We start from the raw sequence: 128,257 nt of genomic DNA on the forward strand, positions 1-128,257 counted from the left end.
GAAGTTACATATGTATTAAGAATTAAGGCTCAATACAAGGAGCGGTACATAGACATGTTGCTGTTTTTGTTGCTGGGTGCACATAACACATAGTAAGAACATACACATACCTAGTAAGAATATTTACACAAGAATTGCTACGTATTTTATTAAGCATTATTATCTTAAATAAAATAAAACATACAAATGTTCTGTGAGTTTATTTATTTTTCTTTACTAAGTAAGTATTATTTTATTTTCCGTTGTTCAAATTATTGTGTTTGGTAGGTAGGTACTCGTTTTTCATGTCAACTTGGTAACAGGAAAATAAAACTTTCTTCAAAAACTTTTGCTGGTGGTTTAGAATCTGAAAATTTAAAACACATTTATTGCCAAATACCCGCTGCGTGGGTTCATTTTGTATTGGAAATGGGGCGCTTGGCACTGAAATATACACGAGATCGTATAGGTAGTATAAAATTAAGATCGCTATTAAGGTCATACGTAGGGTCTGTGCGGAAAGAGAAGAGTCGTAGGTATAATGTATGGGCTCCCCTAAATTTCACGACTCTTCTCTTTCCGCACACTCTATTAGATAATGTTACTTAGCAGTAGGAGACGGCCGCTGTCATGATGCGGACTGAAGCGGACCATTATAATACATACCTATTTTAATATTTTAAGATTTCTTCTCATGTGTGTACTATTTTCATCATAGGTAATAAATATGTAGCCAAAAGTAGCCTGTATAATCGCGCCGTATACTTTGCTTCCTATTTTTTAACACGCAGAGTCATAATTTTAACTCGATTATTAATGATGTTTACGTAATTATCATATTTTGCAATTTTTGTCTTGAATACAATATATTTTAATTTATACATTGTTTACTAACATTGATGTGTTTATTATTTTCGTAACTATGGCAACGTCAAATCTTTAAAAAATTGTAGAATGAAGGTTGAGTCAGTAACAAAGTGACAAAATTGGTCTTAGAGCATTTAATAACTGGAGTGGCCATTGAGTGCTTACTGTTAGGATTTAGGATTAGGGTTCCAAGCAGGAAAGAAAAGCTTGTTTTAACACCATATAGGTAATGTTTATTAATCTCAAGCAAGACTACATAGTAATGGCGTCTCATACGGGAAGAAAGAACACCTACATTTGTTTTATATTGACAACCGAATAAATCAAATATCATAGTCGTAGTAGTCTCGTAGGTATACTCTTTATTTTTTTGTTGACATTATTACTTACCCCTCTGCCGAAAAACACAATTGTGCAAACTTTTGTATGGACTGACATGGCTATTTGTACGTTACGTACAAATCATGTAGAAATAGCAATACATTTGACGTCCCCTCCCCCGCAAAAATTGGCAGACTGTTTTGTAAAGAAAATGACAGCGATGACATCTCCCTTCTAAATGCTCTTAGTGGATGGTAGAGGTAAGGAATACAATCTCCATGTAATTAATAATGAAAAAGTGTCCCTCAAAAACCTTAAGAGGGAAGTATACTACGTAATCGTCCATACAAAAAGAGAAAACGTTTTTCCACTTGTAAATACGAGTATCTTCCATTCTCCATGATTTTTAGTACGGTATTGATACAATGAAAAACTAGGTTTATGGGTTTTCTTTTTTTCGCTACTCTGGAGAGATTTAGAAAAATTATAATAGCTGACAGTGTGCCCACTTTTTGCAAATATTCTCCCATAAAGGAGTTTTCTCATAAAGTCATAAAGGATTCTCCTTACCTCTACCCTCCATATTAACGGCTACCATCAGTATATGTAACATTACTTTCTGTGCATCTCACTTGCACTAATATGCGAGAGCGAGATGCATAGATAGTAAATTACGTAGACGTGAGTAAATGTGTCAATTTTGTTATTTAGTTCTATAGGTGAATCCTAGAGGCGCTGTATAAAACTCCGATATAACTCTTGCTCTGTTTTATAGTATACTTAGAAAGGGACAACATCGTTTGGAGTGGAGTGAAGTTAGGTACATAAGACCGTAAAGAAACGTAAAACGTGACTCACGGCACGTTTATTCACTGAAAGTAAGTGAAAAATACTCTGCCAACTGATAGTAGAGGCACCGGTAACCAGAGAAGACAATGTGGCGTTCCGCGGTGGGTTCTATTCTATTCTAATAATATATAGGTTTTGATTTAATGAATGAATGTTTATTTCTGAGTTTACATGTAAAACCATTAAAGCTAATCATGGATTCTATGTGTAGGTACATTTTATAAGCTACAAAACAGGCTATGTAATACAAGACAAAAATCATGAAATCAACAAAAAAGTATTTTATTACGCATTCTCATTTAAATACAGTTACCGTTAAGTTACAAAGATGATTATTATATTGTTTATGAATGATTAAATGTCTCAAGGTATTATTTTAAAATAGTGTTTTCAATGTTAAGGTTTACAAGCGCTGATGGCCTAGCGGTAAGAGCGTGCGACTTTCAATCCGGAGGTCGCGGGTTCAAACCCCGGCTCGTACCAATGAGTTTTTCGGAACTTATGTACGAAATATCATTGGATATTTACCAGTCGCTTTTCGGTGAAGGAAAACATCGTGAGGAAACCGCATTAATCCCAATAAGGGTCTAGTTTCCCCTCTGGGTTGGAAGGTCAGATGGCAGTCACTTTCGTAAAAACTAGTGCCTACGTCAAATCTTGGGATTCGTTGTCAAGCGGACCCCAGGCTCCCATGAGGGATAACGCCAGGAAGAAGAGAATGTTAAGGTTTAGCATAAAGTCATCCCTTCTTAGTAAAATAACTTAAGTAAATCCTACGAAGATACTCCTTATTGCTTATTATGTTCATATAATACATATTTAAAATTACTTTCAGTCAGTCTATTCTATGAAACTCTACACTGAGCATGGTCCGACATGCTCTTGCCCAATTGTTCTAATTAATCTACCTACTCTCTTAAACATTTTTTACGATTGCTGCAGCTATTCAAGGTGCGTAAAGTTTCCTGGATATCAGTGGCGGCGTGTCCATAAAACCCAATTCCCATCGGCTTGCCTGTTTTTGGACGTTTGACCAGAGTTGTAAAGGAAATATGTAACCCGAATGAGCCCCGGCTTGCCTATGGATATGTTTGATGCGCCGCCACTGCTGGATATCCAAAGCAAGTTTGTAGCAACCCTAAATGTAATAAAGGACGTTTAAATCCTTTGATATCTACCGACCAAACGCCGGCATGGCAGGCTCAAATCGGACTCTGGCAAGAACGGCAGAGTTTATTTTTGTTCGCTTTTTGTTCCGATACTCGTTTTTTATCCGCGCTCACTCTTTGGGAATCTTATTACTTTCGCTGTCGCTCGTACTTGTTTTTTTGCGTGTCTACCGTGTGTAAAATTCGCACAGCTATTGTAGCTTTTATGCATGTGCACAAGCATTTACGGGTTGTTTAATAATAGAATTATTGCGGTTTGGCCATAGCACCACATACACTGCGACATACAAACGTAGTTCATATTGACATTATGTTTTAACATGTTTTGATGTATGTTAATCGTAGCTATGCCCATATGTTTGACTTTTTTTACAATTTTTATTTGTGTAACAGTAGGAGCGAAAAGTGCTCCTAACTCTTTAATTAAAGATTCGAAAAAATCAAACACACTAGCATGGCTGTAGTTGATATACAATAAAATGTGTGAAAATATTTTTGTAATAAGAGAGGATAATGAGGACTACGTTTGTTCGTGTATTCTCTTAACCTACTCTAACATTACAAACATTTGCCTGCGATCGAGAATATAAAACTGGAATGTTTCCCTGAACAAGTTAATTTTTGTAAAGGAAAATAACGCAAAATATTATAAATATAGCTTCAGCTCACCTATTTCAACAAAAAGTCTCCGGTTTCGGGACGTCGACGTTCTTTTCGATTGCCCATAAAATTCCAAAAGAACGAATTCAATGCCCATGAAAGTCCAGATTAATTAACAGATAGATAGATATTCAATGTTTTTTACCATTTTACATAAGTATTCAAAACTTTTTAAAAATTTAATTCCGCATACGTTAACATAGGATAACTGAAGGATTTTTTTATCTGTTGGCAATTGGAAGGAAACTAAAGAAAAAGCAGTAATCCCCAGTACCATCCTCGCCTTCCTTAGAATCCCCCGAGTGCCTTTCCTTGATAATGACTTCTTACTAGATCCGCGCCACAGATTACATAATATTACAGAATAAATAAGGGTGTTAGAAGAGACCTAGAAGAGTTAAAACAAATTGCACTTTTCGGCCATAACTCTATTAAGCTAGATTTGCGAAATCTGTGTCCTCTCCTTGTCCTCAAAATGTATCCAAAATAGGAACACCACATTGTACTTCGTACTATTTTAAAAACATTTTTGACCATTAATCCAGTCTGTTTCAACTCTCCTAATAGGTACTCGTACCGAGCTAACTTAACACCTTTGCCTGGGGTTAGTTAACATACATCTATTATTTACGAATTTAAAGAATAAATAACAAACTTGAAATAAGTGTGTGTGCGACCTGGCGCTTGAGAACGAGGAGGGCCGACCCCAAATAATGGGAAAAGGCACGGAAAGAAGAAGAAGAAGAAGAAATATGTGTGAAACATTTTGATCGATTCAATTTAGAATTTTAGTATTTAATTTCGACTTTTATCTGGTTAACTCGAAAATATATTACTTTAATCAATATTTTTGTAGAGTACCTAAACCAGGGTAAAGCCCGATTTGGGCTGTGTTTCCATCAACGATTTGCGAGAAACCAATAGAAATTGTTCGTGTCCCGCTGGGGGTAAATTAAGTGATTCTATATAAAATATGCAGAATTTCCTTTTTCATTCAAAACTTGAGTATCTGTTAGAGTTTATGCGATCTTTGCCCGTGCTGAGCTCATTCCTGATTTAATTTTAACCTCGCTTTTGCTAATTGCCCTTTAAGAGCTTTGCTTCGTTTTCTATGGAAAGCACCACGTGATCACCGATCAGCCGTCATAGAAAATGACAAGTTGGACGCCTCGGCCTGGGCACGGCCCGGTCTAGCGTGAGTCTAGCTTATCCTTAGCGTTATCACCTGCCGTGCGGCCATCTGAAACCACTGCGGCCGCAACCTTCGATGGCTAAACAGCTCTAATTGTAGACAAGCCAGAAGCCTATGTAATCAACCACTAATATATGCGGTTAGGTGTCGTCCTCATTAAAGCGACAACGTTTCCCGCAATTGCGATCAAATATTATGTAATAACGTTTTGACCAAAAAAAAATCGTTTATACCTATCATCGGTATTATAATACCTGATACCGTTAATTCCAGCTATAAGTTGCTTTGCAGGACTAGGCCGAGAAGTCCAAACTATATTTTACCTAATATTCTTTGTCATCACTGCCAAGCAAGTAACACTACTTATATATTATGTGTACCTATGTAATAAATACATTAACTAAAATTCTTCGTAGATATTAGATTTAACACGAGATCATTAATCACAGTCGGGCAATTAAGTTGTTTTCTGTATTACCTTTCAATTACTCACTAGAGATCACTATCAGCATTTCATCATAATAAGTCATAAACTGATCACGGAATTAACTAAAACACCAATCCACCCCTAATGACAACAAAGCTCCGTTAAATCAAGAACCGCAAAAGCGAATCGCATTTAAGACATTCTGTCCAACTCATTCAAAATATTTTCCTAGCCCGGCCTCGATGGCAAACAAGATTACCGACTGATTTATATCGACGAATAGCTGATATCTGACAACTGTTTGTTCTGTTTTTCGTAAACAATACGAACATTTTTATGACAGGCCCATTTGGTCTAATTGTTTGTGTTTTTCTCTTCAGCAGACGCTCAACATAACGGGGGGAGTGTTCTAAATAAACATTTTTTGCATTTCAATATCATTTTCTTAATAAGTTGATTATTGCGTGTGTTCTCAGTACTTTACCGTTATTGCCATTACAATGTTTATGGAAAATGATATAACAAAACATGAAAAGATACATGAGAGATACTTTGGAACACTTTTCGCACAAAAAATTCTGCTCATTTTCCTTACATAAACCCGCTTAAAATTTTAATATGAATCACATAGGTACCTACCTATTCCGGGGTAGATAGGTGCCTACTTATAAGAGTCTGGCGCGGAGTGGCATTTTAGCGGAATGTCAGGTAATTTAGACTTACCAATTAGAAGGGGAAAAATTGCTACGTAATTATTCACCGCCCTCGCACTGCATTAAGAAAAAGGCCATTTTTAGGGCAATTGTAAATCTTGAAAGGCGCATTATTAAACTGTTTTCATTTTGACTTCCTTTTAAAATGCTTTTTGGATTAAGGTAATAATGATGATCTTCCGCTAGCAGTAGGTAACAGTAACGTGACAATATGAGAATACCTACTGTTTTAGACTTTATGTTGTTTATTTGTACTTATATCGTAAATGGATTTAAGGTATTCTGATACAAACTGATTCTATTTAAAAATAACTAGATAAAAAAATTAAAACCTATCGAAATTTGCACCAGCGCAACCTTGGAAAATACTTAGAATCCTATGATATATAGTGGATATATATTAGAATGCTGAATCTATACCTAGTCCAGGGTTATCTCTGTCTGTTCTTCTTAGATAATTTCGACTACAGAACCCTACAGATGACTACACGCCGACGCTTGGGAGACGCTAGTGTGGGATGGCCCTAAAAATTAATAAAATTCCCGGTTCAGTACCAAGCAATTTCTCATATTTTTTAATGCTAATCAGCAATAGATTACTTTGGAACGTAATCGTAACATTTTGATATCTACGGAGTCTTCTCTCCACCATAAATCAGTCGTGTTATCAGATCAGGCAAACTTTTATGCCTTACTTTTGTTTTACGAGGCCTAACAACTTCGTAAATTGAAAAAGTAGATGTATTAGTTGTATTAATAATGAGATAAACTTTTATGAGCTAGAAAAATAATGAGAACAGAGCAATAATGTTATTAGCCCAAAGTACAATTATTACTGATACATATGAAATCCAATATGGCGACTTTTACTTGATAATTAAAGCGAACGAGAAGCCGAATAATCTTCAGTTGGCATTTTATGAGAGTTGAGACAGACAAAACTCAAAAGTAAAAGAGTTCTATAAATTTAAGTTACACTGTAGTCCACAACTCTTGTTAAAGCCCGAAGTCCAGTAACCGCTACAGAACAAATATTTTCCAGTTAAGGTACAAACTGTCTTTGTTCCCGGCACAGACTACCATCTATAAGACAGAGCAAGAGAATAACTAAGGTAGGTAATTAATTTAATATTACTAAACTGACATTCAAATGTTTGTGGCACGAATTACAACACCATAGTTATATAAAAACCTACAATTTGAGCCGCCGCCCATAAGTCTACTACTATTTGAGTAACGTACGTACAAGTTAGTGTAAAATATATTCTGATTGTATTAACAAGTTATGATTTTGATCTGGATTTGTTATGCATATGACTTGTCAGTGTCAAAAGTGTGATGTTTCCACTAGAAACGTAACTTTTGGCCCTGACAGACCGCATTCATAACAAATCCAGTTCAAATGTATAACCAGTTATTTATTATAATCAGATTACGCCCCAGAATACTGAGCGGTGTAGCAGCTAGATGGCAGCTAGCAGTAACTTGCGATAGTTATTTTCTTCCAACAATGCTCTATCCTCTGTGAAGTAATCTTTGGTCCTGTGGTAACATCATGCGGTTTATTTACAAAGGAGTGAATTTAATTTTTCTATTTCAATTTTCTTGCTGAGAAATCGTAGAAGAATTTTTCATTGGTAAAAGTTTCAATAATGTTGCGGCGAAGAAACGTTTGCGCTTTTCGTAATAGATTTTCAATTTACCAATATCTTTGAAGATATCAAGTAATTCAAGTTTCTTTGCTTATAATATTAATAAACATCGGAAAACCAATTTGATCTTAAAATAGATTTGTTTATAGTTCAATGAACTTTTTTCACAGGGATCATGAAATAAAAATATACTGCAAACACACACACACACACACACAAATGCACATGCAACTCCAGAGGTGTTACATGCGCGTTGCGGACCCTAAATAAATGTGTGTGTGTGTGTCAACGGCTACCGTCAAACGCCACACAACAAACGTAAAGGACGCATTTATGAGGCAAAAGGAAATGGACGTATGAATGTTAGCATCATGTGTTTGGATGTTGAAGCTCATTGACACCCTCAATAAATTTCTACAATTTATTTAGCACTGTACTTGCTTACCTTTTTTAGGGTAAAAGGGTAAAAACGGGACCCTATTACTAACACTCCGCTGTCCGTCTGTCCATCTGTCTGTCGGTGTCTGTTTGTCTGTCACCAGGCTGTATCTCATGAACCGTGATAGCTAATTAGGCAGTTGAAATTATCACAGATGATGTATTTCTGTTGCTGCTATAACAACAAATACTAAAAGCAGAATATAAATATTTAAATGGGGCTCCCATACAATAAACATGTTTTTTTTGCCGTTTTTGCGTAATGGTACGAAATCCTTCGTGCGCGAGTCCGACTCGCACTTGGCCGGTTTTATACGAAAAGCCGAGGTTATCAAAACTTCTACGCGGTAGAAACCTTAAATAGGTTTGTAGCGCCACAAGACCCCGGGTGTTTGTGTAATGTTATCGAGCGCGGCTGGAGATGATTGTGTTTGCTTAGGTTTGTTCGTCCCAATGCTCTTCTAAGATGGAAGCTATCCAAGTATTTGTGGGTAGGTATTGCGCCACGGTTGACTAAACTACAAAGACATTTACAATCACTATGTTTATTATCTAGCACAATTCGAATATACACGGTGGGTAAAAAATAACTGCATTCTTGTTGCCAAAGAAGTTTTGGGTTTAGTGAAAGTTGCTGAGTATAATCTCAAAACCTCCCTGGCAAAAGGAATGCAGTAATTTTAATCCTGTATATATACTGAAATCAAAATAAGTGATGCCATTTAGTTATCGTGTGTCTCAATGCGCGAATACATGTACGGACAATTACTAGAGAAATGCACGATAACTTTTCTGCTACGAGTCGTAGGCTTGATGAAGCGTAGCGGGACAGGAAACTACGTTTGCTATGGCTCATGGGAGCCTGGGTTCCGCTTGGCAACTAATCCCAAGAATTGGAGGCACTTGTTTTTATGAAAGCGCCAGTGCCATCTGACCTTCCCACCCAGAGGATAAACTAGGCCTTATTGGGATTAGTCCGGTGTCCTCACTATGTTTTTCTTCACCGAAAAGCACCAGTCGCTTCATAATCATCATCATCATCATCATCTTAGCCATAAGACGTCCACTGCTGAACATAGGCCTCCCCCTTATGGGGGGTGAATGCCATAATCGCCACGCTTGGCAGGCGGGTTGGCGATCGCAGTCGAGTACACCGAATTTGAGGGACGCTGCTGCCCGTCCACCGGTGGTCTTGGACGTAGTTTAAGGACATACCCGGGTCCCGTCTTCATAATATCAAATGTTATTTTGTATCTAATACGTAAGTTCCGAAAAACTCATTGGTACGAGGTTTCGAGGAGGAGGAAGTCGAGGTTTGAACCTGCGACCTCCAGATTGAAAGGCGCACACTCCTACCGCTAGGCCACCAGCGATTAAAGCTACTCGAATACGGAAGGTAAATTACCAAGAATCGCAAAAGTGCTGCTAGTACAGTCGACGTCAAAGATATATGTTTACATTTTTCGCCTTATTACAAAGGAGTAAGGTGCAAAAGTGTAAACATGTATTTGACATCGATTGTACCTTCTATAAATAAACAATGATTTACATGAAACAAAAGCGTAAGAAAGACATGCGATGTTAAAACAAAGTTGTAAAAGATTCGTTCGCAATGCATGAAGATAGTAGACAAAATGATAACTACGGTAATCGCGCTAGCTTGCTGCATACTGGAAATAAAAGGAGAAAAATATTGCTTGGAGTCACGCAACACAACTTTGCTATAAGATACCTACCAACTACTATGTAGTACAGTCACCTGCAATAATATGTTACTCTTCGAAGGCCGCAAAATACCTGAAAGGTAACTTGTCATCAAGCTGAGGGGAGACCTATTCAGTGACGTTTATGTTTTATACTTATAAAAGTTTTGTATTAGTTTTAAGCAATACTGTAAGCGTCCTGAATAAATTTATTTTCTTCTTCTTTTCTTCTTTTTCAAAAATATGTGACACGCTCTTATGGCTCTACAAATAAGAACGTGTCAAATATTTTACGGCCTTCGTTGTATAACATATTATTGCAGGTGACTGTACCTAACCATGTATCAAAGCCTCTACAGTCTTTGAAGAAAAAGTGAAACTTAACAAGTCAACAAACAGCAGCATATCTTATAGGTTTTAAGTAACCTAGATCACAGTATAGAAATAAACTGCTATTACCAAAGACTAACCTAGAGATGTGTAAAAATAGTCCCCAATATAAATGTATTTTAATCACAAATAAAATTCCCAATTATATTAAGCAAGAAACTCGAAACACGGTATTTAAAAACAAATTAGTAAATTTATTAATTGATAAATGTTATTATTCGGTTAAGGATTTTCTTAATGACAATAGTTTATAACATCTATTTTTGTAATATTAATATGTAATTGTGATTTATAAATGAACCCAAACTTTAGTCCTTAAGTTAATGTTGTGTGCCCTTACAGGGTGTCATGGTCTGACTTGTATTTTATTGTATAACATCTGGATTTACTTATGTACATGACTTTACAACAAAATAAATGAAATGAAATGAAAAAATAAATCCCTATATCACATTCACTGCCCCCGACGCACATGTTTCACCGTCATACAAGTTTGTTCCTAGGCCACGCCCCCTGGCAGTGAATGCGATACACTACTTATTACTACAGACAGATGCGAAACTTACTCTGTCTGTTACCGCTTTAAAAACGGCTAAACCGATTTAGATAAAAATTGGTATGAAGTTAGTGTGAGGCCCGGAGAAGAACATATAGATAGAATAGTTTTTATCAATCATCATCAGCATTCCACACAGACGAAGACGCGGGCAGAAGTTAGTCAATTATATAATAAACAGATAATAATAAATATAATAACCCCGCGGGGGCAGCTTGTGGCGAGCTGACGGTGAGTCGCGACACCGCGGACCCCTATTCCAGAGGGCCCTGTCATCTGGCCCTCGCCTCTGTGCTTGCCTTGATTGGCCGGCTAGAGTGGAGTCGCAAGAGCGGGACCTATGCTCCAGATTGGAAGTGTAAAATGTCATAACGCCGGCGGCCTGCTGAACGGATCACCGGGATCTGGCTACCGCAGACTCACCTCTCGACAACCTTTCAGCCGCTCCGAAGTGTTGCCCTATTGTCGCACTGTGCGTCCGGCCGTTGTAGGGCCCACTAAATGAGTAGGCGAGTCACCACCTGTCTTACACAATTTTGAGACTGATTGTCACGGCAGGTGTCCGCTAGTCTCCTCCCATAACCCATTATCCAGTCCATCCAACTTGCATATCAATAGCCCATGACCTTAGTTTCCATCGCAGCACAAAAGTGCTGCACTGCAATAGTCTTTGCACCTGGCGGGGATCATCTCAAGATTTATCATATTGTGCGCTCGGGGATGGTATCCGCCATGTGTATCCCTTGCTTTGGTATCGTCTTGGGTCGTCTCATTAGTTTTTCGTCAAGTTCTCAAATTAGTCCTATTCTGCTTTCGTCACTCATTCTACATTGAAAGCCACCGACGATTGTGACGAATGTGGAATGAGTGACGAAAGCAAAATAGGACTAATTTAAGAACTTGACGAAAAACGAGTGGGACGACCCAAGACGATACCCTTGCTTTTAGAGTAAACTGTCTTAAAGGGCCTCTGCGCTGTTGGCTTCGGCCCCACGCACGCCTCCCAAAGGTCCGGGACCCCATGGTCCCGAGATATGGAAAGGACAAACAAATATAATAATATTACAAAATCATAGATCATAGGGTCATATGATCATAGGGCTGGCGCTTTCTTTTCCCAGAGGCTGAGTCTAGCGGTTACAAAGACCATGTAGACTGACATACATACATTTTATAAACCTAAAATTATTTAGGCGACAAAACAACGTGACTTCGTTGAATCATTTGCTCTTGTGTTGGATTCTGCAGATTGCAATGGAACCTCCGAAAAACAAGACCCTTTGACCAGCACGGATATGATGGTAGTTGTTGTCTACGTGACAGCGTGATAAAACGGTGTCCGTCACTTTCTATCCCGCGGGGTTAAAAAATGACAATTATTTTATCACGCGGATAAAGCAATCCATAATACGCCTGCAGGAGTCGTCCCACCAAATAGCGCTGCTGGGTGACCAGTGGCCTATTTTATAAAGCTACAAGTTACAATTGACAAGCGGAAGTCTCTTTCTAACCCTATGTGTTAGAACGAGACTTCCGCTTGTAAATTGTAACTTGTAGCTTTATAAAATAGGCCACAGTAGTTGCGATACGCGCACCACAATGGAAGTGCGCTTAGTGACGCGACAAAAGCTGTAAGCAGTTCTGTGTGTGTCTATGTTATCTGTATACAATTAAGGGGACGTCCCAAGATCTAGTGAAGATGACGAGGTGACGACAGCCATCCGTGTGGTAGCGGTTGTGGTATATTGTGGGCTACAGCGACTAACATAATACCTTTACTTAATGTTCAGCTACTTTTAACTAATAGCGTACCTTGATACAAGTCTATCTTGTCTACATTTTTTACACAACCTTGTAATAAAACATTTAAATCTACTTAGTTCTTCACTTAAACTCTTAAGTGTCTAAAACAACCAATCTAAATAACACTTTCTTTTAGATAAAATAAAATGATAACTTATCACAAAGCCTATAATGTTTCATAATACAATGATAAATGTACCTTTACTCAACGTGATAAGATTTAGTTTTCAAGCAAATGCCAAAACGCATTTAGATCTTACGAAAATTATTTCCCGAGCTGCTCGATTGCTGCCATAACTCCTTATTTTATCCTTCTAATAATTTGTAAAAGCAACTGTATGTGCAGGATATAGTGTTCTTTTTCCAAAGCGTTTACAAATAGGTGTAAGAGGTTTGGAAAGTTAACAGTGAATATGAGTTGGTAAAACGCTTGGCGCGCAACTCTCAGGCAGTTATCTTCGCTCGTAAACAAAAGATTGCCGATGATTTAGGGGCGCGGTGCCGGTGTCGCGCTGCCGTTCGTTGGTCCCTTAAATCCGTCTTTACGTACCTATCTCAAACAATGATTAAGGGACAATTTATATGAAATTTATTTGCAAACGTATTCTTTATTGTATTTTTATTTATTTTATAAAGCCTATGTGTAATATACTTAATAAGTAGCTTTAAGTATGTTGACTGGCAAAAATAGTTAGTGCCACTTGCACCATCCCCTTAACCCGGGGTTAACCCGTTAAACCGTTAACCCAGTGTCAAAATAGCGAGTCTATTTAACGAAAATAGAAAAATAAACAAGATTTTCTATATACAATACAATACAATTTAGATTAACTAAAATTAGGTTGAATGAAAAAAAACTGGTCAAGTGCGAGTCGGACTCGCGTTTCAAGGGTTCCGTACATCACACAATTTTCAAAAAAATTTTTTGTACGTGTAACGTGACGTGAATGAAACGCCTTGAAAAACCTGAATGAGTCAATCAAGTTTTCAACACATGTAACATGAAGTTTTCTGGCGTGGTGGCTTATATCTCTGCAAATATGCAAAGTAGCTTCTAGATAGGAAATTAAATGCCGAACAATAGTACAAGTGTCTAAATGCGAAGACTGAAGACCGAGCTCCGCGTAGGGCTGAAACTCGGAGCGTCCAATGGGTCGCGCTTCCTACAACTTCCGCAAGTGTTTTAAAAGCGAAGGCCGAAGAGAGATAATACCTACAGGTTGGCCAAAAAATAAGTACATTCCCGTAACCAGGGAGGTATTGGGATTATACCTACCTATTGAGCAACATTTACTATGGGACCCGAAATCGCGAAAAGAAATGTATCCTCCCATAGAAAACGGACCAGTCAAAACGTATGAAACAGCCAAATTTTTCTTTGCGATTTCGGGGTTGCACGTCGGCAACGGAAATACACTTAGTTTATTTTTTGGCCACCATGTATAGTGCTTTTTAAAACACGTGACAATACCTAGAAATGAAATGAAAATGAAATGAAATGAAATGAAATAATTTATTAATAACAATAGTTACATGTCAAATAGGTACCGTTTTTGGTATTATACATACATTTATTGAATATACGTTCGCAACACTGACTTATATTAAAATAGGTAGGCTAAAAAACTCTTCATAGCTATAAAATAAGTGAATCGCGAGCCACATTTTTAATTTATTCTTAAAACTCGCGGTGGTAGCTGCTTTTCGAATACTATCGGGCAAGCGATTGTAAACGCTAGGTCCCGAAATATGCGTCAATTTTGCTGATTTGGCGAGTCGGTGTGTTTCGACTACCAGCCTATTTTTATGTGTGTTACTGCGGAGGCTGTACCTGTCGTTAGTACCTTTACATTTGAACCTGGCAATATTTTCTCGCGTGAACATCGCTATCTGCTGTATGTAAAGACAAGGGAGGGGAAGGATCTTAATATCCCGAAAGAGGTCACGTGCGGGGGCATCCGCTGCCTTGCCGGCCATAGCACGGACAGCTCTTTTTTGCATGGCAAACACGCGTTTCCAGTCGGCTGCGCGGCCCCACAGTTCCACGCCGTATGTCAGAAGCGAGTGCACTGTGGCAAAGTAGCACTCTCGTACCGCAGGTCTTCCGGCGGTGTGCGTAAGCCTCCGCAGCGCGAAGCACGCACGCCCCAGCTTGCCGCACAGCTCGTCGATATGCGCTTCCCATGTTAAAGCGTTGTCCAGCTGAAACCCGAGGAGACGTGTGCAGGTCACCTGCTGTATAGGGGCACCGCCCGCACACACTCTCAAGGGTGAGCTGGCGTGGCCGTTCAGTTTGATCGTCATGAAGGACGTCTTTTCCTTATTAAGTGCCAAACCGTTTGTTCGGAACCACTCGTACAGCTGGTCCATTACGTCATTTAGCGCTCTCTCCAGCCCCCGTCCAGATGTCGTGCTTACTACCGCCGTTACGTCGTCGCCTAGTAACCTAATCAATCAGTACTACAAGTAACATTGCGGCTGTGTGCCAGATACAGCTTAGTCGCATTTTTTATCTTAAGTCCGACTCACGCTTGAAGCTAAAGGCACGTCTCTTCGGGACGCTTATGCGGATTTCGGCCTTATGCGGATTTCGGCCTAGGGCCTTCGCAATAGCTGTCTAGAACTCTAATACATCACGTTTCACTTAAACCATTGCTGTGTCCCTAAAAAACCTAAGCCGCATTTTTGTTCTTAAATCCGACTCACGCTTGACTCTAGATTTCTAATAGGTTTTCCTGTCATCTTTAGGAAAAGGACTATTTTGTGTATTTTTTTCAGAGTTTTAGACTGAGTAGTTTCGGAGATAGAGGGGGGGGAATGGTCATTTTTTGTCTATTTTCTTGAATAACTTCTAGAATTTTTATCGTAAATTTATAAAAAAATTATATATTTGAGATTTGAGATTCTCACAATGAGCTCTTTCGTTTGATATGTAACACGACATAGTTTGCAAAACTTTGATTTTTAATTTTATGGTTTACCCCCCAAAAGTAGCCCCTATGTTTAAAATTCATTTGTTGACGTTACATATCCGTCTTTGGGTCACGGACTTACATGTGTGTACCAAATTTCAACTAAATTGGTCCAGTAGTTTCGGAGCAAATTGGCTGTGACAGACGGACGGACAGACAGACGCACGAGTGATCCTATAAAGGTTCCGTTTTTTTCCTTTTGAGGTACGGAACCATAAAAATTCAAAAAAATACACGTGAGGTTGTGTGGGGGGAGAGGGGTAGCCTTAAACCTCACCAAATGTCACCAAGGAGCAGGGGGGGGTCAAAAAGTACCCTAAATTCCTCGCGTGATTTGTGCACAATCCCTAACGTATTATGTAGCTACTCGTAGTATATCCGCGAGTCCCACTTACATAAATACTTATACGAAAAGTCATGTCATAAGTCATATCATAACTTAAGATATCAAACGGAACTCTAAGTTCATAATAAAAAAATCGACAACAAAGTCGAACTATATTTATGTACTTCGTTGCTGCTGTACTAACTTTACTACCGAATATCTCGTTTGCACGTAGCCTGTCAAGGGTCTCGTTACTTATACTATGTATAGTGGCGTTCAAAAGTGCATGGATGAATGTCGACCGTAATGCCTTAATATGACGGTTGAAACTTGTCCATGCACTTTTGAACGCCAGTGTACCAACCAACCTCTTGGACATTCTTGGACAGGGGATCAGTAAAAGTAATTTCAATATCGCAAAAATGTTATAGTTTCTGAGACATTTGCACTTTTATAACTATTTGTGCCTAAAAAAAAATTATTTTGTACCTATACAGGTTGAAACATTTCTAGGGACTGAGCTGAAAGGATAGTGTTATTTGGTGTTATCTAAGTGATCTAAAATCGAGTTATTATAATCGTAAAGTTGTAAAAAGTAAAACAAAATCATTAAAATGCAATATTTTTATATCAGTGATAACCCTACAAAGTTATTTACATTTTAATAGGATCTAGGCGTTGAAACAAACAGATTTTTGTGATAATTTTTACAAATTGTAACTCAAAAACGGTTATAAATATTAACGTGATTAATAAATTAAAAATAAATTATGTAGCCTAAACAATTCCCCGTTTGCATAAAAATCCCTCGTTTTGTTCCACCCTATATACGTGGTGAGGCAGATAAGTATGTCCACGTTTACTCAATACAGTATGTAAAGTAACGAAAATCATTTACTCACTGAATGGGTCACACTGAGCAACTTTTACTATGGCACCAACCCCGAAATCGCGAAAAAAAAACTGACCCTCCCATAGAAAATTTAAATGCTAGATCGCTAAATGTATAAAACAACCAACATACTGTATACAGTAAAATATCAAATAGGCCCCTTAATGGGGTTAACGTAGAAATTAACAATTTTTGCACAAAATTACAAACACGGCCGTGGATTAAAAGGCTCGAATCTGAATCGTATCTAATCCCCAAAGATCAAATAAATATTAAAATTACGCAAACCTGACAGATCTTTAGCCGGGGGTCTCGATACGGACTTTGCAACTGTACTAATTATCTAATCCAAACACTAAAAGATAAAAGTATGATCAAAGAGATTATAAATGGTTAGCAAAACTGAGCCGAGATCAAAGGACTCAACTTTACATAACAGCGTTCAAAGTAAATTAAGTTGAACGGAAAAGGAGGGAAGCTATTAATATTGAAATAAATTGTGGTTGGGCTGAAATTGAAAATATGCTGCTTAATGTATTTCTTTATACATTTATTAGTTATTATTATTACACATATAAGGTGTTTATGAGTCATTATAAAAAAGTATTTATTATCAATATCAAGTATGTTTTCTAAGCGACTATAAAATTGTTCAGTTTGCAGTGCGGCAGAATACCGATTCGGATTTTGAAATAGACATCTATTAGATATCTTTTAGACATCACCAAGATACGATAACGATATGTTTAAGATCTAACCTGTCAAATTTGATATTTGCGCGATTCTGGAGATACTCTTGAACGATTTTTACAGGATATGACTTAGAGATCCAATTCACATCCAACAGATATCGTACTCTATCTAACGTAAAAGTGACATTGGTTACCCGAATTGCGCTGCAAAAGAGAACTAGTTGATATCTAATCTATAACGTATCTAGAATGGATCTAGTACGTGTCGTCTCTTGTGAATATCTTGAAGTTTGAATACGGCAGTCAGTCAGTACGGTCTACAGTATCTTTACACTGATACTTATTTACCTTTTTGGCGCGCACTAGTAAAGTAAATATTCTTGCAGTTGACTATATATATCTATCTATAGTATCTATCCTATCATATTCGTGCAATGTTTACACAGTAGCGAGTGAAATAAACACCAGCTCGTAAATAGTTTCCATTGGATACGCGAGTGTGTGCGAATCAATTCAGATATGTATAGGGACCGTGCGCGTTGGAGGGTCTGCCATCTTATGGCCTGAACCGGATATTTTTTTTTTTTATATTGGGGACATCTTACACAGATCAACCTAGCCCCAAACTAAGCAAAGCTTGTACTATGGGTGCTAGGCGACGATATATATACTTATATAAATAAATACATTCTTATATACATAGAAAACACCCATGACTCAGGAACAAATATTAATGTTCATCACACAAATAAATGCCCTTACTGGGATTCGAACCCAGGACCATTGGCTTAGCAGGCAGGGTCACTACCCACTAGGCCAGACCGGTCGTCAATATGGATCATATATGTGTGCACATGTACCTACACAGCCAAAGCCAGTGCTACCGTTCTCATAGGTACGTTTCCTTATGCATAGTAGGTTCTGCCATCTTGTGGGCTACATCGGAAGCATAAACGTCACATTTATGCCTCGCGCCAAAAATTTGACGGCTCCTATGCCTGTGCCTATACTTTATGAACACCCTCTATAGCTACCAGTTAACATCACCTCTAAGTAAACGCTGAGTAAATTAATAAAGATTTTAACTGTATACAACTATGTATCTAGCTTTTACACGCATATTAGTGCGAGCGAGATGTATAGAAAGTAAATTACGCCGACGTTATCGAAACTTCAGTTTGACAGTTTTGACACTGCTAAGGCTACCATGAACACCGAAGTTCGAAAATTGCAGGCATTTTTCCCTTTTACTCCTATAAAGGAGTAATTAGAATAGAGTGACAGAGAATTTCGCAATGCTCGCAATTTGGTTTGCCTGCTCGCCCGTGCTTGGGAAGCGGCCGCAGTAACGCCACAGCAAGCGGGTGTTTGCTGCACTACAGCAAACATCGGGCATGAATAGTACGTATTGTAGGCAAGCGCACACGAGCGAAAAGCAGTTTTAAATGTCAACATTTTCCAGCGACTCACTTGACTCAATATAGAATAGGTTTTATAAGAGAAACCTTTATATTATTATAACAAGACTGCCCAAAAACAATAATTTTCACCACACCAGCTCGGAAAGGTTAACTTTGCACTTCAAAAACTGATAGCAAAGTTGCATTTTATTCACATGTGAGGCAAAGTATTCAACTGCAATTTTTGGGTTGTTTTTTATGTTTGCTGGTAAAATTGACTTTTAAATGATGTTTTTGGATGATAAATACGTATTTAATAACATTCACTTGGATTTGATTAGGTTTGCAGATGTTTGATATTTTAAATCTAATATTTCCTTCGGGTCGGTGGTTGTGAAAATTTTTGTGTTTCACTCTGGGGCAAATTTTGTTGAACCCTCGTGCTTTGAAACCCTCGCAACGCTCAAGATTCCATTTATCGAACCACTCGCTACGCTCTTGTTTTACAAGGGGGCAAAATTGTTGTTTAACCGCTCATACTAATAATGACACCCGAGCAGACGAAAGATTCCATAATTGAACGACGAGCGTTAATCGCCTTAAAACGTAATGTAGGTAAAGTAATTTTGTATAACCTAATAATATAATAATCATTAATAAAAAGAAATCTCCCTAATAGAGGCAGAAGAGGCTTCTAGTTATTTAATGTAACTAAGGTAAGCTCATAAAAAAGCTGTGCCGGAGTAAAATTGTCTCTTAATTTCCCCTGAGGTGTTTTTAACATAATTAATTTGTCGCAATATGAAAAGGAGATATTATCAGATTTTATTGGAAATGGGAAGATACAATTTCGAATAAAAAAATTATACACATATTATGTTCACATTAATTAGATGATTTTAATTTTATCTACAATATGGGTACTTATGGAAACAACGGGTTCAATATGAAGTAAGTTAAGTAGACAAAATTGATTTAGTAAGTATAGGTACTTAATACACATTGATATATAGGTACTTAAATAAAATGTTAACTGTTATAATTAAATAAAATAAAATGTTAAATGTTAACATACTCTGGGATAAAACTAGCGACCGCACGCAACTTTGTCCACGTAGAAGTCGATAAAAACTTATAGCCTCATTTTCAAACCCTTCAGAGGAAAGTGGACGACCTCTCCATACAAACGTAGTTCCCATTTTCCTCTCGGCATATTGACATTATTGAAAATATGCCTCAACTATTGTTTTTTTCGGTATCTTGATTATTTTAAAACTTAGGAGTGAAAAACAGATTAGATAGGTACAAAATTTTTCACCACACCAGCTCGGAAAGACTTACTTTGCACTTCAAAAACTGATAGCAAAGTTGCATTTTATTCACGTGTGAGGCAAAGTAATCAAATGTAAATTTTGAGTAGTTTTCTTATGTTTGCTATTAGAATTTACTTTTAAATGATGATTTTGGATGATAAATATTTAATAACATTCATTTGGATTTTGTTTGATATTTTACGTTTAATATTTGCTTTGGGTTGGTGTGGTGAAAAATTTCGGGGGCAAATTTTGTTTAACCCTCGTGCTTTAAAACCCTCGCAACTCTCAAGATTCCATTTTCGGTATCGTCTTGGGTCGTCCCATTCGTTTTTCGTCAAGTTCTTAAATTAGTCCTATTCTGCTTTCGTCACTCATTCTTCATTCGTCACAATCGTCGGTGGCTTTCAATGTAGAATGAGTGACGAAAGCAGAATAGGACTAATTTAAGAACTTGACGAAAAACGAATGGGACGACCCAAGACGATACCCCATTTTCGAACCACTCGCTACGCTCTTGGTTCAATTTTGGAATCTTTCGCTTGCTCGGGTATCAATATTAGCACGAGCGGTTAAACAACAACTTTGCCCCCTTGTAAAACAAATAACTATTAACAGCTCCTAATTTAGAATAAAGATTCAAATAAATCAAACAGGGGCGTAGCTGTGGTTGATGTAAATACAATAAATTGTGTCAAAGTAAAGTAGGTTACATTATTACCAGCTTTAAATCGACCTGTAAATAAACAAACACCTTGTTATTACTCCCAGGCCCATCCCTAATTAACCCCTTTTGACATACGACATAATATCAGTCATCAGCGACTGTGATATTACACTGCGGCAATTAATTACAGTCCACAACTAAATTAAGCTGATTACGTAATACCAGTTCAAGTACTTAGGCTGATAGATGTGTTATAAATTAAAGGCCCCATCACGTTTATCAGAGCGATGGTAACCGAGCAGAATACTATGTATGTACATATTTAATGAAATATCTAACGAAATTCGTATTGCGAGGCGTTAATATTATGTAAGGAAACTGAATTAATTAATTACAATACCGGGTGTAGCCTGTAACATGAGCAAAAAATTTAACTGTAGGCTGTACATACTCCTCATACTGACCAACATTTGTTCAGCGACTTTTAAAAATAACTTGCGGTTTGATTTTTAATACACTTTAAAGTTTATTCTAAGACGCATTGTATTGCGAATTTTGCTATGTTTAAGGCGTGACAAAAGCAACGTCAATCACAATGATATGGCGTGGCGATGGCGTCCATTGAAGATAATATTTATTTTATATGAAAATTAGGGCGTAAACACTAAACACTTCATATTTTTTTAAAGTTGTTGAACAAATGTGTCACCGTTTGAGGAGTACAATCTATGTTTTAATTATTTGCTCGTGTTTCAGGCCACACCCGGTATATGACTTAGCTTCTAATTTTTTTAAAGATGGGTTATGGCTATGACGTGCGTTGGGGGTAGGTAGTTGAAAACATGGATGAGATAGGATACATTTATGTAAATAATTTTGGTAGGTGTAGGTACACGATGCGATCAATTAAAATGCTGATAAATTAATGACCTTTGCAGAACAAAAAACGCTGTAAATTCGCTCTTTAAGGAAAGGTACTTTAATTTTTATTAACCCTTTTCCAGGTCACAACAATCTACAAGGTTTTACCAAAAAATCCAAATATATTTCAATTAATCCAGCTTTGATGATTCATTATGAAGATAATCGCAAAGTGCGATCTAATTTGAATCTTAAATCGTAATGCTAAAGTTGAAATTCTATTGGCGCGTATATGGTCTATAAATCTTACTATGCCTGGAAAAGGGTTAATCATATCTACTGATATTGTCCCGGTTGACGATATACAGAATGTACCGTCAATTGGGTTGAATATAGGGATGGCGAGGAAAATAGAAAAAAAAAACCAGGAATGACATTTACCCAATAATTTATTAAAAAGATCTCATAAAAAAATTACAATAAATCTACTATTATTTTAAATCCCATGATACAATTTGTGTGGGTAGTTCTAAAAAAATTATCAGGTAAACATCATTCCCGGTTTTTATATAAATTCTGAGGAATCACCTGACCTGAGGGACGACTGCCAGCATTCGTCCACTGCTCGGCGGAGAGAGAAGGGTAGGTACATCATCATTAGTATGTCGAGCACTGGAACCATTCACCTTGACTAGTTAATTTTTTTAACCAATTGATTAAATGTACCTACCTATGCCAAATTTAATCTAATTTTCCAGCTCTTACGAACAATTTTCCATTTAACTCAACATTAAATTTGATAATCACCAAATGTTCATAAGTAATGTGTATTTAAAGAGCGAATCTCGCAAGCCGCGGAAGGGACCGACCCAATAACAAACGAATTGCTTATAAATATTAAAATATTGAAATCGGTTCCATTATGCAGTCAAAGCTGGGAACAACAAAATATCCGTGCGTCCGCGGAAAAGTGGTTTATTCCATTAATTAACGAGTGCTTGTTCAAGATGGAAGCTTCTTAAGGGACGACCGTTTCTCCATACAAACGTAGTCCTCATTTTAAAGGGGCCCACTGATTAACAGTCCGCCGGACGGTATCGGCCTGTCAGTTGTTCGGAACTGTCAAAATTTTGTTCTAACTGACATGCCGATACCGTCCGGCGGACTGTTAATCTGTGGGCCAATTTATAATAGAAAATATTTTTACGCAATTGGATGTATTGTAACAACAGCTATGCTCGCTCTTTTTTTTTCAATTCCAAATTATTATTAAGAGACAGGTGCTTTTAAAAATGTGTATGGATTTCGTTGTAAAAAAGTCTAACGAAGGAGCATAATACTATGGTTAATATTCAATTAGTTGTTTAAAAACATTTTCCATAATATTCCCTGTGAAGAAAAAGGGGACTACGTTTGTGTGGAGAAGCGGTCGTCCACTATTCTCGGTAAAATATTGACGTACTTACTTAGCGTTATTTAAAAAGAGGAAAATTAGGTCGTACCTACTTGTATTTGTTTTTCTTCTTGTCGTTTTTCTATGGATAAGACGGATAGATGTAAATGTAGGAAGTAGGTACTTCTTTTAAATTCAATTGTCTTGTCCTGATTTTATTTTACTACTACTCATTATAATTATATCTACTTATCTAACGATATCTACTTATCGTAACATACACTACATCTACATGATATCGATATGTGGCTATCGCTTTATGTAAAATACATAAACATGATTAACAGAACCGCTAACCTGTTATATTCAATAAATGAACTAAATTAACGAGTAACGAACATAATTTATTAACGGTGCCAAGTTTTAATCATAATCCATTTTCATTCCTCCTTGTTCATTGAACTTAGCAAACTCAAAATGACGGATAGTGACAAACGATTATCAACGGTTTGTTAGATTTGACAGACGTTTATGAATAATGCCGTTATTAGACTGCACGGCTGCGGGCGAGCGACCTGAGGGGCTATCGCGAAAACCGAAATTCGCAAATTGCGGGGATTTTTCTCCGTCACTCTAATTACGCCGTCATTGGAGTAAAAGAGAAAGATCCCCGCAATTTGCGAACTTCGATTTTCGCGGTTATAGCCCTAGACCGGCTCTAATATGGAGCGCAAAATCTGTTTTCACCACACCGATTGGTAAAAGGTTCTCTTGATTGTTCAAAAACTGATAGCAAAGTGGCATTTTATTTACATGTCCATTTTAGTCAAAGTGATCAAATGCAAATTTTGAGTTGTTTTCTTATACTGGCTGGTAGAATTGACTTTTAAATGATAAATATTTAATAACATCATTTAGATTTGATCTGGTTTGATTTTGTTCGAAATTTTACAGTTAATATTTTCTTCGGGTTGGTGTGGTGTAAAATTGTGTGTGTGTGTGTGAAGCAAATTTTGTTTACCCCTCGTGCTTTGAAGCCCTCGCAACGCTCAAGATTCCATTCTCTGTCTGCTTTTGTGTAACCTGTACTACTACGTACCGAACCGTATACGTAACTTTAACGTTTTTTTAACGTAGGTATTCAATTTATTTTCGTACTTTCCATTTCTTTAAAGTCGTAAACAGTTTCAAAATAGTTTGGTGGATGTATAAAATATTTAAGTACCTATTTATTAAAAATTCCAAATTAAAAAAACTTATTTTCATTTAGAATCGAAAGCTTGTGATGCTTATTAGACTTAATCCAAATTGAAAAACATCGTGTATTAACTAAAGTAGGAATGCCTAATTAATCAATGTAATCTGATCACTTACAAACAGAGTGCACATAACTCAACGCTGGGGGCATGTCAAAGGAAGCGAATGAATTTAACATTAGAGCGATGTGGCACCGACATGGCGAGGGCGGGGCAACGTAATCACCGTTGCATCAGCCTAGCTTAGGTACCTAATATGCTTGTAACCAGGCAAGAGCACTACTCCCACTTAATCTCAAAAAGCTGTACAATCCTTATACTGTTGCAATTCTAAAGCAATTCCTAGTGATTAATAAAATGAATATGACCAAATACTATACGAGACCAAAGTTTTTTTGCATTCATGCGGTAGAGTCCCTCGCTACGCTCAAGATCTAATTCGTGGTTTATTAGTAATTCTGTTACAGAATCTTCCGCGTCCTCGAGACTCATAATTAGCACTCGTAGCAAAAATTATAAAAATTAACTTTGCGCTCTTTTTGCACAATTAACTGTTTCGCATAACTTGACAAATCACGTTAAAACACACAAAATAACCGTTAAGCACAACAATATCAGCGGTGTCCTAATCCATTACGGGCATTGTGTTGTACAATGCGTGCACTGCAGCGTGGTTGCACGGCGCACCGGCGCCAGCGAGTAATGCACCGAGAAACTTTACGCCTCCGTGCCTCGGGTCTGCCGCTAAATTCGAAATTTGAACTTTCTGTGTTATGCATCTCTGTCAATGTTGTATTGAGAGAGTAATGAAACATATCAAATGCTGAGAATTGCGGTAAGCCTTCTCACTGTATTTCTGCGTGAAAACTATCTTCACTAAAATGATTCAGCAGATAGTACGTTTTCAAGATGTTTATGTATGAATGTACCTACCTACAGCTATACGGTGCGATTCGTGAAATTACACAATACAATTACAAATTACACGATCCAAATAAAGATATTATCTTTATTATTTAATATCTAGTGAATTTCTAATTCATTTCGTGAATCGCGGCGATAAACTTGGGCAAAAATGCTGGCATATGTATGCCCGGCAGTTCTCCTCTACATCTTTTCGTGTAATTTTGTGCGCATTGTTTGATAATTATGTCAATTATATGCAACTTATTGTCATTTCAATTATTGTATTTTTTCCTATGGCTTGGCTCCAAGGCTCTTATCTTGCAACATCAAGCGCAAAAGTATATTGATACGAACACCTATAACTCATTATTTATTTTATAAGGTGAAATGAAGTATAGGTAAGTTAGTTAGGTTACATGTTTTTCTTGAACATTGAGTTAAATTAGGTACTTTAAACGCTAGTTACTCGCAGGTGCCATTATCCCGACATAAAAGCAACCTGTGTCAACATCCCGAAAGGGTTATGACTACGATACACATTACAACCTAATTTATGCGCCGAGTTAATGAAACTGCTGAAATTTACATCTCAATGTACACCCATAATTGTATAATTATACGTCGTGTTATTTTATTACATTATGCTTATCATTATCATCAAGTGTTCAACATATGTGACGTCCCATCGCTAAGGGTACCTTATGGCGGTTAGCGCTTACGCTATTATTAACGCCGCTCCAATATTATTGCGGTGCTATACGACGTAAGCGCCAGCCGCCATAAGGTATATTTTGCCGTGGAACGTTACATATATTGCCGAAAATGGGTTTTAGCTGTAAACAATGGGTACCTAAGTACTTATTATAATTGTGTCATGTAATATTTTTCACATAGCTTGAGTACCTATAATTAATAACCGTATAACGCTAAATTGTATTGAAATTACATATGTCACCGGAAATTACCTATTTGAAAAAAAATCAGGGCACACGACTGTAAACAAAATTTCAATTAAATTGTAAAAAATAATTAATGGAACTCTACACTACAATTAGCTGTATTTTAGTAAAAATGATACGCAAATACTTTCGCGTGTACCTAACGCTGCTATAAGTTCGAACCTTGAATATATTTTGTTCATAGATACAGCCTAACGAAAGGAAAAGGTTCCAATTGCCAGTCGTCCCACGTCTCGGAGTATCGCGGCTCTTAGAAAATGCAAAGAAATTACCAGTTGTGAAGTGTTGTCGCCTACAATACTGAAATCCTCGGGTTGCCAACTTCAAGCCAGTTATGTACACCTCTTTAAAAAATATGTACCTACTTCAAGAAGGGAATGTTCCCGGAATCAAATTTTTATGGTGAAATAATTTGTATAAAAACATGTGTCATTTGATTGAGTCGTATTTGTACTGCAGAAATACACTAAGGATTGGTTTTTAAGTAGCCAAATAAAACATCTGCATCAATGCTAGACCACACCTATTCTTTTCATAAATGTTAGAAAAAGAGAGCTGAAATATGTTCATTTCAGCTCTTAGGCCGTTGGCTAGGATCAAGGGATCTAATAATAAGACCTCTAAATGTATTTTTAAATCCCAACTGAGTGATAGGGCTAATTAAACAATAGTAGGAGGTACAGTCAGCATCATTATATATTAGCGGATAAAACGTGCTAAGAGTGTGCCATGCTGGAATACTCTTCCAAATAAACTTTCCGTAGTACCATTCGACTAATTGTGTCGCTTAACTTCAAACTCGGGTAAATCTATTCGACCCTCTCGGCAAATATCTACCCTTTTACCTTTTCACTCACATACTTTTGGCAACTGTAGGTGCCTGCTGTCACCCTTATTTTATAATAATAATAGAGGTCACTGAAAAATATCAAAAATCTGAGTGGCTAATACCAATATCGCATAATCTGACAGATGGATTTACCCGAGTTTGAAGGTAAGCGACTCAATTGTTCTACACATAGAGACATAATAGACATATATCTCTTTCTATTAGATACTAGTAGATGTATACTCTTACTTACTCGTCTTGATGCTGACTGTGCCTAACTAATTACCGAGACTATTAGCTTTTAATTAATCAACTCGTAATGATATAACAAGCCAGTTAAATATCCATATCCATTTTGCCTCCTAGGTCTCAATCAACTTTTGCTTAAGTACTTATTTTAAATTCTTGAAAAGTTTCGTAGCCGACTTTTTATCTGACTGCTGAAAGAGAGTTTTTTGAGTGCGATGTGTACTGTTTGTATAAAACGGCAGGCATTTGATGGCGTCATTACTCACTAATTGTCTCTTTCAAAACTATTTGCGGAGTGTTTTAGAGGCCTTATGCCCTGGCCCCATGTTTAGGTAATCTTATATCATAAATATTACTGATATTCAATAAAACAACAGCTATAAGCTATAAGGTCAAAAAAATATGGGGCTGGGTTTATCTGTGCATAATCGTCCCCACATATAAATAGAAATTATATAAAAATATAATACTTAACCTTATTTCGGCCTGATTTGACGGGTGTCCTAAAAATAGCAATTTGTAGGTTTTCCTAACGAGTATTTTATCAAATCCGGCTATCGGTCCCATCAGAAGTATAACGAACTAGAAAAATGTGACCAGTCGATTGTAAAATATGTAAGAGTGGAGCGGACCGCGTCAAGCTAAAAAGGTCGCCGCGGTCAGTCGAGAGGGGATGGTTCTCAACCTGTTTTTAGATTTGTATAGTACCTACATTAAATATGTATCTATTTATGACGCACTGTTGTGGACTGAACCATGTCTTAAGACGATGAGTGCGCCTACCTACAACCTATTCTGGTAATGCTCTGCCTTCGTCTGGTAATACTTACGAGTATATGTAAATAATTTACCAAAAGTAACAACCGTGTTAAAAACCAACATACCGCGAAACCACCATCTGTATAAAATTGGCTCGCAAGTTCTCGTATACAATAGGTACTCGTATATATGTACGTGTTGTACCCTCATCATATTAAAATGTGGCAAAGTGTGAGGGTCGGGTCCAGGGAATTGTGTTAGCACGTTAACGCGCGGAATAGCATTACGTCACTTGAAGACAGACGTAATGTTTGTTTCTTTCATTAAGCATCTTTGTGTAGCGCCAAGTCGTTTGAGTCTGCAAATTCCTGGGGCCTTTTACAATGGTATTCGATGACGGTTATTATGTCTACGAAATAATGAAAGGCCTCTTTGAGTTTCCGGAGGAAAAGTGTGCACGAAGCGAAGGAGGCATAATACTTGTAAAGTTTGCGATCTGTATAAAGACGAATCCATTTTAGTCAACTTCAGCGGCAAATCATAGATGACACAAAGTAGGTACATGCAGCGTTTCCGATTCATGAATCCAGTGTTCATTTCTATACAAATAATAGGATAACAATAATCTTAGAGGTTCTACGCGGGCCTATGATGTTCACTATTCTTGTCGTTACAGTTCAATGTTAACCTTAACCTATTTGTGCCAACTTTTAGGCTTGCTGTTAACTCGTTTGGGGACAATTAACGATACTTTGTTAATTAAGTTGCGTCCGGATCCGCTTTGGCTATCTACTAATTCGCAAGGAAACTACTGCCATCTCACCTTTAAGCCATAAGACAACATTTAAAAATCATCGTTATTGATGCGGGCACCCATTTAGATACCATATGTTTGTACGAGAGTACGAGCCTACTGGTACCTACGGGTGAAAAATGTGAAGTTGAAATTAAATTGTTATTAAAGTTCTCCGCTACCAATATATAATAAAATAATTATAATTAAGTACTCGATAGGTACGAGATAGGTTTTGATCCCCCAATCTCCGGTTTATAAGTAGCAGTACTGAACCACTCCGCTACCATAGCATTTGAAAGCACAATGTTTCAGATATTTCGCTGAAAGGAATGCCATACACTTTTAGGTCACGGTAGAATGCGCAAGGAGAGCGGCAATTCGCTAAGAGTGGCTTCGTTGTGTGAAAGGCCTTATCGTTGCGACCACACACGACAACTTGCGGCAACAGTAGGTAAGGTATTATCAATACCTACCTATAATTCCAAGGTTAAAGTACTAAAAAAAACTAGCATCAAAAGGTACACATGCCATCAAGAATTGCGGCCACCAACATTACAGTTGAAGCATTTTATTTTTTTATTGAAAGGGCTTTTACTTACTGCGATGGCACTTTGCCAATGTCAAGTATTTTTGGTAAAGCCTGACAAGATTCGATTTGGCCTTCGCCATATTGTGGATTTTCAGTGGTAGAGTAGAATGTATAGGGCCCAATACATTATAGGACTCTTCTCTTTCCGAACAGACTCTATTAATTTTGAGTAGCGTTAATTATACAGGGTGTACCTAAATCCAACACTGGCGAATATTTAAACGGTGGTTAGCATAGGACTTAAGAACTAAGAAGTATTATTGAGATACATTTTGCTTGGAAATACAATTAAAATATTAACCATACAAAGAATTCGGCCCGCAATGACATGCAAGCAATACCCAAGTTACATAAGGTACATACGAGCTTTTTAAGGTAACGGTCCATGTACTGATCGGTAAGCTGGTAAATGTTGCGACGCGGATACCGGATGTTACTGGCCATACACCCAATTGCCTTGACCTTCTGCTGACAACTGATCCAGACAGGCACTCGGTTTCGGTCTCAGCTCCGCTAGGATCGTCCGATCACTGTCTTGTGAAATCCGTGTCGATCCACTCTCCTCCTGATCTCTGCCCTAGGGGCACGAGGAGAGTATGGCGATACGAGTCAGCGGACTGGGATGAGATGCGGCATTTCTTTGCGTCTTTCCCCTGGCAGCAGGTCTGTTTTTCTTCGGGTGACCCCTCGTGTTCTGCTGAGGCTGTTGCGGATGTGATTCGGCAGGGAATGGAATATTTCATTCCGTTCTCCGACCTATCGCTCGATCACAAGACCCGAGCATGGTACAATTCGGACTGTGCTCGAGCCGAGGCTCTTAAGCAGTCTGCATACCAGGCTTGGGTACTAGCCCGCGATACCAAAGCTGGAGCACAGAGGGTTCGCGCGAAGAAAAAAGCCTTTAACTCAGCTGCCAAGTCCTGCAAACGGGTGCTTCGAAAGGCTCGATTCGACCACGTCAGTCGAATAGGGGCCAAACTCGCCTCCTATCCTCCTGGTAGCAAGCGGTTCTGGTCCCTGTCGAAAGCGGTCGAATCCAACTTCTGCCGACCCACATTGCCACCTCTGCAGAAACCTGATGGGACACTGGCCCACTCCGCGACAGAGAAAGCTAACTTGTTTGCTTCTCTGTTTGCGAGCAATTCACGTCTAGATGCAGGCTCAAAACTTCCACCTACGCTACCTCATTGCAGTTCCTCTATGCAGAGAATTGCTATACATCAAAAAGAGGTACGCCGAGCTCTGCTGAATCTTGACGTGAATAAGGCCAATGGACCAGACGGTATACCTGCACGTGTACTAAAGCAGTGTGCGCCTGAGTTGTCTCCTGTACTGACACGCCTGTACCGCCTCTCTCTCCAAACAAGAACGGTGCCGAAATCCTGGAAGCTTGCAAACGTGCAGCCAGTACCCAAGAAGGGTAGTCGTGCTGATCCCTGCAATTACCGACCAATCGCCATTACCTCCATGCTATGTAAAGTCATGGAAAGGGTACTTAACGGCAAACTGCTGGCATACCTCGAAGCAAATGATCTGCTCAGTGACCGTCAATATGGCTTTCGCCGAGGTCGGTCTACTGGGGATCTTTTAGCGTATGTCACGCACTGCTGCGGCGAGGCCATCGAGAGGAACGGTGAAGCGCTTGCTGTTTCACTGGACATCTCGAAGGCCTTTGACAGGGTTTGGCACGCAAGTCTCCTTAGCAAGCTTCCTGCTTACGGCATCCCTGCTGATTTTTGTAGCTGGCTATCTGATTTCTTGAGTGAACGGTCGATCAGAGTAGTTATTGATGGCTGCTCTTCGGACCTCATGGCCATTGACGCCGGTGTTCCTCAGGGGTCTGTTCTCTCCGCAACCCTTTTCCTGCTCCACATTAACGACATGCTGCAACCCAGCATTGTAGGTTATGCAGATGACAGTACGGTTGTTGAGAGATATTTGGCTAGTGCAAGGGACAGCAGGGAGGATATACGTTCACAGAGAGAGGCCATGGTTGAGCGAATGAACTTGACCCTTAGTCTCGTTTCCCAGTGGGGTGATGACAATCTGGTCACGTTCAATGCCTCCAAAACGCAGGCGTGTCTATTTTCCGCAAAACGGAGTCCATTCGACCTGACTCCTTCTTTCCGGGGTGCATCTGTACCTATTACCGACAGCCTGGAACTCCTCGGCATGGAGCTGAGTTCAGTCCTCGGCTTCGGCAGCTTCATTGAGTCTAAAGCACAAACTGCGGCCAGAAAGCTGGGCGTCCTAAATAAGGTGAAGCGATACTTCACACCTGGACAGCTTCTAACACTTTACAAAGCTCAAGTCCGGTCGTGTATGGAGTATTGCAGCCACCTGTGGGATGGCTCAGCTAAATACCAACTCGCCGCTTTGGACTCAGTGGAGCGCAGAGCCAGGAGGATGATTGGCGACAAGAAGCTAACGGCTAAGCTTCAGACTTTGGCCCATCGGCGGAAAGTCGCCAGCCTGTCGGTATTCTACAGGTTGCACTTCGGGGAGTGTGCCCAAGAGCTACACGAGCTCATTCCACCGTCCCCATTCTACCATCGGACTTTTAGACGCACGGCCGGTTTCCATCCTTACTTGGTAGATATTCCGCCAATTCGCACTACGCGCTTTGCTTCTACTTTCCTTATGCGCACTGCCAAGGAATGGAATTCCTTGCCGGCGTCTATATTTCCGTGCTCTTATAACCCGGCAACCTTCAAATCAAGAGTGAACAGGCATCTTCTGGGCGAGCTCGCTCCATCGTAGGCCACGTCTACGCCTCGGCTAGTCTGTGGCCATGAGTAAACCCATGCATAATAAAAAAAAAAATAAAAAAAAATTAAAAAAAATACTGCTGTGGCGCAATTAACGACCCGAAGTCAATGTTCAAAATATATAGATGGTCAAGCAAATCGTGTCAGTAGAAAAAGGCGCGAAATTCAAATTTTCTATGATCCCTTCGCGCCTACATTTTTCAAATTTGCCGCCTTTCTGACAAGATCTGCTTGACCAACTATAAATACGGGGTCATAATTTAAGTGTGACTTACAAAAACTTCTTAATTATTTGGTACACGGATAAGTTCTATATCTGGTTTAATTTATTGCCCGTATTGGATTTAAACACTGTAGGTATACGTAGGTATAGAGTATGTATTCTTGAAAATGAAAATGAAAATGAAAAATGAAAACCTACTAATACTAACCAATGCACGTAGGAGGCAGATCTTTTTTGCATTTACGAAGTATATTTTGTAAACCTTATTACAGTTTTGACTTTAAATATTGTCCTATTTGTACAAAACAAAAGCTTGGACAAATTTGCTTTTAGTTAGGTATATTAAGCGCCCACAGGGTTGAAATTTATTTGTCAGTTTAATTAATTCTACTAGCAACAAATTTACGTTTATAATTTGGTCACGTTCAAAACAAAGAACCCTTAATAATTGAATGGGCAATCAAATATTTATTCCGAAAACATTTATGCGTCGCGAACAAACTTAATTTTCGACGGTCTGCCAATGAAATTTTCTCGCAAGTCTTCGAAATTCCAACCGTGATACAATTACCACTGTATTCAAGAATCGTTGATAAAATTTTAACTAAGTACCTAAATCAAATTAAAATTGAGTCGCTTAACTTCAAACTCGGGTAAGTACATCCATCCGTCAGATTATGCGATTTTGATATTAAGAAAAGGTAATAGGGTAGAATATTTGCTCAGAGAATCGAATGGATTTACCTACCCGAGTTCGAAGTTAAGCGACACAATTGACGTTTACGCCGAGGAATCATACCGGTATACTTACCATGCGTCGTACGTAACGTAACTCTAGTTGTTACTATGACATAACGTGTGGAGCCGTATACGCGCCATGTACAGTCAGCAGCAGAAGTTGCTAAGCGGGCGAGGTGTTCAAAATGACCCTGACACGCTCTTATTCTCTTAATAATCGTCGCGTCAAGATAATTTTGAACACCTGACCCGCTTAGCAACTTTTGCTGTTGACTGTACCTAATTGAATTTTACGATTTGTACCCGCTTCTACAACTAACATTTAACTCATTGTGTATCGAAACATTCTATGTCTATAAATTATGTAGATATGTAGGTACTTACTTATAAATCTTGAAAGTTTGACGCGATACAAAAGCAGATTATTATATTATTAAGTAGGCTCTAGAAGATTAAAGCATTACTTAATAAAACAACTTTCTTCATTAGTAGGTGTGAACAAAAGGGAAGAATTTCATTAATTTTAAATAACTCAAAGTGGGTGTTATTACAATAAGGAATTTTTCGAATTCTCCATCTCAATGTTCCCTTTGTTTCTGAATGGTAATGAAAGAAATAAATATTTTTATCGGATTAAGATTACGACATCATTAGTAAAATTAATTATTTTGTAATGTTCATTTAAGTTATATTTTTTCTACGTTTCGTGAGTTGCATGTACTTACTTACAGTTGTAGGTTTACAAACAACCTACAATTAGAATAGAAATACGTTTTTCTTCTCGGACAATATCTTCGCTTCAGATATCTCTCAATATATCCGCTGCTGTAATAAAATACCTAGAGAGAATCTTTCAATAAATACCTAATTAAGTTTAAGTACCCAGTCCCTAAGGGATACAGTAGCGAATCGAAGCAAAGATTCCAAGGGACATAACTTTCTTAATTAACTGATGACTATAATTAAGCCGGCGCCAGCCCTAACTTTAGCCTCGGAAGGCATTCTATTCAATTGAAAATCGCTTCTCATTAAAATTTCAACTAAGTGCACAGTCGCGTTAAGGAATATGACATTGTCTGAACTTCGTCGATCCTTAGACAAAACGTCGACGCTGAGTTACCGATTTTTAATCGGTTGCAAAACGGTAGGTACAAAAAACCCGGCCAAGAGCCCCAACCAACCCCTCAACCCGTGCTAAGTAATAGTTGCCCGCCACTCGCTGCCGCCGCCAAAAAATATTTTTATACTTATTTTTAAAAAGCTTATAATAGAGTTAGACCAATAAAGGTCTGCAACGATTTTGATAGCACACGCAGTGCAAGTGTCATTATTATTTAGCAAAGAGAATAGATAGTATAAAGGGCTATTGCCAAAGTAAATTTTGTAGTCACGGTACATTTACTGCCATCTATCGACATACGATTAAAACTTAAAATAAAATTGAAAATGTATAAATTAATCAAAATATGTTTACGGATAAATGATTTTTAATTTTTATTGTTCCATACTGACCAATGTTCTTTCACTGATATGTGTTAAAATTGTTAAATATCAAACGGTGCCGTCAACGCCATCTAGCCGAGAATAGGCCAAAGGTGTGTGCGCCATCTATTCGAGAATGACTTTTTCTTGATTTCCGAGGCACGTTTATTTCTTAGACTTTATTTATCTTATATATACGGAGTTATATATATCTCTGTTATTAGTATACCTACTCGTAGGTATTGCACTGCGTGTGCTATCAAAATTGTTGGAGACTTTTCTTGGTCTAACTCTATTAAGCTTTTTAAAAATAAGTATAAGTTAAAATATATCTTATACCACGTCGGTGGCAAACAAGCATACCTACGACCCGCCTGATGGTAAGCAGTAAATATCAGTGGCGGATTTGCCCTAAGGCCAAGTAGGCCCGGGCCTAGGGCGGCAAGTTTTTTGGGGGCGGCAAATTGTGACAAAAAATTCGCTGATGATAACAAGAAATAACTCAAAATGTAGTCAATATGATGGGTGCTGCGAAAGGGGCGGCTACGGGGCCTGGGGCCTAGGGCGGCAAAGACTGCAAATCCGCCACTGGTAAATATGTAGGTACATGAAGATATTTTTCGCCATATTCCAACGCATTAAAGCGCAAAATTGTAAACATACTATGTGTTTGACGATGATTGTACCGTATCCACATAAAGAAACGCGGGATTTAGATTACTTATCCCAGATTAATATAAATCAACGCATCCCAACAATCTAGAGACAAATAATGTCAAGGCTGGTCGGATATTTTATTACGGAGCGCATACCAAGCGTAAACAATGCGTATGAGAAGAGACAAGTAAATAAAAATACTAATCATAAGTACTAGACTCCAGACAAAGTTGCGTTTCCAAAGTTGCGTTTCTCAATAGATTATATAACCTACATTCTATACTTTATTTTATACACAAGACGTCTACTTATTTTAACTTTTAAACAGCTTTTTTGGTGTTACGATGTTAACCGGACCGGAAATAAAAATGCTGTAAGGTAAGGTGGAGTAAGACTAACATTGTTTATTTTGCTCGGCAAGACTAAGGGCTGATTTAGACGGCGCGCGAACTCGAATGCGATTTTAGTTACATTGCGGACTGTTGGTTGCGTCCAATTCAACCGACCGATCAAAATCCGCAATGTAATGAAACTCGCATGCGAGATATCGCATCGTCTAAATGGGCCCTAACAGTATGAGGATTCCATACAAGTGATAGTCTAGCCCCACCTTACTCGTACCTACCACAGAATAAATAATAGAGATACTATACCTGCATAATTAAGGAATCTGAGACTTCGCTAAGTTACACCATAAGGATGCGTCATCAACAATAATGACGAGAAACATAACTTGCAAGTCATTAAGATTTACTTGTCTCTGATAATACGAATGAAAAGGAAACGGGCTCATAACGCAAGTTATGGCAACAATAACACGATGCTTGTAGCGGCTGTGCTTGAGTGCCATTCCAATTGCTCACTGAGCACGGACTAGCAGCCAGTATATATAAGCACAGAATAGTCGAATCAAAGAATAAGTAATAGTACTACCATACATGGTTGTGTCAACCCTAATAATTGCTCGGAGCAATGCTGAGCCGATATCGGAGCCGAGTTTGCCCGGAGTTTCGCACCCCTGGTATAAGGTTCGATCGTTATTAAACGGCTGGATGCGGACGCGTTTCACTTGTCAAAGGTATTTGAATATTCTAAAAAGTTCTATTTCCATGTTTGAATGGCAGGCAGCCATTGGGTGCTGGCTTAGCGCAGCTTGAATGTAGGCAGGTAACTACTGTTTTGAAGGCTTCAAATTGCTTTAACTCGACTTGTAATGTAAGAGGCGCCTCGGGGCTTCACTGGATTGCCAGAGAACTTTACTTGAGCCCGATTCTGGTTGAATATATTTTGTTAAGAATTTGATACTACCTTAAGATTACTCACAATCACCACGGTGATAGGTGCATGCAAAATGAAGTGAGTCGTAATCGCCAATCACGAAGACGATCAAGGTATCAAAACCAGTACAAAAACATAACAAATAGTTAAATTAGAATGTCTACCTCCTTGACTCGTCTAAGCGTGGGAAATAGTCTGCGTCGCGAAACAAATGCGAGGCGGGCATGACGGCTTAAACGCGACTTTTGATCGCACCCGCGCGACAATTCTTGACTCATATTACCTATTGCAAACATGAATATATTTTTCACGCGAGTTCCGTTAAGGTCTTCCTGAGCAGTTTTATTTCACCTCATAGCACTATCTAATTGTAAATGCTTATTTTCTGTCGTTGTTTGTTCTAGGGCACCGCTGAGGTGCGTAGGGCCTCCACGAGATCCTTCCACGCCTTTCTATCTTGAGCCACCGTCTTGGCCTCGTTCCAGCCCTACGGCTCAGCCTGTCTTACGGCTCGCAGCTCGTTCTCTACGCACCGCCTCCAGCACCTCTAGCACAACTGGCCGCGACAGGCGCGAGAAGCGACAGATCGGCGCGACTTGGCGGCTTGTCGCATGTTGGCAGCACAACTCACGCGCGAGAGCCGCGAAAAACTCGCGATCGTGTGTACAGGGCGTTTACGGGCTCGCTTTCCGGCCTCAAGGTTCCGTCACACAGGCTCGTTTTCCAGGCGGGGCGTGAGCGTTTTATATACTCCTACCTCTCCTACTCAAACGCAATACTATAATAGCGCTGTTCGCAGCTCCTCTTCAAAGGGTATGTCCGATCCATCTCCACTTCAGCAGCGCTACTTCTTGGGTGATCGGAGGTTGTCGGCGCATACTCCATAAATCCTCATTCCTTATGGTCTTTGGCCAGAAAAAATGCGGAGGATCGACCGGAGGGACTTGTTTTCTAGATACAGTAAGTCCAGGTCAAGGTCCGGTCCAGGTCCAGGTCGAGGTGCGGATTCTGATCCGGGGCCGGGTTCGAGATAATCGCGGACGTCATAGATACTAATAATTAAAAATAATAACTCGACTGCAATTTGAATGGAAACTGATGCACGCCGACGTTGCAGTCTGCGTGCAGATCCCATACAAGTTGCAGTCGGGTTGCAGTCCGTCTATACCGGCCCTAAGCCTTTTATATCCAATAGATATGTTTACATTCCATAATTGTTGTTGTCGTCCTATGGTACCCCGAAAGGTAGGTACAGACTAGAGTATTCAATTGAGCTGAATGACTTTCTAACACTAATTTTAGCGATAGTCGCCACTAATTCAAAGCAAGTGTTTGACAGACAGTTTTGAAGACAGCTTTTTCAATGTTGTTTTCTATTGTATGTATTTTATTGTAATTGTATTTTATGTGCATTTCAAACACAATCTTGTATTGTTGATGAATAAATATGATAAGATATATGCCTACTTTTAAATAAAAGTCAAATTAAATTGCATCAATGTTTTATTTTCTTCTTAGACACGCTGGGAACTTCAGTTTCGTATTCTATTTCAACGCGCGGCTTCTTCCTAGAAACAATCTTCTCAGCAACATCCTAAAAGTATTTATAGCGTGTTATTATATAAATCACAAAAATATCTATATGACGGTAACTAAAGTAACGACGCTAAGCACGAAGAATTTCTCACATTCACCTGTTTCCTATTTCAGTTGCACGCGCATAATTTATAGTGCTCTCCCGCTCGCTGAGTACCTTTTACCACCGGCATCATGGGCGGGACAGCAATAAAATTACGCGCGTGCGAAAGAGATAAAGTATAGATCAAAACTCCGCAAATTGACGGTTGTTATTTGTTGACATTGAATAAATAAAGCGTTTACATGCAGCGCGGTAATTAACGCATTCACTGCCAGGGGGCGTGGCCTAGGAACAAACTTGTATGACGGTGAACGCACATGTGCGTTGGCGGCAGTGAATGTGTTAACTAATTAGCACTTTACGTGCCTATGTCGAAAACTTAAGGGGCCATAATGTACCCACTTTAAAATGTTGTATGATATATGTGCGAATAGGTAATTACTATTTTTCGTACTTACGTCGTAATCTATACCCAAACAGCTTTAAGGATTTCCCGTTAGATTTAGCCCAATTGTGGGAGTTGCGTGTTAACGTGGTCAATAACTTTTGTTATGATATTAGTAGTAGTAGTAGTAAACACTTTATTGCACAAAACAAGTACATAACACAGAGAGAATAAGACAGACACACACACAGAGAGATATTAATGCACTTCTAAAGTAAAATATGTGTTAAAACACTAAACTTATGCGAAGATTATTTACATATCATACCTCAATATCAGATGTCTCAGACTCAAAATCACTTCCAACCTCTGCACCATCTCTGTGACCTGAATCACTTTCCTGAATTTGGAAAATATTTAATTAGACAAACTTTGGTTAGTACATGGAAGGGCTTTTTATATTTCTAAATTAAATCAAAATATCTCAACAAAAATCTTAAAGCCATATTTTTAAGTTGTTAACACAGAGCTGTCTCTGCAAGCATCTCTCTTGTAAGCATTTCTATGGCCATGACATTACCATACTGAAAGCCATACTAAAAGTTTCTGGATTCTGATATATGTCCAGGAATTTTCAGTATGCCCTAAGTATAGGTAATCTTAAACCTTACCTCATCACTGTCCATGTCACTATCTCCTTCTACAAATTCATCTGTCTCCTCAACAGCTTGCAGCTCTCTCTCCAATTCTGGCTCCATCTCCACCTCTCGCTCGTCCTCGTCTTCCCTCTCACTCTCGCTTTCGTCGGACACCTCCTCAGCTTTCAGTGCTGCATCGAACGCCATTTGCGGGAAGTTGTAGATATCATTGTACTGAAATTAGTAGAAATTTTTATACATCTGCAAGTACCATTATCTCATGTCATATGGTTAGCCAAGGTCCTCACAGAGCGAGCATACCTGCGCGTATGCTCGCTCTGTGTGGACCCGGCTATTGATACGTGACTGATCAATGATGAGAGTATTACCTTGAAAAATTGTAACCCATAGCATTATTTATAAGTCTGATACAACATAAATATCCATATCCTCTATCCTCTATGGGCCTTTTCACACTGGCATCTTAGTGTAGTGCATACATTCAGTCACATTATAAATCAAATGTTAGTAATAAATAAACGTTTTTTTAGAATTAGGAAGAACTTGAAAGAAGGTAAGCAATCTTGACATGGCTTTTAATTGAAAAACGCTTTTTAAAAATCAGTAACTTACTACTTATGAAAGCAGAAGAATATAAATGATCATATTAGATTCATGATTGTTACATATTTGCCGTAACTTATTTTTAAAATGTCTTTTTCAATTAAAAGACACATCAGGATTGTTTACCTTATTTGTAATGCTAAAAAAACGAACTATAGTTTCGTACGGGATAATTTTTGTTTTGACACTTTGACAACTGAGAGCCCGCCTGGTAGGCACTCGTAATATTTGCTCAGATGCCGAACAACCCGCCCAGCGGGTTCTTTTGTACGCAGACATAAGACGACCGGTTTCTGGGGTAGTGCGCCGTTTTTTGCCCGGTTGCGAAAGTGTTAAGAGGTGCAGTGCTAGGAGAGGTAAGTACTCACAGTGCCCTTCTTAAGTCTCTCTAGCAGTTGTTTCTCTATGGCATTATCTATTCTTGCAGCGACAAGAGCCTTCTCTTCGCGTCTTCGTTCCCGCCTCTCAATTTTGCGTTGTATGGGCACTATCTCCTTACTGAAAGTATACATAATAACACATACTTTTACAATATCCAAACTATTCATATTTTATTAATATTACGATTACGATTCTACTCGCGTATTATCATTGTGGGGCACCCGGGCAGATAACGTCCGTCTGGGTGTCCCAGATACCACTGGAATGATGAAGCCCTAAAAGACCTGTCCGCCTTCAGAATACCCAACTGACGAAAAGTGGTGCAGTATAGGGCAGAGTGGCACTCTCTTCTGTTACAGGCCAAGATCCTTTTCGGGTTACTGATTGTGAGCTAATGAAGTATGGTCATGGTCACTATTAGTGACATGTTTTTCAGAACTTTGGTCTACATTGTTAGAACCTTAGGACTAACACCTTTTAAAGCAGTCTTACAATAAAATGCCCTTAAAAAAGCACAAGAATACATATGTGAATGTTGAATTTAAATCATCCTAATTTATCTTCTTGACTAAGTTGATTATTATATCGAGCGGGCGCAGCATAGTTCCATTTTTATCGCCTGTACATTTTGTAATTACATACTTGTTAGAGTAGAGAGAAAACTGTGGGGGTCACATTGAGAGACCGTAAAACAAACGAGTGGCTGAGACAGCAGAGCAAGGTCACGGATGTTGTAAAACGCGTAGCAAATTTGAAATGGGAATGGGCGGGTCATATAGCAAGAATGACCGACTCGTGGAGTAAACGACTACTCGAGTGGCGACCATGGGGGGAAGAGCGTCCCCAAAGTAGACCCAAGATGCGTTGGGACGACGACATCAAAAGGACTGCGGGGAAGAAGTGGCTTCAAGTTGCAAAAGACCGTGACCAATGGCATAAAATGAAGGAGGCCTACACCCGAAGGATAGAAAAAGGCTAAAGAGAGAGAGAGAGAGAGAGAGAGACTTGTTAGAAAGTGACAGGCATGGTGAGAAGTGATAAAAATGCAACCATGCTGCTGCTGCTGTAACTTACACTCGTCTAAGCTTAAGTTTTCTCATCCGGATCAGATACTGAGTTATTTTGACAAATCTCTGTTTACACTTGGCCTTGATGAAGCCAGGCCAGTACAATAAGTTCTCATTTATCTGGTGGATGGCCTTCTCAAAGTTCCGTGACAGTTTCACTTTTTCCCATTGCTTGGCAGGAAACATGACTCTGGAATGCAAGATATAAATCATTTGAAAGAATAGTTTACTCTGACTGATCAACAGGAGGGGAGACTAATTAACAAAATAATAATATGAGCTGACTATACTTAAAGCAGATGTCGGTAACCTTGATATTTCATGGATAGTTAATTCTTCAGTTTTTATTTTAAACAGCAGACTATTTACACAATATACATAAATGAAGCCAAGTAAAAGCTCTTAAAATGCGCTGCATAAAATGCACAATGCAGGGTAAAGTAACTATTTATATCTGGTGACTTGTTGTAATGCATAAGTACTTCTGGGCTTTAAGATTCGTAAACTATACATTCACTTTCCACAGCTTTAGATAACATTACAGAAATGATAGGATCCTAAATAAAAACATACCTTTCCGCTGTCTTCATGTACAAGTAAATAATACCATTTTCTTCCCTAATCGTCGCATACTTGCTGTTTGCGAGGGGGCAGGAGGCCCGCGAACATAGACCAGTGAGGTTAAATTCATTGCGGCAAAAATGTTGAGTCTGTGTCCTGAAAAACGTGTAATAATGACTTTAATAACTTTCAAATACATTATTAGTTAGTAAAATATTATTGCAATGCAAATACTTACGTTACTTTGTGGGAACAATGAGTCTTGTTGATGATGGCCCAAACAACCTAAATATTAAAAGAATATACGTATTAATATGCACGTAGTATGGTTTTTATTTAATTTACAAATGAGCATCTACTTACATCATCATGCTGCATGTTGAGAAATTATGCGTTGTAATACAGCTTTTATATTAAAACATCAACGCACAGTCGCACAATCGCACATGTGCATTTTTTTTTAAATTGAAACAATTGAAATGACGTGACGTGACACTGACCATAGACATAATATATATATAGACGGTGTCTCAGCGAGCTGTCACTGTTGCCACTTTTGTTTAGTGTACGATTAACAATGAGGCCCACGTTGCTGTAGCCATGTCGATAAAGTCATATCGATAAACTATCGACATTTCTTGCAATTTTAATTTTACTTCAAAGGCTTAACGATACCTAAAATGACCAAAAACGCTTTTATTCTTTATTGTGGTTATCAGATCACAATTTTATAGTCACGCCCCAGCAGGGAACCAAGGGAAAGTTCAGATATTTAATTAAAATACATAAATACCTCCTAAAATAGGTGTTCCGCAATAATTGAATTATATTATTATATTATAATATATTCATTATCCATTAGCATTTCAATTATGTTTATGTTTAACGAAGATATTGAAGCTTCAATTAATCGCTATTTCGTTCCGCTGTGTAGCGTTTATCGATATATAACATGATTAAAATCGACTTTTTACATCCCTAAAAGAGCACACATATACGCTTTTACGCACACATACACAGCCCGGGCGCATCAAGAAAGGCAACACTTGATTTGAAGTCCACCTTGTCAACAGTATGGTTGTCCTTTTTTGACAAACGGCATTTTAAAAGAGCGAGGAGAGAGAAATGATACTAGTTGCTGCGTCGTGAAAGAGAACAGAAAAGGTTGGGCCCTTGACACTGACATTGACATGTGATAGACCAATATGACATTGGCGGTTAATAATAATTATTATTATTTGTATGTCTTTTCCATATCTCGGGACCATGGGGTCCCGGACCTTTGGGAGGCGTACGTGGGGCCGAAGCCAACAGCGCAGAGGCCCTTTAAGACACTTTAATCTAAAAGCAAGGGATACACGTGGCGGATACCATCCCCGAACGCACAATGTGATACATCCGGAGATGGTCCCCGCCAGGTGCAAAGACTATTGCAGTACAGCACTTTTGTGCTGCGATGGGAACTAAGGTCATAGGCTATAGATTTGAAAGTTGGATGGACTGGATAATGGGCTATGGGAGAGACTAGCGGACACCTGCCGTGACAATCAGTCTCAAAATTGTGTAAGACAGGTGGTGACTCGCCTACTCATTGAGTGGGCCCCGCAATGGCCGCACGCACAGTGCGACAACAGGGCAACACTTTGGAGTGGCTATGAAGTTGTTGAGAGGTGAGTCTGCGGTAGCCAGATCCCGGTAATCCGTTCAAGGGCCGCCGGCGTTATGACATTTTACACTTCCAACCTGGAGCATAGGTCCCGCTCTTGCGACTCCACTCTGGCCGGCCAATCAAGGCAAGCACAGAGGCGAGGGCCAGATGACAGGGCCCTCTGGAATAGGGGTCCGCGGTGTCGCCACTCACCGTCAGCTCGCCACAAGCTGCCCCCGCGGGGTATTATTATTATTATTATTACGAGCCCATTGTGTCCCACTGCTGGGCAAAGGCCTCCCCCCTCTTCTTCCATTCTTCCCGATTTTGAGCTGCATCTGGCCAGTCTCTCAAAAAGGAGTCTAAGTTATCCCGCCATCGCCGACGAGGTCTGCCGCATCTCCGGTTCGACTCATGGGGCACCCACTCCGTGGTTATCTTGGCCCATAAGTCATTCGGCATGCGGCAGACATGACCAGCCCAGTCCCACTTTAACTTGGCCGCTTTTCGAGCTACATCTATTATTTGAGTTTTAGAGCGCAGCGTGGTGTTCCGGATGTGATCCCTTAGTTTCACACCTAATATGCTGCGCTCCATAGCTCTCTGACAAACCCCGAGTTTGGACTTCTGAGCTTCCGTCAAAGACCAAGTTTGAGCACCATAGGTGAGGACTGGAAGTATACACATGTCCATGAGCCTACGTTTGAGAGACAGAGGTAGATCTCCCTTCATGAGGTGTTTCATGGACCAATAGCTCTTCCAGGCGTTCTCGGTCCGTCTGTCGACCTCTTTTTCTTGTCGCGCCTGGAAAGAGACTATTTGGCCCAAATAAAGGTATTCATGGACATATGCAATGTGTTCTCCGTTTACCTCAATCCTACGTTGTATACCGTTAGTCATGACTTTGGTCTTTGACATATTCATCTTCAGTCCAACCTCGAGGCTTGCATTGCTAAGGTCTTCTAGCATATGATGTAGCTCGGATGCCGTTGAGGAAAAAAGGACAATGTCATCGGCAAAGCGAAGGTTAGTTAACCTTTTCTCGCCGACAACCAGCCCCTTGTCTCCCCAATGCGGCGCAAGCTTCTGGAAGACATGTTCTAATGTACTGGTGAAAAGTTTCGGCGATAGCGGATCTCCTTGTTTCACTCCCCTTTGCACTTCGAAGGACGGGCCAGAAGACTGTAATTTTATGGCGGCTGTACTATGTTTGTATATGGTGCTTAGAAGTTGGATGTTGGATGGCGGTTAATACTGAACGTTTTTTAATGTACCTCAAACAGTTAATATAAAGCAGTCAGAGACAATTTCTATAACTTCTTTTAACTTGTTTAGATTCGAGGAAATAAAATCTTCTCTTTAATAAAAATACTAGATAACTTTACACAAAAGATACACAAACATGTAATTTTAATGAATACTGAAGATAAATACTTTTTTTTGTTATTACGTACTCCCATGTTCATGCTTTTAATTTCGTTTGACTTGATTCATGCATTGTAAATAATCAAGCATTTGGACACTTTAAAAAAATTACGAGTGATGTGAGCGATTTTTTTATTTGAAAATTTTCTTATTGTCGGTTATTTTGGTGACTGTATGTTTATGTATCGCAGCACAATACAAATTTGAAACGCTCGCTTTGCTGACTCTTGTAGTATTTGATCATGCCGTTGTGAAAGTTCGTTTTCCGTTTGAGGAATAAGTACTGTTTGTAAATGTGTCTATTAAACGAAGAGAAATGAGTGACAACATAAAAGTTGTTGTCAAAGTTAGGCCGCTGATTTCTCGCGAAATAGAGGACAAGCTTTCGTTCCAGTGGAAAGTAAAAAACAATGCGCTGTATCAGCTGGACGCCAGCGGGAAAGAATCTGGAGTACAATACACGTTCGGTAAGTGAGAGTATTTGGGGTTACCTCATTCATTGAGCCAATAGAACATATTGTAATTCGTGGGTAATCTTTCAGATAAAGTATATGATGTGAAAACCAAGACCGAAGATGTCTACGAAGATGTTGCTAAGCCAATTGTGGAGGCAGCTATTGCTGGCTTCAATGGGACTATATTTGCCTATGGGCAGACTTCCTCAGGAAAAACCTATACTATGTCTGGAACGGAGACTTCTCCAGGCATCATTCAGTTGGCTGTGCTGAATTTGTTTGAACAAATCAAATGCATTCCGGATAGAGATTTCCTGGTTAGGTAAAGTATTAGCTCATCTCCAATTATTATCTAATTTATATAAGAATAAGAATAAGATTTATTTCAAATAACCTTGTTGACAATATTTATATATCCTGTGGCCCCACACTAGGCTACGCCTGTGATGTGGCAGCCGGGTTTTAAATTTGTAAGGTTAAGAAGAAACTAATCTAATGAACTAATAATTAAGGAAATTTTGAAATTCAAAGAAAGAAAAAAGGAATGAAAATGATGGTGCGTGTGTATGTGTGTGTGCGTGTGTGAGTGCGAGTGTGTGTAAGGCGTAAGGCTACAGAGATGGTTATCATGTGAGGGATTAGGTGATGACCTTCAACAGCGTCTCAGTTCGAATATAGTTAAGATCTTTCAACCAGTTCTTAATTATAGTAATATGTAATTATAGTTTAAAACAAACACATGTGTATGATGAATTTGATGAATATGCAACCTTGTTTTTGTATATCACATAATATTATCCTTGACCTTGTTATGGATATCATCTAATGATGTAAATCTAATACATTCTTAACAAAATCAACATAGTAACTATAAACTTAATATTATATAGGTTTTTGCATAAATTAAATTTACAAAATTTATGTTAAAATATGTGTACAGTGTATCCATCTATCTATAGAACATTTGAAATGATTTTGTACTCATGCAAGTTGTTCTGAGTATTGTTTAGATTATTCAACTATTCTGTAGTTTTTTTTTTCTACACTGCCTTGCAAATTGCTCTCTTGAAAAAGATGAATAATGTAGGTACCATTACTAAATACACTTGATACCATCAAAACAGACTTATTGTGTCGCTTAACTTCAAACTCGGGTAAATCCATTCAACCCTCTCAGCAAATATCTACCCTATTGCCTTTATTGTCCCTTGGTCAATGAGACAGAATAGCAACAAAAAATGTATCCATCCCATATAATATGGCTGTAAAGGATGTACTAATTGGACATATACCTAAAATATGCATTTTATAATATAATCATCTAAATAGTGTAGGATAAATACAAATATTTTTATTGCATATCATGATAAAATATTTTATATATGTATAATCATAAGAAATATAAAGCTATAATTCAAAGACAATGTTCATTGTCATCTTTTTCTTGCACTTTCAGAGTTTCATTCATAGAAATTTACAATGAAACACTAAAAGACCTATTGAACTGCGAGAATGACAAGATTAAGGTCCGAGACACCCTGCAGGGTGTCAAGGTGGATGCCACAGAGAAGTTCACATCTTCTCCAGAAGAAGTCCTAGATATTATGAAAGAGGTAAGGCCTTAAGCCCCGTTTAGACGGATAAAGAGCTTGCATGCAATTTACTTTACATTGCAGTATTTGGTTGATTAACTGAATTCATTGTACGTTGTAGTTGAGGCTTTAGGAAATGTGCCTTCTCCTCTGCAACAGATCAACAGAATTCACAGAATATTAAAATCAACCTAAATAGTTTGATTAATGTTAAGATTTTTTGTACATATCTTATTTACTTTCAATTCAGTAACACCATACCATGGCACTTATGACTGGTAAAAAAATTTTTTTGTTTTAATATTGACTGGTCACAGCAGACCAATATATTTAAAAGTTGACATATCACATTTTTATTTGCAGGGTGAGGCAAACCGACATACTGGTGCCACAAACATGAATGAAGAAAGTAGCAGGTCTCATTCAATATTCCAGATTGTGAGTATATCTTTCTCTATTCTATATTTATACAGCTTCTACAGATGTAGTGCATAATTATTTTCCTTCGTATTTTCACGGAAACGTACGGTCTTGCTATTTCATTCAGTGTCGGTACAAAAAGTACTGACTGAAGTAGCATGACAAATACGAACGTTTCCGAGAATATACGAAGGAAAACAATTATGCACTACATCTGTACAGTTATCTAGGGGAAGTGTGCTTCTTATGTACCACCTTACCAACAATTACAATATCTTCTTTAACAGACAATAGAATCTCGAGAGCACACAGAAGACGAGGAGACAGCGGGCTGCGTGAACGTGTCGCAGCTGAATCTTGTCGACCTGGCGGGCTCCGAGCGCGCCGGCCAGACCGGCGCCACCGGCAAGCGCTTCAAGGAGGGCACGCACATCAACAAGTCACTGTCTGTGCTGGCCCTGGTCATCAAGCAGCTGTCTGAGGGCCCGCAGAAGTATGCTCCCTTTCAGCATTGTTAAAGTCTATGTTGTAGCCAAGGGTGCCACTGGGAAGTTGTTTAAGGAAGGCTCATACCATAACCCACACTGTTAACTGTAAATCGGTGGACCTTATGCCTTTTGTAATAAGGTCCACCGATGGACCGGCGCCACCGGCAGGCGCTTCAAGGAGGGCACGCACATCAACAAGTCACTGTCTGTGCTGGCCCTGGTCATCAAGCAGCTGTCTGAGGGCTCGCAAAAGTATGTTCTCTTTGCATTGTTAAAATCTATGTTGTAGCCACTGGTGCCACTGGCAAGTTGTTTAAGGCTCATACATCAACAACTCGCTTTAATTTGTAATGTCGCGCGTCAATAATAAATGCGCGTTTTTCCAGAGATACGTGTTATCTAGTACAAAATCAGTCGAAACTCTGAAAGAGTGGAAATCGAAAACAGTGGTAGCACCCCTAGAGACTTTAGTTCAGGACTCTGAAAATATCAAAGTCTCAAGATATTTAACTGAAACCACATTTTCCATACTTTAGGTCCGGGGTCCTTTATTTTAGACTGCTTAATAAATACTGAAACTATTACTTGTCTTCCTTGAATTTATTTACATTTGGTATCTCGACATTTGGTGACCAAATGACGGAACTGAATTTTTAATACATAGTTAACGTTATAGCAGTTCAAAAGCTTTCGAACTTTTTTTCTACTCTTTTATCTATCTCCTATTCTTTATTAATAACTTCCAGACACATAAATTACCGAGACAGCAAGCTTACGCGTATCCTGCAGAACTCGCTTGGCGGAAACGCTAAGACCAGTATCATATGTGCTGTTACCCCCGCCGCTGTTGAAGAAACGATCTCCACCTTACAGTAAGTTATTATTTGCAGCCTTACGTGTCCCACTGCTAGGCAAAGGCCTCCCCCCAATTTCTCCACAGATCTCTTTCCGATCCTGTGTCTGGCCACTCCTTCAAAAAGGAGTCTAGTTCATCCCGCCATCGCCCGCGCGATTTTTTTTCGATAACACAAAATTTTATTTTCGATAACACAAAAATAAAGACAATTTAGCTATTGGTTTCTGGATTTTATGATGACAAAGTAGATAATAATTATGTAACTTTGAAAGCAAACGCTATAGTATATTAAAAGGCTTCCTTTTATTAATTTTTTGTTATAATGCTTCTGACTGTTCGTATTACACTTTGGATAAGTTTGATGTTGACTATGTTTTCGAAAATAACAATTCTCATTACTTTTAGCCATTCCGTTAGATACGATTTTACTAGGTAGCCTAACTAACGGTCGTAACGGAGAAAACTCCAAATACTATTTTTTTTTATATAATCCAAGTATTGTTGTTCTTTGATATGATCATGAGATAATTTTCCAGGTTCGCCAACAGAGCTAAAGCAATCAAGAACAAGCCGGAAGTGAACGCGGTGGCCACGGACGCTACAAAACTACAGGATTTGACCAAGCAACTATCCAAGTTGCAGTCGGAATTGGCTATCAAAAATCATATTGAAGTAAGTTCAAATAATTGTGTAAAACACCCAACATGTTCAAATACTTACTTACTCCGTTGGCTCAGCAACCCAAAATGAGACTTCGCCTCCGACACAATACAGCGCCACTTTTTCGATCCTGTGCGACCTCTCGCTAGTGATGGGCCAAATCGAAAAATTTTCAAACCGAATAAGTCGACTCTGATTTAAACCCAAATCGGTTTGCAAACCGATTTGGCCAAGTCGATTTAACTTCTACTTTTTAAGTATCAGTAGTTCAAACCGCTCCGTAGTCTTTGAGTTGAGGAAATTGAATTGTCAATTTTACGCTTTGTTCGATCCGATCGACAGAAAAAATTTTGACTTAAAAGTTTTGTAATATTTTTTTAGTTTTGTTGCGCGGTAAATCACAATTTTATAATTTCTAAAGCTAAAACGGGAAAGCACTATACGAGCAAGCAGGAAAGAGCGTGCGGTCTCGTGCGATTTCGTGTCATTGCCGCGAATCGTTGAGTTAGCAAATCGACGCGGCGCAAAACTGCCAAACCGATCCAAGTATACCGCCAAATCAATCGCTTTAAGCCCATGCGAAATTGAACCTTACAACATAAACAATAAGTTTCATTTTACTTTACCTGTAGATACCAAGTTTCGACTCGACTCAATAATGGCGGCAATGTGCATGGCAACATTTTTCTTCGTGGTTTGAAATCGATTTGCGTACATTTTAATCCTCAATATGTCAAATGAAAGTGACGCATCAACAAATATGAAAGGATGCGTTTAGAGCGGCTGAACGTATCTTAAGTCGATTTACGGAACACTCACGTCGATTTAGTCGACTTCAGACCTAAATCGGTTTGAACCGATTTGTGAAGTCGAATCGTAACATCGCTACCTCTCGCCAATTGCTGACTCGAAGTTCGCGCAGGTCCGCCTCCACCATGTCGCACCAGCGACATCTGGGGGTCCGATAGGACACCCCACATAAACATTCAACACACCCAACACCCAACATGTTCAAATAATTGTGTAAAACACCCGTTAGCCTGGGTACACTTGGGGCACTTGACTAATACTACTTACTTGGCGATGACCCAAAATGAGTCTCGGCCTCCAACACAAGAGCACGCAACTTTGATCAGTCCAGAGCGGTATCCCGCCAGCTTTCGCCGACGCCGAGCTCACGGAGATCTGCCTCGACTTTATCCGCCCAACAGTATTTAGGATGACCAACAGGACGGCGTCCAGTGGGGCAGTCGACAGAAACAAATATTTATTTAGATCGTTAATTAAATATCGTTGCAGCAAGACAACCGTAAGCTTTTGAACAAGATAGAGAGCCTCCGGAAGATGATTCTGAACGGTTTCGGCGCGAGCAGCGTGGCGGGCGGCGCGCGCCGGAAGACGTGGTGCGCGCCGCGCCGCGCCACCATCTCCGCCGCCGAGCTGCGCCCGCCCGGCGACCCCGCCGTGCAGAGGTTCTGCACGCCCAGCCTCAAGTACAAGTGAGTCCCACTTGTCTAATTATTTAACCTTTTGAACGCCAAACGGCGCATCCATTTGCCGTGCCACCGACGCCACGGGGGTAAAATTTAGTTTTGTGATAAAATAATGCCAACCTAAAAGTGGGGTGTTTTTCAGTAGATTTTCGTCAAAAAACGATCGACGTCAAATGCAGTCTTTGGCATCGTTGTCACGATTTTGCGTTGACTTCAATTGCTGTCTATGGCGTCCAAAAGGTTAACTGCAGAGGTTTTCTCGAAGACCTACAGTTTAGACCACAATTTATTGGCATATAATATTTTATTATTTAGAAATGTATTGTGTATTTTTTTTTTTTTATTATGAATGGGCTTACTCATGGCCACAGACTAGCCGAGGCGTAGACGTATTTTGATATTGACTATAAGTGTTTAATTAGCTAGCTGGTGACCGTCCACAGTGGAGGCATATTGTGCAGACGCAGGTGCGTGAGTTTGAAGCCAGGCGACGCACAGAGCTCGACGTTAAGCGTGACGAGCTAAAGGCCAGACCACCTGTGGCCATCACGTACAATTACGTCGGAGGGGTGCTGACATGCAGCGAATGTGGCCGCACATTTGCTGCAAGGATTGGCTACGTCAGTCACCTGAGAGCGCACCAGCGACGCTCTCAGCTGTAGCATAGCAGTCGCTGTAGCCGAAAACGGCTAGGAGGAGATGATGATTAGATGATTAATTAGATTATTATTACGTCATCATATTAACAAAAAATTTAAATAATTTAATTTAATTAATTTGATTGCAGCCCTTCAGCGTTCCCTACTCCGCGCGAATTCCAACCGATCCAGCGGGCGAGCCAGCTGGAGCCCGTGACGGAGGAGAGGGCTATGGTGACGCCGCCGCCCAAAGACAAGAAGGTTAACTTTAGCGACGAGATTATCGACCTTGGTGAGTTTATACACTAACCCCCTTGGTATGATGGAAAGGGACAAACGATTATTATCGGCTTGTCAACTTTAGTAAACGTTTATGTATAAGGGGGTGTCCTCCTAAGGGCCTACCTATATTACTTATTCAGATCGATGAAATTTAAATAATATTGAATTGGAACAGAGTTGCATTTCTATTGTTTCGTAAAATTTTTAAACAAAACCAAAATCGACTCTATTCCCTGCATTAAAGGTTCAAACTTCAGTGGCAATTTCTGAATTTTTCATTTGTATGGCTGGGCCTTAGGAGGATATAGCAAGGGGGGAATTCGTTCCGTGCATGACTGTGCCGCCGCCCTAGTTGGTCTGGGACATAATGATTATTCGAAATGGCAGCTGCCAAATAGTATGAAGATGTGGTAACTAAACTTCATGCGTTGGCGTCGCTTGTATTTTTCCTACCACCAATTTCGCACATAGCCAACAGTGGTTAGTATCGTATGAAAAGGAATGGAAGTAATGAAACCCTCCGTTATGTGTTCTCCGACGCGCACATAGAAGAAGAAAAATGTTCGCGGTTGGTGACATAATTAAAATAAGTGAGTGAATTGGTTTTAGCTGTAATGCTGTGTATTTTGATTTTGATGATTCCTATTTGACTAAGATTTTGTCTTACTTTAATTAAACTATGGAAAATAGAAGACCAGAACTATGTCACATTGTGTATAATTGTATTTTGTACAGATAGCGATGAAGACAACGCATCTAACACTTCGCGTTGTTCACCATACCACAAATGCTATAGTGAGTATTATTATAATTCCCGTATTGCGGCCATTCTCAACGAACTTACTGTGTTACAATCTTAGACCATTTACCATTTTCAATAGAACTGTGATTGTAACTCCGCGGCACCTTTCCCTCAGTTTTATATATATAAACACCAGAAACAAGGCCATAATTTTGATTTCAAGGGATGGTGTTAAGGGCTATTCATAAATTACGTCATTTCAAATTAGGGGCGGGGTCTGGACATCGGATGCTGGTAGCATGATGTAGGAGGAAACGGGGTCATTCGAAGCATGATTTTTGGATGATTTAGGGGAAAAATGGTCAAAAATCGTCTAAAAAAAACGATGACGTAATTTATGGACAGCCCCTTATTAATTTCAAGCGACTCTCTCTTTCCAGTCATCTTAAATCTTAATAATATTTTAATCTTTTTCTTCAACTTACTGCACTGATATGGATTTCCATATACATAAATGTACGAGTATTATATATATATATATATTACAATAATAAAAACCCATATATTTTATTCGATAGATGCATCGAAAACACCCCCTTGTGTGTTAAGGAAGAAAGCAAAAACTGCAGAAAACGATCTTAAGGATATCGTAGAGTTAACGAAACGAGAAAAACTTTACAATCCAGACGTGGTGAGTATGAGTTTTGTGTTGCTATCTTGACAGATAGCTTTGTATAATTAACCCTTTAACCGCCAGAGTCTGATATATAAGACATAACATATCCAGCTCATTTCGCCACAGTCTGATATATAAGACATTACATATCCAGCTCATTTCGCCACAGTCTGATAAATAAGACAAAGATCTGATTTGGTTTTTACAGCCCATTTATAACTCCCGTAACTATGCCAACCGTACTCTGCGTGGTACAATTACTGTCGGTGGCGACACGAGCACGCTCGATTAAAAATTGCTGGCGGTTAAAAGGTTAATGACGTACTTTTTTTGTGATAAATTGTGTCAATATCCTCTTAAGGCCCAGAAAAACTACAAATCCAAATTTTTTTAGTGAAATTGGACAATGTAGGAAATAGAGTAGTATTTATTTTGTTTTAAAACAACAAAAGAAGCTCTGTTCCATTTGAACATGACATGATTTAAATTTCATCAAACTGAATAAATACTATAACTATGAATCATAAGAGTATACAGTGTGCTTAAAATATCGCGCGCGTATCAAGTAAGGTAAACACACTAATGCTCGACATGCTAATGCTCAATAGTTGATACCTTGCTGTCACCTCTATTCACAATGACTTAAGTTTTAAGATGACATGTACTAGGACCGCGTCGTGCACCAGTACGTTTATTTATTTTGTATTTATATTCGTCATAGCCATTCGTTCAGTTCTGAAGTCTCAGTGATGTATTCTAGTTTGTGAAAATGCATTTGTTTTAGGTGGAATATATGGAGAAACTAGAACAAAGCACAAAAAAAATATCCAAGTTGGAAGATGAAATTAAGACACTCAATGCCATAAACATAGAAAAAGACACAGAAATGGAAATATTAAAGGACAAGATAACGCAAACTAAAAAAGAATTTCAGACCTTTACGTCTGCTAAGGTATTCATAATATTAGAATAATATTTAAGTACATAGTTGTGTACAGACTTGCTATGTAATAATTGACTTAAAAAGTTTCATTTTAAAACTGTGTTATAATGTGGTACTCTTGGGGCGTGACGCCGTCTCCCCCTAGCCCAAATATGTATTTTAAAGAAACATTCAGATGTAATTTTATACATTGTTCCTTACGTTCCAGGCGGAATTAGAAACACGATGTAAAGAGTACAATACCAAATTGACTGATTTAGAAGTAAGTTATGAAACTCTCAAAACAAAAGCCAAATTGAGAGAAAATGAGCTGTTATCCCTAATAAATGAACAAAATAGTAGCAGAAAAATTAAAGAAAGCAGTAAGTAAACTTCGAACATAAACACAAAAATATATTGCCTCTTGGCCTATAGACATTTAATTTTTAACATTGTTTTCCAGTTTCAGGTAAATCACTGTCTAGAACATTTGAAAAAGACCTCGGCAATTTTATGGACATGTCTAAAGACATATCTTTGGTAAGTGACAATGACAGCAGTATAGATTCATCTAGTAACGAGCCTTCAGGTCAACTGCAGCGGCTGGTAGATGAAATACGAACTGATAGCAACGCGAAAACTGATGTTGTTGTTAATTTAGAAACTGATATTTTACAATATAAACTAAAAATTGAATCACTCGAGAGTATATGCACAGAATTGCGTGACCAAATTGTCAAAACAAATGCCCTTTTTAAATATACTGAAGAGGAGAATAGTCTTCTAAAATCATCTATAGATACTTTAAATTCTACTATAAATTGCCAAAAACAAAACTTAGAATCTGCTAATAGTGATATCGAATCATATGAGATAGTTATTAAAGAGTTACAAACTAAATTGATGGACAAAAATATTGACCATGTTGATTTCTATTCTAATGATATTTCTTTAGAAAGAATGATTGACAACGAAGAAAAATTCATAGCTAATAATGAAAATATGAGAAATATTATACATTCATTTAAAAATGTCCTTGAGTCACGCAACAAAGAGATTGAACAATTAAAGTCGAATCATATTGAAACATGTTCTTCTGATACTGAGCTGATGACAAAACTACTCGAAGAAAAAGAAAAAGATATCATGAGGCTCATTGAAGAAGCACATACGTCGAAAGAGCAAATACAGGAAAACATAAATATGATAAACAAACTAATGGAAGATAACAAAGATTTGGTCAAAAATACTGATGAACTCTCTGAAAAGTTATTGAATGCTGAAAAACAGAGTTGTGAATTAGAGAAATGTATTAAGAATTTAGAGAAAGAAAATTTTGAATATATCCATCAGTTACGCGATTTCAATGAGAATCATGAAAAATTACTGAATGCCGACTCTGATAATGAATTATTGAAAAAACGACTTGAAGAAAAAGAGGAAGAGATTATAAGACTCACCGAAGAGGCAACTAGTTCAAAACAGCAAATACAGGAAAACATAAATGTTATAAACAAATTAATAGAAGAAAATAAGAACTTGGGCAAAAATGCCGATGACCTGTCTGATAAATTACTGCATGCGTCGTCTGATACAGATTTACTAAAAAAACAACTTGAAAAAAAAGAAGAAGAGATTATCAAACTCGTTGAGGTCTCACATAACACTAATGAACAAATCCAGGAAAACATGAATGTTATAAAGAAATTGATGGAAGATAACACGGATTTAGTCAAAAATGCAGATGACCTTTCCAATAAATTATTGAATGCTGAAAAACAAAGTTGTGAATTAGATAAACGTGTTATTGAATTAGAGAAAGAAAATCAAGAATATACCCTGCAGTTACAAGAGCTTAACGAAAACCATGACAAATTGTTGACAAGCTTAACTGAATTTAAGAACAACATAAGTGTATTAGAGAAAGAAAATGAGGCATATCAAGAACTACAGCAAAAAGTTCACAGTAAAGACAGTCTTATAGATGAATTAAAAAGGGAAATTTTAACCAAAGAGAGTCTTATAAATTCTCTTAGTAGCGAGCAACTAGAATATAAGAATTATCTAAGCAAATGGAAATCCTCTGTAAAGAGAGTACAGCTACTTTTGTTGACACATATAGCAGACACGAATGAAGAGGAATTGTTACCTGACAACGCGTCTACTTTCGACGAGCTTTACAGCCTATTAAACTCAGTCGCAAATGCCGCTAACAAAATCATATCTGAAAAAGAATCGACGATGAACAATTACAATAAACTGGAGGTAGAAATTGAGGAACTCCGATCACAAGTGAAGTCTTTAATTTGTGATAATAACAACCTTGTAGATGAAAGAGAAAAACAAACTCATCTCGTTTCTGAACTAACCGCAGAACTTGAAGACATTAAAAAGGAATTACAAGAACTTAACGAACAAAATTCTGATCTTAATGAAGAACTGCAGCTAGCCAGTGAAAGGTATGAAATTTTAAACCGTGGTATTATTGAAAAAGAAGAGTTAATAACTTCAATAAAAAACGAAGAAAATAATTTGCGTTTGCAGTTAGAAAAAGTCTTACAAGTGGATGTGGTATCCAGAAGTGAAGTAGAAAGCGATAAGTCTACAGTTCACAATAGTCAAACTGAAGTCGATGAAATTTTACAAACTAAGAAAGACGAAATTGTAAACTTAAAACGTGACGTTACAGAGAAAGAGAAACTGTTACATGAAAAGCGTTTAGAAATGCAGCAGCTTTCCAAAAAACTTGAAGAAACAGTATGTGATCAAGGTTGTCTTTTAGATAACATATATAAGGCCGCTGCTAGTTTGTTAAGAAATATAGATAGCCAAAGTGACGTATATCGATTTGAAAACGATCCTAGTAATGTTTACAATAAAATAATTAATATTTTGGAGAGGGCTACTAATGACGTCGTGGTGTCAAAATCTAACAATTTAACCAATGATACTGAAGAAACAAAGGCAACCATTGAATTACTTGAAGTAATGAAAGAACAAAATCAACAGCTAATGAGTAAACTATCCTATACAGAAAACGAAAACAGTTGTTTAATGGCTGAATTAGAACAAATGAAAATAGATCACAATAAAACAAGTGTTGACTTACTTAAAAGTAATGAAATACTAAGACAACTTCAAACAGAGTTGAGAGAAAAAATCTTTATGATAGAAAATTTGGAATTAAAAATTGAAGAATGGAAGAATAATTTCTCCGTATTAGAAGACGCAATGAAGCAACAACTATTGGAATTACAGTTCAGCAACAGTGACCTTGAGCTACAATCACAAAACTCGGCGAAAAGATCTCTATCGATAAAAAGTAATGAGCCATTTACTGTTGGGCCAGACTTTAGTGACGTGGAAGGGGATCAAAAACAGACAATTCGTCGATCTCTAAGTACTTTATTCGTTGAGCCAGCTAATTCACCCCAAAGCCTGTTGACTTTATGCTGTAACCGAATCATAGACGCTATCCAGCCAAGTGAAGCTGAGCTGAATTCAGTTTCAAGTTCTACTACCAATTTCAGAACTACATGTGCTGAAACGCAAACTGACGTCTGCGATTGTGACAAATTGTTAACGGAAAAATGCATAATCTTAGATGAAAACTTGGAACTAAAGGCTAAAATAGATTATCTTGAGGGTGTTAATGTTAACTTATTAAAAGAACAAGAAGAAATTCGCAAAGAACTTAAGTTACTAATGGAACCTGCACATGAGTTGCAAAAGAAAATTTCTAGCCACAAAACAAATTTATCAACTTTAACGGCTACAACATATGCTGAAAACAAACTGCTCAAGTCTCAGGTCAAAGTATTGCAGCATCACAATAATCGAATCTATAATGTGTGCCAGAGAGACTTGCCCGAGTTTAAAAAATCATTGCAGGAACTAAGCTCAATATTGAAAAATACTACTTTGGTAAATAGGCTGGAAGCTAATATAAAAAGATTCTCTCTACCGGAAGTTTTAGACAGAAATGGCTCTGCTTTCAAAGATGAATCTACTTTAGACGGAGATCTTTTGATGCTAGACACTAATGTGACGTTAGCATCTGTCGACAACACTTTACTGGTCCAGGACCAGACCTGTTTAGACGGCACGCAAGTATATTTTGAAACCGAAATTAATACTGACGTAATTGAAACTATAGACCCTAATATATTACACACGCAATTACAAATGCTTTCGGTTGAAAATGAAAAAATGACGGAAAAGTTAACCGCATTAAAAGCAGAAAATTTGTCGATGCATGAAAAAATCGAAAAACTTTCAAATAATGTGAAACCTGTTATTCATAAAATTGATGCTCAAAACAGTCCAATCAAACTTCACAGTGATTTACATGATGTGACACAAGAAATACTTGTCAATAATCATCCAAACAGTAACTTTTGCGAGTATTGTAAGAATGGCAACATTAAGCTGAACTACGAAAATATGGCTGAAGAAATAGAAAAATTGACACAAGACTTGCTTGAAGTTAAGCTACAAAAATCAGAAATAGAAGAAAGATATAACAACCTTAATAAAAGCATCTTAGCCAATGATCAATTAGCTTTAAAAATCATTGCATTAGAAAAGGACAATAATAAACAATTAAACTTCATAGACCAGTTAACAAATAAGTTTTCCTCTAAAAATGGAGAATGTGTTAAGCTGCAAGAAGAAAATGATCTTCTTTCAACACAAGTAATGGAGGCTATTGTCGAATCTGACGATCTAAGAAAAGAAGTTGAGACGTTAAAAGAGAGCAATAAAGCTTTAAGTGTTCAATGTGCTGACCTAGAAGAACTGATCAAAGGTAACACCGTGGCATGTACACGATGTGCTCAAAATACCAGCGCTACTGGTAGTCCATCGGCGCCTAAATCAGTGCTAAATAGGAGTCGCAGTGATTCTGATAGTTCTTCACGTTGCAACAAGTTGTCTACGCTTCAAAATGAACTTATGGCTGGCAGAGAAGATTGTAGAACTATTTCAGAAGATGTAGCTACCATTAAAAGCCACCTCGAACGTGGCGAATTATCTATGACTCATGACATGGATCTCGACGAGAGTATGGGAGAATCTAACGTCTTCTCATTTTCGAAAGAATCACACGTAGTTAGTCCAAAGCCTAATAAATTCAAATTAGCATCAGAAATACCTGAAGAACAGTCTGTTGACTTTTATGCTCTGGATAAAGCAGATTGCTTTAATTATTACATAGAGAAAACCGGTGCCGAAAACCACTGCACAGAGGAAATAAAAATAATCGATATTATGAAAATGTTTTATGATAACCTTGTTGCAAGACATGGGAACGAAGTGGAAAACCTTGTCAACAAATTAAAAGATTTTGAAGAATCTAGAAATCAGTTACACGAAAAAATTAATCAAGTTACCTTTGAGTATTCTAAAGTTAATGAGGAAATAAAAGAAAAAGACAATCGCCTTGTTAGCATAGCTCATACGCTACAACAAATAAGAGATAATATACATTCTATGAATGAAGAAATATCTAATAGTGATGCGGACAAAAATACAGTATTAGTTACACAGTTCAAAAACAATATCTTGAGTATCATGGATAAAGACTTCGACATATCCAGCGTAAATGTATTTGAAAACCTTATAGACAAAGTAGTAAACAAACATAAAAATGACTTGTTAGAAATAATGGACCGGTACTCGGAGCTACAGGAACACATGGAGCTTCTAACCACAGAATTTAGTAGTGTTACTGATAATCTTAATCAGATGAAATGCCAGCTAAGTGAACAGGAGAAAGAGTACAATCTGCTCAAAGCGCAGAAGGAAAAAGTTCACGAAATCACTAGTGCAGTTACTCTGGATATAGTTCAAAGAGAACAGGATCTAGCTAAATTAATTAGCAATAGCTGCCAGAAACTAATTGAGAGTAACATTTTGACACAGAATGACATTGACGAAAATTGGTCAGTACATAGAAAAATATCAATTTTGATCGAAAAGTTTATAGATCATGCGAATCAAAGAAACTTAGCTTTGCAAGAAAAACACAACCTTGCTCTAGAAGTTACAAAATCTAAGACTTTGTTAGAAGAAAACGACCAAGAAATAGAATATTTAAAGTTTCAAGTTGAACAATTACGTGAGCTGTGCAAAAATGCTACAAATGAGTTAATTATTAAAAATGAAGACCTAGAAACTCTGAAATCATTACATGAGCAACTTGATGCAGTTTACAAAAGAAAAGTGGAGGAAAATGACGCCAATGCTAAAACTGTAGAAATCTTAACGCAAGAATTAGGTATATTAAAGACAACTGTGAATGAAAAAGACAGTTTACTACAGAATTTGCAGCTCCAGAAAACCGAACAAAATACTAACGATTCTGAAACTAAAGCTAAAATCGCAGAGCTTATGGAATCTATAAACAACTTGCAACATGAAAACAAGAACCTAAGGTCCGTTAATGACGTAATCACAAATGAAAGCGAACAGAACGCTTTACAACTAGCTGAAGCCGATGTCACTATAAAAAAGAATAAATCCGAACTAGATAAATTAACTGCCGAAATACTAACACTGAATCAGTCTATGAAGGAAAGCATGAGCGTAATCGAGGGTTTGAAAATGGAAGCTAAGTCGCTGTTGGAACAAAATGCCGTGTTGAAAAAACAGTTTGAGGAGGCCACTGAACTCTGCTCTCGATTGAAATTGAATATGAAGACCCATGAAAAGACGGCTGAGATACAGTGCAAGATATTAAGCAGGTAACTTTTAATTACTTAAATATAACAGTCAAATTTTATAATAATTATAATCCTAACCATGTGGTTTGAAATAATCATTATGTTTACACTTTTCTAGACTCAAAGAAGAAAAGGAAACAAAGGATAAAGAGTTAAAGGAGTTGTCCCAGCACTGTGAAACTCTGAAAAAAGAACTTGAATCGCTCACTGAAGACAAGAAAGAGCGCCAGCAACAATTTCAAGATTTGAAAGAAGCGAAGGAATCTTTAGAGGTAAATTATTTTCGATGAATGTTTTCCAGCGAGGGGTCCGCTCGTTATGAAGGATTCAGAAAACCATTTGAGTATGGTTTTTTCAAATGGTTTTCTGAATCCATCATATCTCGCTATTTTTGCTGCTTTTCGCATACCTCACGGTGGAACACGTTTAGATATGAATAGGATGGGTTTGGGTCCATTTGGGCTATGTCTAAGTCATTTACACTATAGTAGTTAATTATAGTATCGCATCGTACAACGTTTTACAGCACATATAGCCCTCAAAATTTTGAGGTGTCTATTTAAAGCACTCCCTTCGGTCATGTTTTCATTGAGAATTTCCTACTTTCCGCACTTGTATCGTAATCAACTATTAAAATACTCTGTTTTCAATAGTATTATACAGGGCGTCCCACGGCGATGCCACATGGAGGGAAAGTACCTTAAATATCATAGATAGCATATTTTGCTGAAAGAAGACTTCATTTTATTTTTAAAACTTAGTAAAGTTGCATTCATACTTTTTTAATTTTTTTTGAAAAAAAATGTATGGAAAAAAATTATCGCGTCATTGGAGGAAAAGTACCTTAATTATTGTAAATGAACATCTTACTGAAAGAAGACATTATTTCGATTTAAAAAAACAAGTTGAATTGCATTTTACATAATTTCATGGTTAAACCGGGAATCGAACCCGCTACACGAGAAAAAAAAAACCTTGTACCAAAAAAATAATTCTCACATTGAAGCCTTTCGATCGGTATGACAAAGCTACAAGGTATTTTTGTATATCTCTATTTCCCTGAATGTTCTGAGTATAATAATAAAGTATTGAATATTTTTCCTGTAGCGACGCGTCATCGAGTTGGAGAGCTGTGTGGAGTCTGCGCGGGCGCGAGGGTCGCTGGGCGGCACGGGCGACGCGCGCCGCCGGCGCCAGAGCCTGCTCGACTCCAAGCGGGTCATCGATGACAAAGAACCAGGTGGGTTGGACTTCAAATTATCCAAGTCCTACATACGCATACCTCGAATACTAGGTACTTCCGGATATACCTCGGACACTCGTCGATATCATCACACGGGTCTCTATTGTTTCCCAAATGGTTTTAAGTCATAATGTATTGTTTGTCCGAATTTTCGTTAGTCATAATTGTTTTTTCTCTGAAACGCGTAACTTTTCAGGATTGCCATAAAACAAACCTAACCTATCTATAGAATAAACTTACGAAAATCCTGAAAAGTTAGCGGTTTCAGTTTTATGACTAACGATAATATGCCAAAAAATACATTATGAGATTATGACTTAAAACTTTATGGGAAACAAAGGGACCCCATCATCACACATTCACGCACTTGTATGGAATCCATTTGGTACGTTATCGAATTGAACTTGATTACGAAAGTGTGTATAATTTAACCACTGAAATGGACTCGCTAAGTCCGAGCATCAGCCGCGTCTAGTTCAATATGGGTTATGATTTATAACTGATATTTTGCTCTAATGTTTCAGACCACAAGAAAATGGAAGCCTACTTCAGTACGCAGGAGAAGCCTGACGACATGTTTATGGACGTGGATGACCATTCCAACCGCAGCACTCCTGCTAGAAATAGGAGGTAAATTTATAAGAATTTTATTTCAAAATTTATTTAGACATATTTCACTATGGACAAAAACTAAGATAAACGTTTGTTTGCAGATCTGACAGCTTCCAATCTCGACAGGACGAGGTAAGTAGCAATAATACGGCTATGTACTACACATATCGGTGTAACATGAGGAAACCGAATAATTTTAACCACGCATTTCCGAGGTCAAAAGAAGGTAAAATGTAATGCGAGTTTAGGTCAATTTCGCCAAAAAAAATTTTTTGTTTTTTGTGTTTTCAATTTTTTTAATGTATTTGAACATAAAAAATAAATGTTATTGGTAAACTTGTCACTTAAAATAGATTTTTACATTTTTTTTTTCGTAAAACCTACTTTTTGCAAAGTGTTACTTGTCACTTTTTGACATCTATCAATAAGGATATTTAGACTACGTCCCATAGCAGCAACATCACCATCAAAAAGTCCTTTTAAACTATGTAACAATAATAACTTGTTTTTTTTTTTAAATTAATATTATCTCTGAAACTAGGCGAATTTCAAAAAAGTTTATAGGACATTTTTGTCTCTAAATATGATCAGGAATACGCTGTTAAAATTATTCGGTTTCCTCATGTTACACCGTGTATAAGAAGATATCTTGAATATTCTCGATCTTATAGTAGTTCTAGTATCGTCACGTTCGACGTTAAAACTGCTCATCCCTTCTGACTATCGTGCGACATAAAATAGTAGCTAAATTAAATAAACTGGAACTAAAAAAAATCCATGTTAATTTGTACATGGACTTATAGTCCTGCAGCGCTGGCTATATTTTGAGCCCTAACTTAAAGTAATATTAAAGTCAAATTTTTTTTCGCTTACGAATGCTGTTTTATGATGTTAATCTTACATTTTGTTTTGTGTCACAGATATTATTTGCTTTTTAAGTTATTTAATAATTTGTGGTAATTATTTTTATTTTGAATTATTTTGGAGAAAAGAATATTCGAGAGAAAACATGTAACTGTGTCGCATTTAGGATACTTTTTTTAATGTGAAAACATAGTTTGTGTCAATTACGTCCATTGCAATCGGATACTATGTCATACTATTCAAAATGACTCAAAAAATAATTAAAGTTAAAATAAATTGCTGACGTCGCATTTAATCGTATCAATATGTACATTACATGTTTTTGTGTCTTATTGAGGCACAGCTTCATAAGATTTTTGATAATTTTGTTCTAACAGGCTATTACCATAACAAAAGAATATTAAGGTTACTAGAGTTCACACCTTATTAATATAAAAGGCGGGATAAATAAGAAATATGAATTTGTGTCAGTTTCATCCATTGCATAAACAAATAATTCAAAAATAATGTTCGCGTTCATACGACGTTAGCGGGTGGCTCTTAACGGGCAACGCGGGCCATGCACGGGGAGCGGGCGCGGCGGGCGCGGCGCGACCTTGGCGTGGCGGCGGGTAAGGGCCTCTCTCTAAAAACCACACGTTGCGTACGCAACGCATGTTTACTTCGCCTGCGCGCCAAATTAACGCAACTTATGCAAAGTTATACTACTACAAAGAGAACTTATAGATATTGTACATTATGTCACCATTTAGCAAAATAACTGTAAGTGTGTAAGTAAGAAAGAGAATTAAGATTAAGGTCTGTTTATATCTATACACATTGAGACTGTGAAATTCCTCTTTGACATTCGTTACGTAATGTTGATTAACAAATATGCGACATATCCATCCTGAGGGCCTACCGCGAACATCGCAATTCGCAAATTGCGGACATCTTTCTCTGTCACTTTTATTACGTCTAATTGGAGTAAAAGAGAAAGAGTTCGCAATTTACAAACTTTAGTGTTCACGGTTACGCATCATATACTTGTGACAATGACAGGGAAAAGGTACCATTTGAGTAAAATTTGCTTATTAATGCCGTGACTTGAGGTAACTTTCATTCTTTGATAAAAATATTACTTCTTGAACTTAATTTATATTAATGTTATTAATATTTTGATTTCTATATCTAATTATCTAATCAAGGCTAACTTCAATATATCTTAATTATATGGACTAATAAATTTTAATATAAACATTTTTTTTTTCATTATAAATAGCACAAACCAGTCTTTCCATACTTAACGTAAATTATGCACATTATTTTTTTAATGTATTTTTTTGTTCTTAGCATTTTTTTACAATAGATATTATTAATTACACGTATTGAGGTTATTTAAAGCCTGTTTATTCTTATGTTTTGAATACATTTACCTTAAATAATAATTACCAACACTTTTGATAGTTCAAGCTTCTTGGATAATACCTTTGGGTTCAATTGGCGTAAAGGACATTTTGGCGAAAATAAGTTATATCCACTACCGTAGCCTCAAAGGGCTTAACTGACAAAACGCGATTTTCCAGGAGAGCCAAAAATCAGTTTTGTTTGAGGAAAAAAATCAGACCTTTTTTGTTTGTTTGAATAAACTAATGCCTGTATGTGGCTTATTCCTAACTTTTTGAGGTCTTTTAAACTGATTTCTTGAACTTACAATACAATGCTTATTAACGAAAATAGAATGTCCGTTACGCCAAAAAACACGACTGTTTTTAAGAAGGGCGTCCCTTACGTCTCTTCATTATTGTTTATCTTATTAGAAAAAGGGCGTAATGTCCTAAACTTTAAACTGTTTTATTAGCATTTGGCGTAAATCCAATAATTTTGATGCAATATTGCTACTACTTGCATTTAGGGAACACTATACTTCTAAGTACTTACTACAATTTACATTTTTGTTCCGAAAAAATATAGAGTTAAGTTAAGTTTTTCCACATTTTTGTTATTTTGAATACTTAAACGTGGAAAAGGTCGTTTTCTTAGCCACTAAAACAATGTTCTATTTATTTGTTTAGGTATATTACTTCAACAGAATCACTGCTGTCCTACCATTGATGTATATATTGATATACAACAATTTCTAACAAATTAATTTAACTATAGAAAGTATTATGCGTTATTTCTGTTTGTAATGTTAATTAGATTATAAATTTTACTTTTACATACTAAAATACTATTAGATACAATAGTAGTTTAGAAATTTCATATGCTTATTCAGTAAAACTTAATGAATATGATCGCATATTTATGACATTACATTAGAGTAGAAAAAGGCCAGGCTTACGTACTTCTATGGATTTAAATGCAAACGTTAATTTAACTAAACAGTAACTTTCATAAGGGTAATCCTGTAAATTAGGGTTTAAACAAAAAAGTATTAATGATACGTTTTAATCAATAGGTATGACCCAGTCACAAACAAAACTAAAAGTTATCAGTCTTACCTTAATTAAACGCCATAATTATCATTTGAATATAGTCATGTTTTATTATTTTCATAAAACTGATGAAAAAGTACCCACTAGTTCAGTTTAAATTGTCAAAATTTAGTAACCCTATAAATAAAGCAATGAGCACATGAGCAGGTAATGCAAGTACCTACTTAATAAAAAAAATCACAAGGATATAGGGAAGTATAACTAGCTCATCCCACTTAAACACAAAAAAAACTGGTCAAGTGCGAGTCGGACTCGCGTTTCAAGGGTTCCGTACATCACACAATTTTCAAACAAATTTTTTGTACGTGTAACGTGACGTGAGTGAAACGCCATGAAAAACCCGAATGAGTCAATCAAGTTTTCTACACATGTAACATGAAGTTTTCTGGCGTGGTGGCTTATATATCTGCAAATATGCAAAGTAGCTTCTAGATAGGAAATTAAATGCCGAACAATAGTACAAGTGTCTAAATGCGAAGACTGAAGACCGAGCTCCGCGTAGGGCTGAAACTCGGGTCGCGCTTCCTACAACTTCCGCAAGTGTTTTAAAAGCGAAGGCCGAAGAGAGATAATACCTACAGGGTGGCGAAAAAATAAGTACATTCCCGTAACCAGGGAAGTATTGGGATTATACCTACCTACTGAGCAACATTTACTATGGGACCCGAAATCGCGAAAAGAAATGTATCCTCCCATAGAAAACGGACCAGTCAAAACGTATGAAACAGCCAAATTTTTCTTTGCGATTTCGGGGTTGCACGTCGGCAACGGAAATACACTTAGTTTATTTTTTGGCTACCATGTATAGTGCTTTTTAAAACACGTGACAATACCTAGTAACCTAATCAATCAGTACTACAAGTAACATTGCGGCTGTGTGCCAGATACAGCTTAGTCGCATTTTTTATCTTAAGTCCGACTCACGCTTGAAGCTAAAGGCACGTCTCTTCGGGACGCTTCGGGTCTTCGGCCTTATGCGGATTTCGGCCTAGGGCCTCCGCAATAGCTGCCTAGAACTCTAATACATCACGTTTCACTTAAACCATTGCGGCTGTGGCCCTAAAAAACCTAAACCGCATTTTTGTTCTTAAATCCGACTCACGCTGGACTCTAGATTTCTAATAGGTTTTCCTGTCATCTTTAAGAAAAGGACTATTTTGTGTATTTTTTTCAGAGTTTTAGACTTAGTAGTTTCGGAGATAGAGGGGGGGAATGGTCATTTTTTGTCTATTTTCTTGAATAACTTCTAGAATTTTTATCGTAAATTTATAAAAAAAATATATTTGAGATTCTCACAATGAGCTCTTTCGTTTGATATGTAACACGACATAGTTTGCAAAAACGAAATGGGTTACCCCCCAAAAGTAGCCCCTATGTTTAAAATTCATTTGTTGACGTTACATATCCGTCTTTGGGTCACGGACTTACATATGTGTACCAAATTTCAACTAAATTGGTCCAGTAGTTTCGGAGCAAATTGGCTGTGACAGACGGACGGACAGACAGACGCACGAGTGATCCTATAAGGGTTCCGTTTTTTCCTTTTGAGGTACGGAACCCTAAAAACAACAATTATAAACCCGAAATTATACATAGTATGGGGGCGTATCTCGTACATTGAATTATCTAACACTCGTGTAAACATCAATTAGTTGTGGGCGTAACGTACATTTAGCACTCAAAAAGCGCAAAGAGGCGTAACGGACAAAAAATTACCACATATTTATTTAATAAAATTTCCGATGCAATAGACATCCACGCAAATCGTACACAAAGTTGGGAGTTACGCCAAAATGTCTCACAATTTTTTTTTGAATTGGCAGATACGGCCAAATGCTTTGGAAAATTGTGTTCAAGCATTGATTTTTCAGTGCTTAACGGACATTTTTTTCAAGTTATCGAGACGTTAAATAATACTATTCGATAGAAAAAAAAATACTGAGTATAACTGCATTTTCGCAATTTTGTCCCTTACACCCTTTGAGCCTACGGTAGTCGTTATATACAGTTTTGTTCAGAATTCCAAGCGCTTCCGTTCGATATCTCTTAAAAAGTTGCCTTTACGACCCAAGTTTTGCACTATGAGCTTGCAAAAACAGCTTATCTCAATGGTAAATTACCAGTTATAAATTAGAAATATGGATATTATCGTAAAGGTTACCGCTATAAATATTGTTGTAAATGACTTACATGTGTTTTGTCGTCCTTTAAGCCCTTCATTTGTCTTGATGATTTTTCATATCGTATCTCGTATGGTCAATATGGTCGTAAAGGACATATTATACTACATATTGATATTATTTTACTTGCCCTTTATTTTCGTCCCTTTTGCGGAGGAAACTGCGGGCTGCTGGGGTGCTGACGCGAAACAATTTGTGCGTGACATAGGCAAAAGGGAGAGGATCCCCACACTGAATCTTTTCTGGTGCAGAGGCTGTTCATAGCCGTCCAGCGGGGTAATGCCGTGAGTATTATGGGCACTTTTGCACCGGAAGCGATAAAGAACGGATTTGACTAATAGTTACTGTGTAATTATTTTTAAGATGTAAAATTCCTATGTATGAAAATTTTAATAAACAAAGTTCTTAGGATTTTAGATACTATACTATTATAACTCTAATCGGGATATACCTGGCATAATCAACTACCGTTTGATACATTTTTAAGCTTCGTAACAGTAAATTATGCTGAGAAAAGTTAACATGTGTACCGTGACTGGTAACTAATACACCCCGAATTTGGAATAAAATAGTCTGATAACGTCTCTTACGTCCCCCTAATAAACAAGATTCACTAAATTATCAAAAATTTCATGGGCGTAAAGGGCATTCATAGTGTTTTTGACCAATTTTAAAGGAAATTAACTTCTTTCGTATTTAATTTATAGATATGATTGCTAATTCAGGTTAAAGAGACTAACATTTTGAGTACTTTTCCAATACACATCAAAAACATAGCTCGATAAACCACAAATATATATTATAAACATTTTAAAAAAATGCAATTTTTCGCGTCTCCTGAAAAATAGCATTTTGTCCTTTACGCCAATTGAACCAAAAGGTATCGTAATAATATATATTACTAAAATTAATAAAATCAGTCTTTATATTAAGCGCTGGTGGCCTAGCGGTAAGAGCGTGCGACTTGCAATCCGGAGGTCGCAGGTTCAAACCCCGGCTCGTACCAATGAGTTTTCGGAACTTATGTACGAAATATCATTTGATATTTACTAGTCGCTTTTCGGTGAAGGAAAACATCGTGAGGAAACCGGACTAATCCCAATAAGGCCTAGTTTCCCCTCTGGGTTGGAAGGTCAGATGGCAGTCGCTTTCGTAAAAACTAGCGCCTATGTCAAATCATGGGATTAGTTGTCAAGCGGACCCCAGGCTCCTATGTGAGCCGTGGCAAAATGCCGGGATAACGCGAGGAAGAAGAAGAAGTCTTTATATTATGTATCAACTAGGTACATATTATAGTTGCACATGCAAGTGCAAATATTTTCATTGCCTTCAATTCATGCTATGTTGTGGGGGGCGTGGCTAACGATAATCGCAAGCCAACATTTTTTCTCATAATTATACCAACCCGATGGAGCCCGTAATATCACCAAAATAATTAAAACAATTATATTCTGCTCCTCAAACGAACATACTTTTTTTTTCAATAACTTTTATAATTTATGAAGTCTTGTATTCAATGTACATCATCATCATTATAATTGACGTTGCTTGCCAGGCTTTATACATCACAAAATTAGCAATACATTGCGTCTTAAAATAATCTTAAAAAGTGTTCTAAATATCGAATAAAAGTTATTTTTAAAAGTCGCTGATATGACATTCTCATTCAAAATAGGTAGGTACTTTGTCGTTTACCATAAAGACGAAACTTTATTGTATCTTTATACAAATAACCTGTCAGAGAGTCCTTATGGCAAGGATAAAGTGGTACCTTTTGATTGCGAACTTCACGAATGTTGGTCAGTATGAGGAGCGTATGAAAAGATGCCTCAGAATGAAATAAATACACTGTAATGGCTCCTCTACACGACGGGCCAATGCCGGCCACTCCAAGGGACGCATTTATGCGTTAGAGGGAGCAAGTGATATTGCTATCTCATTCTACCGCATGGCTGCGTTCCTTGGAGTGGCCGGCATTGGCCCATCGGATAGAGAAGCCATAATGTCCATCTAACAAGCCTCGGAGTAATTAACAATGGAGCCGCCATTAACAGGCGTTCCTCTCTGTCGAAAATAGGCGGCCAATGGTCAACCACATGTCAACCATATGTATGGACTGACGTTTATCTGACATGACGTACCTATACATTTGATGTGCCCCTCCCCCGCAAAAAACGGCAGTATTTTGTACCGAAAATTTTAGACATGGCGTCTCCATTGTTAAATACTCCGAGTAACAAGCACCCTACCCGCGTAGGTAGCCTTCCCCGCGTACGCCGTTCATGCAAAGTTTTATTTTGCCAAATAGTAAAAAACCGTGGTTGAAAATGACCCAAATTATGAATGTTGTCTCGATGTGGCATTATAATAATGTAGACGTAAACTTAATAACATGAATTTTTTTTTGTGGCAGATACTTGTTTTTTATAAGAAAAAAAAATATTAAAAATAAAAGCGGTGGATGAATTTGACACACATTTGTTTGAATAACATATTATAATATCCTGTGAAGTACAACACTTCACTTACCGACTATAATTTTATTTTAGGCATTTTAGGTTCACTATTAGGTATTTATTAAATGTCATTATACCCGTGGATGAAAATGACACAAAATGCGTGTATATGTCGGAAGCCACTTCGCTTTTACAGGGAAACAAAGAATTTCATCTCGAATATTGTTTTTACCGAATGCTGTTTAAAAAAAGAAATACCTAAATTTCTATCTAAGCAAATACCTAGGATGACACAAATTATTATTATTAGGTTTAGTATGTGGTCTGGAAACTATATGTAAAAAATAAGCAACATTAATAATCTTATAACTTCAAAAGTTATTGCTATCGGACTATTACTCTAAATAAGTGTACACTACACATCAACATATCTAAAAATAAGTTGCATATTTCAGGGCGAGGAGTTACCGCGGCCGTCCAGCGCGCAGGAGCGGCGCCGGCGCCGCCAGAGCCTGCACGACATGCACCGCACCACGCACATTGATATACAAGGTTTTTTTTATTAGCATTTACGTATATAACGAAACTAGCTAGTTTAAAGTGGGAAGAAGTGGCTGCATGTCGCACAGAACCGTGACGGATGTCGTAAAATGAAGGAGGTCTACTCGTACACCCGAAGGGTAGAGAAGGGCTAAAGAGAAAAAGAGAGAGAGGTATATAATACATATATTATGTCATAATTAGGAACTTTTGGAGATACTTAGTTTACAAGATCGTGTGAAGTTATCGAGTTCAAATAAATATAATAAGTATTTTGTCTTAAAGCTATGACTATGACAAAAATAGTTTTTTTTTTATTTATTCAAGCCAATCAAAATATACGGTCGTTTATGCTAATATTTCATGCCTAACCCACATGAATTATATCATAACCTTATGTTTTTTTATGCCTTTATTAAGGGCTCCCCCACGCCAATGACCTTCGATCTGAATCCCTTAGTTTTCTAATGTTTTTTGTAGCTTATTATATTAATAGCAACGGCTTTAAGCAATATAGTATCCCATATTTACTTCAAAGTTCATTGTCTTCGAGATATTTGGCATGATAGTTGAACAATTTTAGGCTAAAAAACTGTTTTTCTGGCCATAACTTTGGTGTTAATTAGTTTATAATTAAAACCTTGGACACGTTTTTCGGGACGTCAAAGACGAACCCAAATATGTAAATTTCGTACATGTAAGATCTTTCACTGCAAACTAGATACGAAAAAAGTGTTTCTTTAGTTTAAAAAATTCATAAAAAAATAAGTAATCATTTTTTTCAAAATCCGGTGGACAAAACTGGAGATAAAAGATTGAAAAACAGATATCCGTTTGTCTTACAATTCTATCTATAGTGCAAAAAAAGAGTTACGATTCAAAACTTGTCAAAAATCGATGGAAACCTCAGGTATCCCCTTAACTTACTTTTCCAGAACCCATGAAACCGCTGAATGAGCTCAAGGCCAACGGCGGCGATCATGACAGGTAAGAAATGAATCACACCAATACGTTGATGCACCATTTTAAATGTAACTAACAGCACTTCAACTAACAAAAACAACGGACAAACTTTACGATGTTGTGCTGTATATAATAATCAAGGAGCTGACCCCGAAGAATTAAAGTAATAAAACAATTCGTTAATTACCAAAATACAAAAATAATACAGCATTCTTCTTCTTAGTCGGTACACTCTTGCCAGAGTGGTCGTGGTCATCATTGTAAATCTCGATGAGTGATGATCTTGCTAATACGGCGCCATTCGTCGCGGACTGCAGCTTTCCGGGTACATTCGTAAACCGAGCACTTAGTTGCGGTCTTTATCTGGTCTGTCCATCTCATTGGTGATCTACCACGTGGCCTGGTGCCTTCGACCTTTCCCTGCACTACGAGGCGCTCTATGGAGTCATTACCACGACGAGAAATATGGCCGAAGAAGGTCAGGATGCGTGACTCCACTGTGGTTGATAGGCGCTGTCTGATGCCAAGTTCTTTTAATATGGAGTCATTTGTACGAAACTCTGTCCACGATACTCCGAGCATCCCCAGCACCACATCTCCAACGCGTCAACTCTCTTCTTCTCGGTTTCACGAAGGGTCCATGTCTCCGACGCATAAAGGAAAATGGGGAATATTAGGCAGTAAACGAGTCTGGTTTTCGTGGCCTTGGTAATGTTCCTATTACCCCAAATCTTTTTCATTTTGTCCATAGCAGACCTAGTAATCGCCATGCGCCGCTTGATTTCATCTATGCACCCGCCTTCGTTGGATATTAACGCCCCAAGGTAAACATATGATTGGACAACCTCACAATTTCCTATGTGTGTGATCCCTGGTAAGTTGTTATTGACGCGGTCGACAATCATCATTTTGGTTTTTGTGCGATTGATTTTCAATCCAAATTCACGGCTTGTAGCTTCCATATTATGCAGCAGATCTTCCATATGACGAGCACTAGTTGCGAATAAGGTCGTGATATCCGCATAACGTAAGTTGGAGATCCTTCTACCGCCAATTACGACCCCGTCCGGCCAATCTTCCAAGGCAATTCTCATTATAATCTCTGTATAAATGTTGAATAGTAGAGGCGAAATTATACAACCTTGGCGTACTCCTGCATCAGGGTGGAAATCACTCGACAGCGTTTCATCCGTTCTAACTGATGCTGTTCCGCTCTCGTATAGATGCCTGAGTAAGTGTACAAGGTGTTTTGGTGTGCCCATATCCAGCAAACATTTCCATAAGACTGGCCACTTCACCGAGTCGAACGCTTTCGAGAAGTCAACAAAGCAAATGTACGTAGGCTTGTTGAACTCTCGCGCTTTCTCGATGATCTGGCGTACAGTAAAAATTTGCTCGCGGGTGCCTTTTCCCTTTACAAAACCTGCCTGTTCAGGGGCAATTTCTTTCGAGAGGAAGATCTTAAGGCGCTCATTCAGAATGTGAAGTAGTATTTTACTTGCGTGAGATATTAAAGCAATGAGTCTATAATTACTGCACACTTTCGTGGAGCCTTTTTTATGATTATTTCATACACTGTATGTACCCATTCTTTTGGCCATGTACCCGTCTGCCAGATTTTATTGCATATAGTATAAAATATCTGCACTCCGTGATCTCCAGCAGCCTTAATTACTTCAATCGGGATTACATCGATACCAGTAGCTTTGCCAGTTTTCAGATGTTTGATTGCGGCACGTACCTCTTCTTTAAGAATGTCTGGTTCTAAATCATTCCCTGGGTCTGTTGATGGAAATTCGTGTGAGTTTGGATCTTGAAACAAGGCCTTACAATAAACCTTCCATGTTTCAGATATCTTATCTATTTCCGTAACTAGCTCACCATTAAGATTTTCTATAGCCCAGGTCTTCGATGATAGAGTCCTTGTTAGTGACCGGATCTTCTGATGGAGGTCTCTGGTTTCGTATTAGTCTGCATGGACTTCAACTTCTGCACAGATTTTCCGCAGATGATTATTTAGGTCTCGCCTGCACCCAGCTTGGATTTTAGCAGAGAGGTCATAAAATTTTTGGATATTAGCACCCATCGCTTTGAGTCTTCGTCTCTCCTCAACCAGCCTCAGAGTATCATCGCTCATCCAGTGTTGCCGCTTTGAAGTTGTCGAAGGTGTATTACACTCTTTAACTGCGTTTTCTAATAGGATTTTTGAACTGATCCACAGCTGATCTGAACTGGGCCCAGCTGACTTTGTATCAATCCATTGATCCCAATTTTTCTCAAGTATCGCTGTAAACTTAGTGTTATCCTTCACCTCCATCCTTCGTTGTTTATTTATCTTTCTAGCTGCTTTAAGTTTAATCTGCATCCTTGAGATCAGTAGCTGGTGATCTGATCCACAGTCGGCTCCGGGAAGAGTATACAGCATTAGCTTCTTATGAGCTATTTGTTAAAAAGTTAAAAGATTTTTTGATTGACCAGGCTTTTTACACGGTGAAAGAATTTTATTGTAAATTTAATGTAAAATGAATCTAGTATTCTTTTTTGACATTTGTATTTTTATTTTATTTTTTGTTAGTTTTATTGACGTTTGTTTATACCACTATTTTTGACATTGTATATATTATGTAATCTGATATTTGTATATATTCTTTTTTAATTTGTGTGGATTATGTATTTTGAATTTTATTGTGTACCTATTGTATATTTTGACATGTGTTTTTTGACATTAAAGATATTGAATTGAATTGAATTGAACTACATTAGCTTTCTCCGTAATACTACTACATGTCTTTACAGTGAAGTAGCATCGCTGAAAGAGCGTCTCCAGCTGTGCCAGCAAGAGTTAGAAGAGCTAAGAGAGAGGTATCGTGAAGTGGACGAAGAGTGCGAGATCTGCGCCGAGTACCTGCGAGAGAGGGACGAACAGTGCTCGCAGCTAAGCGCCAAGAATAAAGATTTACAGGTAAAATTAAACAGGAAATTTTAACTCTAATACGAGTATTATACTGCCCTTCTTTAGCGCCCCTTGCAACATCCCACTAATCCGGATTCTGGGGTTAACCGGTTACAACTAGAGTTACCATGGTTACCAGTACAATTTGACACTGATGTTAACGGTTTAACCACTTAACCCCGGGTTAGTGCGATAGTACAAGTGGTGCTAAGACAAATAGCGCTATTTCAAAAGAAATTCATTGCCAACTTATACTTTAGTTTCTATCGCTGATAAATCCATTTTCAAAATCATTTGTTATTGAGATAGCGCTATTTGACAGGAGGGGGGTATACAGGGTGAAATTTAAATCACTGGCCATATTCATTCCCGGCACTAGGTTACACTTAAGGAATCTATTAAGCGAAAAAAAGAGTACACCTTTTTTAAATTTTCATTTTTCAATTTTTAAATATTTTCCACGAGTCGTGGTCACCCTATTACCACAAATGTAAACAAACCTAATAGTAGGTTTTAACAACAACATCAGCAAAACCCTTATCTGACCTTCACTAAACCTTATAATCGTTGCAATAGGGTCCACCTAGTTAGTGTTGGCGATGGTAGGCAGGTTTATCAATTTCGAGGGTAGTCTAAACTAAACCATTCCGCGCTAGCGGTAAACATAACGGTAAGCATAAATGATTAGTCACTCGTCACTCGCCAACCTTAAAATAATAATCGCGCGCATACTAAGGTTAAAAAAAATGTTTTCGAACCGGGAATATTACGAAGTGGTACGGTGTTATTTATTAAGTGGTGAGTGTTTACGTGGTGCACAAAGATTATACGAAATGGAATCCGTTCCACGCCTTCGCAGACAAGGATTGAATCCAAGAGTACCATCTCGTGGGACTTTCGTTAATTGCGTCGATTTTTAATCAAATGTACGTAAGTTGATTCAATTTTTTAAATACGTCTGAATGCAAAGATTCCTGACCTAGTTTTTACTCATTGTTTTTAAGCCACGGACGTTTTGTTAATAATCATTAGTCAGAAATAACATTTTAGATTAAAAATGGGTTGCCTTTGCATTTTGACGGTTCTAAGCCCGTTAATATCAAAGGAAAAATTAGCAACTTATGTAGGTAATCTCGCTGCAATAGGGTTCATAATTGGTGACGCGACGCGAAACAGCGGGAGGGGCGGGGTGTCAATGACCTTAACTGATAAGAGAGAAGCGGGTGTAGTGGGTAATTGTCGGTTCACCATAACGTACGAGGTTTTTAGGACAACTTGATGATGAGTTATTTCGAAAAAAATGTACTGAGCGGTATTAAAAGAAAAAACACGTGTTTAATATTTTTTCGAGTTCTTTCGGTTGTTTCAATTTGGCCAGTGAATTAAATTTCACCCTGTATAGCTAATAAACACATTACCCTCCTTTGCGTCGCGCAGTCGGGTAAAAAGTCCCAGTAGTATCATTTGGAGTACAAAACTATCAATGACAGCAATTTTTTTTTATTTAACCGCTTCGGGCGCTAATTCGAATCAACCTTTTGGAACACTGTTCCAATGACTCTTAACCAACTGAGCTATCGATGCTTGCCAGAAGCGTGCGAATCTATCCATTCCTTCCTCGTTATTTCAGAGTGTCTTTTTAACCTCATAAGGCCCAATGTGCATTACAATGTACACTCTGTTTCAATCTAATTCGAACCTTTTCAAAAACTGGATAAAGTAGCATTTCGTTTGTTTCACTGTTTTCTAAAACAAATTAAAGTCACCCTAATATCTACTATACAACAAGGTTCAATTAAAAATAGAGGAACTTCGTATGGTGGGCCTTGCGAGGTTAAAATGAGGGCGTAATTACGATTGTACAAACAGAAATAATCTTAAGTCTTAACTGTCCATCGGTGGACCTTATGCCTTTTGTAATAAGGCTTACCGATGTACAGTTAACAGTGTGGGCGATGGTATGGCGGCAAACTCCGTGTGACTATTAATAATAATTATTTGCAGCAACAAATCGCCATGCTGAATGACAAGCTGCAGAACGCGAGTATCGTCCGCGGTCAAAAGGACGCGCAACGCAGTTTCTCGAACGCTTCAGTCAACACGGATGAAGGTAAACAGCAACACTCCTAACGCACACGCAGCCGGTGTGGCCGGCTTTAATATATTGGATGCTTTAATACAATAATTTATCTTTAGTAAGTAAATAAACTAGCTTACAGTAATGTTTCAAATGCAACTCGATTGTACAGACTGGGCGAACCTGCACTCTGTGGTGGTGGACCGAATGTCGTTCGACCGCGAAGTGGAGAAGAATAAGGCGCTGCAGCGCTCCGTAGACGAGCTGCGCTTCAAGAACGGCGAGCTGAAGGCGGCCATCGCCAAGACACACAAGGCCGTCGAGCGCGCCGCCGCCAACAAGGCCAACTTACAGTCAGTACTTGTCCCTCAAGTCACATCCTTAACGTTTTTGAACTAGGGATGGGCGAAATGTGTCAGTAGAAAGAAAAGAGTGATATATATCTTTCTATCACTGGGATATGTATCACTCTTTTATATCTTTATATCCGTATATATCAGTTGTCCCGCTCGCAACTGTATCGGCACTTGCTGACTATGCGTCATTTTATGAGTGTGTGTGTGTGTGTGAGAGAGAGAGAGAGTGTAGTAGTAGTAGCGAGCGAGAAATACTATACTTACTGTATCTACTTCTCGCGGAATATTTAGCTAATGACGCGTCCGAACCCGCCCGAACGACCGCTGTCGCTCTTTCGTGTTACTTCGGTCGTCGCGCGACCGACACATCGTTTATCGCTTTAGTAAATTGTTGCTGAGGGAGTGAGAGCTGTACGGATATACTGATACATTCGGATTCGTAAAGACAAGAAGAGTGATTCATGAAAAGAGAAAGATATATATATTTTTTTATCTATCACTCCTGAGTTACCCACCCCTGTTTTGAACGCCAGACGGCGAAGGAATATGCCGTGCCCCGGACGCCAGGCGATCGCGATTATTTAGGCGAAATTGAACTTTACGGAGTCCCGCGTAAGTCCCTATTGCATTGGCGAAGCTGACGGCCCTAGCCGTCGTTGGCGTCCTTCAAGACTTTCCGATGACGGCTGTGGCGGTCAAAAGGTTATAGACGGAGACCTAATAGTAGTTTATGTGACTGTTGCATAATGAAATGCTTTAAAAAACGATCGGTGGGTTTCTTGGTGAAAGTGGCCCTAAGGTTAGTACAGTCACCTGCAATAATATGTGACTTCTCACGGGTAAAGATACCTTATGGCGGTTGGCGCTTACGCTATTATTAACGTTGCTCCAATATGATTGCGGCGCTATGCGACGTAACCACCTGCCGCCATAAGGTACCTTTTGCCGTGGAACGTCACATATATTACTTAATGAAGGCCGCGAAAATATCTGACACGATATTATTATTTGTAGAACCGTAACCGCGTGTCACATATTTCTGCGGCCTTCGAAGAGTACCTTATTATTACAGGTGACTGACTGTACGTATTGTGAAATCTTTTGCAGATGAATATAGCCCTTATGAGAACCAGCCCGAAATCTTAATTCCCTTTAATTCATAACATTTCAGCCTCTTTTTTTATTTTATTTTATATACAGGGAGCTGGAAGCAACCAAGCTAGAGTTGGCGACATGCAAGCGTGAGCTGGAAGAGTACAAGGAGCGGTGCAGGGAGCTCGACGAGGAGTGCGAGACGTGCGGCGAGTACCTGCGCGAGCGAGACAGCATGCTGTGCCGGCTGCAGGAGGAGAAGGACGCTCTAGAGGTGCGCGTGGACATTCACTCGTTCTATTCTATTATTTACAGTACATATAGTGCTACTTTACCGCACTAGTGCGATAATTAGCACATTACCTCACTGTTATGTTTTCTAATAAAAACAATGTTGTATTATAGTCCTACTTCTTATTCCCCAAATTTTGGTCTATAGGAATGTAGTTTTATATTATTTACTTTTGATTTGATCACTTAAACGGAGGTTAGTGGCCACCATTTGCAGGTTATTCCCACTAGTTACCACCAAATTGTTACAAGTGGTAACAATAATCCCAGTAGTTACCACTAATTCGGTTTGGTTTAACAGCAAAAATTGAAATTGAAAATTTAACAAATTTTTGGTGGTAACTACTGGGAAAAAGAATTATCACCAAACCGAGTTGGTGGTAACAACTGGGAATTATTTTTCCCAAATTCCCAGTAGTTACCACTTATAACAACTTGGTGGTAAATAGTGGGAATAACCCATTTGGCCAACATTTTGTCTGTATATTATAAGGATGACATATATTTCCCCGGCAGGCTAAGCTCGCGGCGCTGGTGGAGAGAGAGGCCGGCAGCAAGGTGCAGTCGGTGCGCAAGAAGCGGCAGAGCGCGCACGACCACAACCGCCCCGCCGCCGCCGCCAATAACGACACCGACACCGGCGCCGGTGAGTCGAGGCCTCAGGCCGCGTAGCCAAAATGCCAATCGCTTACGCTCCGTAGCGATCGAAACGCAACTGTCACTGTCGCGCTAATATGGAAGAGTGATAGAGAGACATAATGGTTTTCGTTGTCGAAGCGATAGCGATTGTGACCTTGGCTAGGCCGGCAGGTCACCCATTATAAACCTTGACAGATTTCTACAGTATGTGTCTGACCATGGGGCTTTAATTCCAGGGCTTGATTTTACTCGCTAAACTGAGCTACTTTTACTATGGGACCAACCCTAAAATCGGGGAAAATTTGTTGGCTTTTCCATAGAAAACGTCCACATCTGATCAGCCAAAATGTATGAAAAAGTAAAAATAAAATTCGGGATTTCGGGGTTGGTGCCATAATATAAAAATTTTACCTTCCAATAAAATTATTATTATGTTTCCTATCCACATCGGATATCTTCATTGAGAGAGTAACGCGATCGTTGACCAATGATGCCGCTAGCGTCTATGTAGTCGCTCCGCCCCACGCCGTGACGTAGTTCCGCTTCCACTTCCTGCGAACCGTTGCTCGCTTCCCGCCACTCGCCACCGCCATGTCATTGTTGAGGAGAAGTACCGTCGGCATAAAAGTAGCCTAGTAGCCTGCCAGGAAGGCATTACTCAGATATCCGATGTGGATAGGAAACATAATAATAATTTTATTGGAAGGTAAAATTTTTATATTATGTGTTCCGTACTCCACATCGGATATCTTCATTGAGACCTGTTTATTATCTCCTGGTGGCGAGTTAGCGGGCGCGCAAGCGATAGGGCTACACCTACTGTCATAGAACTCAGAGAACGAATAAATATGTATACACCATATTGCAACCCATGAAATCACAGTGACTCGTTATAATGTGAATTACAGGAAATTGAGAATTGAAATTGTAATCTCAGGTTCGAAACTGGTTTAAGAGAATTCTCATTCGAAATCGCATCCGATCCGCAGAATCTCGGCGAGTCATGTTCCCAATTAACATAAGCGAAAATATCGCTAAGTGAATAGCTTTCCAGCCAATTTAGTTATTAAGTACATCGTGGATCAAAAGCAATCGTAGGCGAGGCCGGCTTGGATGAGACTGTGGCTGAAAGAAATAAGCGAAGTGTCCCCTAACATTTTGTGTAATTCTCGCAAGGTGACGTACCCAGACTACCTAATACTTATACTGGGTCTATACTTTATTCCGGAGCTTCTAAGAGTCCAGTCGGTAAGACACGTTATCTGGTTTAGAGCCGAATTTCGGACACAAAATAATAGCGTTAAAGTTATCTATGTAATTGCCCGGGCTACAGTGTAGTAGAGTAAGGTCATTGACCCTGCTGCCTGATGCTAACAGCAAAAGTGCGGCAGCTATTCTATCGTACTTCTTCTAACGTACCTAACGTTGTAGGGCTATTTAAATTAGGGCAAGTAGATGTCTCGCGTCCCAAGCTGGTGCTTTGGGAGGCGCTGGTCTCGCTATTAATGGCGTTGGAAGAAGGCATAGTGTCCGATAGTGGTTCATACACAGCACTTGTGAGAGGCTTATGAACGAGTATCGTTCTGAAAGCTAACATGGATAATAGAAATAGACGTCTGAGATAGCTCGCTACTTCACTGGATAGAGGTACCTGGCAGTTGATCTTATTTTTGATGCACCATAAAGACCGTTTCTACATTGTGGCCGTACATGCAGCCTAGACAAGGGGACGATCTAGGGGCTCCCGTTACTGTTTTCTATACAAACACAGTACCGGAATCGGGAATATCCGGTTCTTCCATATTAGTGAGACAGTGACAGTTGCGTTTCGTTCGCTACGTAGCGTTAGACCTTGGCATGTTATATGCATGCGCCAGTCACGCCAGTAGCGGACGTCACTCCTGATCCCGCCAGCTCGGTGTTGGAGCGTCCTATCTGACAGGAGCTACGCCTCATTCTTAAGGTCGTTGACTCGTAAGGGAGGGCGGTCTGACGTTGTGTTCACTAGGACCGCCAGTAAATTGCAAGCTTACCACAGCTGCTTTAAGACTCCTTATCACGCCGTCGCAGTACACAGACTAGGCTGGGAGGTGGAGACATCCATGCCAAGTCTCACAGGCAGCTGTCAAAGGTCGTGGTAGCAGTTCAATGAGTCTGTTAAGAAATACCGTGGCACAGTGCGAGGGCTCTGGAAAGCGGAGGCCGGCCAACAAGGCGCCTGTCAGGTGAAGACAGTCTCGGCGGCTGCTGGGCGCAGCTGCCACTCGGGCGCGCAGTGACTTCTTGATAAACCGTTGCCCTCGGGGGTTGTACCGACCTGGCAAGTAGCAAGCAACCAGCGCGACCTGTAGACGATCTGCTGGCATCAGCAGTTTTTGCGACAGCCGTAGTAACGGAAGGGATGTAGTGTCGCCGTCGTTTTATGTATACTGTACCGGTGCGGTTGTATGTTTACACTTCTGTCGTCAGCGCTGCAGATGCGGCCCGTTAACGGTTACTCTTCGCTGAAAGGGCCTTACCTCGTACATTGTCTACCAATATTGGAGATTGTAACGGACTGCTTGCATAAGATGAGGAAGAAAGTGGTGCGAGGCTTTCGGCAGCTCCGTGTTGCTGGGGACTGCGAAGGCTTCACCTTCCTCCATGAACTAAAGTTTGCGAATTTGAGACTGAACAGAAGGCATTGAGTCTCATTTCTGCGAGAAACTCTGCAGCAAGGCAGGCCTGTATGTCGCGAAAAAGAAAACTTTCAATCGGTGTGTTGTGCCGCGTGTCCCACGTGATGTCTAGGAGCGTGATGGTCTAATTCGCTTTATCCGAAGAGACACCCTATATCGAGTTAGTATAGGGCATCGAGTTAGTAGCATGCTTTTAAGGAAATCGAACTGATGAAATCAAGTCTAAAATCGATTTTGGCGCTTTGCGTAACAAAACTGTTTCGATAAAGTCGAATACAGACAGATGGAAACTGCTGGAGTCCTCCTGGCCCCTTTCTCTTAGCACCGGAAACTCAAGCTTGTTCAGGCGCAGCGGGTTTATTTGTCCCATTTTGTTTATTATGGCTTTTCGCACGAGTTCGTCTTTGTAAGACGGAACTTAAGCTGGAGAGCGCGAGCAAGCAGAGATAATTATGTGAAGTCTGCAGACCTTTTCGATGCCTTTCACCTCGGTTTCGAGCGGTCGCACAGGGCCTTGTCGCTAGCTGTTCTCTGGTTGGACCACTCCATGGCCTCGAGAAGTCGTAGGAGCTTCGAAGCGACACAGCGAAGTCGATCAGCACCTTTATGAAGCCCGGGAACACGACGTATTTTCCTCTGAGTATCGACATATATCTTACCGCTTTCAACTCCGGGCAGTCGAGCCGCGCTAGGACGGGGCTCTTTACGACCTTGTCTGCCGTCGCCGGAGGATTCTTTAACCGAAACCAAGAGCTTAGCGGTCTGTTCGTGCTGTACCATACCATACCTATACCTGCACCATAGCTATAGGCGCCTGCGTACCTCAATGGAACCATGTGGACAGGACAAAACTGATACTGTGGCGCCCAGCGAGCAAGGGACGACATCGTCGTAGTTGCAGCATCGGTGGGCAGCATCGGCGTGATTGTGGCAACCGCCGCCGCTCGGGAGGCGCCGGTGCGTGAAGCTAGGGGCGCCATCGTGGCGGCCGGCTCGGGGGGGGGGGGGCACCGGTGCCTGAGGCCGGGCGGTTCATGGCGGCCGCCACTGGTTCGGGAAGCGCTGGTGCGTGAGGCGAGGACCCATAGTGGCGGCCCGCTCTAGAGGCGTCGCGTGAGGCGGGCGGCTCCATCGTGGCGGCCGCCGCCACCGGCTCGGGAGGCGCCGGTGCGTGTGGCGAGAGGCGCCATCGTGGCGGCCAGCTCGGGAGGCACCGGTGCATGAGGCGGTCGCCGTCTGGCTGGCCTGGGAGGCACTGCTGTGAGGCGAGAGGCGCCATCGTGGCGGCCAGCTCGAGAGGCGCCAGTGCGCAGGTGGTGGTGCCATCGTGGCGGGCGGCATCATCGTGGCGGGCAGCGCCATTGTGGCAGCCGCCGCCACCGCGTCGATGCGTAATGCGAGAGGCGCCATCGTGGCGGCCAGCTCGGGGGGCAGGCGGTGTCATCGAGCGGGCGGCGCCATCATGGCGGCCACCGTCGCCAGATTCAGGTGCGAGAGGCGCCGTCGTGGCGGCCAGCTCGACAGGCGCCGGTGCGCGTGACGGACGTTACCGGCACGGGAGGCGCCGATGGCTAGGCTCGTAGTTGCACGCATCATCACGGCGACGCTGTTGCCCTCGGCGGTGCCATCGTGGTGGCCACACCGGCGCGTAGGTCACCAGCGACGTCATGACGGCCGGCAACCAACGCGGCGATCGTCGCTGTACTCGTAGCATTTCCACTGCTTACACGTAACTTACCTTCCTTCCGCTCGAGCAGTCGGGACGCAGAAGCGGTCCGCCTTCACCTTGGCGCGATCCACCCGCGATGCGCCCGCAGCTGCAGGAGCGGGCGTGTGACGTCTCGCAGAGCCACGCGGATCTCTCGGAGTCCCGCTGGACTGGAAGCGTCCGCACCGCAACTGCAGCAATAGGAGCGGGCGTAGCAACAGGAGCGGGCGTGTGACGTCTCTCGGAGTCCCGCGGACTGGAGGCGTCCGCACCGTGACTGCAGCAACAGGAGCGGGCGTGTGACGCCTCTCGGAGTCCCGCGGACTAGAGGCGTCCGCACCGCGACAGGCGTCCGCACCGCGACTGCAGCAACAGGAGCGGGCGTGTGACGTCTCTCGGAGTCCCGCGGACTGGAGGCGTCCGCACCGCGACTGCAGCAACAGGAGCGGGCTCTCTCCCGCGGACTGGAGGCGTCCGCACCGCGACTGCAGCAACAGGAGCGGGCGTGTGACGTCTCTCGGAGTCCCGCGGACTGGAGGCGTCCGCACCGCGACTGCAGCAACAGGAGCGGGCGAGTGACGTCTCTCGGAGTCCCGCGGACTGGAGGCGTCCGCACCGCGACTACAGCAACAGGAGCGGGCGTGTGACGTCTCTCGGAGTCCCGCGGACTGGAGGCGTCCGCACCGCGACTGCAGCAACAGGAGCGGGCGTGTGACGTCTCTCGGAGTCCCGCGGACTGGAGGCGTCCGCACCGCGACTGCAGCAACAGGAGCGGGCGAGTGACGTCTCTCGGAGTCCCGCGGACTGGAGGCGTCCGCACCGCGACTACAGCAACAGGAGCGGGCGTGTGACGTCTCTCGGAGTCCCGCGGACTGGAGGCGTCCGCACCGCGACTGCAGCAACAGGAGCGGGCGTGTGACGTCTCGCCGAGTCCTGCGGACTGGAGGCGTCCACCGTGGCCCGCAGCGTCGCGGTGTCTCGGAGTCACCTTGGACGACAGCAGAAGAAAGACGCGGCGCGCGCGGGCGGGGGCGGGCGCCGGGCCCGCGCCCCCGCGCCGGGGGACGGGGCGCCCCGGTCGCGCCGCAACTAACAACACGAGCTACTCCCAGGCTACTGCCTGAGAACCCTCCTTTAGTGACGAAGTAACTTCTGAACGCCAATAAAATTAGAATATCTTAAACTGGCTCACCGGATGGTTCGAGACAATCCAAACCTCCTTATCAACGAAGCGCGGCGCCCGAAAGCAGCGCGCGCAGGCCGTCCGCCGCCGCGCCGCCCGGGCGCCGCCGCCGCCGCCGCAGGCACGATGACCGCGCGTTCCCTCTCCGATGCGGAGCGACTTGTTACCACTTGTTAACAAAAACCACTGACGCACTTCCTACTTCGATCTCGAAAATGCGAGTTAACGGTAACGATTTTAGCAGCATGGAATGTGAAAATTAATTTAGCAAGAAAAAAGTGGGTAGAATCGAAAAGCACCGTTCGATGACTTCGATCGCGAGACCGCCAAAAGACTAATAGTGGCGATCTCTGCCATATCTCACTATTTAATCGACCGAGCTTTGGATCGGAAATGTTAAAGCACCATGCTGCAAAAATATACGCAAAAAATATTTGCGGACCATCGGTCAAGACGGTCGACGAAACAATGACATGGCGGTGGCGAGTGGCGGGAAGCGAGCAACGGTTCGCAGGAAGTGGAAGCGGAACTACGTCACGGCGTGGGGCGGAGCGACTACATAGACGCTAGCGGCATCATTGGTCAACGATCGCGTTACTCTCTCAATGAAGATATCCGATGTGGAGTACGGAACACATAATAAAAGTAGCTCAGTTTAGCGAGTAGAATCGAGCCCTGGATTTAAAGCCCCATGGTCAGTAACACCCTGTATAAGTAGCCCATTTAATTGCTGCATTCCTCATTGTCCTTGTTAATTGAAACTTGGGGGTTAGTTCCAAAGTTATTTGAAATGCACATTCAGTGCCGAAAACCCGACTATCGGGTATTTTATGATTTCGTTCCCGACCTATAGTCGGGATCGTGGTACTACTGCTTTATAGGACGAAATTGTTCTGGCCTGGCGCGGGCGTCTTGTTTGGCTGGGGTGGTAATGAATGTGTTAAATGGGCTAAGAAATGCCATAATATATTTACGTCCACTGCTGAACAAAAACCAAGGCGAGGTCATATGGAAATACACCGAACACTACCATGGAGTGTGGTCAGCGTTTCGCCTGAACGGTTTTTTTTTTATATTTGGCAACAGTTTTCTCTATGCTGTCAATTTGAAGCTAGCATTTCTCAGTAATTATATTGCAGGTTTTTTTAACTTACCGCATTTTTTGAGACAAGATGCGCTCGCCAGACTTGCATGTCATAATAAATGCATTTCTCTGACCACTATTATGCTATGCAGTTTCTCAAATGTGTATTGTGTTCAACGTGTCTATTTAATAGCTAAGCTAAGGATTCTTGATATATTATTTTTTTGCAGAGCTACACCTGGAAAACGACAATTCGAAGACAATCAACGAATCGTTGCAAAACAATGAAATCGTACAGCTCAAAATGGTAAGTTTCGCCACTTAATTAAAATATCACAATTTTGTATAAGTATGTACAACTGTACAGTTAAGTCGGGGTCACTTTATAATATTACGCATTACGGTTCTGCGAAACCCTTGTTAGTACTAATTGGATAACTATATTTATTTACATTTTATGATAACTCTTTGATTGTACAGTCAGCAGCAGAAGTTGCTAAGCGGGCGAGGTGTTCTAAATGACATTGACACGCTCTTATTCTCTTAAAAATAACGTCGCGTCAAGATCATTCGCGTCTGCTGCTGACTGTACAGATCGTACAATAAAGTATTTACTTACAGAGCATAAATCTGTATAATATACGCCGTTCGGATAGTTCCGGCTGCGTGAGACCAGTGGCCTATTTTATAAAGCTACAAGTTACAATTTACAAGCGGAAGTCTCGTTCTAACACATAGGGTTAGAAAGAGACTTCCGCTTGTAAATTGTAACTTGTAGCTTTATAAAATAGGCCACAGGGCTCGGAACAGGTATTTATTAAAAACCGCGAAATAGGACGATATTTATAATTATTTTATGCTGTTTACGTAGGACTAAATCATGTATATAGGTAACGAATTTGTATTATTAGGTTGTCCCATTAAAATGAAATAATATAGCAAAGAACGTAAAGAACGTAATAAATAATAATACCGGTATTTTTGTATGGAGCAAATACCGGTTTCCGACCCCTGCGTGAGACACAGCATGGTTCCGCATTTCTGGTCGGGCGTAATAGTTTAGTGATTGTTGCAGGCGCTGGAGGCGGTGTCGCGGCAGAAGGCTGCGCTGGAGCTGCAGCTGCGAGCGCCGCCCGTGCTCGTGGCCACCGGCAGCGCCATCGTGCAGGTCCGTCTACATTAGGACCACTCGGTTACGCTCTCACAGGCCTTTTCGTCTATTGCATACATACATATAATCACGCCTATTTCCCGGAGGGGTAGGTAGAGACCACGGATTTCCCATTTGCTACGATCCTAACATACTCTTTCGCTTCCTTCACTTTCATAACATTCCTCATACACGCTCGCCTATACATTTTTCGGAAGTATTTCGCTTTAAATGATAATCAATATTTTGATTTTGAAAGTTTCTATTACGTTTTCAGAACCAACACTTAACTGAAGTAATGAAAGAAAACCAGAAACTGAAAAGGATGAACGCCAAGTTAATAACCATCTGTAAGAAGAGAGGCAAGCCCCTCGGCGAGTCCAACCGCGAGAACGACGACCCCGCGGAGCTGGCGTAGGCTGTGAGTCTCCGCCGGCATTATGGTGCTTAGTATTATAATTGAAACAAAATAAATGTTACTATTTTACCAATGTCTGCGTCAAAGGCGCCCATTCTTTTAGTATGTACGACGGGGTTCGAGGCTCCTCACTCAAACTAGAAGCTGTGAATTGAGTTATATCTTCTGGCAAAGTTGTTTATTGTGAATAAACGAAACGAAATGAAGCTATTCGTTCAAATATAAATCAGTAGCAGCATTTTATTAGCGTAGTGTAGTTTTTTATATTTTATTTTATGCAGTATTTTATTTTTGTCGCACAACATTTTGAGTTACTATAGCCTCGTCGTATTTATTTCACATTTTAGTCACAAACTTAATTATATGATACTCAGTTGCGGCCCTTTGCCGCGTTTGTATATTTTTAGCAATTATATCTTTATTGTGATTTTGGTATGTCCATATTTTACATTTTAGTCCGTAATTTGACTAATCCGAGGTAGCAAAATTAACATTTGTAATTGATATTATATGCATGACAAATTATTTGCAAAGTTTCAATATTAATAATGTATCATTTTATGTGTCATACTGTTATGCATCGATCATTAAAAATAAATTCTAAGTTGAAGACTGAATGTTAATTGACATTCCAAAAGCATTTTTGCTATGCACGGACCGATCTGCTAGTATACCCGTAATTTATTGTGATTGCTTTGACTGAAATGTCTAGAACGAATCGGTGCCATTGTAGGTAGGTTGTAAGGTTCGCATCGTAAACGTACCGCTTTTTTTTTGCGTGCCATCCACACCGCTGTTTAAAATACGCTGACGATGCAGAACCGTTTTTAAGCAGCGGTGTGGTCGGATCTTTATGTAGTATTTAGTCCGTTGACCTGTATTTAAATGGTACAATAATTACTTATATATTAGCGTACTTAATTTGATGTGCCTAAAATTAGACTGTGTTAACGTAAATTAGAATGCTCTGGAAGCAACACACTGACGTTTTATTGAATGAGTATAGTAAAATAATTATATTCTTATGAGCCATGGGTATATGTTGCCGCTAAAATTCTGTCGCCTTTTTTCCGAATTTGTAGGTCTGTTTCAACGACAATAGTTTATAACAGTTATTAACCTTTTAACCGCTTAGAATTTTTCATCGAGGGTGCTCGTGAAGCCGCCGGTACGAAGTTTTGTCTTATTCAGCTAGATAATGTATATCTTATATATCAGACTACGGCGGTTAAATGGTTAATACTCGCATTCTTTCTCACACAACTCTAGACTACTCCTAACTTTCTTCACATTATCAAGAAGTAGACAGGCGTGTCCAGTAGCGTATTTTAAGATTAGCCTTTAAAGCTAGCCGTCCAAAGCTCGCAGCCTGCTGCCTCGGAACCATGGTCACAGAATAAATAATACTACTAGGTACAGAAGACTTACTCTCTGACAAAACGCGTCTGTTACGATCAGGACAGATATGGCCGCTAGGTGGCGACAGCGCCTCGCGCGGCTTATGGCTAGCCACCAAAATTGGTGTGGAACGGATTTACTTGTGCTTGAGTGAACAAGTCTGCCATGGTTCCTTTTGCCTCTAGAATACGTCACTGCACACGCCAATCCCATTCAATCAATATTGTATTCTGATATCTGTGGCGACACCGATATGAATCCAGCACAAAATGCGTTTCCCCCCCCCCCCCCCCCCCCACATCTAGCGTCTTTCGAGCGTCGGCGTCTATCGGCGTCTGGTCAGCGCTATGGAAAATGACGTCGCTGCGCAGTTGCGTCGACGTTGCGACGAGCAGCGGCCATAGAGTTGTAGACGCCGACGCTCGAAAGACGCTAGATGTGAGGGGCCCTTAAGGTTCCTGCCCTAAAGTCGGCATCCTTAAGGGCTGATTTAGACGGGGCGCGAACTCGCATGCGATGTTTAGTTACATTGCGGACTGTGGATTACGTCCAATTCAACCGACCAATCAAAACTCGCAATGGTATGAAACTCGCATGCGAGTTCCCGCATCGTCTATATCGGGCTTAATATATAATTCATTATTTCTATAGTAATTTTGCCAAAATTGGGGGTAAAGACATGGCTGACGCCTCGGCATGTTTTCGTAATTATGTCAACAAGAAATGCCAGTCAAGTCATAATTTATATTGATAATGACAATGAATGTTTTATGATTAATCCCATTTGACGCACATTAATAACTTGCATTTGAATTATTCCTTAAATGTACTATTTTCATTGTGTTAATAAATATTTTAATTTCATAACTTTGTTTTATTTCTTATACATATCGGTATTCAGTTCTCCACGGAAAAGATTTTTTCACCCCAGCAGCTCGAACAAGGGTACTTTGCTTCTTAAAAACAGTGAGCAAAATGCGATTTTGCTCACTGAGTGAGACAAAATGAGTGAGCAAAATCGCATTTTGCTCACTGAGTGAGACAAAATGTCATTCAAGTGACCTTTATAGTCAAATGTCATTTCAACATGCGGGGTCTAATACAAGTTCGATATACTTGGGTTCTATTATCTCTGTCCCTCTAGGTATGTTCTCACTGCTTAGGGTGAAAATTTTTGTGTACTACACGAGAGCAAAGTTATTTACATCTCGTGCGCTTTTGAATCCCTTACTACGCTCAAGATTCTAAATTAGATTCACGAGCGTAGCGAGTTCTTCATTATAGAATCTTTCGCTTGCACGGGACTCAAAATAAGCACTCGAAGAAATATCAAACTTTGATTTCTTGCTGTACAAATAACTATTTTTAAGTATTAATTACGCACGTATAAAATAACCCGAGCTCCCTACAATTTACCCAACGACACACACATTGATAAAATTATAACTACCTCAAAAAACAAAATATCCACGTTTAACTGGTTAGATATAACCGACTCTATTTACTGATGCCCTTCCTTCATTACGTTGCTAATCAAATGCGAGTCAATCTTGAGCCATTCATACGCTGCTGTTTTTGTACTTTTACGTAGAAACTAAACAGGGGCAGTGTCACTGATTGCTTATTGCCCGTGCACTACAAAGGTTGCCAATAAAATTCAAATGTGAGAACAGACATTACTTTATTCTCAAACTTAAACATTAAACAATGCCTTAACAGTTTAACATGAATTTCATACCATATGCTCATAACTCATAAATACAACAATACGCATATGTTTTCAACAAAGGCAGATAAAATAGAAAATTGATACCTGCTCAATATTTTCTACATGTTCAGGGAAATTGTACCTTATCCTTTGTTATTAAGAACAAAACTATTAACAATCGATAGAGGTACCTTTTGCCTCAGAATAACAGTTTATGGGGCACATGTTTATATACAATCCCACAAGAAAGAGTAGACATTAATATTGATAACGGCGCTGGGGGCCGATTTTTGAAACTCGACCTCTCGATTTCGTTTATTTCTTTAAATGATATCTCCACTACTAGGCGTTTAAATTCTATTAATATCGCTCGTATTTCAAAAATTAGCATTTTGCCGTTTTCCACCGATTATCGAGTGTCGAAATCGAGCGATCGAAATTCAAAAATCGGCCCCCTAGGCTTCAACATCAGCAGTCAATACCGTAATCTAAATATTTTCAAATTGATTCAAATATCAGAAATTATTTTGTTAAATAAAAAATGAAATTAACAACTTACAAGAATTTTATTGTTGTGACAAGATACTGCCACTGTGGTTCGCTTTTAGTCCCATTTTATTGTTGTGACAAGATAACTGGAGTATCCACTGTGGTTCGCTTGTAGTCCCATTTTATTGTTGTGACAAGATAACTGGAGTATCCACTGTGGTTCGCTTTTAGTCCCATTTTATCTACTCTTTCCTGTTTATTTTCGATGCTGAAGTGAAACTACAGCCTGGCAAAAAAGAGTAGAAATTAAAAAGTGGCAACACTGTAGCCAGCCCTTTCAAATCAATTTATATAAGAGAACGGGATGACACTACAGTGTTTCCACTTATTAATTTCTACTCTTTTTTGCCAGGCTGTAGGCTAGGTAGGTATTCGTTGACAGGCTGATTATTAATAATGTCATTGTATTTGTACCACGACACATGCAATATCCATTAGTAAAACTGCAGAATCTTCCTTAATATTAAGCAGTTTTTATAGCCGACTATGGTGCGGTGTAATGTAAATATTAAAAAAAGAACAAACACTTAAGCGCCCTTTAGATATCACAGTGATATCTAAAGGGCGCTTAAGTCACTTTATCACTTTAGATGTAGCTTGCTAGAATTCAATTCCAATTTTAAAAATCATATTGACATGGGTCAGCGAGCTGCAAAATTGCATGCACACATGAATGAAATTAATTGCCGTGCACTTTTGCAGCTGGGTGTACATGCAGTTGGCGTTCTAGACGCCATGGGTGTATTTTAACAGCCTAACTATTCATCATGATCCCCCCCGTTGCGCTCATCTCCGTTAGGTTGGCTTCCGTTAGGTTGGCCTCCGTTAGATTGGCCTCCGTTAGGTTGGCCTCCGTTTGGTTGGCCTCCGTTCCGCTGCATCTCTCGTAAGAATAACTCGGCCCTGGAAGGCAGTAGCCTGTCGAGTTCCGTCGCTACGTCCTCGGTGTTCAGCGTCCTGCCTTTTAAATGAGAAACAATTTTATAGAGGAAACTACATTACAAATCATTCACAAATATAAGCTCAATTTCAACGTCATGTAGCAAAGGACGTGTTGCGTTTTATTTTGACAAATCGACGGCGAAGTACCACGAACTCCTAGAGTCAGACCAAGAATAGTCTGCAGCGGATTTGATAGCCCATTTTATTAAATGTATGAAAATGTGTATTACTAAAAAACCGGGCAAGTGCGAGTCGGACTCGCGCACGAAGGGTTCCGTACCATAAAGCAAAAAAAAAACGGAAAAAAATGCAAAAAGAACGGAAGAAAACGGGCACCCATCCAAGTACTGACCACGCCCGACGTTGCTTAACTTTCGTCAAAAATCACGTTTGCTGTATGGGAGCCCCACTTAAATCTTTATTTTATTCTGTTTTTAGTATTTGTTGTTATAGCGGCAACAGAAATACATCATCTGTGAAAATTTGAACTGTCTAGCTATCACGGTTCGTGAGATACAGCCTGGTGACAGACAGACGGACGGACGGACGGACGGACGGACAGCGAAGTCTTAGTAATAGGGTCCCGTTTTACCCTTTGGGTACGGAACCCTAAAAATGTTCGTTAGGAGTTCATGGTACTTGGCCGTCGGAATGACGCTTTCTATCTCTATAAAACACCCAACAATTAACCAAAAACATCAACTGCCCGCATTGCGCGGCTACAGCCCAATATCAACCGTCGTTCTTTCTGACAAGGTTCACAATGACGCGTCGCACACGATAGGCGCGTCGTTCACATGGTCAAAAATGCAACAATGATTCTTAATAACGTCTTCACATTTTTATCAGTTGTCACAATACTATTAGATTAGGCATGTAGAAAATGTGTAGCAGCCACAGAAAGTACGTATGTGTATGTATTTAGTATCGGAATTACTGTAACAACAAAATTTTAATTCTTCATTTTTTCAATACTGTTTAGTATGGGACCCATCTTCGTTTGATACCTTTATCGCCATCTAGTGAGCGCAGGCGTATTCACCCAGCGCCCTATCGAACTAAGCATGGTCCGGGTTGCTAGATTAAAAATAATTTCGGTGCCTTCCTACATTTTTGTTTATTTTTTTAATCGAAAGGGGTTTGTAAATTAAAATTGTCTTCAAATATTGTTTTTCTTTCTATTTAATATTAGTCCAAATAAAGTAAAGAAGAAAGGTAATGTTTTCTTTTCAAAATCATCTAGGATCGCACGAATCCAGTTCGGGCTGTGGCAACTCTGCCATTTGACTTGTCATTATTCTTCCTGTCAAAATGAAGATCGTGGACCGTTTTCTTTTGCGGTGTTTCGCCGTATGAAAGCCGTTTAATGGCTATAATACATCCCATCGGGAGACATCTCCTTTTTAAGTGAGTATTTTGGTGATTTTTGCGACGGGTTTTGTGCATAAGATTCCATTTAATAGCGTGGTGAATTTTATTTCACAGTCCCGGATTTTTATCCTATATGGAAGTCCTGTGAGACGATGTTGTGTTGGTGGAGGCCTCATCGAGTCGACATGCTGGTCAATCCCGGCCACGTATGCCGCTTCTCCTCGATGGGTAAGTTAATTACTTGTTTTTGAATTCGTAATCCTTACGCCCATGCGGGGGTCCGCTCTTTAAATCATGAACCGATTTTTCTCCTTTATTTAGGTTCCAGCTTGTCAAAAGTCTGTGAACCCTGTCTTACTACCTGTAACTCGTTACAGGGCCTACCACTTAGTCTACAGTTTGGCTGTAAGGCAGCCCCCAGCCAGCTTGGTGTACCGGCGGTCGGGGCCTGTTCGCTATTACTACAACTACCATGGATGCAGAGGCACTGCGACATGAGTCTCCATTAGTGTGTCGGCAGTGGTACCTTCCTTCTAATGTCACTACTTAACAGGTCAGAGACAACCAATTTATTATATTCTCCAAGGCGCCCAACTTACTTTAAATAATTTTCCTTTTTTTTTATACCACGTACCCAGAGTGCCCAACCATAAGAAATGTAGCCGCCAAACCCACATTTGCTCTCATATTTTTAATTAAGTCAGTAGTAAGCTAGCCGAGGCTATTTAATATATTATAATGTCATAAGTTAACATTTGACACTTCTAAACTTAGATATTTGTCGTTTAGTCAAATAAATGTATTATAAGTAATGTACTAGTTTCCTTTATTCCATTTTAATTAGCCCCCTAAAATAAAAATGGTAACAGTGTCACCCATCGCGGGGCTTTTCTTTTGGCGAGCACCCTTTAGTCACATATAAGTTAGCTAAAGGAACTTATGGTTGGACATCCTGTTTGCTTTATTTTACCTACTTTTGTTTACTGCAAATATTCAAAATAATTACTATTTAATTGTGGTTAGGACAGCCACATGTTGTCAATTGTCTACTTATATACTTATGTTGTACTGTAAAGGAGTTGTAGTCTAATTACTTATTCATTTGCTGGTATTTAAACTCCAGATGTTATTAATTTAAAGCAATTTTAGACAATTGTCATAAACTAGACAATTTATTTTATAAATGTATTTCCTTAGTATCTCTTAATGTTAAAAGTTTTTACTTCATAAAAGACGTTGTAGTTTACCGGATAGCAGACACACTATGTTTTGACTATTGTATTTTTTTTGTGATTTATATCATGTTTTACCGGAGAGTCACTCACAAAAGGTTAAACCCTTACCGGGTAGTGAGGTACTTAAGTGCTTAAACTTTAATTTATTTTTTACTTTCAATTTTTTTTTGGTGACTTGTTTTCAAACAAAAGTTTATGATTTGCTGGAGGGTTAGTAGTAGTGTTAAAAATGTAATACCTAATTTCCATTGTTTTTTTTTATATACTTGATGTGAAGGATTAGTTACTGGTAATTGTACTACTATGGTAATCTTGTTTGAAAGGATGGACCGTATTATAAATTTATTACATAATGTAAAGGGAGCAAATTTGGAGGTTATAGTGAAGTACAGTCAGCAGGAGTTTACATTTATTAAATTTATTACGGGATGTTTGGAGTTGAAGTTTAAAATAAATAAAATTAATATTAAATAGTTTCTTGACGTGGTTGGGTACAGTCAGTCACAATTATTGTTGTTGACTTACGTTTTTTTTTAAATAACTTACCGATATTCAAATAGCGGTTTACCTTTAAGGTCGAATCTTATTGTAGTAGTTTTCACAATTGTTTCGTACGGGAGTTATGTTTATTACCTACTTTTCCTTATCTATTGTCTCGACTTAAATCGAGTTTTTTCCTTATTGTTGTTATTTTAGGTGAAGTAAATATTTACTTATTAGTTAACTATCGGTGATTGCGCGTTTTTTTTTGTTGATGTTCGGTAGGAGTTTTTTTTTATGGTTGCGTGCAGGAGTTTTGTTTACGTATTACTTTCTTTCGATCGTGTCTGAGCAAACGTAACTCAGTCACGTGGTTTGTTTGTTGTTGGTGGGCGAAGAGGACGATTTAAAGACTCTTCGCGTGTTTTACCGGGGTGCTGGCGTTTTAAACCAGTATTCCAATCGGCACTGGCTGGTCGGGTTTTGGCGGATTTTAAACCGTCAAGCTCTTAATAGCAGTGCCGTCTTCTTTTGTTAGCGCTTTGCGGTATGACTTAAACCATATGCGTGAACGTTAATGTTGATGTTAGGGGGTTGTTATGCGGTACATGCCTTAAAGCGTCGTCCGCAAACATCGGATTTTTGTGTGTCAGACTGACAGACTTGCATTGCTTGAAATGGAGCCTGTACAGTCGACTTCCTTGTGTGTCTCGTGTTGTTTCGAACGTTACCGTCTGCCTGTCGTTCAGACACAGCTGGTCAACGTATCGTTGTGTTGTGTTTTTGTCTCGTTTCCGCGTCCAGACCTGTGTCGACTTAAGGCACGGCCTGATAAATGCGCGTTACTTGAATGGTGTAAAGTAGCAGTCACCGATATTAGTTAGTTAAATTTCATTGGCTATAAGCCGTCTATCCACAGTGAGCGTTGGCAGTGCAGGGCGAAATCCCTGATTTCGCACTGCAGGGCCAGTGTTCCTGTGAGGAGTGTCGACTGGTAGCTCAGTGGCTCTTTAGCCGAGCTATCGGACACTGCCCTTAACTCATATGGGTAATTGACTGTACTCAGTCATTACCACAGATTATTGATTAATCTGTTACCTTACGCACATTCCGCCATATAATTTGGGCGTGCAGCCCGCGACCCAGGTCGCTCGCTGCGCCGCCAAGATATACAGCGATGCAGTGCGTAGGTAGGGAGCTTTGCAGCTTCGCTTATTAGCGTTTAGTTTCGTTTAGGTTAATATACGTTTAGGGTATCGTAGTGTAGATTACAGTACAGTAATATTATAGTTTGTAATGGGTAACTTGTGCACAGCTCGGCTGTGCTTATTTTTTTATTATAGTTTAATGCGTGGGTTCGAATTGGGTGGTCGTTGCTTTCCTTTATGCCTTTGGCGTCGATTTTTTTTTTGGGACTTCGTCTAGAAAATAAGAGGGTGGTTTTGCGAGCTGGGGGCCAGCTCAAAATTTTGCCGTTGTCAAAATTTTCTTCGGGTAGGGGAGCACTGTAACAACAAAATTTTAATTCTTCATTTTTTCAATACTGTTTAGTATGGGACCCATCTTCGTTTGATACCTTTATCGCCATCTAGTGAGCGCAGGCGTATTCACCCAGCGCCCTATCGAACTAAGCATGGTCCGGGTTGCTAGATTAAAAATAATTTCGGTGCCTTCCTACATTTTTGTTTATTTTTTTAATCGAAAGGGGTTTGTAAATTAAAATTGTCTTCAAATATTGTTTTTCTTTCTATTTAATATTAGTCCAAATAAAGTAAAGAAGAAAGGTAATGTTTTCTTTTCAAAATCATCTAGGATCGCACGAATCCAGTTCGGGCTGTGGCAACTCTGCCATTTGACTTGTCATTATTCTTCCTGTCAAAATGAAGATCGTGGACCGTTTTCTTTTGCGGTGTTTCGCCGTATGAAAGCCGTTTAATGGCTATAATACATCCCATCGGGAGACATCTCCTTTTTAAGTGAGTATTTTGGTGATTTTTGCGACGGGTTTTGTGCATAAGATTCCATTTAATAGCGTGGTGAATTTTATTTCACAGTCCCGGATTTTTATCCTATATGGAAGTCCTGTGAGACGATGTTGTGTTGGTGGAGGCCTCATCGAGTCGACATGCTGGTCAATCCCGGCCACGTATGCCGCTTCTCCTCGATGGGTAAGTTAATTACTTGTTTTTGAATTCGTAATCCTTACGCCCATGCGGGGGTCCGCTCTTTAAATCATGAACCGATTTTTCTCCTTTATTTAGGTTCCAGCTTGTCAAAAGTCTGTGAACCCTGTCTTACTACCTGTAACTCGTTACAGGGCCTACCACTTAGTCTACAGTTTGGCTGTAAGGCAGCCCCCAGCCAGCTTGGTGTACCGGCGGTCGGGGCCTGTTCGCTATTACTACAACTACCATGGATGCAGAGGCACTGCGACATGAGTCTCCATTAGTGTGTCGGCAGTGGTACCTTCCTTCTAATGTCACTACTTAACAGGTCAGAGACAACCAATTTATTATATTCTCCAAGGCGCCCAACTTACTTTAAATAATTTTCCTTTTTTTTTATACCACGTACCCAGAGTGCCCAACCATAAGAAATGTAGCCGCCAAACCCACATTTGCTCTCATATTTTTAATTAAGTCAGTAGTAAGCTAGCCGAGGCTATTTAATATATTATAATGTCATAAGTTAACATTTGACACTTCTAAACTTAGATATTTGTCGTTTAGTCAAATAAATGTATTATAAGTAATGTACTAGTTTCCTTTATTCCATTTTAATTAGCCCCCTAAAATAATAATGGTAACATTACAAAGACACTTTTTGACACCTGTGTTTCTACAGGTGTCAAAAAGTGTTTTAACGGGTAGCCACCCCCAGTAAAAATGACCGGTTTTTGAACCGCAAAGAGTCACAAATGGTGATTTTAGTGATCCAAGAACTCTTGGATGTACATTTTTTGGGTGTCTTGAATAGCAGCAATTTTTTGATTTAATTGATTTAATTAATATGATACAAGAATTATGAGTGATGTGTACCTATGAGGTTGTCTGCGAGTATGGTCTGTCCGGCGGCGCGCGCGAGCTCCGCGGCGAGGCGCAGGCTGTCCGCGTCGGAACATTTGCTGAGGCACGTCGCCGCCTCCAGCAGATTCCCTGAAGCGAGGTGGCTGCAAAAAACACGTTATATAGAAAAGAGGCTTTCGATTTATCGCGTTTTTCTGTTTTCGTTGTATGAAATGTTCCCAGATATCTCGAAGATAGGCTGATTTGGCCTTTGTTTGTTTTAAAGGTTTCGCGTCAGTATAAGTATCAGATGACGGGATCCTGATGAAATCAAGAGAACTTTTTATCAGTCATAAAACTTTCGTATCTAACCAATCACCTAACTTTCAAAATTGTATACACGGTGGTTCAAATATAACTGCATTCCCGTTGCCAGGGAGGTTTTGGGAGTATACTGAGCAACCCCGAAATCGCGAAAAAAAATTACCCTCCCATGGAAAATGGACCAGCCAAAATGTATGAAACAGTCAAAATTTTTTTATTGCGATTTCGGGGTTGGTTCCATAGTAAAAGTTACTCAGTATATAATCCCAAAACCTCCCTGGCAACGGGAATGCAGTTATTTTTAGCCATCCTGTATAAAGTAAATGAGTCCATATAATAAAGCAAGCATATTATTATAAGTTTAGTGTTCTCACCAAACAGCAGCCATGTCGAACACGCCGGAGTGGAGGCAATTCTTGGCCCACGACTGTAGGACTTCGTCTCCAATCGTGTCCATATACCTAAAAATAACATGTATTGCATAAGAAAATTATTATACAAATAGATAATGAATCAGATGGTAGCAAAAGAATTTTCACTTCGTTCAGGATTCAATGTACGCCCTCATGCATGTATCGTCGTCATGCTATTATGCATGTACCGGTATAATTTTATCTACGGGATGATTACAATAAAATAATATAATAAGTTTTTCTATCTCGTTAAAGTTAGACCAAGACGATTTTGATAGCCCAGAACAGTCTGGGCTATTAAAATCGCTGCCAACTTAGCTTGGTCTAACGCTCAAGATAAATATAAAATATAACACTTTAAACTCTCGCGTTTTGTACACATATTTAATTACATAAACGGGTCTACCGCGATATAATTTCATTGTTTTTACCTTTAATTCAGACGTTTCAGCTGAGTTGCACCAGCTGTGGTCACGGAAAGACTGACGTCCCAACAAATGTCAACGGAGAAATATAAAATAATCCCATTTTTTTTCTCTCTTGCCGTCGAGCAGTAGCAAAGGAGAGACGAACATTTTATCTTATCCCGCTTCATTGACGTAATTAATTTAGATTAGGAAATATGTGACAATCAAATGGTCCTACATATTGGCAAGTTGGGTACCTGATCCGGCACAGCAAGTAGGCCTCCTTGTACAGTTTGTTCTCGACGAGCGTCTTGACGGCGCCGATCACGTCCTGGAGGCTCAGCAGCGTCAGCACCTTGCGGTACACGGGCCCGCCGTAGTTCCTGTTCACTAAAAAAACGTTTGGTTAGTAAACAGGTAAAGGAAAGAGAGGCAGGGGCAGACCAAGACGTAGCTATGTAGACAAAATAAAAGAAAAACCTGGTGTCGTGTCATATCAAGAGGTCAAGGATATGGCTTATTAGAGGGAGAAATGGAACTCCGCCGATAAGAGGATACCTCTTAAATTGAAGAAGAGGTCAGTTATCACATTCGTGCGGAACTGTACCCCACTGCGGAGTGGGGTATATACTCTATGTCGCTCACAGAGCGGTCTGTGAGCGAGATAGAGTATATAGCGGAGACGACACCAGAGCGGCGTGCGGATCTGCATCCAATTTTCTTTCCTTCTTTAACGTGGCGACCGCCTAAAACGATCAATAACGACTTCTATACTTATTATAGAAACTAATAGTAGATTTAAACTGCTTTTCGCTGCTTTCTGCTTTTTAGGGTTCCGTACCCAAAGGGTAAAACGGGACCCTATTACTAAGACGCTGCTGTCCGTCCGTCCGCCTGTCACCAGGCTGTATCTCACGAACCGTGATAGCTAGACAGTTGAAATTTTCACAGATGATGTATTTCTGTTGCCGCTATAACAACAAATACTAAAAATAGAATAAAATAAAGATTTAAGTGGAGCTCCCATACAACAAACGTGATTTTTGACCGAAGTTAAGCAACGTCGGGCGGGGTCAGTACTTGGATGGGTGACCGTTTTTTTTGCCTTTTTTGCATTATGGTACGGAACCCTTCGTGCGCGAGTCTGACTCGCACTTGCCCGGTTTTATTATAATAATCCATACGTGTAGGTATGTGCAATACATACGTAGTTTGGGTGCAATAGAGTACCTAGAGCTAGAGTATCACACTTACCGACTAATTTATCTTCCTCGCCGTTAGCGACCAGTCGATCAATTTGAGCCAAATATGATTTAGACGCGTCTTTCCAGTACCTGCAATCAAACAAGTTATTATGAGTGCTTTCTACCTCCACCGAAATAATAATGACCTAATTATGATTTTACTTTTAAGTATTTTATTTTTTTGGAAAACTTACAGCCAGAGTAATCAGCTGGTTACTCTAGCTGTGCTATCTGAACAGAGGTGCCATCATTTGGCGCAGCCGGTAGAATATCGTCACTGCATTGAAAAAACTCGTATCATATTCTATCATTCAATAGAAAACTTATAGAGGCAGCGTCAAAGTGGTCGCGAGTGTGTGTGTGTGTGTGTGTGTGTGTTGTAGTACGGTATGGTCTCACTTGGAGGAGACGCCGGGCGCGAGGCTCAGCAGATAGGGGCAGAGCTGGTCGCGCTCGGCGGCGAGCCGCAGCGCCGCGTCGATGTGCCCGCGCAGCACGCACAGCACCAGCCACGACTCCGTGTTGCCCGAGCGCAGGTGGTGCTCCACTATAATCATTATGTTTTATCAGTTCGCGTTTCATCCATAGCTTGACCACACCTCGGACACTGGCGATCAAATGTATGAAACAACGTTCCTACGCACACATCCTAAGCTCGTGTAGGTGAACGCGTACCATGCTTGTGTGAGTGAGATAAGACGTGCTAGGGTTGCCGCCATTTTGTTGTCAAGTTCGATGACCTCAATGACTCAACTCATTGCGCGAATTAGGAAGAAATAAGAATCATATAATCTGAGCTCGATTTATACAAGTTTCCTATTTTGAATCAGTATAAACAAAGTAACTAAATTTTTGTAAGGAAATTCAGGTCACCAAAATATTACGTAAGTTAAAAACATGATTTTTTGTTCATATACATATTGTGTTGTTTTCAGTGTGATCTGATAGGTTTTGTAAATATTTGAATATTTTACGTGGCCTCCGCTCTGCGCACCGCGTCGACGCTTCCTTGCCAGCCGGTAACTGTGAGGTAACCGAGAGCGGGTGGGCGGCACTTTCAACGGGAGGCAGGGAGCATCCATACTGTACGCTAGTACGCTTTATTATACTGTGGCTTGACTGACATCAGTCTCAAAAGGTTGTAGAGCTTTTAAATTGTTATTCAAATTCAAAATATTCTACTTGCAGATATAGGTTGTAAAATACAGTATAATAGTATAATATAAAATACAGTACAATAAGTGGTGTCGCTATATTTGACCAATAGGCATGCAAAAAACATATTTACATATGTAGAAACGATTTAAATTTTAAATATATTGTATGTTTAAGATTAAAATCACTCCATGATATAGGTTGTCTTATGTAGGGCGTCCCAGTAAAAAAGCCTTATTTTTTGGCAGCGGCTAAAATCCTCTTTAGGTCGCTGAAAGAACACATTATATTATATTGTATCACTAAAAGAACATAATACTTACTCTCCATGTCAAACACTTCATTAACCTCCTTCGAATTACCAAACATCTTGATATAATCCAGATCATATTCTTCAGTCTCCTCTACTGCCGTCTCCAAATTCTTTTTCACCATATACTTAAGCAGCATCCTCTTCGCTCCCTTCGCCTTTGTCTTTTGCATCTGTTTGGTGATCGTTGGCAATAAGAATTTCTTAGAAATTTTTACTTTCGATTCTAAGGTGGCTGCTAAACCGTTGTTTTCAGATTCTGCGATTTCTGTGTCTTCGGTGGCTTCGGTTTTGATTTCTTTTTTGTCCTTCTTTTTTTTCTTATCTTTCTTAGGCGCTTCTTCCTTCGTTTCTGTTATGAGATATGAATATATTAGACTTGTTAATTTAAAAGTATTAAATTTAGAGGGCGCTGTGCTTTAGATTGAATACGCGGCTTAAATGCCTTTTGGTATGCTTTCATTTTGTGAATGGGACAGTAACCTAGTAAATCCAAACTTACGTTTCGAAGTTATAATAGCAGTAAGTCGACACTTTAAAACGCGCACAGCTATAGTCTGGCAAACGAATATGTCAGTAGAAATTGATAGGGCGGCAAAGTAAAATTAAATTGCCATCTTCTACTCACAAAATATTAGGGAAATTACTAAGATGACAGATGAATTTTATAACAAAATCTAGTTAAATAGATAGAAAATTAGTATTTTATCATAATAAATTGGACACTAAAAATAATATATGGATATGATAAAAAAGACAAGTCTGACCATTTTTTTTTTACTTTAAAAAATAATAAAAGTATGGCACGTGGTGCGGCAGGGAGGGCTGCGCGACCCACGCCGCGCCCAGCGCCGTGCCGCCGTGCCCGCCGAATATCGAAACGCAGGTGTATAGATATAGTGTCGAGTATAGAGGACACGACGACATACCTCGGTAGGCTTCGGCGGGGTGTAGGCGGGTGTCCCACAGCCGCAGGCAGCAGTCGGCGCCGCCCGACAGCACGTGGTGCGGCAGGGAGGGCTGCGCGACCCACGCCGCGCCCAGCGCCGTGCCGCCGTGGCCGCCGAATATCGACACGCAGGTGTATAGATATAGTGTCGAGTATAGACGACACGACATACCTCGGTAGGCCTCGGCGGGGTGTAGGCGGGTGTCCCACAGCCGCAGGCAGCAGTCGGCGCCGCCCGACAGCACGTGGTGCGGCAGGGAGGGCTGCGCGACCCACGCCGCGCCCAGCGCCGTGCCACCGTGCCCGCCGAATATCGACACACAGGTGCCCGCCTCCACGTCCCATACCTGACCGGAAACATGTTTTTCTCAAAAATGGACGGCAAAGTCGACGTTGCCGTCTAAAAAATAAGTCGCGAAGCGCGTAGTTTATGGTCAGTCAAAAATTAAAAAGTTAAAAACATTGCAGTCTCGATTTTGGGACTGCAATGTTGCATACAAATTCCATTATTTGTCGAGTTCCAAATTTTTTAAAAGTTGAAATGGCCATATCAAATGAAGGCACAGGCCCATTAAACAGCCAAACAGATGATTAGTACCGCGACTATTTAGGTGTCTCAAATAGGTTGGCGTATTTTCGGCAGAAAAATACACTTCTATTTTTTTATTAAAAAAATAAAAAGGCGGCAAGGGCTTTTTTCTGTAAAAATATATACGTAAGAACGTTGCTTTTGTAAAATATTTCTATGATATTTATATTTCTTGCACCATTTTTGAGAAAAGCACTATATATGACTCGGCTGGAAGGCTACTTGCTGGCTTCGGATTCAATTAAACGGACTCCCAAGGTCGTCCGTTTAAAACGAATCCTCAGCCTGCAAGTAGCTACTTCCGAGCCTCGACAATAATGTACTATTTCACGCCACTATTCGGAAATGTAGTAATAGATGGTCTAAAACCAAGCTGGAAAGTAGGCAATAGCTGTAGCACCTGAACCACCACTACTACAATGTTTCATTGTTATCATCATCTGTCATTGGTGACAGTTCGCTACAGCAATGAGTATCATATAAAACATAAAAAAACAATAAAAGGTCTTTTTTTGCGCAACTTTTTCCTTCAAAAATAAAATTAGGTTATTTATATAGATGGTCAAGCAAATCTTGTCAGTAGAAAAAGGCGCGAAATTCAAATTTTCTATGGGACGATATCCTTTCGCGCCTACATTTTTCAAATTTGCCGCCTTTTTCTACTGACAAGATCTGCTTGACGCAGTATAGAACCAATTTTTGTTTAAAAAAAAAAAAGAAATGACAAAACCATTCACTTCATTTTTTTTTAACAATTATCCATTCAGTTCACGCTTAAGGCGTTTTTGACTTTTGTAGCTGTTTATGGTTTTTTTAGCAAAAAGCTTCTATACTTGGTCAAGCAGATCTTGTCAGTAGAAAAAGGCGGCAAATTTGAAAAATGTAGGCGCGAAGGGATAGCGTCTCATAGAAAATTTGAATTTCGCGCCTTTTTCTACTGACAAGATTTGCTTGACCATCTATAATTTTAGAGTCGGTTTGAAGCAAATAACAGAAAAACGCCTCTTAAAAGTGGTAAAAAAAGTAAAAAAGGCGGGATCTGAAAATACTTACTGAATTGGATAGTGTAAATTGTGTTTGACTAAAAAATATAAGAAACGCGTGTCTACGCTCGCTATAAAAATGAGTTCTTCTAGTGAAGAAAATGATATTCTTACGCTGACGCCTACCGAAATTCAAGAGACAGTACAGGCAGTGGCTAGTAATTTGCTACCAGAGAAATCGCGGGCTAGTACTTATAGTTATGTAAATGTTTTCTTATTTCCTCGCAGTAGTCGTGAAAAGCACTATGTAATGCCTCGGCCGGAAACGCTAAAGATGGACTGGTATTATTCGAGGGCCTCCACTAACGTGTCGGCCCTCGAACTCACTCGTCCATCTTTTAGCGGTTTTCCGTCCTCTCCTACAATGTATTATAACCTCAAGTCCCGCGGCCGAGATATCGCATAGGTACGCGTCGCGTAATTATACAACATGTAGGTACTAATCTACAACTCTTGGAATTAGAGATTTTTGATATTGTCTATGGCTGGGACATTAACCCCTCTAGGGTTAATGCTTATGTAATTTGGAAAGAAATATCAACTCGAACTCATTTACAAAAGCTGAATTTTGAAAAATATGTACGTATTACCTGCTTAAAAGGCAATATTTTCCAAATAAGAATGTTGATTATGTTCTAACTACGTAGGAGTTAAAATAGATTTTAATTTTTTTAAGAGATCTTGAATTTGCAAAGTTTCATGTTGATATTCAAGTTTTATGTCCTGAAGTAAATATGGAATTATTATGGTTAAGCCGTAAATATACGAGAATACCGAATAATACGGACCGAAACTAATTAGGAGCTCCATAAAGCGTAGACGTAGCCGTTACCTTAATACCATTACAATCATAATTACAGCCCTATTACATAAATATAAGGTCCATGGATGGTCATTAGAGTGTTTCTGTTAGTACAGTCGCCATCAGATATATCGGAGCGGCCAAGGTGTTCACAATATCTGAACACGCACTCTAACGCCTTGACAATAGAGGCGTGTTCAGATGATTGTGAGCACCTTGGCCGCTCAGATATATCTGATGGCGACTGTACATATGTCGGTAACATATACCTACTACGTGATATGTACTCATAAAGGATGGCTAAAAAATAACTGCATCCCCGTCGCCAGGGAGATTTTGAGATTATACTGAGCAACTTTGACTATGAGACCAACCCCGAAATCGTGAAAAAAATTGGGTTGTTTCATACATTTTGGCTGGTCCATTTTTAAAGGGAGGGTAAACTTTGTTTTTCGCGATGGTCCCATAGTAAAAGTTGCTCAGTACAATCCCAAAACCTCCCTGGCAGCTATTTTGCTGCTGGAAGTTATTTTTTAGCCACCGTGTATAGTGAGAGCCGCCTTACCCTCACGGTGCCGTCATGCGAAGTGGACAACAGTTTCATTTCATGATGCGGGCTCCAAGCCACTTGCAGGACCGTGTTCGTGTGTCCGGTGAGCCTCTTGAATTCAACCAATTTCGGGTGGGTTTCTGACGGAAAATATATCGCTTGTAAGTTGCACACGAATGTAACAGGTAAAGAAATATTACTCATTTAATTAATATTATATAGAGGGAGGATTCGGTAGATTTTACTAAAATTATTGCATTTTTAAGCGTTTTTAACTACCATTTCATAAGAATTATTTACATTTTTTAGGGAAATCACTTCAACATTTTTACTTATTAAATAGGTCGTTTTAATTTATCTAAGTTTTAATTGAATGGGTTAATCGTAACACTGTGTAGTTCATAACATAAAACTGTTTAAAATAGTCTTATTGTTTCTTATGCACTGTTCATATCTTATAAGTTATAGACTTTAGACATTTGCGAATGTAAAAGATCAGTCAGATGTTAAGAACCACAATCACAATATTTTTGTATGTTGCTCCGTTCAGATTGGCAAAAAAAGCACTAAAACTAACATTACTTTATTACTTAGCCTGTGATTGCCATCTTTCCCGCCTCGAAAATAATGTAGAATGAAGCCCACAAACCAATAAGTGACTTAGGTACCTTCTTTATCGACATACTCCAATATAACGACCGAATTCGCCTTGTCCTGTGAGCACACTGCGATTAAATTCTTGTGACGAGACTCCTCGTTGGAGAAGGACGTCTGCTGCGAATGCCATTCGATTGTGTGTATCATTTTACTAAAACAAAATACGTCATTTTATTAAAACAAAATATGTCATTTTATTCAATTATAATTCGTAGCTTTATAAAATCACGACCAGATATCAGTTCACTATACTTATATAGACCGGGATATGAACCGTGATTACCTTTTGTACCAAGCTCCCGATATTTCGACGCAGTTACATGCATCTTTTTTACGGGTAACTGATGATAGCGGATTTCACGGGTAACTGGTGTCAAAGTCCCCCACACCTAGCATTACCAGATACAAATTTAAAATTTCCTGACAAAATTCCTGAATATTTTTCTTCTTTCTGAATATTTTTCCTGACATTCATATTTTTGACGAAAGATTTGTTAATTAATATTTACAAAGTTATTGATAAGTTGAGTGGGTCTCGTTTATTATTTTTTTACAATGTTTTTGGATTAATTTAAGTAAATAAAAAGGTACTTTATAAAAAAGTCTTTCAATTCAAAAAAATCCTGACATTTTCGTGTTCCGTCCCCAAAAGACCAAAATTCCTGACATGTCAGGAAAATTCCTGTCATCTGGTAACCCTACCCACACCCGGTCCCGATCCATGTAAGTCCGGTCGATATAAGTCTAGTGAAACTAACCGTGAATCATTCAAAACAGATATCAATTTTCAGAAAATTAAATAGTGGGTACCTGCCGACGAAAGTCGCCGCCAGCAGGCTGGCTCCTTCCTCTTGGAGCACGGCCACGCCGCCCGCGTCGCTGCCGACACACATGAGGCCGTCGCGCACGCGCACGGCGCTCACGCCCCACGCCGCGCCCTCCACACACACCGGCACCGGCGTCCCGGCTGCAACAACCATTAGCACTCGGTTATGGATCGGATTGCTGGATGAAATACTCTGGAAAGCCAATTTTGTCAGCAGAAACAGGCGCTTGTAATTCTTGTATGGGAGATCAGACCTTCGCGCCTACATTTTTCAAATTTGCCACCGTTTACTACTAAGAAAGGTTGACCTTGTTTTAAGAAAGTCATGTTGAAAAGGGACTCTAACGCCAGTAGCGCCGCGCCGCAATCTTGACCATGGATAAAGCGCTATCAAAAATAAGTGTCACCTTATTTCCTAGACATGAATAATAAAAAACCGGGCAAGTGTGAGTCGGACTCGCGCACGAAGGGTTCCGTACCATAATGCAAAAAAAAACGGAAAAAAATGCAAAAAAAAAAGGTCACCCATCCAAGTACTGACCACGCCCGACGTTGCTTAACTTTGGTCAAAAATCACGTTTGTTGTATGGCACAGTGTTCGATTTCCCTCAAAAAATTTCCCTATGCTGTTAATTGCATAAATCAATCAAGGAATGCATTTGAAATGCAAGACTAGAACACCCAGAAGTCTATTTCAAATACTTTTTTTTATAAAAAATAAATTATATTTCATGAGCTTGACATCGAAAAATTACTAAATAAATTCTACAAAAGTATCTGATGAAGAAGTCGCTTTTTAATCAATGTAGTTTGATAAAGAAGCCTTTGGCGCATATTTTCTAGTTCTTAGTTTTGGAATTTACCCTCTGCTTACCGAGTTATTCATATAAATACAGATTTTTTATTTCATTTTTTTTCTCCTGAAAAACTCAAAAGTGCGACTTGTAACTAGCACTGAAAGATGGCTTTTAACTAGGTCTACCACTGGTAAAAAAATCACGTTCCACTATCGCGGCGTTTGGGAGTTACGTATAAAGGTCAAATTATACTTTTTAGGGTTGTTACTTAAAGGTCAAACAAATATGAAAGGTCGGAGTAATTAAAAAATCTGATTAAATTAAATTAAGGAACAACATAACAAACTTTATTTATATTTATTTATTTAACCTTTATTGCACAATACAAGAAATTACAAATGGCAGACTTGCCAAAAGGCATTCTCTACCAGTCAACCATTGGGCCACGCAGAAACTTTTAAGTGCAGTGCACTTTGTTAAACAATAAAGTCATTAAATTCAGAAAAGAAAGAAAGAAATTCAGAAGTCAAGTTATAGTTTCTTTTCGCAAGTTGGTCTCAGATTTTATGTATTTTGTGGCTCATACAAATCATTTTCAATTTCGAGAACTAACGTGCAGTCGTCAACATGGGATGGATTTTCATCACCGTCTATTAACGAAGATCCATCATTAGCTAGATCTTCATCATCGACTTCAGCCTCTTGTAAGTTTTCTTCATGAATCGGCTTCAGAAGTTCACGAACTGCTTCTGGTAGACTAATCCTACTGGACGATTTTTGGCGTTGTCAGTGTGCCATAGACACGAACGGATCTGATGATTCTAATGCACGGTGAAAGAGATCTATCATAGTTTTTCTCCTGTTCATTTTCCGGCAATGGTGTTCCCTATCTGACCGCCAAAATTTATTGCGCGATTCGAGAGATTCTGAGAGCATACCAACAGGAAGAGAACATGAATCTATGATCTCTTCGCCGTGTACTAGAATTTTGTGTACCGTTACAGTCATCGGATGCCATTCATATGACGACTTCTTCATATACCTTTCCGCGAGCGTACGGCAAAAAGTACCGAACTTTTTTGCATCGATAGGATACTCGCAAGATATGGCGACAAGTATAATATGTAATCCGTCGATTAACCACGCATCAAGACCTAATATCTCAGTAAATATGGCACGATATTTATCGGATAGTGCAAAGTATAGTATAAATGAAAGAGGTTTGCACACAATTAAATGTATTCAAACTTAGCCATTTTGATAATGATAGATAAAATTGTTTTTTACGATTAGTCGATTTTTAATTAATCACTAGCACTGGTGCACTTTTGCCCCCGTCAATCCAGTGTTCCTGGATTTTTATTTATGTACCTGGAGTATGTCTAAACAATATACAGTTCTGTAATAGAGGAAAATTTTGAATTAATTCTGACTAAAAATTAAAGGTCAAGTTGAGGGTCAACCCTAACACTGTATTTTTAAATTCGATAACTCCCAAACGCCGCGATAGTGGAACGTGATTTTTTTACCAGTGGTTGACCTAGTTAAGAGCAATCTGTCAGTGCTAGTCACAAGTCGCACTTTTGAGTTATTTAGGAGAAAAAAATGAAATAAAAAAATCTCTATTTATATGAATTACTCGGTAACCAGAGGGTAAATTCCAAAACTAAGAACTTGAAAATATGCGCCAAAGGCTTCTTTATCGAACTACATTGATTGAAAAGCGACTTCTTCATCAGATACTTTTGTAGAATTTATTTAGTAATTTTTCGATGTCAAGGTCATGAAATATAATTTATTTTTTATTTAAAAAAGTATTTGAAATGGACTTCTGGGTGTTCTAGTCTTGCATTTCAAATGCATTCCGTGATTGATTTATGCAATTAACAGCATAGGGAAATTTTTTGAGGGAAATCGAACACCGTGTATGGGAGCCCCATTTAAATCTTTATTTTATTCTGTTTTTAGTATTTGTTGTTATAGCGGCAAGAGAAATACATCATCTGTGAAAATTTCAACTGTCTAGCTATCACGGTTCATGAGATACAGCCTGGTGACAGACAGACGGACGGACGGACGGACGGACAGCGAAGTCTTAGTAATAGGGTCCCGTTTTATCCTTTGGGTACGGAACCCTAATGACATTAATTGCGGAATTAGCGGCAACAATGTGTGTTATGGACGATTTAATCATTTGATATTTACCCGTCGTTTTTCGGTGAAAGAAACCGGAGTAATTTTAGGCCTAAGGAATCTAGAGTTAAGAGGTCTGATGGGCCCTTGAGACGTGGCAAAAAAACGGGACAACGAGAGGAACTAGAAGAAGATATGCATATTTTAGACCCTTCACCCTTATCGATATTTTAATTATTTTTCTCAAAAATGGACGGCAAAGTCGAATTTGCCGTCTAATAAATAGGTCGCGAAGCGCGTAGTTTATGGTCAGTCAAAAATTAAAAAGTTAAAAACATTGCAGTCTCGATTTTCGGACTGCAATGTTGCATACAAATTCCATTATTTGTCGAGTTCCAAACTTTTTAAAAGTTGAAAGGACCATATCAAATGAAGGCACGCCCATTAAACAGCCCAACAGATGATTAGTACGGCGACTATATAGCTGTCTCAAATAGGTTGGCGTATTTTCGGCAGAAAAATACACTTCTATTTTTTCTATTAAAAAAATAAAAAGGCGGCAAGGGCTTTTTTCTGTGAAAATATATACGTAAGAACGGTGGTTTTGTAAAATATTTCTATGATATTTATATTTCTTGCACCATTTTTGAGAAAAGCACTATATATGACTCGGCTGGAAGGCTACTTGCTGGCTTCGGATTCAATTAAACGGACTCCCAAGGTCGTCCGTTTAAAACGAATCCTCAGCCTGCAAGTAGCTACTTCCGAGCCTCTACAATAATGTATTATTATTCCTCGATTACGAGTATCATTCTAAATATCGGCTTCGCCAGCAGTCCTTACGTTCGTCTGGTCGCTCGTGGCAGTAGGCCCGCAGCTCCTGGCGCGCGGCCGCGTACAGGCGCGCGGCGCCCCAGCCCAGCGCGTACACGCCGCCCGCCGGCCCCGAGCCCAGCGCAAGCGCCGCCCGCTCCGCCGCGCCCGCCTCGATCAGCCCCACCTGCGGCCCGCCAAACATTACCCGAGGGCCGCGATACCAGGACCGGGAGGAGGAGAACGCGCTCCTACCGTGCACGTTCCACGCTCCGCCATGCATTTGTTTTAAACTTTTGAACGCCAAACGGCGCATCCATTTGACGTGCCACTGACGCCGCGGGGGTAAAATTTAGTTTTGTGAATAAATAATGCCAACCTAAAAGAGGTGTTTTTTTCAGTAGATTTTCATCAAAAAACGATCGACGTCAAATGCAGTCTTTGGCGTCTTTGTCACGATTTTGCGTTGACGTCAATTGCCGTCTGTGGCGTTCAAAAGGTTAACCAATGTATGGCAGTTGATGTCGATGTGGAGCGAGCCCACTCGAAGCGTGCGTTTAACAGTTATTTACAGAGTAAGCTCGCAGCTGACGATTGCGGGCGCCATGTTTCATGAAATCATGAGTTTCCCGCGTTATTAGTCTATTTTTTTTTTCACATTTGATTTTCAAACATGTATCGCAAAGTAATAAAATGCATTATGTGAGAATAGGAACTTTAAATCTTTATAATGTCTACATGATTATTTAAAATTAAAAATGATAGACGAATGCAGAGGCCGTGAGTTTAAGTCCCACGTCCCACCCGAGGCAGTGATTTTTCTACTTTAAAATTTATTCTAAGCTTAGTTAATCATTCGCAGACGTTACAATTAATATAGACGAATAATTTTCCAATCCCTTTAAGATACCCCACTCGGCATAGTAGGTACGTCGATTTTTACCCTAGATTCAGCCGTTCCAAACGCCAGCAAGTTCTCCCTAGTAGGATGCCAGGCCACGGTGAGCACTTTCCCCTGCACGTGCTGCCAGTAGGTGACGACGCGGCCGGCCGACAGCTTGCCCTCCGCCTCCTCGGCCTCCTCGGCCGTCCACACTCGGACGGCACCGTCGCCTACGCTCACCGCTACCCTAAGAATAGTATACAAATTTAGTCTACACTATAGTTTGTTTATTAGCATTAGAAAGAACTTGCAAGAAGGTAAGCGATCTTGACATGTCTTTTAATTGAAAAACGCTTTTTAAAAATCAAAAACTATTACTTATGAAAGCAGAAGAATATAAATAATCGTATTAGATTCATGATTGTTACATATTTGCCGTAACTTATTTTTAAAATGTGTTTTTCAATTAAAACACACATCAAGATTGTTTACCTTATTTCTAATGCTAAAAAAAACGAACTATAGTCAATGTTGGGGCTCATTTAGATGGTGCGAGAAGTCGCATGCGAGTTTCATTACATTGCGGTTTTTGATCGGTCAGTTGAAGTGGACGTAACCAACAGACCGCAATGTAACTAAAATAGCATGCGAGTTCGCGCGTCATCTAAATCAACCCTTGTTATGCTTTTAACTTTTGACGGCGGTCACCCAGGCAAGTCCATTATTACGTTTCGTAATTATAAATAGCAATAAAGTGGTAGTTTTTATACACCAATAACTAAAATGTGCAAATAACTATAGCACCATTTAGGTATTTACTAATAAGCGGTTCTGTAACACGTTCTAGGTGATATGCTAAGATTCGACGCTAGAGGATTAGAGTGTACAAGCTTGGATACATTACATCCATGTAACCCGTATACTGTGTTTGGTGTCTCAACCCCCCCACTCCGACGCTTCACCTATTACAACGGCAATAATGGCAAAGTGCGGTTTCGGTAATTTGTTTAGTTAACTCACTTGTTGACATCATACGGACAATACTGCACGTTGTAGACGAAGCCCCCGCACGTGTTGTACACGGTGGTGGAGCGGTCGCACAGGCTGTAGCGGACGAGCGAGCGGTCCTGCGACACGCTCCAAGCGACGGGCGCGGCGCTCGCCCGCCAAGCGTTGGTGGCCACGCAGTGCAACCCGCGCTTATGCAGAGTGTGAACCAGCTTCGTTACGAGCTTGTTCTTGCTGTTTCAAAAAAGTACACAATATTACTATCATAATGTGTGTAACCAGTGGAAGTTTATGTTTCATAATGTTAAATAATCGTGAAAGTTTAAATCAGTACAGTGGAAGTTTGTAAAGGGAATCAATAATTTCTCAATAAAATGACTATAAGGAGTTAATCATTTAACTTTTCATTAGAAATAAAGAATGTTTATGCAAATTTGGTTAATTAGTCATACCTTTAGGGGGTGAAAAGAGGGTGGAAGTTTGTATGGAGAATCAATAAAAAATTTGATCAAAATCAGCTACCCAAATTGCTTATTCCACAGACGAAACTGCGGGCAAAAGCTAGTTTAATTACAAAATCTGAATCTAGATCTCACATGATCTCACTTAAGAAACAGTGTTATGATATAAAAAATAAGTTTTTAACTATTGAGCCAGCATCACAAAAATAGCCTTACCAATCAGGTTTTAGTGGATTACACTCCAACAACTGGTTCTTCCCATCAGCTATGAGCAGCAGCTCAGGCTGGCACCAAGCCAGCGTGGCCCAAGAATTCCTGAAGCGGCCTTGTTGTTGCTTCCCGGCGGTCAAGGCGCAGCTGGCCACAAGCTTGCCCGTCTTTGACCAGATGCGAACACCACTGGAAAAAACGTTAAAGATAACTATAAAAATGTGCAGAGTATATAAAAATAATAAGTATATGAGCAGTACAACAAGTAGAGAATGTTTGAGAAGATTCACAAAAACCATGAAAATTGTAATTTGTTTTGATTTGTGGATCTACAGATCGTAAAAAATCTTTACCCATGTTTCCCAATTGTTGCTAACAAATGCTTATGCATGTGCACACTAGACACAGAAGTAGATTCCTCTTGCTCCTCCCTACTACAACTAGTTTCTTCTTGACTAGACTCACTTATAACCTTACTACCACTAGGTAACTCTTTTGGACCACTTTCACTGTTTATATCACTTTTCTCGAGTGCCTCTACTAAGGACTCTATTGAGGGCTCTGGTTCATTCTTTTTCTTTAGTATAGCATCTTTAAGCTTCAAGCATTCAGCCAAATAATCATTCTGTTCCTTGGGTTCCTTGATTTTTACAAGTATATCCTCAGGTTCATATTTTTTGTGCCCAAATTCATCTGCTTCATGGTCTTTATAGATATCAAACATGTCATCTTCGGGAACGACTACAAAATCTTCAAAACTGTCTTGGGGAAGATCCTTTTTGATTCCAGAAGTATTCTTTTCTTCTATGTCTTGTTGCTGCCTGATTCTTTCCATTCTATCAGAGGCACTAGACTTTTGAGGCTCTTTCTGAGCCGCTCCCTTCTTCGATTTGGACTTGTTAGGTTTTTCAGTAACAATGCCAGTTCTTTGGGATTCGTCTACCGATTTCTCAACTTGGATTTCATATTGGGGACACCAGCTCACATTCATGATTTCGTCATCTTGGCTGCGAACTTTGTAGATAAGGCTGCCAGCACCTATGTTTAAAATAATTAAATTAAATATAATTTCTGTTAAAAAAAATTTTGTTTTGGCAAAATTGACCTAAACTCATATAACATTTTTTCCTTCTTTTGACCTCGGAAATGCGTGGTTAAAATTATTCAGTTTCCTCATGTTACACCGTGTAGAAAGGGTACTTTAAAAAAAAATCAGTCTTCTGTCTTGTTTATATTAATAGCTTCAGAGAAGAGAACTACTGATATTGAAAGTATGAAGGAATATGGTACTCAATACTGTTGAAAAGTTCACACAGTTCTTATTAAAAACAGTAGTCTTAATTATAAACAATCTTACGATTCAAATCCACCACAAACAGAACTCCCTGCTTGGTACCAATGGCCACATTGAGCGTGATGTGACGGGAGCAGGCCATGCATGTTGGCTTGAATGTCTTTAACATGTTGTTGAATGTTTTTACCACATTCGCATTTAGGTCCCATTTCACAATGTTGCCGAAACTGCCCACTGTTACCGCATACACCTCATTGCTGTATGCAACACCAACTATTTCCTGTGAAAACAGCATGGCATATAAGAAAAAGCTATAGGGTGCATGCATAAGCTATGGGGCTCCAAAGTGGGGTAATTTTGAAAATGGCAAATATCTATAGAACCTGAAGCGCTTCATACTTTCGCTACTGCAACACTACCACATTATCTTGTGTACTGTTACTACAGTAGAAAGTGCTTTTAGTTTAGTAGATTTTGGCCATTTTCTAAATTACCCCCTTACAAAGATAACCCAATACACTTTAATATAACTTTTTCTGCTACAGCTTTTATTCTGTAAGATATATTTATTTTTATTAATTGAGGGTAGATTTCAAGCAACCCATATAAACTGTTACAAAACCCTTAACTAAGTAATTACTACAAAAAATTTACAAAGTCAATAGATACCTCTTTCTCATTAGTGTGGATGTCATGACTAAGATTGGATTTGAATTTTATTCCTCCATTTGCATCCTCTAAACTCCATTGTTTTACAGAGCCACTAGCACTTCCCGTCAGCACCAGCTTCTTCTCAGGCCACTCGGGCGATATGTCTACACTTACAATCCTGAATAAAATAAAAAAATCTATATCAAATCAGTCTCACTAGATAGTAGCAATGTTTCTGCTGGAACACTGTAATTAAACTAAAGTTCTTACTTGTCAGGATGTGCTCTGTTCAAGACATGTGCAGTATATTGCTCGGCGCCTTCAACTACGCCATTCCCATCAGCTGGCACAGGCTTCAAGACACAAAGACTTTTGCTTGGACCGCCGTAAGCTAGCCAACCGTCGTTGCTCACCGCTAAACCTGACACTTGGAACCAGTTAGGCGACGGAAATAATACTGTTTCATCCATTTTTCGAAGTTAAGAGTAATTTCACTAACTTTCGTTAAGTTACAAAGGCACATAGAAAAATTTACGCGCGCTACTGTAATCCGGTGTGGTACACGCTTTTTTGTTTTCATTAAACGAAACGAAGTGACAATTGACATTTGCACCGGTATGGATCAATAGTACAAGAACGTTGTATTTCCGCGTTTTTAGTAAAAGCTGGAATATTATAGTTTCCTTCTAAAAACGTTCAGTACTGCTTTTGTTTGTATGCTTATAAAATTCTAGTATTTTATTTCTATGAATTTCTAAGTTGCATCCCTTTCATTAATATAGAATAAGAATAAGAGATATTTATTAGCACATATAGCAAACGAAAGTAACGCAAACATTGAATGCGATAACAAACCACGAAGACTTTCTCATTTTTAATGTAGATAGAGAGAATCATATTATCTTTGTCTTACGCTAGTACTAGCACGCAAAAAGAAAGGATATTGTATTATTTTTTTCTTATTATTTACTGACGAATTGGGTTTACCAGACTATATGCCATAAGATCACATAAGATGTACATGGCTGGGTATCAGAACGTTCCTACTTTGTCTGTGGCAACCCATCCCATCGAAATTGCTGACACTGACAGTGACATTCATGTCATAGACTTGTTGACACAATATCACATCGCATTTTCTTTCTACAAATTTCCATTTACATTGCGTTCATTACTCAAATTACTCAAAAAATTTAATACAGTATTAAGGTCATAAGTATCCCCTTATTGTATTTCTCGAACTGTGATAGAGAACTGCAGTCATGGCACACTACAAAGGTGCAGCTTCGGAGGCTGGTAGAGCCATGCATCTCATGAAGAAGCGAGAGAAAGCTCAGCAGGAAATAGAGCTTCGTAAGAAGAAAATAGAGGAAGATCTGAAAATAGACAACATTGAGAACAAATTTGCAACACATTATGATGCTGTTGAGCAACAGTTGAAGAGCTCTACTATTGGTTTGGTAACCCTTGATGAAATGAAGGCAAAACAGGAGCATATTGTACGTGAAAGAGAGAAAAAATTGGCTCAGAAGAAAGCTGAGAAGGAGAAAGAAAAACAGAAGGAAATTGAAGCCAAGTTGGCACAGAAAAACAAACAAAAACGACAGGTTTCTATCTTAAATTCTTTATTTTATTTGTCACCTATTTGTGTTTTCTTTTTAATTGGGTTTCTTTGTTATGTTTTTTTTAAACACTTTAAAGCTTTGCCTTTAATATACCAGAATGTGGATCCATACAATACTTAGGCGACAAAAATGCAACCAAGCTGCCACCGCAGCCATGTTTACAGTAGGGCCATGACACTTGTTTGTTTTACCAAACAATATACTATGCATGCATTAACAATAAATCCTAATGGAACCAGTTATTGTTGACAGATCCAAGCCCTGTCCTTTGCCATGAGTGATGAAGAAGAGGAAGAAGATAGTGGTCCTGAAACAAGCGGCATAAAGGAGGAGACAGAAGAAAAAGGTTGGAGGGAGAAGGAAGAACCAGTAAGTGTAAAGTCTCAAGTTAATAATCTTTTTATTCAATCCATTCCTCACCTCTATTATTACCAAAGGTCGGCGAAGGTGAGCTGTTTACCTTATAATTTGACATGTCTTACGTCATGTTATAAGGCAAATGGCTCACCTCGCCGACCTCTGATTATTTGATAGATATTTTAATTTTTACCACCTTCATATTAGTCTCCAACCAAAAAATGGACATAAAAATTTTGGCCGTAAGTTCGGTTTTGGTCCAAAAACTATGAAACCTTTCAGCTGCGCAAAACTTAATTTTTGATAGTAACCGACCGCTGTCTCGGATTTGGCTGGATTCAGCAGGTTTCGTTGCACAAATTTTGCCAAAACTAGAGCAAAACTGAACTTTCGGTATAAATAATAAATTCAGTTTCTGTATGACACTTCTTCTTTTATTCAATAAGTATTGTAGGTATATATTTCATGACCAATCTGGCAAAATACATTATAACTTTACATTTTAGACATTAAAGAAAATTCGCAAGAACCCGGATGTGGATACATCGTTTTTGCCTGACCGGGAGAGAGAGGAAGCAGATCTGAAGCTACGAGAGGAGCTGCGGTTGGAGTGGGTCATGACTCAGGCCAGCCTTAAAGACGAGCCCATCACTGTTACATTCAGCTACTGGGATGGGTCAGGGCATAGAAGGAATGTTACTTTAAAGAAAGGTGAGGAAAAACTCAGATCACTTGCTGAAATCGGCTTGTAAAGTCGCCATCAGATGATATATCGGAGCAGCCAAGATGTTCATAACATCTGAATACGCACTCTAACGCCCTGACAATAGAGGCGTGTTTAGATATTTGTGGGCCCCTTAGCTGCTCCGGTATATCTGATAGCGACTGTACCATCACGCTCCACGATTGCTGCGCCATTTAGGGTCCTAGCTAGATTGTTTGTTCAATACTTACGCTATATAATTTCCAATTTAGCAAGAACCCTAAATGGCATACTAATCCCGTAATAACTGTACATATATAAGCAATGAAAGCTTTTATAAAAAATATTTTTTACAGTTCATATGGTCCTATTTTCCTGTCCTGTCAAAAGTTTAAACGGCCATATGTACTGTAAAACGTTGTACGATACACGTGTGAATAGGCAATTCGTAACTCCTGTCGATTTTCCTCTTTTCCGCACTTATATCGTAAATAACTATTTTGTTTTAGGCAACTCAATATACCAGTTCCTTCAGCGTTGCCTAGACACCCTAAGGCCGGAGTTCAGCGAGCTAAAGACCGTTTCCGCAGACCAACTAATGTATGTGAAGGAGGACCTCATTCTGCCCCACCATTACACTTTCTACGATTTCATCGTCACAAAGGTATGCTCATGCTTTTGTCTGCTTAAATACTTCGACGTTCATATAAGCTGAAATAAAACAGCCAATCCGATTTTCGCGATTTTATCTCGGTCCCATATACAAATCTTCAAGTACGACCTTCAACAAACCTGTTGGCAGTGGCACCTTTGTAAACCTCCTCCATTTTTGGTAAAATATTTTAAAGGCCCACAGATTACCAGTTCGCCTGACGATATCAGCCTGTCAGATATCGCAAAAGGTGACAGGTCCGTCCTTTTTAACGTCCATCTGATCTATGTCTTTGTAATTAATTGGTTTAGTTTGACGTAAATAAATGTATTTTTTTACTTACTTTCTTTCTAATCTTTGGGCTCCTTAATAATTACTATTTCGTTGACAGGCCAGAGGAAAGAGCGGGCCTCTCTTCCAGTTCGACGCATCCGATGACGTCCGATTGGTGAACGACGCTACGCAGGAGAAGCAAGATTCTCACGCCGGCAAAGTGCTTCTGAGGTGAGTGTAGCGTGCAGCTGAATAAGGCTAAGCGTATGCTGAGAGGCAGGCGACGCAGTTCACGCAGCGCAGCGCAGAGCAGTTTTTGTAAAGTATGGAACGTCCTTGCGCTGTAGCGTGCGTAGCTAAAAGACGTTCTATACTTTACAAAAACTGCTCTGCGCTGCGCTGCGTGAACTGCGTCGCCTGCGTCTCAGCATACTCTTAGCCTAATAGAGGATTTTTTTGCCGGAAAATACCTTTACAGTACATATGGTCCTATTTTCCCGCACTAGTGCGTAAAATAGCACTTTTCGTACGATGTTAAAAGTTTAAAGGACCATATGTACTGTAAAACGTTGTACGATACACGTGCGAATAAGTAATTCGCAACTCGTGTCGATTTAAAACACTCCCTTCGGTCGTGTTTCAATTTATCGCCACTCGTTTTGAATTTCCTCTTTTTCGCACTTGTATCGTAAATATCTATTTACCTTTTACTATTTATAAATTAATCTTTGTTGTCGTTGCACAATAAGTATAAAGTCTATCTTTTTGAACGGGAGTGACAAAGAAGTGTTAACAAATGAAAATGCGCTCTACTTGTAACGTTAAAGATTAAACAATTACGGCTTTAGATGAGTATGTTGGTTTTTATGTTGTTTTATTTTTTATTACGGACGTTTTATAAATCAATATTAACGTAAATCTGATTAAGGAGATTTAATGACTTAACAAGCTTATTCCGACCAATCCTGTCAAATACAGTAACGGTCTTGAAAACATAATGAATTTACCTTAATTTCGCCGATACAGGCCATGCCTATAGTGCGGGGTTCACTGCAATGTACCTTTGTAAAATTAAGTTTAATGTTGCATACAAATATTTTAATTAAACAATATTAACATATATTTTTCTACGGCACCAAAACAATTGGATTTTGTTAGAAAGTAAAAACTGCTTACGCCAATCTGAAGACCATTGGCGATTTAGTCAACCCCGTTATCGTAAGTGTACCTAATTTAATTCAGTTTGACCTAATAATATTTTAATACGTTATCATCCCTAAGAACTTTCCCAACAATAACTGCAATCAATTTACCTAAGTACCTACAGTCCTACATTAGTTACATAATACTACAATTATGTTTATGTAAGCCATTTTGTTTCTTTTTTGCAGGTCTTGGTATGAAAGAAACAAGCATATATTCCCGGCGTCCAGATGGGAGCCATACGACCCCACCAAAACATACTCCAAATACACTATAAAAGGAAAGTAGACTGTCACCACTTTGTGATTACTTTTATAAAGCAATCATTATTATCAACGATAAAACAGTTAATAATAAATTGATAAGTAATAAAAATAACACTGGTTTCTATTGGTAAAGTAGGTAATCAATAAACTGGCCAAGTGTGTGTCGGACACGCGCTCCAAATACACACCGAATTGGTTGTTACACCTCTATGAGCTTGGCACCGGATCGGCAGCGCCTCATCCTGACATTCCCAACCCGCTCATTCTTTATAGTAGGCGGTTTACATTCGCGCCTCGTGGCTCGTCTCGTAAGCTCGTCGAGCTGATCGATTTTAAACACTAACGGCACGGTATAAGGTTTGTAACCGAATGACAAGAACGCGAGTGTAAACGTAAGTGCACGTCCCGCGCGAGCCCACGTGCCCAAAAAACCGCTTCTCCACGCGAGCGCGAGCCGAGCCACGTGCCCCCGCTTACACTTGCGTCGTGGCTCGCACGAGAATGTAAACTGCCAATAGGAAAATCCAAACTGTAACGCACACTTACCGACACAAGCTACAACTTGACAACTTGCAGTAACCACTGGTTGTTACCTCGTTTGCAACTCATCGTCGACGTGGGCAGTGCGCTGACCACCTGGTGCTGTTAGGTCTTCGTGAAAGGCACCCATTGGGTGCCTTTCACCCCAGTTAAACACTCTACTTTTCATTTTGAATACGAGGTAAGTAAAATACATGTGGATAAAAAAGCACGACTCGGAATAAACTTCAACAAGTAGTATTTCTTAACCAATCCTGTTGGATTTTTGCGTAAATTGTTAATTGGATTATTAACAAATATCTGGGAGAAAACATATAAAAACTCAAAAATGCATGTTTTTTCAGAGATAAGACCTAGCTAGATCGATTTATCGCCTCCGAAAACCCCCATATAGCAAATTTTATCGAAATCGTTAGAGCCCTTTCCGACATCTCCGAAATAAATATACATTTAAATAAATAAACAAGAATTGCTCGTTAAAGGTATTAGATTTAGACAAAACTATATTTATTTATGGAATGGGGAGATAATTATCAGAATAGAAATTGTACCTACAACAAATCCATTAAAAACCCTATATTAATTCCTTATCGTAAAAAATAAAAAAAATACCTACTTTAAAAGTAAAATGCTCTAGTGCAGAAACGTATAATTTTTTGCATGGTTTTTAAAACAACAGCGGCACACTCAGAGCATGAGAAATCAAAAATTAAATAAAGCTTCGGAACAAACTCAACATTTAACCGGCAGCTTTTTATGTCCTTCACCTTGACTACTAAATATAATTTATGTATAAATCGAAAACGAGCAGCGTATATTGAAACTATGATGTTTTTAAGCCCTTTTAATAATAGAAAAGAAATAGGTACCAATGACTGTCATATCAAGCGCCACAGATAAACAGTTTTTTTTTGTCCTTTAGAGTCTTTAGACTATTAATAGATTTGAATCGAATTACAATTTAATTTTAAAGTTAACCCTGCTGTTGGTTATCCGGTTTTATAGTAGGTACCTCTAGGTAGTTTTTTTTTTTACGTTTTTATGTGTTGTAAGTTGTAATGTTATTACAAACGCTTAAGTGAACAATTCTAGTTATATTATAGTATGTATAGTGTAGGTACCAACACTATCAGACTTAGGTACCTATTCAGACTAAAACTGAATAATAAACAAAACTCAACTGAACTCAAATAATTTATTGCATTTCTTGTCAACCTTAATCTATTGCAATAAGGTGAAAAAATTGTTTACCTACGTACATATTCATTTATTAACCCGACTGCACATATAATTTTAGGACTAAATACAGTCTCAACATGAACCCTACAAGGGTATAACAGCATAATCTACACCACTACCACTGGTGGTGGAGATTCCAGAATCCATCACTGTCATTGAAAGGTCCGCCAGTTTAGCGACGCCCGCGGGCGCGCGGCTTAAGCATCGCTTATTTTTATTACTTATAATATTGCTCTCAATGCGGACTTCTTAAGGGGACTTCGAGAACCTTAAAAAAATGCCCTATAATCCCTATTTAATATTATTATTGCATATCTATAAACTGAAAAGAAATTACTTCCCAAAATATGTAGGCGAGGGGGGCCCAAAGTGGAACTTAAGAAGACCTAAGAAAAAAGTATGAAGAAAATATCAGTAACACTTAACTTTGAATGCTGTTTAAAGCTGAATTTATCGTAGTTTAATTGTACATACTTCAATATTCTGCAAAGTTTAGGAGAACTAATAAAAATAACGAATTACGAAAACTTATTTACTTTTGCTCGCTTTGCCCGAGGCGGGGCCTAAAGCGGGCACAGGTTTTGGGCAAAGCGAGCACAAAGGGGGCAAAATGAGCACACTTCATTCATGCAATAATCATACAACATTTATTTGGGGATAAGGACAGAAACAACGTCGATCACATCAATAAAACTAATGATTTGATATAGACTTTATTTATTTAAACTTTATTGCACAGTATAAATTGTACAAAAGGCGAACTTAATACCAGAAGGCATTCTCTACCAGTTAACCCTCGGGCCAAACAGTTTAATCAGGGTCAAAACATAAGAAATTTAACAATAAATGATACTTCTTACCAAACATGCAACATAGGTACTTTAAATTGTCACAGCCTTGATGAGAATTCTTCTTCTTCTTTAAAACATATAAAATTTACTTCAATTCATGGAACATGACGCTGATCTAATGATCGGAGAGTGTCCAATAAGAATTCTTCGGCAAAAAACACATCTGTTTTTTTTATAATTTAACATTTTTGATGATTAAATGCGGTTTGTACGTAAATACAGTGACATTAATAATCTAGTATAATGTATATACAAAAATACATCGATTTGTATTTCAAGTGCAAGACCCCTTAACGACTTAAGTGCATGATGTGCATTAGGTTCATGTTTACTGCACTGCACTAGAAATGAACGTTAGAATAAAATGGAGCAAAATCACAATTAATCTTACAAATTACTGAGGTGATTATTTTTATTATAATTATAACTCAGAAAGTTTATACATATTAACCTACACCTAAATTCTAAGTTGACATCACATACCTACGTACCTATATTACAAAGTATTTGAGCAAAGAAGACCTATATATACACCTAACTTAAGCTCTTTGTCTACCTATAGTTCGTTTTTTTAGCATTAGAAAGAAGTTGCAAGAAGGTAAGCGATCTTAACATGTCTTTTAAGAGGGCGTCGAGGAGGGTAAATTTTCAGATTCTGTCAAATTACCCAATTTCACACACAAACGCAGCTCACACACACTACCTCAATTTACTGGGACAGGTCAGTGACCCCTAGTTTTTTTAAAGGTGCTGTTTCGAGTTTAGTGTTAACTACGGACCTTCTTTGAGGAATTTAAACTGTCAAAGCCAAAGAATATAATACTCACTAAGGTTGCCTCCAGAAACTCGCGAACTAAATTGACAGGTCAATGTGCACAAATGATACCACAGTTTGGCCAGTGCTGTTCATATCGATATTTTCAAAAAAGTTTGAATTAGAGAATATCGCGAGAATTCACCGCTAGCGGCGCTACTGTCGCGCGTTCAGTTAAAATGTATCTTTAAATAATTTAAATTATTTTACAAATGTTACTTAGTATTTCGAAAATTGTGCAATACAAGGATATTGGATTGACATATGATTGGATATTGTAGGTAATGTGTGATGTGTGATTTTGGCTCAAAAAACAAATAAGGCCGGGAAACAAATAAGACCCAGACGGGGACGGGGAAATAAGATAAGATTTCTCATTTATTTTGTGTGGTGTGGACGTAAAAAATAAATCGTCTCGGTGATCCATTGTAAAGAAGACCAGTCCCTAAACTGGACATTCAAGTTGACAATTAGGTCAGAATTTAAATACAGTTAGACCATAAAAAGTCAGCAGCGATTTTAATAGTTCACGCAGTGCAAGTATTATTTTAAACTTCAAAATTCTATGAAATTATGACGTATGAAATAACAGTTGCACTGCGTGGGCTATCAAAATCGCTGCAGACTTTTCTTGGTCTAACTTTAATTATCGATCAATCTCATCTACCGGTCACATTGTATAAAATTAAATCACCAATTTTAGATTTAAGGCGACAACCGCGAGCTCTTGATATACCTAAACAACTTGCCCCCAAACCTGCATATTAAGAGCCAACAGGAGCGGTCATATCTCCATACAAACGTACTCGACTGTTTCCTCCGTGGATTTTGATGCCAGAGCAATGATTTTTTTCAACATTTTTGCTTTTTTTGATATTTTGGTTTTTTAAGGCGCTAGAGCCTTTCAAAAATGGCCAAAATGGCCTCATTGACTATGCCGCAATGAGAGGCGTGGTATTCAAAACTGATATCAATTAGCCAAAAAAGAAAAACGGTCCGGCACAGATAATTTCAGAATCATTTAGATTTCCAAATTTGGTTACGATTGGTCAAGTTTTGAAGGAGGAAACAGTTGAGTACGAAACCTCGATTTTTGAGATTTTTACGCAGGATTTTTCGCCTTGTCCTTATCGCACTAGTTTTAGGAGCCGCTTCCGTTAGCGAGATGGGTATGTTTACCTAAAATATTTAAAACTCAGCTCCTGTTTCGTATTAACATTGAATTTTGTCAGTTTCACATCCGCACCTCTTGATTTCATTGGTAACGTCACAATCTTACAATCGAATCAACCACTTTTCTCGTCACATTCATACAAATCGAAATTGTTTGTGACCCCTTTATAATTATCACATGGGTAGTAAGTGCATCTTACTTATCGATATAATTTTATCGACATATATCCCTGACTATTTTTTCTTTGCTATTCCTGGTATCATTTTATTTGTCAAACTCCTGTCAATTTAGTTCGCGAGTTTCTGGAGGCAACTGTAGGAGAAGAACGATAACTCCATACAAAAAAATGTCCCCTTCAAAAGTTCGTTTATACTACTAGCGCTCGGTAGGATACCATTGTAATTAGAATTGACAACCCGTTTAGCCTAGCGCCCCTAGCGGGTATTGGCAGTAATCCAGTTCAGGAAGCTAATGGTCCTGGGTTCGAATCCCGGAGAGGGAATTTCTTTTTGTATTATTTTATTTTTTGTTGGGGTCAGGTTTTTAAGAGCCCATCAACGTGCACACTAGCGCCACTGCTGAATACATTAAACTAATTTTTATGTTACTGGATTCGTCAACCTACCCGTTCAAAACTAAAGCGGCCGTTTTTGTTTTGAGCTCATAGATTGACGAATCCAGCAACATAAAAACTAGTTTGATGTATTCAAAAGGTACTTAAATACACAATACAGTCAGTAGCGGCCACTTTTTTAAATACCTGTAAAATTTAAATTTAACTTAAATAATCACGATTATTTATTTTAGCAGTGGTGCTAGTGTGCACGTTGTTGGGCTCTTAAATTAGCATATCACAAATAAATAAAGAAATACGTTATAACATAATGATTACGTACTATATTTAAAAATTCGTCAAATATAAAAGGTTACAAAAAGTTACGTATTATTAAGATATAAATATTTTCATTCCTATTAGGATTAGTGTATATATGTTAGGAGCAATACATATGAATACATACATTGATATGGCAAATGGTTACAAGTTGTTATTACATCTATCCGGTTATCGGACATTTCTGCTCCACAGCTCCACGCAGCGTTCTTGGTCACCGGAAAACTAGTCTGTATATGCAGCAGATACGTGCCCTTTGAGCTTTTTCCAGGAAATCATATGACGGGCCAGGATTATATTATTATCTCACGCTCAAGCCGTGATTCACTTTCTAAAACAAAATAGTCACAAATTAAACAATATAATCTAACTTCCTAATTACTAACGTCGCTAATTCCTAAGGTCTAAATTTACCAGCTTACTCGTAAACAATGAGAGGTTTTACATCTATGATGAAATTTAGATTATAATTTCGGACGCGATATAGCGTCCGCGGGACTTACGGGGATAGTAAGATTACATTATTATATTTGAATTTGGTAATTAGTACGCTCATTTTTATTTAAAGATTGATATATTTCTTACCTTGAAATTATCGCTGTTTCTGGTTTACTACAACGGTTTCCAGACACACATTAGGGCTTTTCATAATCCGGATAAGAATTGTTGATGAAGTCGCCATTGCCGGGTACATAATACAGCAAGGAAGGAAGAGCGACAACGGTTTAAATTTAACTAAGTCTGTGCGAAGACGCATTTAGATATGTTGCTCGTACATATGAATAGTTTTTATTTTTAAATTAATAGGTAAATAAATATATTTCAAGTGAATAAATCGTTTTATATGAAAATTTATATTTTTGGCGTTAAATGACTTAAATGACAGCATTGACATTACAGACTTTTGTCTTGTCTATGTTCTTACCGGCCAGACTCAAATCAAGGCCTATCAAAGAGGCCTATTGACAAAGATTTTTTTTTTAATTTTATCAAGGAGGGTAGAGGCACGTCTACCCTTCATAGATTTTATGAACATAGACAAAGACAAACTGAAATAGATAATAATTTACATTTTACATATGAATTTGACTACTTCATAAAATACAAATCTAAATATATTTGATAAAATAATTGGATTTGTTCCTAGAAATCGTATAGACAAAGCCAGTTCTAGCAATGTTGCTGTAGTAAAATATTTTTATGGTAATTACTGGCAATACAGCTCTAGAAACGGAGCACACATGTACAATTATGAAGGGTCACGTCATTCCAAGGAAGTCAATAGGCCTTGGTCAAAGCTTTCCTTTGTGAGAAGACAGAGAAAAATCACTTTTTATATATAGCTTTCCTTGTTTGTTCAAGTCATGTCATAGGTATGTGACGTATTAGGTAATTAAGTATTTTCGTTGTTGACTTTTATTTGTATTAAGATAGGTACAAACGGCGATGCTCTTAACTGT

At 39.2% G+C, this 128,257-nt stretch overlaps 4 protein-coding genes across 4 annotated transcripts; 2 read left to right on the forward strand and 2 right to left on the reverse strand.

Moving 5' to 3' along the window:
- Nucleotides 1-38,208: 38,208 nt before the first annotated feature.
- Nucleotides 38,209-42,496, reverse strand: LOC134667026 (protein MAK16 homolog A). The gene is made up of 8 exons (XM_063524332.1): nt 42,382-42,496; nt 42,257-42,303; nt 42,031-42,174; nt 41,465-41,647; nt 40,378-40,507; nt 39,419-39,619; nt 39,076-39,147; nt 38,209-38,317 (listed from the first exon to the last, which is right to left on the reverse strand). Exons 1-8 carry the CDS (start codon nt 42,394-42,396, stop codon nt 38,219-38,221), a joined length of 891 nt encoding a protein of 296 aa, XP_063380402.1. The 5' UTR covers nt 42,397-42,496; the 3' UTR covers nt 38,209-38,218.
- Nucleotides 42,497-45,228: 2,732 nt separating this feature from the next.
- LOC134666581 (centromere-associated protein E-like) lies at nt 45,229-89,676 on the forward strand. Its single transcript, XM_063523782.1, has 28 exons — nt 45,229-45,558; nt 45,634-45,868; nt 47,003-47,159; nt 47,502-47,576; nt 47,846-48,051; nt 48,793-48,918; nt 49,439-49,574; nt 50,862-51,061; nt 51,843-51,985; nt 52,711-52,770; nt 53,296-53,408; nt 54,178-54,345; nt 54,545-54,698; nt 54,779-61,058; nt 61,156-61,309; nt 62,145-62,277; nt 62,805-62,910; nt 62,994-63,024; nt 71,325-71,421; nt 72,345-72,396; nt 75,169-75,334; nt 77,330-77,435; nt 77,575-77,755; nt 78,959-79,124; nt 79,658-79,787; nt 86,664-86,740; nt 87,509-87,601; nt 87,861-89,676. The coding sequence occupies exons 1-28, from the start codon at nt 45,408-45,410 to the stop codon at nt 87,999-88,001; spliced, it is 9,837 nt and encodes a 3,278-aa protein (XP_063379852.1). The 5' UTR covers nt 45,229-45,407; the 3' UTR covers nt 88,002-89,676.
- Nucleotides 89,677-91,099: 1,423 nt separating this feature from the next.
- Nucleotides 91,100-116,792, reverse strand: LOC134666588 (gem-associated protein 5-like). The gene is made up of 19 exons (XM_063523793.1): nt 116,479-116,792; nt 116,227-116,386; nt 115,621-115,837; nt 114,617-115,301; nt 114,270-114,452; nt 113,605-113,826; nt 112,645-112,831; nt 111,732-111,888; nt 107,943-108,099; nt 107,144-107,283; nt 106,491-106,615; nt 103,664-103,838; nt 102,556-102,894; nt 101,477-101,624; nt 101,088-101,167; nt 100,091-100,223; nt 99,388-99,474; nt 98,723-98,853; nt 91,100-92,617 (listed from the first exon to the last, which is right to left on the reverse strand). The coding sequence occupies exons 1-19, from the start codon at nt 116,676-116,678 to the stop codon at nt 92,415-92,417; spliced, it is 3,729 nt and encodes a 1,242-aa protein (XP_063379863.1). The 5' UTR covers nt 116,679-116,792; the 3' UTR covers nt 91,100-92,414.
- A 528-nt stretch (nt 116,793-117,320) lies between these two features.
- LOC134666582 (protein FAM50 homolog) lies at nt 117,321-121,353 on the forward strand. The gene is made up of 6 exons (XM_063523783.1): nt 117,321-117,815; nt 118,086-118,202; nt 118,697-118,901; nt 119,403-119,557; nt 119,937-120,049; nt 121,210-121,353. The coding sequence occupies exons 1-6, from the start codon at nt 117,471-117,473 to the stop codon at nt 121,307-121,309; spliced, it is 1,035 nt and encodes a 344-aa protein (XP_063379853.1). The 5' UTR covers nt 117,321-117,470; the 3' UTR covers nt 121,310-121,353.
- Nucleotides 121,354-128,257: the final 6,904 nt, after the last annotated feature.

Source organism: Cydia fagiglandana, chromosome 8 (assembly GCF_963556715.1).
Source record: "Cydia fagiglandana chromosome 8, ilCydFagi1.1, whole genome shotgun sequence".
NCBI classification, from domain to species: Eukaryota; Metazoa; Arthropoda; class Insecta; order Lepidoptera; family Tortricidae; genus Cydia; species Cydia fagiglandana.

Bases quoted from the DNA above. Each gene is read 5' to 3' on its own strand.
- LOC134667026 (XM_063524332.1), bottom strand. The intron at 42,175-42,256 runs GTAAGTATTTGC...CACGTTTTTCAG, and splicing joins CATTGTTCCCACAAAGTAAC to GACACAGACTCAACATTTTT. The intron at 39,620-40,377 runs GTGAGTACTTAC...TACTAATTTCAG, and splicing joins AGAGACTTAAGAAGGGCACT to TACAATGATATCTACAACTT.
- LOC134666581 (XM_063523782.1), top strand. From the start codon at position 45,408: ATGAGTGACAACATAAAAGTTGTTGTCAAAGTTAGGCCGCTGATTTCT. The intron at 52,771-53,295 runs GTGAGTATTATT...TTTATTCGATAG, and splicing joins ACCATACCACAAATGCTATA to ATGCATCGAAAACACCCCCT. The intron at 72,397-75,168 runs GTAAGAAATGAA...ATGTCTTTACAG, and splicing joins AACGGCGGCGATCATGACAG to TGAAGTAGCATCGCTGAAAG.
- LOC134666588 (XM_063523793.1), bottom strand. From the start codon at position 116,678: ATGGATGAAACAGTATTATTTCCGTCGCCTAACTGGTTCCAAGTGTCA. The intron at 108,100-111,731 runs GTAAGGACTGCT...TGGTTGTTGCAG, and splicing joins CCACGAGCGACCAGACGAAC to CCGGGACGCCGGTGCCGGTG. The intron at 107,284-107,942 runs GTACCCACTATT...ATTTTGTTTTAG, and splicing joins GCGGCGACTTTCGTCGGCAG to TAAAATGATACACACAATCG.
- LOC134666582 (XM_063523783.1), top strand. From the start codon at position 117,471: ATGGCACACTACAAAGGTGCAGCTTCGGAGGCTGGTAGAGCCATGCAT. The intron at 117,816-118,085 runs GTTTCTATCTTA...TATTGTTGACAG, and splicing joins AAAACAAACAAAAACGACAG to ATCCAAGCCCTGTCCTTTGC. The intron at 119,558-119,936 runs GTATGCTCATGC...TTTCGTTGACAG, and splicing joins ACGATTTCATCGTCACAAAG to GCCAGAGGAAAGAGCGGGCC.